The sequence below is a fragment of the Antechinus flavipes genome, chromosome 3 (assembly GCF_016432865.1).
Source record: "Antechinus flavipes isolate AdamAnt ecotype Samford, QLD, Australia chromosome 3, AdamAnt_v2, whole genome shotgun sequence".
Lineage (NCBI taxonomy): Eukaryota > Metazoa > Chordata > Mammalia > Dasyuromorphia > Dasyuridae > Antechinus > Antechinus flavipes.
This window is the reverse complement of record NC_067400.1, coordinates 205,550,580-205,694,758: the sequence shown is the minus strand read 5'-3', so window position 1 is coordinate 205,694,758 and position 144,179 is coordinate 205,550,580. Positions and strand designations below refer to the sequence as shown.

At 33.2% G+C, this 144,179-nt stretch overlaps 2 protein-coding genes across 6 annotated transcripts; one reads left to right on the top strand and one right to left on the bottom strand.

The window, feature by feature from the left end:
• Window positions 1–66,707: 66,707 nt before the first annotated feature.
• Window positions 66,708–100,741, bottom strand: FANCB (FA complementation group B). 2 transcript variants are annotated; one of them, XM_051984489.1, is made up of 9 exons: window positions 100,647–100,741; window positions 89,983–91,041; window positions 86,971–87,123; window positions 86,002–86,097; window positions 78,490–78,618; window positions 75,540–75,706; window positions 73,101–73,540; window positions 72,762–72,999; window positions 66,708–67,170 (listed from the first exon to the last, which is right to left on the bottom strand). In XM_051984489.1, exons 2-9 carry the CDS (start codon window positions 90,913–90,915, stop codon window positions 66,744–66,746), a joined length of 2,583 nt encoding a protein of 860 aa, XP_051840449.1. In that variant the 5' UTR covers window positions 90,916–91,041; window positions 100,647–100,741; the 3' UTR covers window positions 66,708–66,743. The 2 variants fall into 2 exon arrangements, with proteins under 2 accessions (XP_051840449.1, XP_051840450.1); XM_051984490.1 differs by lacking the exon at window positions 66,708–67,170 and adding an exon at window positions 67,177–70,232.
• A 368-nt stretch (window positions 100,742–101,109) lies between these two features.
• MOSPD2 (motile sperm domain containing 2) lies at window positions 101,110–141,700 on the top strand. 4 transcript variants are annotated; one of them, XM_051984491.1, is made up of 15 exons: window positions 101,110–101,221; window positions 101,396–101,465; window positions 121,205–121,360; window positions 123,457–123,543; window positions 124,414–124,568; window positions 127,215–127,275; window positions 129,037–129,075; window positions 132,092–132,216; window positions 133,140–133,316; window positions 133,755–133,870; window positions 135,293–135,389; window positions 136,998–137,094; window positions 137,439–137,568; window positions 138,343–138,442; window positions 139,417–141,700. In XM_051984491.1, exons 1-15 carry the CDS (start codon window positions 101,213–101,215, stop codon window positions 139,570–139,572), a joined length of 1,575 nt encoding a protein of 524 aa, XP_051840451.1. In that variant the 5' UTR covers window positions 101,110–101,212; the 3' UTR covers window positions 139,573–141,700. The 4 variants fall into 4 exon arrangements, with proteins under 4 accessions (XP_051840451.1, XP_051840452.1, XP_051840453.1 ...); XM_051984492.1 differs by having other exon boundaries at window positions 101,111–101,221; window positions 133,758–133,870; XM_051984493.1 differs by having other exon boundaries at window positions 101,114–101,221; window positions 141,146–141,700.
• The last annotated feature ends 2,479 nt before the right edge of the window (window positions 141,701–144,179 follow it).

Sequence of the window (144,179 nt, the reverse complement as noted above, 5' to 3'; positions counted from 1 at the left end):
AAGAATTTCATGCTTTCTTGAGAAGATCAGAATTGAACAAAAAAATTTGATCTCCAATATCAAGGTCCAAGAGAAAAGGGGGGAAAAATATCAGGGATTCAATGGAGTTGAATGGTTTAGGGAATATGATCTTGTCATTCATAAACATTAAAATATTAATAGTGCAAGTAGAAGGAATATACATACAGGTATAAGGTGAGCTGGAGCAAATGGCATTAAAAATACAAAGAATGAGAAAGAGGAGTACACTGGGTACAAAAGAAAAAGAGTGGTAATATGGAGGGTCACAATCAATGGGGAAACTCTAAGTAAGATATAAGACCCTTCAGCCCAGAGGGAACCTGCTAACAATGTCTGGTTCTGCTCCGTCTCCCCTAAGGACTCTCGGCCTTCCTGAGAACAGGGGGCAGTGACAACGTGTGTTGAGATTGAAGCAGTGAAAGGGTGATACCAGGTGGCAAACAACGTACAATAGAAAGTTGTTTATGTGGTCCCGTGTGCTCAGTGTTGTTTTTGTTACATTATATAAAGGGTGAAGTCCCTGAAATAAAGGGACTCCATTTTTCCACCATCCTCAGGAATCCCACCTCTTCACTTCTCCACTAAGAAGATATATTTTAATCACCCCGGCATGGAGCCACTAGAAAGCAACAGTATGTTTCATCACCCCAACTTGGGTGCTTTAGAAAGTAGGACACAACATGGTAATATGGTGTAAATTATTTTATATGCAAAGGTATGAAAAACCATTAGAGTAGAGGGAAAAATGGAAGGGTAGACAATGGAATCACTTGAACCTTATTCTTATCAGTATTGGCTCAAAGAGGAAATAATACACAACTAGTTGAATACAGAAATCTATCTTACCCAACAGGAAAGTAGAAAGGGTGGAAACTAAATAATGGGGAGTAGGGGGAAAGTGGAGAGAACTGATAGAAGAGAAGGCAGACCAGAGGAGGTAGAAGACAGAAACAAAACACTGTTGAAGAGGGAAAGGGTGAAAAAAGGAGAAAGCAGACAAATAGGAGGAAAAATAGAATGGAGGGAAATAGATAATACACAGTAATCGCAACTGTGAATATGAAGAGGATGAATTCTCCCATAAAACAGAAGCAAATAACAAAGTAGAACAAAAAACAGAATCCTACAAAATCTTGTTTAGAAAAAACACATTTGAAGCAGAGACATATGGAAAGTAAAGGCAGGGACTGAAGAAGAATCTATTATGCTTTAGCTGAAGAAAAAAAAAATTGTTTCCTGAAACAATCCTGATCTCAAAGTAAAACAAAAATTAGATCAAATTACAAGAGATAAGGAAGGAAACTACATCTTGCTAACAAGTACCATAGTCAATGAAGTAATATAAACATCAAACATATATGTACTAAGTGGTATAACATCTAAATTCTTAAAGGAAAATTTGAGTGAGATACAGGTTCATGAACAAATGAGATAGAGAGCATTAGAAAATGCAAAACAGATAATTTTGATTATATTAAATTAGGCTTTTGTACAAACAAAACAAGGCAACTAAGATTAGGAAGAAAGCAAAAAGCTGGTAGACAATCTTTATACAGCAGGTGTCTCTAATAAAGGTTAGAAACTGATGGAAAGCGCATTAGTTGGGAAATGGCTGAACAAGTTGATATATATGGATATAATGGAATACTACTGTGCTATAAGAAATGATGAGCAAGAAGATTTCAGAAAAACCTAGAAAAATTTGTGAAATGAGTTAGAATCAGAAAAACCTTGTACACAGTACAATGCAATACTGTGTGATAATCAATTAAGAACAAGTCAGCTCCTCTCAGAAACACAATAATCCAAGATCATTGCCTATACCAATGCATGTATATACATATATATATACACATACATATATACACATATATATATGTATGTGTATGTGTACTTAGCTGGCAGTCACAAAACCCTCAGATTTGATGTTGCATTTTAGCTAGTAAAAAAAAAATCTGTCCCTAGATAGATAGGTGCATACACATACACACACACACACACACACACACACACACACACACACAGCTTTACAATTTACAAAACATTTTTATTACAACTTTTTGAGAAAAGTTGTTTTTATACATAAAAAGTGATATTTGAAGTGACCTGCCTAATGTTATATAAGTAGTCAAAAGAGAAGTCAAGACTTATATCCAGATCAAGCAACTCTAAGCTCAATGTATTTTTCCCACATCAGTATCTCAGAACATATTTAGAAGTTTTTTTTTACGTGGAGCACATTAAGAAAGTAGACTAACCAGGAGACATCAGTTTACTTGTTTGCTGCCTACCATAAGACACGTTAGTAGTGATATGCACAATTGCCTGAGTGTTATTAATATAAATAATGTTATTATAATATAATATATTTATATATTATATATACATTTATTTTATATATGTAAATATATAATATATAAAAATAATAAAATAAATAATATAAAGTCAAGGACTGTCTGTGTTTTCATTTTAATGGAGAATGATTGGAGACTTCAAAGCTATAATCTAAAGGAATGTATCTCAAATAGTGGAACTTGAGGCACTAAAACAATGTGGTAGGGAAGTTACTGCCACATTAACAATTGCCTGACATCAAGAACAGTCTTGCCAGTCGTTTTGGGTTGAGGGGCAGGGATGGGTAATTTTTTGCTTTGGTGGTTGAAAGATTAGCCAAGAAATTATTTCTTTTATCCAGAAGATTAGAAACAGAGAGCTCAGAAATGATCATGCTTTTCTTCATTTATTAATCATTCCTATTTGATTAAATAATTAAATTTGTTAAATGGAATTTGTTAGGCAAGTCAGAAGGCATTTGGGGGACTTTGCTTAATAAAGTTCGAGTCAGTATCTTCAAATACTTAACCAAATCTGACTACTTGATCAAGCTCAACAATATTGACGCTCCAAATAAAGGGTCCCACTTTTCCTGAAGCTTTGAAGAGAATGTACTATACAACAGCAAGGGAAATACAGAGCACCACTCTATATTTAGAAGAATAAAAAGGCTTTCTAAAATGATTTACACATTATTGAACATGGTTGCTAGAGAGAAGGGAAGAAATAGAAAACAAAAGTAACTTAACAGTGACTGAAATTTTGGAGATACATTTTTAATATATCTGAACACAATGTATCACAAAGTATCTGAACACAATGAATCTAATTCTCTCAAGGATCTATCTGGCATTCAGGGTTTGACAGGATAAAAAATTTAGGACATTAATTTATCCATTGATTCATTCGAGAGATGTATATGAGGCTACTGTTCTTATGCAGAACACAGTACTAGACAACTTGGAGAATACAAAGATGTATAAGACTAAAAGGCTAAATGATAGAATCAAAAAATTTCAGCCCTGAAAGGGAGAAACAACCAATAAATAGCTATTAGCTGTCTATCATATACACAACACTTTGCAAAGATAGTTTTTAACATTCGCTTTTGCAAAAACTGTGTGTTCCAAATTTTTTTCCTTCCCCTCCCCTTCTCCTAAACAGCAAAGATCCACTATAGTTTAAACATGTGTAATTCTTCTAAACATATTTCCATATGCATCATATTGTAAAAGAAAAATCAAATCAAAAGGGAAAAAAACTCACCAAAAAACTCATAAGAGGAAAAAGAAAACAAGCCAATAGACACTACCACCAAAAAAAAAAAAAAAAAAAAAAAAAAGGTGAAAATACTATGCTTTGATCCACATTCAGTCTCTACAATTCTCTCTCTGGATATGAATAACACTTTCCATCAGAAGTCTTTGCAATTGTCTTGAATCACCTCATTGTTGAAAAGAGTCAAGTCCATCAGAGTAATGTAACAACATCTAAATGTATTTAAGAAGCTTATAGTCTAATCATGTATTAAAGATGTTCCAGTCCAATACCCTTCTTTTATAGACAACTGAAACACAGAGAGGACAAGCAATTTGTCCCATTGTATGAGAAATTAGTGGCACAATTAAAACTTGAATCCTGGGTCACTTTGGACCCCAGTCCATGGCTCTTTCCAATAAGCTATGCTGCCTAATTTCAATACTTTCAAAAAAAGAATAAAAGATTGGAAATGAGCATTCATTAAGTGCCTGTATGGTGGGTACTGTGCTAAGCAGTTTACAAATGTTATAACGTGATCCCACAAAAACTCTGGGAATTAGGGGCTGTTATTATCCCAATTTTAAAATTGAGTAAACTAAGGCAAACAAATAAGTGATTTTTTCCCCCAGAATAACACAACTAGTAAGTGTCTAAGGCTAGATTTAAATTGAGATCTTTCTGCTTCCAGGACCAGTGCTTTAGTCACCTATTGCCTCTCAGTGAACATTAAAATTGTAAGACTCATACACAAGAAAACAATGTATTTATATAGGCCTTTAAGATTTACAAAGCACTTCTCTCATAATAATATGAAGTATTCTCATTTTATAGATGGGGAAATTGGAGCTCAAAGATATTAAGTAAAATGCATGTAACTAGTGATTATCAAAGGTAGATTTCAAACCCAATCTCCCAACAACAAATTCAATTTTGTTGTTGTTCAGTTGTCTTTCAATCATAACCAGTTTTTTGGGTTTTTTTGTATCTCTGGGGTTTTCTCGGAAAGAATATTGGAGTGCTTTTCTTGTTCTTTATCTAGCTTATTTTAAAGATAAGGAAACTGAGGCAAACAGGGATAAGTGACTTACTCAGAGTCACACAATTAAGTGTTCTGACGTCATATATGAACTAAGAAAGGTAAATCTCCTTGAATCCAGACCCTGTATTCTATGCACTGAATCACTTAGCTGACTTTACAAATTCAATTAACCTTGTGATTTTAATTAAATTCAACAGATACAAAGTGTATACACTACCATAAGACATGTAAAGCTTCCTAGCTGGGTGACCCTGGGCAAATCACTTTACCCAACTGCCTCAGCAAAAAAAAAAAAAAAAAAAAAAAATGCTTATTGATTGATTCATTGTGAAGGCACTGGCTTGTGCTAGGTGTTCCAGCTATATGCTAATGATGAAAAATAAAAATTATGATATTTCTGCTGGCAAAGAAGCTTATTACATTTTACTATAAAAGTATAATATTAAGATAAATAAAACCAAAGTGATTTGAGAAGAAAAAGGAATAATTGAGTAGAATGGGGACCTTCAAGGAAAAAGAAGCTTTGAAAAAATAATAAGAATGGATTTAATTTGAGGCATGTGACTTTTACAGTGACTTTGGAAAATAGATAGCAATCATAGGATACTAGAATTTTAGAATTGGAAAGCATTTCTCAGTACTACTGAGACCAAGCCACAGCTGGACAAGAATTTCATCTACAAAATATGCACCAAATAATTAACCTATTGCTTGAAGACCACCACTAAGAAGCAAAACCTTCCCTTTCAAGGCAGCCCATGCTACTTTTGGTTACTTGTAATCATTATAAAACTTGTCCTTATATCAAATCCAAATCCATCTTTCTGCAACTTCCTCTCATCGTTTCTAGTTCTTTCCTTTGAGACCAAGTAGGAAAAAAAATGTCATTCTTTCTTCATGTTCACAGCCCAGGGAAACTTGAACATGGATTCTATGAAGGAAAATCATAAAAAATAAGATTAGAAATGTGGACAGAAGTCAGACTGTGGAAGCTAAGGATTTTTAAAATCTTAGAATAAAAGCTATTTTTATATCTAGAGGATTTTGAGTAGGGTAGTGATTTCCTTTAGCAAGATTATTTTGTTAAAAGTAGATTGGAGAGAGGCTGCAAATATGGAGAACCATTAGAAGGCTATTATAAAAATCTAGATGAGGTTATCAGGGTCTGAAATAAGGAAGCGGCCATACATAGCAGAGTAACTCAGAAAGACTGTTCAGGTCTCTCAGCTGGAGGGAGAATAATTCTCTAGTAGGGAAAAGATACTAGATGCAAAGCAGAAATGAATTAGCTCAAAAGAAAGTGAAGGTGTGCAAAGTTAGAGAATCCACTGCAAAAGTTCATAGGGAATATTTGTGCTTGAGCTATGGCAGAGCATTCTGAGTTTATGTTGGTCTGATCAGCCACAGTCAGATACACCAACTTAACTTTAATATAGTATTGTCATTTTGGTCCTCTTCAAGAATGAAGGGCAACAATAAACCAACCACTATATAAATAAAACCTTACTAACTGCTATCTTTATCTAGAATAATAAGGCATTTTAAGAGACTCATTAAAGTTTGTGTTTATGCCTGTGAGCAAAAGAGCAATTCCATCTCTTATGTTTTAGCCCTCCTTGATAATATCATTGCTTTGTAGAAAAATCAGAAATATTTCAGTTTTGAATTATAAGGAGATTTTCAAAAACATTTCCTAAAAAACACACAAAAAAATCTGGTCATTAAAAGCAGGCCTTTTCTTGCATATTGGGACAGATTTTGCAGTTAGAACTTATTTTTATTCCACTATTGGAACAGAGGCTAGAAAGTGATAGATACTTTTTTTGTTTTGTTTTGTTTTTCCCTAAGAAGGGGACACAGTTTCTTGAAGGCAGTCCAAATTCCTAATTTCCCAATTGGGAACTTAACTTTAGACCAAAGCAAAGCAAAACAAAGCAAAACCAAAACCCCACAATATTTTGCTGTTTCCCACTGAAGAAAAAAAAATATTCAGTAGGGATAAAAAGCCTAATTACCAAATTTTTATTGAGTTTCAATTATAGCAGTCTAGTGATATACAGTACTTTCTGTTAGGTTGTTTTTCTTTTCAAAAGGGATTTGTTAGATTAGCAAAAATTAAGCCCAAAGGATAATTTAAGGGAGGAGGAGGAGGAAGAGGAAGAGGAGAAGAGAAAGAGAAGGAGGCAACAGAATTTCTGGCTCCACTAAGAACTTTGTTTCCAACTTCTCTGTTCCTCATTCTTTTCCTCTGACTTCAAAGACTATCTTATAACATGTTACTCCAAGTACATCTTCCTTAGATTCTTGTATTTGGAATTCTGAAAATAGATATCAGTCTTCAGGAAAAATACACATATGTACATAGACACATATGTATTAAAAGTAATATATGTGTGTGTACATATGCTTATATGTATATATACACACATACACATGAAAAAAGACTCTTCAAAAGAAAGGAATTAAAAATTATTTTTAGCATTAAAAATTTGACTTCATTACTCATCCTGCATATTTCAGAGATATTAATAAATTAATTATGCTTTACCTTTTTTTAGAATTTTCTGCTACAAATAACACATGACTACTTCAAAACTTCATAGGATAATATTATCTTCATTTTACAAATGAAAAAATGGAGGTTCAGAGAAATTAGTTGCTCAAAGGCCCACAGAAAATATGCCTTAATAGAAGTAGAGTTTGAGTCTCAGTCTCTTGATTTTTGGTCCCCCACTATTTCAATTACACTACATTACCTCTTAATTCTCCATTAGCAGACTTTTACAGTATGCAGAATGAGTTGTAAGGATAGAACTCTTTATCAGCTTTCATTGTCTATCCTTCAAACCACTGAGCATCTTTAAACACTGTAGAAATATTGATTAGCATATATTTAGATGGGTCTGGGACCTGTTCTGCCAGCTGTCTTCTATCTGGCTCCTCTTTGATATCTCCCTCTGAGCTACCAAATTCTTCTCTGGTACATCCCTCCCTCCCCTGAGAAACCTATGATCTGCTCATGATGGAGATGTTTGCCAAGTCTTTTTCATGAATAAGTTCACTATGAGACACTCACTCTCTGTCCTCAATGTCTTCCTTTTAAAGGCATTTTTCTCCTTACTATAGCTAACTCTGATTAGTCTGATAAACTATTCTATGGCTTCAGACTGCTAGTCAAAGGCATGTTCAGGCATATTCTTTTAATAGAATTCTTCCAAACTTCTTTCCTTGATAATGATAACCCTGTTGCTCTCCCAAATCTATTTCATATTTGCCACTTCTGGGGTCTATTTTATCTCTTCATTTTGTCTGTAACCTCTTCTCCTAAATAAGCCTACCTTTTGATTAAAAAAAATTGCTAGTGGAACACAGAGGTAGAAATACAAGTTTGGCATTTGGGAGATAGGTAAGGCCTGGAAAATTAATTTCAGGAGTCAACTACATGAAAGTAAGTTGAAATTGGGAGTAAATGAAATATTTTTTGAAAAAAACAAATATTTTAATTTTCTGAAAAACTATATATACAAAATATAAGCCAATAAGCCTGATTTTAATTGTTGGCAAAATTCTATAGCATTTCCCTTAAAGAAGTGAATAGTGTTTATCTTTTTATCCCCAAAATCTAACACAATACTTGACATATTGTAGTACAGTGAGTGGTACCATGGTACCTAGCATTAATTGGTTCCAGAAGGCACAAATAGCAAAAATGAGCAGAAACAAATGATTTTTTTCTACAAAACATCTCCCATCCGCAATCTTTTTAAGTGATTCTTTTTTTATTAAAAGTTTTTATTTTCCAAATTTTGTATACTCCAAAAATTTTATAGAATACTTTTCAATATTCAGCCTTGCAAAACTTTGTGTTTCATCCCTTCCCCCAACCCCTCTCCTAGATGGCAAGTAATCCAATATATGTTAAATATGTGCTAGTAAATAAAAGTGTTTAGGGAGAAAGTATAGAGAAAGGAGAGAAAAGGGAAGTGAACAGGAACATGGGGAAACCCAACATTAAGAGCTTAAGAAAACAAAAAGGAGTCAGTGACAGTCAGTGAAAAGAACAAGTTAGATGGGAGAGAAAACAAGAGAGTCCTCAAATCAAACAAAGATTGCAGAAATGAAAGGTCATCAAGAGGAATATTTCTGAGTTGTTAAATAGGATGAATACTGAAAAATAGGTCTCTGGTTTTACTAAGTAGAAAGATGACTTTGAGAGGACATTGAGGTGGTTTTCTAGAGAGTAGATATGGACACTAATGAAAAAGAAAACCAGATGCAAGGAATTGGGGAGAAAAGAAGGGATTGATTATAGATAATTTTGACCAGAATATTGACTGTGATAGGACAGTAATTATATAGGATTTATATGTTCATAGATTTAGACCTGGAAGAGAAGCATTCAATTATTCTGTTGTGGTTGTTTAGATAATTTCATTTGAGTACTACTCTTCTGAATTCCTTTTGAGTTTTTGTGATAATTGGAGTGGTTTGTCATTTCCTTCTCTGGTACATTTTACAAATGAGGAAATTGAGTCAAATAGGGCTAAATGACTTACTCCAGAGTCATACAGTTAATAAGTGTCTAAATCTGGATTTGAATTCAGGTCTTCCTGACTTTAGGCTCAGCACTCTATCTATCATACACACTATCTGCCTTTCATCCAGTCTAGTTTCTTTATCTTAGAGATGAGAAACCTAAGCTCCAGTGAAGTTTATAAATTATCTATGATCACACAAATAAGATAATAAGTGGCAGAGCAAGGATTCATACTAGATCCTCTGATTCCAAATTCAGCATTCTTTCCACTGACTTTTTGTGTGTGTGTGTGTGTGAGAATAGGATGGGCAGGGGAACTATAAAAAAAAAAAAGAAAAGTTTTTTTGGGATAGGGAAGATCTAAGAATATTTGAAGGGATATGAAAAGGTGATTGAGAGGGGGGAAATGAAGATGCCTGGGAGAGAGGCTATGATTTCTAGACTCTTTTGCTGCAAGGTCCTAAAGAAGGTATTAAGGAATCGGGTAAAGCACATTATTAGAGTGAACCTTAAATATATTATTGTTCTAATTATAAAGATAGATGAGAAGGAGGAGAAAATAGGAGATGATATTGAGAAGTTTTGATAAGCTGGGGAGAAAAATTGAGGAATTTCTATTGTGTGGCTTCAATCAAGTGAAGAAGGACATTAAGTTAATTGCTATAAATTTAAGGATGTTGAAAACTTGGAAAATTCAGAAAAAGTTTAGAATAGTCATTGTGGGGAATGAGACAAGCTATGCAGTAATAGTAGAATAGAAGGAATGCTATGCATTTGAAAATCAAAAGGTTTTCAAAATATATAATATATAATAGCGATAATAAGTAACAAAATTTCCTTCTTGTCTATTTTTGTACTTACCCTAATTTCTGAATGACAGATGTAGGTCCTTAAACCTATGTTGGGCACCAAAATGTAGTGTTCTTGTTTGATTTTCTGGAGGTCTTGGAGCAGCCTTCATTCAGTAGATTAATCACCACAAGAATAGCCAGGTGTTAAAGTCCAAATCCTTTATTATTTCCTTCACAATCTAGTTTCCTTGCCTGGGGCCTGGGCCAGCTTTCTGGAGAGCCTTTCAGACCAGCCTTGGTCTCAGTGGGGGAAGTGCAAGAGGCCAGCCACCACGGTGCTGTGAGATGAAGTGAATGAATCTAGCTCTCTGAGTCCCCCGGCTTGTGCTTCAATCTCCAGCCATCACAAAGGTGGACAATGGAATTAATTTGTCTCTCCTTGGCCCTGAGAGCTTGAGCTCTCACATTCAGTTCACTTGTCTTCTCTGGCTCTGACTGTGGCTGAGTTTGTCCCAGCTTATATGCTCTCTTATAATTACATCATCATAGGTATGAATCTTGTAGAACTATATTAAGTACTAAGTACATGTACTGAACTAGAGAACTATTAATCACCATGCTAAACTAGATAACCATTGTCTTTATCAATTCCACTGAGTTAGCACCTTGTAAGAATCCTTGTTTTAAGTACAGAGTTTTATATATGATATGGATATATAATATAATTTAGATTGTCAAAATTAGCTTAAAACTGTTATTTTTTCCAGTGATTTTGAATCCACTAAATTCTGTTAGTGGAATTAACAGAATAGAGGTAATAACTCAAAGTTGAGAATAAGTCAAGAATTACTGAAGTTCCGGAGATGAGGCACTTTAACGTGGTATCTAGAGAATCATTGAAATGGCAGAATATTATATCTATAAATGAAAAGAACTTGAAAAACAGGAAGAGATCATGATGAGAGTAAAAACAAATTTTAGCATGAGTTGGGGAGGCAAAAGGTTAAGAGGTAATTATAGAAAAATTTTATTCTTACCGATAGTAAACACTAAGTTGTGATAACATTAGTGATTAGCTGAAGGACAGAGTAGCTGGTTACTAGAGTTTAGGACACGGAATAAACAGGTGATCAGATTGTTAGAGAAATAATTAACATGAATATCAAGGTTTCTAATGATGATGAAAGGAGATAAGTTAGAGAAGAAGATCTCTGTGTTAGGTGCTGGCCAATGAGGAGAGAACAGGAACAGGGGGACATAGATTACTCTGAAGGGAGTCATTGCTAACTGCCAAATAAGTGATAGACATATATATGTAATGTTTGGGCTAGCTTTCTGGAGGTCCTTCAGACAGGCCTTGGTCTTTAGGTGGAGAAATGATGAAGGCAGCACAGCCACCAGGAGGCTGGTCAAAGATAGAATGTTTATCTTCCAGTCCTTCTTAGCCCTTATATACCTTACTGTAATTACATCATTACAGCATACTGAATATGTGAGAACTAGAGAACCATTACATCACCATACTAAGTACTAAGTATGTATGTGAACTAGGGAACCATTATATCATCAATTCCACTGAGTTAACACCTCGTTTCAAGTATACCCTAACCCTAAATGCATGCTGCCTTTTACATATATACATATATATGTATTCACACACACACACACACACACACACACACACATACAAACACACACATAATAAAGAACTGATGGAGTCTGAATGTAGTTTAAAACACACTATTTTCACTTAATTTTTTTTCATAGTTTCTTTTTCCTTTTTCTCTGTTTCTTTTATAATATGCCTAATATGGAAATAAGTTTTACATGATTATATATATATATATATTATCTATATCAAATTGCTTGGTGTCTTAGGGAAGAGGAAGAAAAAGAAGGGAATGAGAAACATTTGAAATTCAAAATCTTATAAAAATGAATTTTAAGAATGGTTGTTTCATGTAAGTGGGAAAAAGGAAAATACTAATAAAAATAAAATAACAAGCTGATCAAGAACCCAAATATTTAAACATAAAGGAAATAGTACTTCAATCAAATCTCTGAGAAGAAATTACTTGGAAACAGAGAGATGAAAGAGAAAGAGTTCTGTCTCTCTCTCTCTCTTACCTTCTTAACTTAACCTCATGTGACAGTAAGGACTGAATGTGGATGACAAAATAGCATTTTTACCTTTGTTGTTGCTGTCTGTTTGCTTTTTTTCTTTCTCATTTTTTTCTTTTTAATTTGATTACTCTTGTGCAGCATGATAATTGTGGAAATATGAATAGAAGAATTGCATATTTAACATACATTAGATTACTTGCTATCTAAGAGAGGGTGGGGGAAAAGGAGAGAGATAAAATTTGCAACACAAGGTTTTGCAAGAGTGAATGTTAAAAAGTATCTATGCATATATTTTGAAAATAAAAAGCTAAAAAAAATGGCTTCATGAACTTTGAAGATTATGAGGATTTGGAACACTGATCATCATACTATCAACATCCCTATAACATCAATATCTGTATCAGGAACAAAGAAAAATTAGTCATGCTAAAAAAAAAAAAAAAAACAAAACAAAACAAAGAAAAAGGTACTTCAAGGTTCTATAAGGATCCCTATCAAAAAGCTAAACCATGTTTAAGAGGAACTTCATGAGTATCCTACTAAGCAGGTAGCAGGTCTTCTGAAAATCAGTTATGTCTTTGTCACATGTGTGTACTCTAAAATGAGACCATGTTTCTTAGATTCTGTGTATAATGGGTTCTGTATATAGTGGTTGGAAAGCATATCATATATTTTGGGGAAAACTTTTTGAACCAACTCTATGGCCTCTTAGTAAATACTTCTTTTTAAAGACTATTTAATTTTGGGTAAATAATTGATATCAACAAAATAATGGTATTAATCACACCAGTGGGAGACAATGGGAAATAGGAATCATACCATTGAAAAGTAACATTAGAAAGGTGATTCCCAACCCCTTGATGTTACCCCTAGAACTTTTATAGAAGATAGAACATTAGTCTCCTGGAACCTGACCTGCCAATTCAATTGGCATTTGGTATGCAAGTTACTTAGTCCTATTGGATACATTACAATGTACATATTGGCTGGCAATATGTACTTAAGCTACATTAAGGCAACCACTGAAAAATTTAGACATGCCCCATGGAACCTCTGTAAAATAACAAGCTAATCCAAATAACTGGAAATTGAGGAGAGAATGAAGAAAGCATTTGCAGAATCAGATTAGGGTTGTGTTTTGTTTGGGGACCCAAGGTATATTAATATGGCTGGACTGGATGGAATATTGATGGGAGCACCTGAATATTTGGAAAAACTTTTATGCCAGCCTAAGAAATCTGGATTTTATTCTATAACATAAGGAACAAATAGGTTTATCTTGTAGCTTTTAATAGCCTATTAAAGACTTTATGCAAGTGGAATATAATTAGTTTTATAAATAAACTTCTTTGTGTTAAAATTGATTATCTGAAATAAAAAGGAAACTGAAGACAAAAGATTTAATTTGCAGAGCTAGCATTTGCTTACCTAATTAGGTAACCTGACTTCTCAGAGGTCAGAGATAAGGATTAATTAAAAAGGTGATTTTTATAAACAAAATAAATAAATGACAGAAACTTTTTAATTTTTTGAACATAATTCAATTGGACAGGTCACCTGACCAGTTAGTTTCTCCCAGACTTTCATAATCCTATGCCAGAAATTCTTTTCCTGCAGGTGGTATCTTTTATAAATGGAAAGTGTTCTGAAAAAGAGGAACTTGCAATCAGTGGTTAGCAGTCCCACCTCACATTCCCCATCTTCAGAAGAGTCCATTACTCAACTTCAACTCTAACTCATGGGGTAGGAGCTGGGGGTGAGGTGGGGTGATAGGGAAAGATCATATCTACTAAAACAGGAAAAAGGAATTTAACTCTTGGATTACTTTTCTCCAGCTGCCAGAAAGGGAGAGTTAGCCTCTGGTTAAATCTTTCTGCTTTCTACTAGAAAGAAAAACCTAGCTTTTTAAAAGAGTAATCCTATGACTACTTTATTATGTCTTATTCTAAATTATCTGCTATTAAATGGTAATGTCTTCTTAATCTATCTAGTCATTAAATCTACAGGTAACAGACAATCTATGTTAGTCTGTTTTAGCTTTTAGGACTAGCTCTTCCTTTTTTAAAAAAATTAAAGCTTTTTATTTACAAAACATATGCATGGGTAATTTCTCAGCATTGATCCTTGCAAAACTTTCTGTTCTAAATTTTTCCCTTCTTCCCCTGTAATGCTGAGAAACAGAGCAAGACAGAGATTAGAAAGTATTTAATAATTTATTAAATGGCAGAGATTTACTGGGACCAAATAGATCCATGTTTGGTCCCAGGACTGAATGAGACTATTGTTTCAAAGAATCCAGCCCTGAATGTGAGATACAAGATTCTTTTATAGGGTAACAAGAACAATGACATAATGAGGGAGGTATCTGGATGGGGGTAATCTAATGGGGGGAGGAACCTAGGATGAGGATGACATAATGGAGGCAGGCACCTAGGACGACATAATGGAGGGAGGTACTGGAGAGGCTCCTGATATGCTAATGATGTCTAAAATAAGTATAGCCTAAAATATAAGACCTTTATCCTATCAAACATTTAAAGGGAATGGTTATAACCTGAGGCAGAGTAACTGAATAGGACAATTAGGGAAACTGGGTCAGGACATTAAAAGAGAGCACAACACCCCCACTCCCTCCCTTAATGGAAGGTCTACACGTTAAATATGTTAAAATATATGTTAAAGGACTTCCGGTTAAGATGGCGGAGAGGAGGCTCACAGTTGCATAAGCTCCGCGCTTTCTCTCACTATCCACTTCATTACAAGCCTCTGAATCAATGCTTGACTGAAAAAAACCCACAAATAGTTACCAAGAGAAGCCATCCTTGAGATCCGCCAAGAAAGGTCTGTCTTTACTGGAGGGCTGGGGCGGTTTTAGATCGGGCGCAGGCGGCGGGCAGCGGCAGTGAGAGCACGGGAGCAGACTGGAGAGGGGGTGGGGAGTGATCGCAGCTGTCTCTGCGGGGAGAGCTTCGCTACAGGTTTGGAACCTGCAGCAAGTCAACAGCCCAGCAGAGAAGCTAAAAACACCGGGGCTGAAGAACACAACCGCAAACAGCTGGAGTCTCTCAGGACCTGGCCGCCCCCCCCTTCCCCCCCTCAGTGACTCAGCACGCTTTGGGATCTCAGAGCGCAGGCGCAGCACAGTCCTGCTAGTGCCTCACTGCTGCCCCCTGCAGTCTGGAGAGGAAGCTCGATAACACACCCAGCCCCCCCAAAGAAAGACTCCAGTTTTTTTCTGTTTTTCTTTGGTAGTTTGTCTCTGATTAATAGACAGAATGAGCAAGAAGCTGAAGAGGACTTTAACCCTAGACAGCTTCTACACAGATAGAGAGCAGACTCTAAATCCTGAGGAGACTAAAAACAGGCAGTCCCCAGGTGATTCCCCAAAGGAGGAGATCGTCTGTTCCTCAGCACAGATGAACCTCATAGAAGTGATTAAAAAGGCTCTCACAAGGGAGCTAGAAGAAAAATGGGGAAAGCAGAGTGAGGCTTGGCAAAAGGAGAAGGAAGATTGGGAAAAGGAGAGGGAGGCTTGGCAAAAGAGCCTGGAGAAGTCAGTTAAAGAGAGAGTGGATAAAGAAGTAAAATCCTTGAAAAATAGGATTAGTGAACTGGAAAACAAAATTGGCGAAATGGAAAAAAATTCCACAGAACAAAAGAACTCAATTGGACAATTAGAGAAAGATTTTAAAAAAGTGAGTGAAGAGAATACTTCACTGAAAATCAGAATTGAACAAGTGGAATTGAATGACTCGAGGAGACAAGAAGAATCAGTCAAGCAAATCCAAAAAAATCAAACAATGGAGAAAAATGTGAAATACCTTCTGGGGAAGACAACAGACCTGGAAAACAGATCCAGGAGAGACAATCTGAGAATCATTGGACTCCCAGAAAAACATGATGAAAAAAAGAGCCTGGACACTGTCTTCCAGGAAATTATCAAAGAGAACTGCCCAGAAGTCATAGGAACAGAGGAAAAAATAAACATTGAAAGGATTCATCGATCACCCACTGAAAGGGATCCTAAAATCAAAACAACAAGGAATATAGTGGCCAAATGCCAGAACCCTCAGATGAAAGAAAAAATATTGCAAGCGGCTAGAAAAACCCAATTCAAGTATCAAGGAGCCACAATAAGGATCACCCAGGATCTGGCAGCATCCACATTAAAAGATCGAAGGGCCTGGAATATGATATTCCGAAAGGCTAAGGAACTTGGTATGCAACCAAAAATAACTTACCCAGCGAGAATGAGCATCTTTTTCCAGGGAAGAAGATGGACATTCAACGAAGTAAGCGAATTTCATCTATTTCTGATGAAAAAACCAGAACTTAACAAAAAGTTTGATCTACAAATATAGAACTCAAGAGAAATCTAAAAAGGTAAAGATTAATCTTGGGAACTATATTTTGACTATATAGATGCATAAAGAATACATGTATACCTTGTTCTAGAAATTGATGTGGAAAGGACATTGTACCAGAAAAAGGGTAAAGTGGGGGTAGTACATCTCATGAAGAGGCATAGGAAACCTATTATATCTGAGAGAAAGAATGGAGGGGGATGAATATAGTGGGTATCTTACTGCCTTCAGAATTGGCTTTAAGTGAAAAATCTTAAGACATATTCAATCTATGGTGAAACTTCTCCCATCTCATCGAAAAGTGAGAAGGGAAAAGTGGAAAGGGAAGGAATAAGCTAAGCGGAAGGGAATACGGGAACTGGGAGGGAAAGGGGTAAGATAGGGGGAGGAACTCTAAGGCGGGGGGAGGGACACTAAAAAGGGAGGGCTGTGAGAAACAAGGGGTGCTCACAAGCTTAATACTTGGAAGGGGGGGAAAGGGGAAAGAAGGGAGGAAAGCATAAACCGGGGTTAACAAGATGGCAAGTAATACAGAATTGGTCATTCTAACCATAAATGTGAACGGGGTAAACTCCCCCATAAAGAGGAAGCGGTTAGCAGAATGGATTAAAAGCCAGAATCCTACAATATGTTGTTTACAGGAAACACACCTGAAGCAGGGAGATACATGCAGGTTAAAGGTAAAAGGTTGGAGCAAAATCTACTATGCTTCAGGTGAAGTCAAAAAAGCAGGGGTAGCCATCCTGATCTCAGATCAAGCTAAAGCAAAAATTGACCTAATTAAAAGAGATAAGGAAGGACACTATATCTTGCTAAAGGGTAGCATGGATAATGAAGCACTATCTATATTAAACATATATGCACCAAGTGGGGTAGCATCTAAATTCTTAAAAGAGAAACTAAGAGAGCTGCAAGAAGAAATAGACAGTAAAACTATAATAGTGGGAGATCTTAACCTTGCACTCTCAGAATTAGATAAATCAAACCAGAAAATAAATAAGAAAGAAGTTAAAGAGGTAAACAGAATACTAGAAAAGCTAGATATGATAGATCTCTGGAGAAAATGTAATGGAGACAGAAAGGAATACACTTTCTTTTCAGCAGTTCATGGAACCTATACAAAAATTGACCATATATTAGGACATAAAAACCTCAAACTCAAATGTAGTAAGGCAGAAATAGTAAATGCATCCTTTTCAGACCACGATGCAATGAAAATTACATTCAACAAAAAAGCAGGGGAAGTAGACCAAAAAATAATTGGAAACTAAATAATCTCATACTAAAGAATGATTGGGTAAAACAGCAAATCATAGACATAATTAATAACTTCACCCAAGAAAACGATAATAATGAGACATCATACCAAAATGTATTGGATGCAGCCAAAGCGGTAATAAGGGGAAATTTCATATCTCTAGAGGCCTATTTGTATAAAATAGAGAAAGAGAAGGTCAATGAATTGGGTTTGCAATTAAAAATGCTAGAAAAGGAACAAATTAAAAACCCCCAGTCAAACACTAAACTTGAAATTCTAAAAGTAAAAGGTGAGATCAATAAAATTGAAAGTAAAAAAACTATTGAATTGATTAATAAAACTAAGAGTTGGTTCTATGAAAAAACCAACAAAATAGACAAACCCTTAGTAAATCTGATTAAAAAAAAGGAAAGAGGAAAATCAAATTGTTAGTCTTAAAAATGAAAAGGGAGAACTCACCACTAACGAAGAGGAAATTAGAGCAATAATTAGGAGTTACTTTGCCCAACTTTATGCCAATAAATTCGACAACTTAAATGAAATAGAAAAATACCTCCAAAAATACAGCTTGCCCAAACTAACAGAGGAAGAAGTAAATATCCTAAACAGTCCCATCTCAGAAAAAGAAATAGAACAAACTATCAATCAACTCCCTAAGAAAAAATCCCCAGGACCAGATGGATTTACATGTGAATTCTACCAAACATTTAAAGAACAATTAACTCCAATGTTATATAAACTATTTGAAAAAATAGGGATTGAAGGAGTCCTACCAAACTCCTTTTATGACACAGATATGGTACTGATACCTAAACCAGGTAGGCTGAAAACAGAGAAAGAAAATTATAGACCAATCTCCCTAATGAATATTGATGCTAAAATCTTAAATAAAATATTAGCAAAAAGATTACAGAAAATTGTCACCAGGATAATACACTATGACCAAGTAGGATTTATACCAGGAATGCAGGGCTGGTTCAATATTAGGAAAACTATTAGCATAATTGACTATATCAATAACCAAACAAACAAAAACCACATGATCATCTCAATAGATGCAGAAAAAGCATTTGATAAAATCCAACATCCATTCCTAATAAAAACACTTGAGAGCATAGGAATAAATGGACTTTTCCTTAAAATAGTCAGGAGCATATATTTAAAACCATCAGTAAGCATCATATGCAATGGGGAAAAACTGGAACCTTTCCCAGTAAGATCTGGAGTGAAGCAAGGTTGCCCACTATCACCATTATTATTTAATATCGTATTAGAAACACTAGCCTCGGCAATAAGAGTCGAGAAAGATATAAAAGGAATTAGAGTAGGCAATGAGGAAACCAAACTATCACTCTTTGCAGATGATATGATGGTATACCTAGAGAACCCCAGAGATTCTACCAAAAAGCTATTGGAAATAATTCATAATTTTAGCAAAGTAGCTGGCTACAAAATAAATCCCCATAAATCCTCAGCATTTTTATACATCACCAACAAAACCCAACAGCAAGAGATACAAAGAGAAATTCCATTCAGAATAACTGTTGATACCATAAAATATTTGGGAATCAATATTACCAAAGGAAAGTCAGGAATTATATGAGCAAAATTATAAAAAAGTCTCCACACAAATAAAGTCAGACTTAAATAATTGGAAAAATATTAAGTGCTCTTGGATTGGCCGAGCGAACATAATAAAGATGACAATACTCCCTAAACTAATCTATTTATTTAGTGCTATACCAATCAGACTTCCAAGAAAATATTTTATTGATCTAGAAAAAATAACAACAAAATTCATATGGAACAATAAAAAGTCGAGAATCTCAAGGGAATTAATGAAAAAAAAATCAAATGAAGGTGGCCTAGCTGTACCTGATCTAAAATTATATTATAAAGCAGCAGTCACCAAAACCATTTGGTATTGGCTAAGAAATAGATTAGTGGATCAGTGGAAAAGGCTAGGCTCACAAGACAGAATAGTCAATTATAGCAATCTAGTGTTTGACAAACCCAAAGCCCCTAACTTCTGGGAAAAGAATTCAATATTTGATAAAAACTGCTGGATAATTGGAAATTAGTATGGCAGAAATTAGGCATGGACCCACACTTAACACCATATACCAAGATAAGATCAAAATGGGTCTATGACCTAGGCATAAAGAACGAGACTATAAATAAATTAGAGGAACATAGAATAGTTTATCTCTCAGACTTGTGGAGGAGAAAGAAATTTGTGACCAAAGATGAACTAGAGACCATTACTGATCACAGAATAGAAAATTTCGATTACATCAAATTAAAAAGCCTTTGTACAAATAAAACTAATGCAAACAAGATTAGAAGGGAAGCAACAAACTGGGAAAACATTTTCACAGTTAAAGGTTCTGATAAAGGCCTCATTTCCAAAATATATAGAGAACTGACTCAAATTTATAAGAAATCAAGCCATTCTCCAATTGATAAATGGTCAAAGGATATGAACAGACAATTTTCAGAGGATGAGATTGAAACTATTACCACTCATATGAAAGAGTGTTCCAAATCATTATTGATCAGAGAAATGCAAATTAAGACAACTCTGAGATACCACTACACACCTGTCAGATTGGCTAAGATGACAGGAAAAAATAATGATGAATGTTGGAGGGGATGCGGGAAAACTGGGACACTAATGCATTGTTGGTGGAGTTGTGAACGAATCCAACCATTCTGGAGAGCAATCTGGAATTATGCCCAAAAAATTATCAAAATGTGCATATCCTTTGATCCAGCAGTGTTTCTATTGGGCTTATATCCCAAAGAAATACTAAAGAAGGGAAAGGGACCTGTATGTGCCAAAATGTTTGTAGCAGCCCTGTTTGTAGTGGCTAGAAACTGGAAAATGAATGGATGCCCATCAATTGGAGAATGGCTGGGTAAATTGTGGTATATGAATGTTATGGAATATTATTGTTCTGTAAGAAATGACCAGCAGGATGAATACAGAGAGGCTTGGAGAGACCTACATGAACTGATGCTAAGTGAAATGAGCAGAACCAGGAGATCATTATACACTTCGACAACGATATTGTATGAGGACATATTTTGATGGAAGTGGATTTCTTTGACAAAGAGACCTGAGTTTCAATTGATAAATGACGGACAAAAGCAGCTACACCCAAAGAAAGAACACTGGGAAACGAATGTGAACTATCTGCATTTTTGTTTTTCTTCCCGGATTATTTATACCTTCTGAATCCAATTCTCCCTACGCAACAAGAGAACTGTTCGGTTCTGCAAACATATATTGTATCTAGGATATACTGCAACATATCCAACATATAAAGGACTGCTTGCCATCTAGGGGAGGGGGTGGAGGGAGGGAGGGGAAAAAAATCGGAACAGAAATGAGTGTCAATATAATGTAATTATTAAATAAAAAAACTTAAAAAAAATTTAAAAAAAAATATATGTTAAATCCAATATATATATACATATTTGTACAGTTATCTTGCTGCACAAGAAAAATCAGATTTAAAAAGAAAAAAACCTGAGAAGGAAAATAAAATGCAAGCAAACATCAACAGAAAGTGTGAAAATGTTATGTTGTAGTCCACACTCAGTTCGCACAGTCCTCTCTCTGTTTGTATATGGCTTTCTTCATCACTGAACAATTGAAACTGGTTTGAATCATCTCATTGTTGAAGAGAGCCATGATCATCATATTGTGTTGTTGTTGCCATGTGTAATGATCTCCTGGTTATGCTCATTTCACTTAGCATCAGTTCATGTAAGTCTCTTCAGGCCTCTTTGAAATCATCCTGTTGGTGGTTTCTTAAACAACAATAATATTTCATAATATTCATATCCCATAATTTATTCAGCCATTCTCCAAGTGATGGGCATCCATTCAGTTTTCAGTTTCTATGCACTACAGAAAGGGTTGCCTCAACATTTTTACACATGTGGGTCCCTTTCCCTCCTTTAAAATCTCTTTGGGATATAAGCCCAACAAAAACACTGCTGGATCAAAGGGTCACAAGTTATCACAGTTTGATAACTTTTTCAGCATAGTTCCAAATTGCTCTCCAGAATGGTTGGAACTGTTCACAGTTCCACCAACAATGCATCAATGTCCCAGTTTTCCCACATCTCCAACATTTGTCACTATCTTGTGCTGTCATCTTAGCCAAGGTGTGTAGTAGTATCTCAATTGTCTTAATTTGCATTTCTCTGATCAATAGTAAATTGTAGCATCTTTTCATATGACTAGAAATAGTTTCAATTTCTTTGTCTGAAAATTGTCTGTTCATATCCTTTGACCATTTTTCAGTTGGAGAATGGCTTGAATTCTTATAAATTTGAGTCAATATTTTAGAAATGAGGCCTTTATCAGAAGCTTTGAATGTAAAAATGTTTTCCCAGTTTATTGCTTCTCTTCTAATCTTGTCTACATTAGTTTTGTTTGTACAAAAATTTTTTAACTTAATATAATCAAAATTATCTATGTTGTGATCAATAATGATCTTTAGTTCTTCTTTGGTCACAAATTCCTTCCTCTTCCACAGACCTGAGAAGTGAACAATCCTATCTTCTTCTAATTTGCTTATAATAGCATTCTTTATATCTAGTTCATGAACCCATTTCGACCTTTCTTGGTATACAGTGTCAATGCTTCTTTTCTGCCACAGGATTACTTCTTCCTAAAGAAGGGAGCTTAATCCTATAATCAAACTAAAAATAAATCAAACTAATCAAAAATAGTTGATATCTTTTTCTTGATTATAAACAGAATTATTAAGCTGCTGTTGTTGGTGGTGGTGATTTTTTTGGTTTTTTTTTTTTTTAACCTCAGAGAGAGATACGGAGTGTAGTGAATTGAGAGCCAACTTCAGAGTCCATAGGGCATGATTCAAGTCTTGGGGAGTCACTTAGTCTTTAATTGTCATAGTTAAGTTTCAATACTATCTATTATAGAATAGATGCCTCATTGAGGAGTTCCCTATACAGTTAACTTTCAAGTCAGATTTCCAGAAAAGTAATGGGAGTGAGAGGGATGGGTGCCCAGTCCTTGTTCCTAGAATTTCTTCCCCCAAAAGACAGAAGGGGAAAAGATGTCAAAACTGCATATCTAACTAATGAATATGGAACAATAAATACTGCATATCTAGCTAAGGAAAGTTACACAATTAAAATCTCTTATCTGTTGTTTCTTATTTATCTCCTGTAAAACCCCTATCCTAACTTATTTGTTTTTGTGTAAAAAAGCTCTTACTTGTCTCCTTTCCAAAATTATGATCTTCCTAGTCTTTCTTTTCTTCCTTATCTATCAACAATCTTGTAGGATGTTAGCCTGCTAGCTAAGCCCCAAATTTTCAGTGTACTCTTTTGTAACTTTAGGAGAATTTCTTTGAATTCTTTCAAACTATGAACTATTGATGTTATTAGTGGCAGTGCAGAGAGTTGAGTTGTGAGAATGCCTTTGGGTTCGTACAGATTCAATGTGAATGAATTCACCAACCTAAAACATTAGTGGCAAAAAAAGGAAGTTTTATTGGCACTAAGAAATCAGTCCTGACAGAGAAGTAAACAGAGGTATTAACACTGAGAAAAGAATGTCTTCACAGCAGACACGGGTTCTGGCAGGCAGCTCTGCCAAAGAAGTTCCTTGACAAGGCATAATCCTGTTTCGGGCCTCTGCAAACTATGAGGTTAAAATTGCCTTTTGTTTTTTTATAAGAGATTGTTTGAATGAAATTACTTCAGTGTTATCACTGCCCCCAGGCCTAGATTTCGAGTTGAATGAGACCACTTAAGTTCAAGCTAAGTAGGAATGGTCCTGGACTAATTTTAAACTCAATTGAGGATGCAGCTAGTCCCACAAGGATAACAGAATGTAACCACTTTATCTTGATTCCCTGAGGAAAGCCTCTCCCAGAGGACAATTTCTCAATAGTGCAAAGGAGAATTTCTCAAGAATTCACCCCATAGCTTCCCCCCCAAAGTCAGAAGACAGTTTTAGGGTTCCCCCTATTACTATGAACTCACATTCCCTTCAAGGGAATCTTGAAAATTAAATAAAGAAAAGCAAAAAACTTGCGAGTAACAATTTTCATCTAATATGATTGTGGTTTCATCAAAAAGATGTAGGCCGCAGATAGTGGGGGAACTCTGGGTGAGGTATAAGACTCTTTAGTCCAGAGGAAACCTGCTAACAATATCTGATTTGGCTCTCCATTTTCCCTTTGGTGTTTTCACCTTCCTTTGGTGTTCTCAATCTTTTGCTGTCATCTTAGCCAAGGTATATCCATTGAATGTTAAATCTCTAGTAAGGACATGTTTAGAACCTGGACAAAACTTGTCTTGGCTTTCTGAGTATAGTTCATTATACTCAGAAATAGTCTGTAGAATACAAACCCAATGAAATAAGCAACCTGGAGTTAATATACTAGTCAACTCTGATCAACTAACAGGTGTAGGTTATTATGCAGATGCTTTAGGGCAGATTAATTACCCTTTCACAACATATGAACAAATCCTTCACAAAAATAGCCCAAGGACAAAATGAACCCTTTGCTGATTTCATGGGATATCTGCAACAGCTGTCATATGAACTCTTGGTGAAAATGCAGCAACAGAAATTATGATAAAACAACTTGCTAAAGAAAATGCTAATGAGGTTTGTAGAAGAATTATACTAAGATACAAGGATATTCTTTTAGATGAGACCATAAGACGCTGTGCCACAATGGGCACAAATACCTTTTATACCCAGGCTATGATGCAGACTTCCCAAAATCTGAACATGGGAAGACAGGGTCCCTTTTGGCAATGCTTTCAATGTGGTAAAGTAGGACATCTGAAAGTTCAATGTTGGCATAGAAAATAGGGTAGGAGAACAAGACTAAAACCCTATGTCCAAAATGCAACAGAGGCTTCCATTGGGCCTCAGAATGTAGATTGACTCAGGGAAATTGGAAGTAGGGCTCAGCTCCAGAGCCCCAGGCAAAAAAAAAAAAAAAAAAAAAAAAACAATGTTACACCCAGAGAGTCTTTAGAAGTTCAGTACTCAGACATGATCAATCATCCAAGAAGCAATCTGATGGGAGAAAGGGATTGTAATTAGGGAAAATAGAGTTGTATGCAGCTGAGACTACTGAGATATCCCCTGGAAAGGTGAAATCTGTTCCTCTCCGGCCTTTAGATCCCTTTGACTCCAGGCACTTTTCACCTCCTGAGAGTGCTTACAAAACAGTGTCCATCTGTACACTGATTTGGGAAACTGGAGAATGTGTAGATAATATCCCAGTCACTAATACAGGTAAACAATGTGTGACTTATCAACCAGGAGAAGTAGTAGCATCAGCTTTACTGATACAGACTCCTAATAAACAAAATGGTGATATTTGCCCAGATTTTGACTTTCAACACGAAATCCAGGAATTCTGGATTGCAGCTGTTACAGCTGGCTGACTATGCTCACTATCTATATAAATGGCATGCCATTGAAAGGTTGGTAGTCAGAGGTGCAGATGATACAGTCATTAGAGGTACCAAATTGACCCAGTCATTGGCAAAGATTGAGGCAGATACCTATATATCTGGAGGATCAATAGGAACTGAAGTTAGTACTAACCCTTTGAGATGGACATTTGAAGGTGAAAAGGATTTTTACTCCTTTTGTAGCTGAAAAATCCCCATGAATCTATGGGGAAGAGACATCTTACAACAGAATTACAGCTGAGTACTTCAGTTTTTTAGTCAGGGCTGCTGTTGAAGGCCTGCCGGCACTCTCATCTGTTCCCAATCAACAGAAAACTGGCACACCAGTGCGGGTAGAACAGTGACCCTTAACAAGTGAAAAAATTCAGGCCTTATTAAATGTAGTACAAGAGCAACTTGACCAAGGACACTTACAACCTTCTCTAAGTCCTTGGAATTCCTCTGTATTTGTTATAAAAAAAAAAAAAAAAAAAAAAAAACAAGAAAGAAAGAAAGAAAGAAAGAAAGAAAGAAAGAAAGAAAGAAAGAAAGAAAGAAAGAAAGAAATCCATTACATGGATGATATCTTGGGGTGTGCACCTGAGGAGCAAATGTTAGAAGTATGTCTACAAAAGATCATAGAAACACTAAGGAACTACAAATTGTATATAGCTCCAGAAAAAAATCAAAGATACGCTCCTTTTCAATATTTATGATATGAAATATATCCTAAGGTGCTTACAGTACAAAAACTTTCTTTAAGAACAGAGAAGTTGAACACCTTAAATGAGGAGATATCCAATGGATGTGTCCAGTGTTAGGCTTAACTTACCTATCAATTACAACCATTATATACCGTTTTAAGTGGAGACATTGCTTTAAACTCACCATGCCAGATTACAAAAGAAACTCAAGAGGCTTTGAGAGAAGTTGAACTGATTTTATCCAATGTGGTTGAAAGAGTTACTCAGAAACCCTTGGAAATATCAGTTTTTGCTACAAAAGAGGCATCCACAGCAGTCCTTCATCAAAGATACAGTGTGATAGAGTGGCTGAACCTCCCAGCACAATCAGAACAAAGCTTTACTCCTTACTCAGTGCTTGTGGCTAGAATTTTATTAAAGCCACAGCCCAAATAAAATTTGTAGTTTCTAATATTTCTATTTCTAATAGTTTCTTTAAGGAACTTCAAGAGCAATTGAGAAAGCATCCAGGTAAGATTTATATCTTGCATGTCCACTCTCATAATGGACTTCCAAGTCCTATTTTTTATGGAAATTCAAAGGCAGATCGCCTTCTAACTATGTTAGTCAATGTTCCTTTAATTCAGGCAGCCCAAGAATCTCATTCAAAATATCATCAGGCTGCTCAAATTTAATGTTTGCAATTTGGGATAACAAAAATAGAAACTAGGAGCATAGTAAAAGGCTGTACAGCTTGCCTTCCTTTCCACGTTCCTATGCTCCCTCCAGGGAAAACCCTCAAGGTTTAAGACTCAATGAAATTTGGCAAATGGATTGATCCATTATAAATCTTTTGGCCGTCTGTCTTTTATCCATATTGTAGTAGACATCTTGTCAGGATTTACTTTGGTGATACCAACAGTAAAAGAGACAGCCCGAGTGGTCACTGAATTCCTTATACAAGCTTTTACAATCATGGGTGTGCCACAAGCAATAAAAACAGATAATAGACCTGCATATACTTTTAACCATTTTGCACACTTTTGTGCACATATCACAAACCAGTAAAATCAGGTTTATGAGACCACAAAAGGGAGGTGAGAACACTAAAGGGAAAATGGGGAGCCAAACCAGATATTTTTTTTAAATTTATTTTATAATAACTTTTTATTGACAGAACTCATGCCAGGGTAATTTTTTACAACATTATCCCTTGCACTCACTTCTATTCTGATTTTTCCCCTCCCTCCCTCTACCCCCTCCCCTAGATGGAAAGCAGTCCTATATATGTTAAATATGTTGCAGTATATCCTAGATACAATATATGTATGCAGAACCAAACAGTTCTCTTGTTGCACAGGGAGAATTGGATTCAGAAGGTAAAACATTTCCCAGTGTTCTTTCTTTGGGTGTAGCTGCTTCTGTCCATCATTGATCAATTGAAACTGAGTTAGGTCTCTTTGTCAAAGAAATCCACTTCTATCAGAATACATCTTCATACAGTATCATTGTTGAAGTATATAATGATCTCCTGGTTCATTTTCATTTCATTTAGCATCAGTTCATGTAAGTCTCTCCAAGCCTCTCTGTATTCCTCCTGCTGGTCATTTCTTACAGAACAATAATATTCCATAACATTCATATACCACAATTTACGCAATCATTCTCCAATTGATGGGCATCCATTCAATTTCCAGTTTCTAGCCACTACAAAGAGGGCTGTCACAAACATTTTGGCACATACAGGTCCCTTTCCATTCTTTAGTATCTCTTTGGGGTATAAGTCCAGAAATAATACTGCTGGATCAAAGGGTATACACTGTTTGATAACTTTTTGGGCATAATTCCAGATTGCTCTCCAGAATGGTTGGATTCGTTCACAACTCCACCAACAATGCATCAGTGTCCCAGTTTTCCCGCATCCCCTCCAACATTCATCATTATTTTTTCCTGTCATCTTAACCAATCTGACAGGTGTGTAGTGATATCTCAGGGTAATTTGCATTTCTCTGATCAATAGTGATTTGGAACACTCTTTCATATGAGTGGTAATAGTTTCAATTTCATCATCTGAAAATTGTCTGTTCATATCCTTTGACCATTTATCAATTGGAGAATGGCTTGATTTCTTATAAATCTGAGTCAATTCTCTATATATTTTGGAAATGGGGCCTTTATCAGAACCTTTAACTGTGAAGATGTTTTCCCACAAACCAGATATTGTTAACATGTTTCCTCTGGACTGAAGCGTCTTCTCATACCTCACCCAGAGTTCCCCCACTATCTGTGGCCCTCTATAGTGGTTTTGTTGTGCCACAGTTCCCTTTTAATGACTGACCCAGGTTCCCTAATTAACAATTAATAATAGAAAGTTATTCTGCCTCAGGTTATAATCATTCCCTCTTAATGTTTGATAGGATAAATTCTTTATCCATTTCAGACATCATTAGAATAGCAGGAGCCTCTCTAGTACCTCCCATTATGTCATCCTAGGTGCCTCTCCCCATTAGGTCATCCTCATCTAAATACCTCCCCCATTATTTCATTGTTCTCCTTACCCTATAAAAGAATCTTGTATCTGACATTCACTGCTGGATTCTTTGAGATGACAATCTCATTCAGCCCTGGGACCAAACCATGGAGCCATCTGGTCCCAGTAAATCTCTCCATTAAATAAATTTATTAAATTGTTCTCTAATCTCTATCTTGCTCAGTTTCTCTGGCATTACAGTTTTTATTGTTTGTCTTTCCTTCTTAAATGGTATGATATAGCAATATATGCCTAATATCCCTAACTCTATATGGATAGGTATGCTAACCATGGGGTGAGAATTAGCATTTATATAGTGCTTTAACTTGGCAAAGTACTTTGTATATATTAATTGCAATTGGTGAAACTGGGGCAGTTAATAATTTTTACTAACTACATTTTTACTAACATTTTACTAACCACTTTGAATTGCTTGAGCTCTCCATCTATCCGTAGTAGGCCAGACTGACCTGAGAATCAGAAGCAGGAGATAAAGTGAGCATTCTCTAATCTGGGGCACATCAGAAATTCCTTGCATATTTGAATGCTGAATCTAGAACTCTCCTTGCTATGCTATAGAAACAACTCAGACTAATTTATGTTGACTCCCACCCCCACCCCCCCATGACCAAAGTAAATATGACCACAGTATGCCTTCTGAAAAATAGACTAGCCCCAGATAATCTGCTCACACACTGTGAGATTACATCCCCCCACCTCTACCCCTCCTTGTAATTTTTATTTTATAATCTCTGCTGCTGAGCTCAGTTCTGTGCTTCCATTATATACATGTTTATATAGCTGCTTTCTTAGGAAGAATAAATCCACAGATATAACCTAACTCTATCTTTCTTAGACTGAACTCTGAAAAAAGTTCGACAGTACTTTGCAAGAATTCTGTAAACAGAAATCTGTAAACTATCTTACAGATATTATTATTACCTTATAAGAAACAGACTTAGAGAGACAGTGTTGTTTGGGATCACACCGCTATTCAGTTTTTGAAGTGAGATTTGAACTTAGGTAGGTATTCCTGATTCCAGTCCGTCATTTCATTTTTTATTTCATGCTCTGTCTCTGAAAAGGAAGAGTTCTCTTTGAGATTCAAGGCTACAAGTTACAAGTTATATATTAGAAGATGATAAACTTCCTTTACAAAACATTACTTATCTTTCCAAAGTCAAAAATGAATTAATCCTCTAACCTGAGGGATCCTGGGTCACTATGTGGAGTTAGCAGCGAAAGCTAGAGATAGTGATAAGATTGTAATTCTCCCCCGAGGCTTGCAGAAAAGGACACAGCTCAAACTGTACAGTCCTATTCCCTGTGGAAGTCTTGTGTAACTTCCTTACTATATCCCATCAGAAAGTCAAATTATTTCAACCACCCTACTCTACCCCCACCTCCCCTGGTTAAATTTCTCCTATAAATCTCTCCATGGCTCATGCCACCTTTGCCGAATTCCTTTTGTATTAGCCTGCCATAGCATTCTACCATCCCCTCTCTCATGTTGATAAACTCCTCTGTAGATTTAGCCTGCTAGTTAAGGACATACTCCCACCTCATGGAATATTGTTTCTCTGGGTTAATTGTGAGTCCCACTAGGGAACTTGTCCTATTATTAATTGTTAAATTCCTTTTCCTTACTAACTATATGCTGTCCCAACTATATTTCATATTTACTATTCCTGGTGTCTTATTGTATCTCTTCATTTTGTCTGTAAATAAATGTTTTCTTTGACCAAGATAAAGGCCATTCTGAATTCATCATATGACTGAATTCCAATATTTGGTGCCAAACCTCAACATTTGGTGCCTATTGTTCTCCTCAAACTTATCACTTGGTGTGCTGAACTCCAAACATAGATATTCACAACACACAGGTTAAATAGAAATCAAAATAGTTTGAGCCTTTCTGGGTTTTTGACTTATCTCATTCTGAACACAAAAAGGCATATCATAAGCTTTTAGAATTTCACATTGATTTAGTATTTTACATTATACAAAGCAATAGCTTACCACTTTAAGGTTTAGAATAAACAGGTTTTATAAATATGATCAAGCTGAGCAAGATCATGAAGGGGTTTATCCTAATGTAACCTAAGAATGCTAGTCTTTATTCTATGAGTATATTTCTGAGTCTCAGTTTCCTCATTTGCAAAATGAGACTAATCCTTACCTAATGAGAGTAATGGTGAGGAAAGAACTTTATATAATTCAAAGCAATGTGTGTGTGTGTGTGTGTGTGTGTGTGTGTGTGTGTCTGTGATTGATAACTGACAATCATGTTTACTCCTATTTACAATGATATAATATATCAGTTGGAGAATGGCTGAATAAATTGTAGTATATGAATGTTATGGAATATAATTATTCTGTAAGAAATGACCAGCAAGATGATTTCAGAGTGGCCTTGAGCAGAACCAGGAAAAGATCATATACACTTAAAATATATCTATGTATACATATATATACATATACATACATATATATATATATATATATATATGTATGTGTGTATATATACCTGAGTATTATATATAGTGAAATGAGCAGAACCAGGAGATCACTATACAACAACAATACTATATGAGGATCAATTCTAATGGACATGGCTCTCTTCAACAATGACATGATTCAAACCAGTTCCAGTTGTTCAATAATGAAGAGAATCAGCTACACCCAGAGAGAGAACTATAGGAAATGAGAGTGGAACACAAAATAGCATTTCTTCTTTTTCTGTTATTGTTTGCTTGCTTTTTTGTTTTCCTTCTCAGGTTTTTTTACTTTATTTCTAGATCCAATTTTTCTTGTGCAGCAAGATAACTGTATAAATATGTATACATATGTTGTTTTTAATACATACTTTAACATATTTAACATATATTGGAATACCTGCCATCTAGAGGAGGGGGTGGGGGGAAGAAGGGGGAAAGTTGGGACAGAAGCCTTTGCAAGGGTCAATGATGAAAAATTACCTATGCATATGTTTTGTAAATAAAAAGCTATAATAAAAAATGATATAATACAAAATGACTTGACTGCAAAACAATTTTGAATTTATGACCATGTTGTATTCATAAAGAATATATATTTTTCTTTTTTTATACCTGTATAATTATGTAAATATTAGTCATATTGTGAAAGAAAAATCAGAACAAAAGGCAACAAGAATAGGAAAATAAAAAACAACAACAAAAAGATAATAGTGTATTTTGATGTACATTCAGACTTTCTCTGGATATGGTCGGTATCTTTTATCACAAGTTCCTTGGAATTACCTTAAATCACTACAATACTGAGAAGAGCTAAACCTATCATTGTTGATAATCCCACAATATTACTGTTAGTCTGTACAATGTTCTTCTACTTCCACTCACTTTACTTAGCATTAGTTCATATAAGTCTTTCCAGAATTTTCTGAAAACCACCTGGCCATCATTTCTTATAGTACACTAGTATAGTTCATTATATTCATTCCATTTTATTCATACATCACAACTAGTTCATGTTGATGGTCATCTATCAATTGCCAATTCTTTAGAGCATATTTTTTCTAGAAACATATGAATATGCTAACAATAAAGATTACTTTTACCAGTAAAGTGGAACAGGAACTTTAATCAGCCTTTAATTAGATGTCTATTGTCAGAAATTTTAATCTATCCATTCTGTTCCCATTGACTGTCTTATTTGCAAATTTAAAGTATATTCTATTTTCTCCTGACTCACTGTGTGAGTTTGTTCTAAAATAGATTCCTCCCTGATCTCTCCTCCAACTCTTCAATTCCTCCCCTAACTAGACGCTGCCCTTGCTTTCTACCCATCCCCACCTCCTACCTCTGCCCTTTCCTCTGATTTTAAAGGTTAGCTGCACTCAGGATACATTACTTAATCATATATGGTTCAGCCTTGCTTAATCATTTTGGCTTGGTCCATAAGTTGTTTCAAATAATAATCAACATTCTTTGTTCTATCATAAATATCCCATGGGTTCTTCATGTTTGAACCACTCTCCCACCTCCTAACATTGGTACTTCATTTATCTTATACTTCTTCACCAGGAATCTTTCCCCATTATATTGTTTTCTATGAAATCACTGTATGTTAGAACTAATGAGGATCTTAGACAGGAGTTTATTCAACTTTTTCCATTCGTGACCCCCTTTTGCCCAAAAAAATTTTTATATGGTCCCAAGTATATAGGTATGTAAAATAGATATACAAATCAAATGGTTACTGATAGTAAATCATAATTTTGTGACCCTCGTATTCAGTTATAAGACCCCCATAAGGAGTTGTGAGCCAGTTTAAGAAGTTGTGACTTAGAGGACATTTGATCCACTCTCTTCATTTATGATGAGGAAGCAAAGACCTAAGAAATATCATGTCTCATCCACAATCCACATAATCTAACAAGTAGATAACTGAGAATTGTCCTCTGGTTTTCTAGTCAGTATCCCTAACTATGTGTACATTGTGAAGAAAGCAGCACAAGTTTAGTAGAGTTGAGGCAGTAGTAGTAAATGGAAAAAAACTATACCTAAAGAACAGTAGCCTAACTGATCTGTCTCCCCCTCTCCCCCAATTGATTTCTTTCCTTTCTAGACAGTCCTGACAAAATGATTGTCCATGATAACTCTCTGTGTTGGCAAAGAATTTAATAACTGTTGTACTCTCTTTTCCCTCTAAAGTTTAGAGCACTGGTATCAAACTCAAATAGAAACAGGGTCCATAAAATAATATTTCTGCAGAATAAGATTGACTTAGAAAGATGCATTTTAATATTATCTATAATTTATTGTACTTTAATTAATTTTGTTAAGTATTTCCCAATTACATGTTAATCTGTTTAGGCCATACTCTGAAGTGCCAGAAGCCACATGTTTGACACCTGCAATCTGGATTAATTGTTCTCATAGGATCATATTTTGCTCTTTCTTATCAACTTACATCTCTCCTCCTTACTTATTTCACCATACTAAACACTGACTACAAAAAGGAAACTTAACTTTATCTGGAGAGAAAACAATAATAAAAGTAAAGATAACAAATGAGGTTTAAACAGTGGGAAACTGCCATTTCCCCAGGTAATGATGAAGTAAGGAATTCATGAAGTCCTAGCAATTCTGTGAGATAGGCTCACAAATGAACAGCATGTTCTTTCCAGTAAGATCACACCTTAAGTGGATTAGTGAGGCAGGCAAGACTCCAACTATTCATAATTATATGAAATTTGAGGATTCAATGTCCTTTGAAATCACATCTGACCACTCTTTGCATGCTTTTGCATGATCCTTTCTCTCTTTTCAAGCAATAAAAATTACACTTTTCAGCAGTCCTCAGTGCTGACACAAGGTTCTACTAAGACTTGAATGTTTTGAGTATATTACATAAAAGCTCAATTTATCTTTAATTAATTTTAAGATTAATTAATTAATTCTCCCTCTTAGAAGAATTGTGTTTAACTATATGAGGGAAATTTTCTTGCTTATACAACCAAATAGTTCATTTCCTATCCCTATGCCTGGAAAAAAAAATGTTTGGGGTTTTCCTTGTGTTTTGCTGTGCAATTATTTCAGTTATGTCCAACTCTTCCTGACCCCATTTAGGGTCTTATTGGTAAAGATACTAGACCAGTTTATTTCCTTCTTCAGCTCACTTTTACAGATAAGGAAACTGAAGCAAACAGGATTAAGTGACTTGCCAAGGGTATCACAGGAAGCAAGTATCCAAGGCCAGATTTGAACTCAGAAAAATATGTCTTCCTAACTTAAGACCTGTAGTTCTATCCACTTTGCCACCTAATTGTTCTTTTTTCTTTTTGGATCATTTAAATTTTAAAGGGAGATGCTTTTATAAATTTCTTGTCTTATAAAACAGAACTTAATATTCAGCTGAATTCTAAAGTCTATAGAACTAATAAACCGAATAACCATTTTAGTTAACACAAAATATAGTAATAATAATAGAAGTCATTTTAATTAAGCAATGCCAGTTCCAAATAGATTCACAAATTTCAACAAGAAGAATTAGGACTGTCACTTTAGTTTTCCAATGTAAAACTATGTCATGGTGGGGAGCAAGGCTTCTTTTATCTTGGTCATAGGGAGAAGGAATCTGAGCTATAATCTTGAATCTGCAAAAATGAGCTGAAGAAGGAAATAGAGGTCCTTTTCAGCATCAGTAGCTAATCATGTAATTTAATGACATCATGATAAAAGATGATTTGTCACTTGTCTACGTCTTCCTGGTATAAGGTACAAGATGTTGTTCCATGCCTAATTTCTTCCACACTATTTTCCAATTTCAGTTCAAATAATGAACTTTTTCCCCAGAAACTGGAGTGAAATAGTCAATTACTATAGTCATTGATTGCTGCATTTCCTATACTTTCTTCAATTTCTTTTTCCTCTCTTATTACTAAAGCTAACATTTCCTAATATATATTGTTATTAACTTGTATTTTAAAGTATTACAAACATGAAAAAAATAGTACTGAAATCTATTTTTCCTTTTGGGATGATCACTTTTAATAAGTTATATTTTATTTATTTATTAATATTTTTAGAAATATATAATAAAATCTATAGTGCAATATTTAACAAAACATCTGAAATACAGGTATAGGTTAAGCCCAATTCACATAATCAGCTCAGAACTCTACAATGGCCTCTATGAGCACATGTTAGAGAACAAATGAGGAAGAAGGCTATCATTCACCTTGTAAGATGCCCCAAAACATAGTATTTTCACTTTTTTTTTCTTTTTTGTGGTTTCTCCCTTTTTTCCTAATTCTTCTTTCAGAACATAACTACTGTGGAAATGTGCTTAATATGATTATACATGTGTAGCCTATATTGCATTACTTATCATCTTGGGGAGGAGAAGCAAGGGAGAGAAAGAAAATATAAAACTCATGATCTTACAAGATGAATATTGAAAACTGTCTTTACATGTAATTGGAAAAAAATAAAATACTATTAAAAAATTTAAAGATTTTAAAAATTTTACTACCTCTCCAAAAAAATTAAGAGGTTTTGCACAAATAAAATCAATGCAACCAAGATTAGAAGGAAGCAGAAAGCTGGGAAACAATTTTTACAGTCAGTGTATCTGATAAAGACTTCATTTCAAAAATATATAGAGAACTAAATCAAAGTTATAACAATATAAATTATTCACCAATTGGTAAATGACCAAATGATATAAGCAGACAGTTTTCAGATGAAGAAATTAAAGCAATCTAAAGGTATGTGAAAAAAAATCACTTTTGATTACAGATTTGCAAATTAAAACAATCTATCAGATTGGCTAATATGACAGAAAAAGAAAATAATTAATACTGAAGAAGATGTGTGAAAATTGGAACACTAATGTGTTCACATTCAGTTGTGAATTAACCAAGCCATTCTGGAAAACAACTTGGAACTATGTCCAAAGAGCAATACTACTCTGTATCCCTATATCCCAAAGAGATCATAAAAAAGGGGAAAGGATCCACATTTACAAAAATATTTAGAGTAGCCCTTTTTGTGATGTCAAAGAATTGAAAAGTGAGGGGATGCCCATTATCAATTGAGGAAAGGCTAAACAAATTGAGGTATATGAATATAATGGACTACTCTTGTTATATAAGAAATGATGACTCCGAAACACTGAGAGCTGGGAAAGATTTTAGCTTAAAAAACGTGTTTCTTAGAGAACTGTTCAAGTTCCTTCCAACTCTATAGTCTTCTGATCCTGAAACAAAACAGTGATTACTAACAATGGAATTTTAGAGCTTAAATGTTCCTATTGTTGATGTTGTTTAATCATTTCAGTCATGATCACATTTTGGGATTTTCTTTTTTTTTTTTAAATAACTTTTTATTGACAGAACCTATGCCAGGGTAATTTTTTACAACATTATCCGTTGCACTCATTTCTGTTCCAATTTTTCCGCTCCCTCCCTCCACCCCCTCCCCAAGATGGCAAGCAGTCTTATACATGTTAAATATGGCACAATATATCCTAGATACAATATATGTGTGCAGAACCGAACAGTTCTCTTGTTGCACAGGGAGAATTGGATTCAGAAGGTAGAAATAACCCGGGAAGAAAAACAAAAATGCAAACAGTTTATATTCATTTCATTTTGGGATTTTCTTGACAAAGACATTGGAGTTGTTTGCTCTTTCTTTCTCCAGCTCATTTGACAGATGAAAAAACTAAGACAACCAGGGATAAGTGACTTGCCCAGAGTCACACAATTAGCTAGTGTGTGAGTCAAACTAGCTAGGTTGAGACGGTATTTGATGTCAAGTTTAGTGCTCTATTGACTTCACTATTTAGGTGGCCCAGAAATGTTTCCAGGTATTTATGTTTCTCAGAATCTTCTTCTAAATTGTATGTCCTTTTAAAATAGTGCAACAGTACAAATACATATTACATATTTTCCCCAAAATCTGATGTAAAAACTTGGAGAGCACTGATAATCAGTGTTATTTTTCAGTATATATATGTGTGTATGTATGTATGTATGTATGTATATACATATATATATATATATGAAAATAAAAATGTACTATATATACAAAAATATACATTTTTGTACACATGAAAGGAAAACACATGTGTATTTTCCTCTTATTTTCCTCATTTTAGGAGTATAGATTATTTTAGGATAATATTTCCTCATACCAATATATCCATCCTTAACATGTATTATTGGTTTCTTCCAGCAGAGATGTCTTTTTATGTAAAAAGTATAAATGAGTGAAAAAAATTCATTTACTTTTCTTAATCAAATTTAGGAAAATTTTAGATGTTTAAATTAATGAAATATATTAATGAGTTTCCATTTTTCAAGTGGTACTTCCTTACTTTGAAGGCAAAATACTTGAGGAGAGAGGGAAACACAACCTCTTGAGTACTAATCTGCCAAGTTCAATTGAGGAATAATATTCACAATGGGCAGTTAGTGGCAAAGTAGATAGAACACTGAGCTTGAAATCAGGGAACTCCTAAGTTTAAATTCAAATTTGGACACTTAATAACTGTGTGACCTTGAATAAGTTCCTTGACCCTCTTTGCCTGACTTTCTATATTTATAAAATGAAATGGAAAACCACTCCAGTATTGTTGCCAAGAAAATCCCAAATAGGGTCATGAAGAGTTGAAAATAACTGAAACAACTGAAAAACAAAAATTCACACTGAGGAAGGTGATTGTCCTGATATACTCAGGTCTAGTTAGATACTCTTTGAATATAGTGTTCAATTTTGGGTACTACAACATTTTAGGATGATCATTGACAAAGTGGGATCCATCTAGAAAAAGGCAACTAGTACAATGGAAGAACTTAAAATCAGGTCATAAGCAATGGTTGAAGGAATTGGGGATATTTAGCTCAGTAAAAGAGACTTAGAAAGGATATGGTAGCTGTCTTCAAGTATTTGAAGAGCTGTCTTGATGAAGAAATATTAGCTTTGTTCTGTTTGGTCCCAGAATTCTTAGAGCTAAGAGAAATAAATGACAGTTGGGGAAAAAAAAAGATTGCCTCTTACTGAATAAAAGGAAAACCTTCCTAAAATTCTAAAAAGTCTAAAAGTGGAGTGGTTTCAAGCAGAGGCTAGAGGACCATTTGTCAAGTATATTGATTAGATTTTGCTCAGGTATAAGTTGGACTAAATGACCTTTGAACTTCCTTCTAAAAGTCAGTAAGGATCAGAGACTTCTCAGATTCTCATTCAGTGGATTTTCCCATCACAAGATTGTTTCTCTTAAAAATAAAAAACCTTCTAATCTAAATGTGAATAATATACTTCCTAGTTTTGTCCCCATCACTCCAAAAACAAAAATAAAAAATTCTGTACTAAAGTACTGTGTCTATGTGATATAAAAAAATTAACTAATAAATATAATAAACTGTATTAATTTCCTTTCCTTTTAATTTTTTTAAATGCAGCACTTCAGAGAGTACTTAATTTTAATATTTTAATAAGGATGTTTGAAAACCACATAGATATAACTATTGATATAAGCTTAAGCTCTATAATCCTATAAAGTTCTCTCAGTATATTATTTGTTTTCTTTTGATCATTTCAAAATTAATCTTATTCCAGTAAATTCTCTATTCCAGTAAAGAGAATTCAGCCTCTTACTGGTCAAGAAAGTTGATTGTTAAATTTTCAGGATGAATATTTATACCTCAGAAATTAGCAGTACTACAATTAAAGGATTGATTTATTGCTTTGTTGATTAACTAGACTTTTTAATTGTTTTAGTCATGTCCTATGCTTTGTGACCCCATATGGACTTTTTTTTTGCAAAGATACTGGAGTGGTTTGCCATTTCCTTCTCCATATCTAGACTTATGAAAATGTTAATAATACAAATTGAATTTTTAAATGTGTAGAATGTAATTTTTCTTATACTAGAGAGCTAGTTGTTAAATATTTATTAGCATACTACTGTTTTAGGATTCCTCCATCAAGATTACGATAGAGAAATTTAGGGATTATTAGGGAATCAAACAACTTTTTCTTATGGTAGGTATCAATTTCCCTCAGGATCTACCAAGTTTACATGACACACCCTAGCATTGAAGATCTAGGTGCCACATTTGACCCAACTGCTGGACCCAAACTTCAGTGTGGCTAAAATGGACTTCTTGTGACCAAGTCCATTGGTCACATGAATATGAATTCAAAGAAGTGCTCTGATCACATTTTGCTTAAAAATGGGTATGTTACATACATTATAAGAGAGAATGGTAACGTGGAAAGGATCCTGATTTGTCAAGATCCAGAAGAAAGAAGTAGGGCTAATTAAATCCCATAAAAAAAAATAAAATTAAAAAACCCTGGCTTCTGTAGGTGTCTTCCCATTCTGTGGGACTGGGGTACATCCATGTAGATGTAAAATAAATCTTTCCTGTCTACAAAAACAAAACAAAACAAAATGGCCTTCTTGCTGTTCCTCCCTGTCTGGAGTCAACTTACTCCTTACTTCCACCATTTGTAAGCCCTTTGTTCTTTGCAGACTCAGTTCAACATTATCCTTTTTCTGGCCTACTAGCTGCTAGTGCCTTCCCTTTCAAGGTTACCATGTTTCTGTCTTGTAACTGTCTTTCATATATTTACATATATACCTAACATCTCCCTTGCAAGAATGTTAACTATAATATTCTTCTTTAAAACATAATATTCTCTTGTTGGGTTTTCTTGGGGTCTCTAGAGGCAGCCTTAGTTTCAGTTCAGTAATCACCCCAAATGCAGCCAGGTATTAAGTCCAAATCCTTTATTGTCTCTTTCTAAGTCTTGTCTCCTTCATTTGGAGCTCAGCTAGTTTTCTGAAGGCCTTCTCTTGGTTTCAGTGTTCTCCAGAGGACAGACTGCCACCACTTTTCTGTCTTCCTTAGTTTTCCTGGACAGTCTTCTCTGGCTTCTGAATCTCCCAGACTGAATCCTGGTTGAAGCTCCTAGCTTATATATGCTCTCTTAAAGGTGTGAATCTTGTAGAACTCTAGTAAGTACTAAGTACATGTACTGAACTAGAGAACTGTTAAATACCATGCTAAATAATCATTGTCTCTATCAATTCCACTGACTTAGCACCTTGTTTCAATCCTTTATTTCAAGTTCAGAGTTCTGGCCCATAATAGTTAACTTCTTGAGAGCAAGAACTGGGTCACTTTTGCACTAGCCAGTAAAGACTGGCTATTCTCAAATTCAACTTTTCACCTCAAATTCAACTTTTCCTTAATCAGATTAATAATTTCCTATGTTCTAAACTAGCTTCCGTCAACAGTACCACCATTTTATGTAAATCTTCTATTGTCATTGTTGTTTGTTCTTCACTCTCAAAAAGGACTGTGACATTAGGCAGGTAATGCCATGAAATGCAAATGAATTGGATTGAAGTGAGGAGAGCTGTGCAAAGTCATCAACCTCAATCTCTCCTCCAGAGCCATCTGGGTCCAATGACCAGATATAGGTCAAGATGACTGGAGATGGCTCTGGATGCAGTGGGAGACCTTGGCCTTTTTAAATTAAAGTTTTTCTCAGGTATCATATGTCTGAGACAACCATTCAATGGTTATGATTATGTAGAAAATGAGGCAGAGAATGGCCTATTCAATTTACCTAGTTAAAAACACAAACAAACAAACAAAAACAATCTTTATCATAACTTTGTATAGATTGACCCATTTCCTGGAATGTGTTCCCTCCTGATCTCCAATTTTTAGACAACCTACTTTCCTTCAAAGCCAAGCTCAGATAGTATTTTCTACATGAGGGGCTTCCTGATCTCCTGAAATACTTAATCATTCTTCTCAAATTATCAAGTAAGAGAAATTATTATTTTTCTCATATTAATTGTCAAATATTGAATTACATTGAACTGAAAAACATTGTTGATGAATGAGATAGCCCAAATTCCCAGGGTACATGCTTTTTCAAACTAAAAATAAGCAAGAGAACCTTACAAAGAATTTAATCTAAGGTAAATTCCAGTCTATTGTGTGCTATTCAGGGTTGGATGGGGATAGATCATTTGTCTAGATTGCCTAAGATTTGGGGTAGTCCTTCACCTTCCCATTATATTATTTATTCTTATTATTAATTGTTAACAATCAGAATTAACTAATCAGGGATATCCATCCATTCTTCCAAGGATGATAAGCATGAATCAGTTCCATGATGGGTCTTTGGGCATTTTAAAGTGCCACTGACCCCTTTTATTAATTATTGCAAGCATCATTAATAAAATGATTGATTATCCAGAAACTATGTCTCTTGAATTTTTGTACATAGTAAAAGTGTTTCTGTGAAATATAAGGAATCTGCCCAGCTCATTTCCCTCTTCGAATCAGAAAGGGGTAGAATTTCAGTCCTCACACAGTATGCCTACTGGACTAGCTCAGAAGCAGGATTTTCTCCAGTAGTCCCTTTTCTCTTCCTTTCCCCATCTAGGGAAACTTCATTCATCTCTGCTGCTTTTGTTGCTAATGACTTTCACCCACAGTGAATCAATACTGAAAGTTGGGCTCCTTTAGTATTAGGAACTGAAATATGCCAACTTTCCATGTAAAATTCTGCTTTCGAGAGTTTTGATGTTAAAAAAAAAAGACTAAAAAAAATAGGCTGTCAGTGAGAAGAGACTCTCATTCTTTCTATGTGGATAGAACTACAATAGTACTACTGCATATTCATACATCAACAAAATGGACAGAAGAAAATACAGTTGTCTGGGTCCAACACAAATATTTACAAAAAGTAAAACTTCAATAAAAAGAAACAAATAGGTAAATGAATGAATGAATAAACAATAATTAGTAACAGAGACAGAAAACATGATTTTTGACATCCAAAGAAGGAAAAGGAGAGGGGAGATAAAGACATATCGGTTTTTCTATATTTCCTGCAATGTATCTGCTTTTACCAGACTACCAACCTCAAGGGTAATCTCTTTGGAAAGGGATAATCTCTATACCTCTTTAATCAACTCTTTTCTAATCTCCTCATGTTCCTGAGAGTAAAAATACATCTAAGTCACTGTCCTTAGCATCACTGCTTTAAAACTGCTTACAGTTTCTTTTTAGTCTCTTCTGAAAATGCCAAGGTTGATGGGAAAGGAGATACAGTATATCCTTTCCAGCGGAAGCCAGTACTTTCTCAGAGATAAAAGCTATTCCTTTTCTTTTCTTCTTTCTCTTCTTTCATAAATTTAATTCAAACCATTCCTTCCCTTCCCCCCTTATCCCTGCTTGCCAATACTTGTCAATAATTGCCAGTGACTGATTGCTCCATCTACTCCGGGACTGATGAGGCAAGAAACTATATTTCTTAAGATGCTCTGTCAAAGTTCACAGCATTTGACTTTGAGATTTTCTGCAGGTGGGGTGTTAATACTTGTATTTATTTTGTAAAGTTTCATATATGCATATTTTCTTCCCCCAAAAGGAAATATGCTCTTTGAGGCTAAGAACTATTTCATTTTTACCCTTGTATCTCCATCATTAGCATGGTGCCTGGCATGTAGTAAATGCTGGTTGACTAATTTATTAGTATCTTCCATACTTATCAGAATTGAAATCTAGAGTAATCTTTGCCTTTTCTTCCCTTTTGATATATATCAATCAATGAACAAATCTTATGAAATTTTCATTCATAATGATTCTCAGATTAATTCCTTCCTCTTTATTTACTCGAGAACATGAGATTAAGGAATTCAGAGCTAAAAAAGGATAATCTATATTTCTCATTTTACAGATAAATAAACCAAATTCAAGAAAGACAGATCAGGATTTCAAATTCAGATTGGCTGACAAGAAATACAGAACCCTTTCTCTTTATAACATTCTTAGATAACTCTATTGGCTCCTAATTGATCTTACTACCTTTTGGTGCTCATATCTTTTTGCATTTCACCCTGTTGTTATCAAATCAATTATCCTAGAATGTAGCTTTCATCATAACATCCCACACCTTGAAACATTAGTAGTTGATCTTCTTATATACTGGACTAACTCTAGAGCCTTTAGTCAAGTATTTAGAGTTATCTATTAACTGACTTCACTTTACTTAAGCAATTCTATTTTCCAATATGACTATTCTGCTAATAAGAACCTTTCTCTTACTTTTTCCCTATCATATATTTCCCTGTTGAGAATAAACCAGAACTTCTGTTCAAATCTTGTATGTACTATTTATGTGATCTTGGCTAAGGTACTTTAATCACTTTGAGCTTCAGTTTTCTTCTCTGTAAAATGAAAGAATTATACTAGATGACCTCTGATGTCCTTTCTAACCCTAAATCCTCTGACCTCTGTGAAGTTACTCATGCTATTTTCCTCACATAGAATTCCTAATCTTTCTACTCTCTTCCAATAAGAAATATAGCCATTCATCAAGGCTTGGTTTCTTTCCAGTGCTTTCTTTGCTTCTCTAGTTTTCACTTTTCTGAAGCTTTATAGCATTTATAGATTATACACTTAACAAAACCATCTTATATTGTTTCCTATATATCATTCCTGATACCCAATTAAATGTTAGTTAATTAAAGGCAGGGAGGATATCTTCTATTATTTTTCTTTTCTCATAGCACCTAATATTACACTGGGCACACTGCAGATATCTACCAAGTTCTAACTAACTGATTATATAACAAGGCTTCATTTAGTAATCATTGAAAAATGAGGCATTTATTCTATATACATTTCCCAGAGAACTGAAACTTAAACCTTTTAAGCATGAAATTTAAAAAAAATTATCCTCTTATCCATTTTGTAGCATGATATTACTAAAATATATTATGTTTTGAGGGAATCTACTCTGTCACCTTTTAAAACACAGGATAGTGAGCAGAACAACCTTTTCTAGGTGACTCAAGATCATGTTGCCATTGCAGTTTTTATTGTCTGGATCTGTTGAAGGGAACTCCTAGAGAGAAAACTCCCTTTACTAAAGCAAGTTCATCAATTTATACTTTAGAATTGCCCAGTATCCCACAGGACTCAAACTTCAGTTTTTCAGAATATGAGATCAACTCTCTATCCACTATACTGTGCCACCTTTCCAGAATCATGATTGTAAGCTTTTTGAACTGTTTTTCAATCATGTCAAACTTTTCATGATCCCATTTGGGTTTTTTTGGCAGGGATATTGGAGTGATTTGACATTTCCTTATCCAGCTCATTTTGGGAGATTAGGAAACTGAGGCAACTCAGGGGTAAATGACTTGTCCAGGGGCACACAATTAGAAAATTTCTGAAGCTAGATTTGAATTCATGGAAAGTGCTCTATCCATTGAACCAACCAGCTGCTTCAATTATAAACATACATTAACATACATTATTATATTTCAAGTATAACATCCCTAGGAGCTATGGAAATAAATAATAATAATAATAATAATCAATATCTTATAGTGTTTCAAAATTTGCAAAGGACTTTACTTTCATTCTTTCATTTGATACTCAAGACAACTCACTGAGTTAAATGTTATTATCTCCATTTTAAAGTTGAAGAAACCAAGGCTGACCAAAGGGCTACGAACTGTACATACCCTTTGACTCAGCAGTGTTTCTACTGGTTTATATCCCAAAGAGATCTTAAAGGAGAGAAAGGGACCCACGACATGTGCAAAATTGTTTGTGGCAGCTCTTTTTGTAATGGCAAGAAACTGGAAACAGTGGATGCCCATCAGTTGGAGAATGGCTGAATAAGTTATGGCATATGAATATAATGGAATATTTTATTCTATAACAAATGATCAGCAGGATGATTTTAGAGAGGCTTGGAGAGACCTACATGAACTGATACTAAGTGAAATGAGTGGAGGCGGGAGATCATTGTACATGGCAACAACAAGATTATACGATGATGAATTCCAATGGACATGGCTCTTCAAAAATGAAATGACTCATGCCAGTTCCAATATGCTTGTGATGGAGAGATCTATCTACATCCAGAGAAAGGACTGTGAGAATTGAGTGTGGATCACAACATAGCATTTTCATTCTTTTTGTTGCTGTTTACTTGCATTTTATTTTCTTTTTCTTTTTTTCTTTTTGATTTGATTTTTCTTTTGCAGCAAGATATGTATGCATATATTGGATTTGCCATATATTTTTACTTGTCATCTAGGGGTGGGGGTGGGGGAACAGAGGGAAATTGGAACATAAGGTTTTGCAAAGGGATAATGCTGAAAAATTGTCCATGCATATGTTTTGAAATGTAATAAAACTTTAATTAAAAAAAAAAGAAACCAAGGCTGAGAGAGCTGTCTACAAGTCATACAACTTACTAAAGCTAGGATTCACATCTTAATCTTTCATAATTTCTAGGCTTTTCATTCTATCATATTGCCTCTCAATGGAGAAATTTGAGCAAATTACTCACTTATTTTAATTTTCTATCCATTTTTTAAATAATTTGTAGATTTGTTTTCATGATCTCCTTAATGGTCAAGTTATCACTCCTTTCTGCTGCAAGTGTTCCTGCCCATTCTATCTGTGGATTAGGATAATAATCACTCATTAAAAAATTATTTCATAAATAGAAAATTGTGACTTTATTGAATCCTTTTCTCATGTTGTGCTGTGTTTCTTTGTTCCTTGTCTTCTTCTTGTATTTAAGTCCAAAATGAATAAAAAAAAATTTTTAAAGAAAAAACATTATGCTTAAAACATAGAAAATGAGATGAAATGGGGGCTCCTTTGTGAGTAAAGTGCATACATCTTAGATTCAGCTTTCATGACATCAATTTTAAAAGTTTAAGAAAGGACTCTTTTCCTTCTTTTCTTCTTTGCATACTTAGAATCATATAGTAAGGTGCTCAAAAAATACTTTTTGAATTGTAGTGAATCACAAAATTTGAAGGCCATAAATGACTTTATGATAATCTAGTCTTGTTTCATCATTTTCTAAATGAGATTGTCGTTGTCCATTCTCAGAGAAAATCGATGATATCACAATGGTGGTATAAAATAATGGTTGATAAATGATGTCTTGACTTGAGTGTGACTTGAATTTAAGGGAGGCAGAGTTGCACAAAGTCATCAGTCTCACTTTTTATTCCAGAGTCACTGAAGTCTAATGGCAAGACAAAAGTTACAATGACTGGCAATGACTCAGGATTTATCAGGCAGAAAACAGCCTCAGCATCCACAGTGTCTGGCCAAGCTCTAAATACTCCACAATGCCTTCTTCAGCTATTTCGTGGTCAATGGAACAAATTGTTCTCATTGGCTTATTCTGCTGGGGGAACTCTTCACATGTTTGGAATAGACATCTCTCTAACTCTCCAATGGATCTGAGGACTAGTCAGTTACCCTGAAGCTATCTTGTTGAAGCTATCTGCTGAGACAGAGTACTGAGATGCAGCCACCAGACATGCTACAGCTTCTTGGAAGCTCAGGTGAGAGAACTGGGTGATAAGTTAACATTAAAGATGATGAACAGTCCTGAAAAATGTTCTGGTGAGCCCTCATATCAGAGACCTAGTCCTCCTGAACATCCTATACTCCCTTAGATATATGAATGGATAGGAAATTCTAGGATAAAAAGTATACATATCTCACACTAATGGGATACATTTCTATTAAGGAAATACAGGCAAAGTGCAGTTAAATAACTTTCACAGTGTTGTACAGATTGTCAGGCAATAAGTCAATAATCATTTTAAAGTACTTACTATGTAACAAGCCCTGTGCTAAGCATTAAAGATACATAAAATACAAAAACATTTTCACTCTCACATATCTAATAAAAAGGGCTTTAAGCTGAAACATTAGGTGAAGAAAAATTGTCAATATATATCAAGTCTATCAACCAATTGTCAGAGCATTTACAGAGCTAAATCTGTCTGCCTTATGCACAAATGATGAGGAAATGATGTCAATAGACTTAGTCTCTTGAGCCAAATATGTCTCTAGAAAAGTCTCTATACTTTTAAAGGGAAAGTTTGCAAATTTTGCAATTATTTGCAATAATTTACAAAGGCAGAGAGTTTAGATTACTGTTCCTACTACACTCATTTGTGTATAGACATTTAAGAGCATGGATTTTATGGAGGATCCCTTTTTTGGGTTTTGTTTCATGTATATTTCTGTATATCTCTGATAGTGTTTTTCTTCTTTTATGGTAAATACTAGAGATTTGTCCATATATATTACCTATATTTATTCTTTCTCCATTTTCCTTTATACATTAAAACTTTTTGTTAAATTTTTGAGACTTTAGGAAAATTAATTTTATAGAGGGGGAGGGGAGATGAAACCAAGATGGAAGAGAAGATACACGTGTCATTCTAAGCTCCTCTTCTACCCTCACTACTAATTACCAAATTTAGACTCAGAAATAGTGCCAGACTGGTAAAATCCATAAATATTGCGAGTACAACAAATTACCAGTCGAATATAATCTGAAGATCACCAGAAAAGGTGATCCTGTCCTGATCTGCAGGAGCAGGCCAGCACAGGCAGGGAGGTAAAACACAGAGGCTAGCACATTGAGGGGACAGAGGTGGGGGCAGTATCAGCAGGTAGAGATTTTGCAAGGAGGATTCTACCACAAGTTGGCTGCTCTGCTTTAGTTGCAAAACAGTAGGTCAGCAGAGAAGTAACACAAATGTCAAAGGTAGAGTATACTCCAAAAAACAATAGAATCTAATAGGATCTGGCTACACCCAGCCAGCACAGAAAGTGACTCAGCACAGACCACAACAGAGCTGTGCAGTCCCAATCTGCAACTCAGGGCTTTTTCCCAGGGCAGTCACACTTTTGCAGGGGGAGGAGGATGGGGGACGGGAAGGGGGGGCGCTCTGCCAGGGGCAGCCACAAATCTGCGGGGTTGTAGGGTAGGCTGCCTGGGACAATAGAACTTCTGCAGCATGGCTGCGCTTCCCAGGGGAGAAACACTTCCAGTGCAGGGCTCTTCCCAGGGCACTTCCACAGCTCGGCCACTTTGAGCAGCTTGTTTGCAGAATAGCTACTGTCCATATATCCATCCCTGTTCTGCAGAGGAAGGTGGTAACCTCCTTGCCCTGAAGGAAGACCCTAAGGGCTTTTTAAAAAAAGAGTAAAAAGCCAAGCACTAACCATTGATAGCTTCTATACAGAAAGAGAGCAGATTTTCAACCCCTAGGAGACTAAAAGCAGTGTCTAGACAAAACCCCAAAGGGGGATGTAATCTGGTACCTATCACACAAGGCTCTCCTAGAAGAAATTATAAAAGATCTTAAAATAGAGCTAGAAGAAAAATGGGGAAAGGAAAGAGAAGCTCTGCAAAAGAGTATGGAAAAGGCAGATAACTCACTTAAAGAAAAATTTGATTAAGTGGAAAAGGAAAACAACTTTCTGAAATGTGAATTGGAAAAGGTAAAGAACTCCCAAGGAAACAGAATTAGTGAACTGAAAAACATAAAGAACTCCCAGGAAAGTAGGATTTGTGAATTGGAAAAAGAAAATAACTCAGTAGAAAAAAAAATTTTAGTGAAATGGAAAAAAATTCCACTCATTTAAAACAACTCATTTAAAAACTCAGACATTTACAAAAAAAAGTAAAAAAGCTAATGAAGAAAATAACTCATTAAAAATCAGAACTGAACAAATAGAAATGAATGATTTGTTGAGACATTAAGAATCAGTCAAGCAAAACCAAAAAAAAAAAAAAAAATGAAAAAATTGGAAAAAGGTTACCTATCTACTTGGAAAAACAACAGACCTGGAAAATAGATCAAGGAGAGAGAATCTGAGGATTATTGGACTTCCTGAAAATTATGATGAAAAAAGAGCCTAGACACTGTTATACAGGAAATCATCAAGCTAAACTGCCCAGATGTAATGGAATCAGAAGGTAAAATAGGCATTGAAAGAATTCATTGAACACCTTCTGAAAAAAAAAAACTCCAAGGAATATTGTGGCTAAATTTCAGAACTAACAGACTAAGGAAAAAATATTACAAGCAGCCAGAAAAAAACAAACAAACAAACAAAAAAAACCAATTCAAATACTGAGGAGCTACAATAAGGATCACTTAGAAGGAGCTAGCTGCTTCCACAATAAAAGATCAAAGGGCTTAGAATATGATATTCCAAAAGGCAAAAGAACTTGGAATGCATCCAAGAATAAACTACCCAGCTAAGCTGAGCATTTTCTTCAAGGGAAGAAGATGGACATTTAATGAAACAGTTGAATTCCATTTGTTTCTAATGAAAAAAGCAAGAGCTAAACAAAAAATTTGACCTCCAATTATAGAAGGCAAGAGCAGCAGAAAAATATAAAAAGAACTCTTGAGAACTGTATTTCTATTATGGACATACATAAAGAGTGCATGTATAATTTGATTTTACTGATATAATATAAAAAAAGGAAGTATAAATGGAAAGGGGATAGTATCAGAAATAGGGAAAAGGGGAGATAAAAAGAGGGAAACTACATCCCATGAAGAGGCAAAGGAAACCTATCACATCTGAGGGAATTTAGGGAGGGGGAGGAACATCATGTGAATCTTAATCTCACCAGATTTGGCTCAAAGAGAAGATAATTGACATCAAAGAGGGTGGGAAGGATTCTAAAGAAAGAGAATTGTGTGAGGCAAGGAGTGCCCATAAGTTTAATACTGGGAAAGGGAGTAAGGGGAGGGACGGGAGGGGAAGAAAAAGAAAAGCATAATCTAGGGATAATAAGATGGCAGGAGGAAATACAGAATTAATCATTTTAACCATAAATGTGAATGGGATGAAGTCTGTCATAAATCAGAGGTGGATAGCAGACTGGATCAAAAGCCAGAATCTACAATATGTTGTTTACAAGAAACACATTTAAAGCAGGTAGATACATACAGAGTAAAGGTAAAAGGCTGGAGCAGAATCTATTATGCTTCAGGTGAAGTCAAAAAAGCAGGGGGAGTAATCCTTATCTCAGATCAAGCAAAAGCAAAAATTTATCTAATTAAAAGAGGTAAGGAAGGAAACTATATCCTGTTAAAGGGTAGCATAGACAATGAAGCAATATCAATACTAAACATATATGCACCAAGTAGTATAGTATCTAACTTCTTAAAGGAAAAGTTAAGACAGCTGCAAGAAGAAATAGACAGCAAAACTATAACAGTAGGAGACCTCAACCTTGCACTCTCAGAACTGGATAAATCAAACCATAAAACAAATAAGAAAGAAGTTAAAGAGGTAAATAGAATACTAGAAAAATTAGGTATGATAGATCTTTGGAGAAAACTGACTAGAGACAGAAAGGAGTATTCTTTCTTCTCAGCAGTTCATGGAACCTATACAAAAATTGATCATATATTAGGATATAAAGACCTCAAAATTAAATGCAGGAAGGCAGAAATAGTAAATTCATTCTTTTCAGATTATGATGCAATAAAAACTACATTCAACAAAAAGCTAGGGGTAAATAGACCAAAAATTAATTGGAAACTAAGTAATCTCATCCTAAAGAATGAATGGGTAAAACAGCAAATCATTGATTGACAATCAATAATTTCACCCAAGAGAATGACAATGAGACAATATACCAAAATTTGTGGGATGCAGTCAAAGCAGTAATAAGGGGAAATTTTATATCTTTAGAGACTTACTTGAGTAAAATATAGAAAGAGAAGATCAATGAATTGGGCTTGCAATTTAAAAAGCTAGAAAAAGACCAAATTAACCCCCCCCCAATCAAATACTAAACTTGAAATTCTAAAATTAAAAGGAGAAATTAATAATATTGAAAGTAAAAAAAAAAAACTATTGAATTAATAAATAAAACTAAGAGTTGGTTTTATGAAAAAAAACCAATAAAATAGATAAACTTTTGGTAAATCTGATTAGAAAAAAGAAAGAGGAAAATCATGTTGTTAGTCTTAAAAATGAAAAGGGAGAACTTGCCACCAATGAAGAGGAAATTAAAGCAATAATTAGGAGTTACTTTGCTCAACTTTATGCCAATAAACCTAAGTGAAATGGATGACTACCTTCAAAAATATAGGCTTCCCAGATTAACAGAGGAGGAAGTATATTGCTTAAATAGTACCATTTCAGAAAAAGAAATAGAACAAACTATTAATTAATTGCCTAAGAAAAAATCCCCAGGACCAGATGGATTTATATATAAATTCTACCAAGCATTTAAAGAACAATTAACTCTGATATTATATAAACTATTTGAAAAAAATAGGGAATGAAGGACTGCTACCAAATTCCTTTTATGACACAGACATGATATTGATACCTAAACCAGGTAGGTTGAAAACAGAGAAAAAAAATTATAGACCAATCTCCCTAATGAATATTGATGCTAAAATCTTAAATAAAATATTAGCAAAAAGATTACAGAAAATCATCCCCAGGATAATACACCATGGCCAAGTAGGATTTATACCAGGAATGAAGGGCTGGTTCAATATTAGGACAACTATTAGCATAATTGACTATATCAATAACCAAATTAACAAAAACTATATGATCATCTCAATAGATGCAGAAAAAGCATTTGATAAAATCCAATATCCATTCCTATTAAAAACACTTGAGAGTATAGGAAAAAATGGACTTTTCCTTAAAATAACAAGTAGCATCTATTTAAAACCATCAGTAAGCATCATGTGTAATGGAGTTAAACTAGAATTGTTCCCAATCAGATCAGGAGTGAAACAAGGTTTTCCACTCTCACCATTACCATTCAATATTGTATAAGAAATGCTGGCTTTGGCAATAAGAGTTGAGAAAGTGATTAAAGGAATTAGAGTAGGTAGTGAGGAAACCAAATCATCACTCTTTGCTGATGATATGATGGTATACTTAGAGAACCCCAGAGATTCTACTAAAAAGCTATTAGAAATAATCCACACTTTTATCAAAGTTGCAGTATACAAAATAAATCCACATAAGTCATCAGCATTCTTATATATCACTAAAAAAATCCAACAGTTAGAGTTATCAAGAGAAATTCTATTTAAAGTAACTGCAGATAGTATAAAATGTTTGGGAATTTATCTGCCAAGAGAAAGTCAGGAACTATATGAGAAAAACTACAAAACTCTTTCCACACAAATAAAGTCAGATGTAACCAATTGGAAAAATATTAAGGGCTCTTGGATAGATCAAACAAATATAATAAAGATGACAATACTACCTAAACTAATCTATTTATTTAGTGCTATACCCATTAGACTTCCAAAAAATTATTTTAATGACCTAGAAAAAATAACAACAAAGTTCATATGGAAAAACAAAAGATCAAGACTTTCAAGGGAACTAATGGGAAAAAAAAATCAAATGAAGGTGACCTAGCTGTACCAGATCTAAAACTATATTATCAAGCAGCGGTTATCAAAATTATTTGATATTGTCTAAGAAATAGACTAATTGATCAGTGGAATAGTTTAGTTTCACAGGACAAAATAGTCAATAACTTTTGCCAAACCCAAAGTCCCCAGCTTTGGGGATAAGAATTCACTGTGTGATAAAAACTGCTGCGAAAATTGGAAATTAGTATGGCAGAAACTAGACATTGACCCACATTTAACACTGTATACCAAGATAAGGTCAAAATGGGTTCATGATCTAGACATAAAGAATGAGATTATAAATAAATTAGAAGAACATAGGATAGTTCACCTCTCAGACCTGTGGAGGAGGAAGTATTTGTGATCAAAGAAGAACTAGAGATCATTATTGATCACAAAATAGAAAATTTTGATTATATCCAATTGAAAAGCTTTTATACAAACAAAACTAATGCAGATAAGATTAGAAGGGAAACAATAAACTGGGAAAACATTTTTACAGTCAAAGATTCTGATAAAGGCCTCATTTCCAAAATATATAGAGAATTGACTCTAATTTATAAGAAATCAAGCTATTCTCCAATTGATAAATGGTCAAAGGATATGAACACACAATTTTCAGATGAAAAAATTGAAACTATTTCTAGCCATATGAAAAGATACTCCAAGTCATTATTAATCAGATAAATGCAAATTAAGACAACTCTGAGATACTACTACACACTTCTCAGATTGGCTAGTATGACAGGAAAAGATAATGCTGAATGTTGGAAAGGATGTGGGGAAAATGGGACACTGATACATTGTTGGTGGAATTGTGAATATATCCAGCCATTCTGGAGAGCGATTTGGAACTATGCTCAAAAAGTTATCAAACTGTGCAAACCCTTTGATCCAGCAGTGTTACTAACTGGGCTTATAGCCCAAAGAGATCTTAAAGAAGGGAAAGGGACCTGTATGTACAAAAATGTTTGTGGCAGCTATCTTTGTAGTGGCCAGAAACTGGAAACTTAGTGGATGCCCATCAATTGGACAATGGCTGAATAAATTGTGGTATATGAATATTATTGTCTGTAAGAAATGACCAGCAGGATGATTTCAGAAAGACCTGGAGAAATTTACATGAACTGATGCTGAGTGAAATGAGCAGGACCAGGAGATCATTATATACTTCAACAGCAATATTGCTTTTCTGCAATTGCAATTCTGATAGATGTGGCCCTCTTCAACAATGAGATGAACCAAATCAGTTCCATTTGTTTAATAATGAATAGAACCAGCTATACCCAGCGAACGAATTCTGGGAAATGATTGTGAACCACTACATAGCATTTCCAATCCCTCTGTTTTTGTCCACCTGAATTTTTGATTTCTTTCACAGGTCAATTATACATTATTTCAAAGTCCGATTCTTCTTGTGCAGCAAAATAACTGTATGGCTATGTATACATATATTGTATCTAACATCTACTTTAACATGTATTGGTCTACCCACCATCTGGAGGAGGGAGTGGAGGGAAGGAGGGGAAAAATTGGAACAAAAGGTTTGGCATTTGTCAATGCTAAAAAGTTACCCATGCATATATTTTGTAAATAAAAAGCCATAATAAAAAAAGAAAAAAGAAAATTAATTTTGCCAGTCTTTGCTTACATAGTAAAATTATTCACAATCCTTATGAAGACTTGATATATCTGTATTTTAGGGTATGGACCAGAAAATGAAATTCTCATGGTCAGATACTATCTTCTTTACAGACTATTCAATTTCTTAAGCTGTGTTTCTCTAACATAACCCACTTCTTTTAGTTGTTAGTAGTGATGAAAACAATGCATGAAATGAAACACAGTTCCTAAATTCTTCAGTTTCCCAAGGTTTCATTATCCTTAACAAAGCTTCCTGGTTCTTTCCAGTAGAATTTGAAAGTTGGAAAGGATTTCGAAGACCTTTTAGTCCAAATCACCTGTGAAAGTAATTCCCACTATAATATACCTGACAAATGGTTGTCTGCCTGCTGCCTATTCATCTCCAAGAAGGATGTATTATTGGACATACTTCCCATATTTTCATCATGAGTCAATCTATTGTACTTTGGGGTAATTATAATTGTCAAGAAAGTGGGAGGTTTTTTATTTTCTTTTTTCCAGACATTAAGTCTAAATTTTCCTCTTTTCAACAGCTACCCATTACCATTGGTTCTGTTTTCTGAGGCTAAAGAAAATAAGTCCAATCTTTCCTTCACATGACAGCCCTTCAAATACTTGAAAATAGCTATCCTGCTCCTTCTAAATACAAACATACTATGTTACTTCAAACAGTCTTTGTACTGAAATTCACCATTCCAGGTGCCAGCTGCCTTCTTTTTCACATGCTCCAGCTTATCAATGTCTTTTCTTAAACTGTGGTGTTCAGAATAATAATAATGAAAGCCAGAAGTAACATTCATGTACTACTTACTATGTGCTGGATGCTATGCTAAGTGCTTTACAATTATTTCATTTGATCCTCACACAAAACCTGGGTAGGTAGGTACTATTTTTATCCCCATTTTACAGATGAAGAAACTGAGGCAAACAATAATTAAATTATTTGCCTAGGGTATCACAACTAGTAAGTGAACTAAATACAATACTGCCTATAAAATCTGACAAAATCAAAAAAAACATCACCTCTTTATTCCTGGAAGCTATCCCTCTATTAATGTAGCCAATGATGGCATTATATTTTGGGGCTGTCACGGATTTGTATTAAGAATACTAAAACTTCCAATTTTTTCACATCTTCTTCAACAATTGCCCATTTCCTTTTCATCAAATTAGCCAACTTAATAGTATGAAGTGGTATCTTGGAGTTTTTTTTAATTTGCATTCCTCTAATCAATAGTAGTTTAGAATGTTTTCACATGACTATAGGTAGTTTTGGTTTCTTCTGAAACTACTTGAATTACTAAACTTTCTTTGACTATTTATCAATTGGATAATGATTTGTATTCTTATAAATTTGACTCTGTTTTCCATATATTTGAGAAATGAGGCCTTTATTAGGAAAAATGAATAGCTTCATACTCTGTTGAACCGGATTATGAGACTTTGACTATTGGATAAAGGCAAAGATATCGCATAGGAAACATTTTGTCAGTGGTTGAAAAAAATCCATCATCTGTCTTCAGTTTCATGTATAAAAATAGCAAGTCACTTCAGGACCTTACCAATTCAGTGGTGGAAGACTGGAGTTCAGGTATTCATTAGATTATAAATTGAAAAGGATCAGGTCTATACTCAAAAACTTTCTAAGCTGGTAAAACCTATCATATCTCAACACTTGGCTTGCACAGACTCTAAGAATTTAAGTTTACCTCCAGGCTACAACAATAAATATGAGGAAGATTGGGAAGGCCTTAAAAAATTATGAAATAAAATTTTTGTCTCCTTCAAAGTATCTAGTGGCATAAAATTATGCTAAAGAAGTATGAGCTGAACAAAAGAGGTTTTAATTTTTAACTCAGAATATTAGTATAAGATCAGTAATTTTCCATGGAAATATCATAACATCTCTGAAAAAAGGATTAAGGACCAGAACACCAAAGTTTTACATGCTATAATAATAGATATTTGGCCACCTACATGAAAAATTTCTAATTTACATTTATTAGATATTATTTTCTGATTTATTAAATTTTGTCATTTTTTTAGTGTTCCAGATGCATATTATGAAAGAAAATCACATTTAAGGATGATCTGAATACAACAACATCTTTTCATGCATAGCTGGCAGAAAATAAAGTATTTTTCTGAGACAAACCATTTATAAAACTTAATTAATTTCTCCATCCAATAAATTTTTTTAAAAGTGTTCCAAAATTTATATTAAAATAAATTATAACTTATTTGTGGTAGATTTTAATCAATTAGTTAATCAAAAAGCATTTGTTAAATACCTACTTTGGTTATTACACACCTTGTGCTAGGCACTGGCAATATGAAGAGATAAGAAACCAGTCCCTGTCTTCAAGGAGCTTACAATCCTTTAACCTTACTCATTTTGTTGTCTTTTTTTTTTTTACAGAGTTATAACAAGCACTGTGCAAATGGGACTTTAACCAATATTCTAAAATTAATGGGAAGGAAGATACATTTCATCAAAGCAATCCACTTCATTGAAAATAATGACAGGGTTACTACACCCAGGGTCCTGTAGCCCTTTCCCTCTCACCACAGGGACTGGGATTAAGCCAATACCTTTCCTACCATGATGGTATCTCCAATTCAACTTTCTTCTTTGCCACAGCCACCTCCAAAAACTTTTCCCAAGGAACATAAAAATGTTCTGGCTCTGCTTTATTACATACAAGAACCTCAAACTAAGAAATTATTCATAAGACCAATATATCATCTGGTTCTATCCTATGGCTCTGGGCTAAGTAAAAGGAGGAGACAAATGTATTCCCAAGTAATATTTATCTATTTGTTTCCACCTCCAGTTCCTCTCAGATCTTCCCATATTTAATGGTAGATGCTTAATATTTTTTAAAAAAATAATAAAAAAATAGCTGACATTTATGAGATTGCTATATAAAACTTATAAAATGCTTTATATACATATTATCTAATATGTCTCATAACATATTAAGTGGCTACTTACTACAGGTATTATTATTATTCCATCTGAAGATAAGGAAACGGAAATTCAAAGAGTTAATTTGTATGGTCACACAACCAACAAAATCCAAGGGAGGATCTAGGTCTCTCATAATTTCAAAAGTAACAATACTGATAATCTATAGGGAGGAAGGAGGAAAAGTGAAAAGGAATATAGGAAGAAAGTAAGAAGAAAGGGAAATGGGATAAAAGGAAGGAAGGGAGGGAGGAAGGGAGGAAGAAAGGAAAGAAGGAAAGAAGAAAGGAAGGAAGGAAAAAGGAAGGAAGGAAGGAAGGAAGGAAGGAAGGAAGGAAGGAAGGAAGGAAGGAAGGAAGAAAAGATAAAGGGTAACTAAGAAATTCCTTTTTTCTTAGTTCTAGAATATAACTTTCTACTGAATGTAATAAATAATGTTCATTTTCATTATTTAGATAGCCACATAGAATGTAATATATGATTTCATTTATATTGAATTACTCAAACATTTGTTGTTGTTATTGTTGCTATTGCATTAATATCGCATCATTGGTGAAAATAATATTAGAGTTTCCATATAATGTTGAAAGGGCCAAAACATGTCCTGCCAAATACTATATCTGTATGTTAGTCTTTGTACACTACTTCACAGACAATTGTACACAGTTAGGCATTTCCTATGGATCTCAATATGGTGACTGTGATAAGTGGCTGAAAGGGCTATTTACATAGTATTTTATTTGCATCTCTTCTTGATGATCTGCTCAAACTTGCTTCACATATCTCTGTGATCATAAAATTTGTTCTGAAGGGAGAAAAATGCTTATATTACCAGAAATTTCATTCTTTGTTACACTGTTCTGTGGGATATCCCACAAGAGTTTCATCTCTTAATGATCTAGAAAAAGTAACAACAAAATTCATATGAAACAATAAAAAGTCAAGAATCTCAAGGGAATTAATGAAAAAAAAAATCAAATGAAGGTGGCCTAGCTGTACCTGATCTAAAATTATATTATAAAGCAGCAGTCACCAAAACCATTTGGTATTGGCTAAGAAATAGATTAGTGGATCAGTGGAAAAGGTTAGGTTCACAAGACAGAATAGTCAACTATAGCTATCTAGTGTTTGACAAACCCAAAGATCCTAACTTTTGGGATAAGAATTCATTATTCGATAAAAACTGCTGGGATAATTGGAAATTAGTATGGCAGATATTAGGCATGGACCCACACTTAACACCATATACCAAGATAAGATCAAAATGGGTCCATGACGTAGGCATAAAGAACGAGATTATAAATAAATTGGAGGAACATAGGATAGTTTATCTCTCAGACTTGTGGAGAAGAAAGAAATTTGTGACCAAAGATGAACTAGAGACTATTACCGATCACAAAATAGAAAATTTTGATTATATCAAATTAAAAAGCCTTTGTACAAACAAAACTAATGCAAACAAGATTAGAAGGGAAGAAACAAACTGGGAAAACATCTTCACAGTTAAAGGTTCTGATAAAGGCCTCATTTCCAAAATATATAGAGAACTCAGATTTATATAGAGAATATATATATAGAGAGAGAATATATAGAGAATTCTCAAATTTATAAGAAATCAAGCCATTCTCCAATTGATAAATGGTCAAAGGATATGAACAGACAATTTTCAGATGATGAAATTGGAACTATTACCACTCATATGAAAGAGTGTTCCAAATCATTATTGATCAGAGAAATGCAAATTAAGACAACTCTGAGATACCACTACATACCTGTCAGATTGGCTAAGATGACAGGAAAAAATAATGATGAATGTTGGAGAGGATGTCAGAAAACTGGGACATTGATGCATTGTTGGTGGAGTTGTGAACGAATCCAACCATTCTGGAGAGCAATCAGGAATTATGCCCAAAAAGTTATCAAACTGTGTATATCCTTGGATCCAGCAGTGTTACTTCTGGGCTTATATCCCAAAGAAATACTAAAGAAGGGAAAGGGACCTGTATGTGCTAAAATGTTTGTGGTAGCCCTGTTTGTAGTGGCTAGAAACTGGAAACTCAATGGATGCCCATCAATTGGAGAATGGCTGGGTAAATTGTGGTATACGAATGTTATGGAACATTATTGTTCTGTAAGAAATGACCAGCCAGCAGGATGAATACAGAGAGGCCTGGAGAGACTTACATGAACTGATGCTAAGTGAAATGAGCAGAACCAGGAGATCACTTTACACTTCGACAATGATATTATATGAAGATGTATTCTGATGGAAGTGGATTTCTTTGACAAAGACTCAGTTTCAAATGATAAATGATGGACAGAAGCAGCTACACCCAAAGAAAGAACACTGGGAAATGAATGTGAACTATTTGCATTTTTGTTTTTCTTTCCGAGTTGTTTTTACGTTCTGAATCCAATTCTCCCTGTGCAACAAGAGAATTGCTCGGTTCTGCAAACATATATTGTATCTAGGATATACTGCAACATATCTAACATATATAGGACTGCTTGCCATCTGGGGAGGGAGTAGAGGGAGGGGAAAAATCGGAACAGAAGCGAGTGCAAGGGATAATGTTGTAAAAAAAAATTACCCTGGCATGGATTCTGTCAATATAAAGTTATTATAAAATAAAATAAAATATTAAAAAGAAGAACTAAAATCACAAAAAAAAAAGTTTCATCTTTTCTCCTTTCTTGAGATGATCAGATTTCCTTTCCAAGAAAGCAGTTTGTGAGATTTTCTGCTTTCATTTAATCTCTTCTGGATTGTGGTTCATTCAGCTGAATGACTATCTTTTCTAAAAAAGAATGCTTTAACATTGGAGATATCATATTCTAGAACTCTACTTGTGTTTCAGTAGTTCTTAATTTAGCATATTGGGAGGAGTGCTGGATTAGGAGTCAGAAGACCTGGGTTCAAATCTTTGTTGCTCCCCTTCATTCCTGAGTGACGTTGGAGAGATATTTTAAGTTCTCAGGGCCCCAGTTTTCACAACTAGAAATGAGAGTGCTAGGCAAGATGCCTGCTATCATCCTTTCTGAATGCATGAACTTATGAATGGTGCATGAAATATAATGTCTTTTGTGGTCAGGATGTTGTATAGAAAATTATACATTATTTTCTACTTAAGTTTGGTTACTCACTTGGACAGATTTTCAAAGGTCATCATGCTCCTTTTTGTCAAGTTCTCTGTTGGTCAATGAATCATCTGATAGCCCAATGATGAAAGAATCTGAAATTAATGATAGCTCCCTCTGCTCTCTAACCAACTTTTCAAACAAGTTTTAATTATGAGAAACAGACTGGACTACATGTGTCAGAAGCTCCCTCTCTGCAATAATAGTAGTAATACTAATAATAGCAATCGTAGTAGTGGTAGTAGTAGTAGATGCAGTAGTAGTAGTGGTAGTATTAATTGTGGTAGTAAAAGTCATAGGTAATAGTAGTAGTAGTAGTTGTAGTGTAGTAATGCTTGTGGTGCTAGTGATGGTGATAGTAATAATTGTGGTAGTAGTAATAGTAGTAGTAGTAATTATGGTAATAATAGAAGTGATAGTAATAATAATAATGGTAGAAGGAGTAATTGTAATCATAGAAGTAATAGTAGTAGTGGTAGTGATGGTGGTAGTAATTGTGGTAGCAAAAGTAATAGTAACAGTAGTGATAGTATGTAATGATCTGGTTAGTTTTCTGGAGGTCTCTGGAGCAGCCTTCCTTTCAGCAGTGTAATCACCATAAGCATAGCCAGAGATAAAGTCCAAAAATCTCCTTACCTGGGGCCCAGACCAGCTTTCTGGAGGTCCTCTGGAATATGTCTTGGTTTCTGTGGGGGAGGCAGGAAGACCACCACCACAGTCTCTGTCTTGAAGTCTCCCTGAGTTCGGAAGCTTGTATTCTAACTTCCAGTTCTAGGTCTGTCTGATCTCTTAAATACTCTATTACAATTAAATCATTCCAGTATACTGAGTATAAGCCAATCATTATATCACTAGGGAACCATTATTTGTTGTAAAGTTAAATCAATCATACTGAAATAGAGAACTATTAATCACCATGCTAAACTAGATAACCATTGTCTTATCAATTCCACTGAGTTAACACCTTGTTGTAAGAATCCTTGTTTCAAGTGCACTTCTCCAGAGTTCTGGCCCATTGCAGTACTATAATTATGGTAGTAGAAGTAGTAATAGGAGCAATGATAATAGTTGTAATTATGGTAGTATTTGTAGTGGTAATAATAGTAGTGATTGTGGTAGCAGAAGTAGTGGTTATGGTAATATTTATACTACTTAAGTTAGTGGTAGTAGTAATTGTGATGGTAATAGTAGTGGTGGTAGTGATGATGATAAGAAAAATAGACGTGTATTTCCATTTTAAACTTTATAAAATGCTTTGTATGTTATTCCATTTGAGCCTCACAACCTCATGAGATAGCAAACTACCTCAAGAATTATATTCCCCAATTTACAATTGAGAAAACATACCTGCTCCCAGTCACACACAAACATCTAGTAAGTATCAAAGGCAGGATTTGAATCTGAATCTTTCACATGTAGGGGCAGCTGGATGGAACAGTGCCAGGCCTGAAGTCAGAAAGGTCATAATGACCTAAATGCAAATCTGACCTCAGACACTAACCGTTTCCTCATCTGTAAAATAAGGGGGAGAAGGAAAGAACAAGCCACTCTAGTATCTTTGCCAAGAAAACCCCAAATGGGGCTACAAAGACTCAGATGTGACTAGAAAAATGACTGAGCAACAAAACAATTTCCTCATGTGACCTTGGGTTTCCTCTTCTATAAAGGAAATTGGGTGTTAATTCCATTGAATTTACCACACATTTAATGTCAATATTCTGTCTTCCCATCCCTACTTATCCCCAACAAGATGAGAAATAGATGATAAAGTAAAGAATACTAAATACCAATTACCAGAAAGAAAAAAAAAAAAACATCATTATAGTCTTTGCTTATATGGCCCCAACAACTGGACTGCTGAAACCTTTAACAATAGAACCGATATCCTCCTAGAGAGGATATATTCTCTAGAACTAATAAAATAGGAGGGCTAGGGCAAGAGGAGGAAATTCTATGATCTAAATAAATAATGGCAGTAGTAGCTCGGGGGCATCAGAAATGAGTAAGCTGAAGATCTAAAGTTGGAAATAGGTCAGATAAGTAGGGGGAGTGGACAGATGGAGATTATTTTAGTCTCATTTTTAAAATCTCATATATTTAAAAATTATGCTTTGCTGCTAAAAAAAATTAATTGTATCTAGCACAATATGCTTTAGAATAAAGTTCCTTTACAAGAAGATTGATTTCTATTCTCATCCACTGAAAAATCAACATTATTATATGGTCAAAGTCTTAGTTATTTGATATATCAAATTAGTAAGGGACTCAATTATTTGAGGTAATTATATTAGATAATCTTAAAGGCTTCTTCCATCTTTAATATTCAATAAGAATAAAATTCAACAAGAACTTACAAGCTGTTTTCTGTAGGAATATATATTTCATAGGATTATTCATCATTATAACTTTTGTGTAATTCTCTTAAGATTTTATTGTTGTTCAGTTGTTTCAATCACATCCAACCCTTCATAACCTTATTTGGGGTTTTCTTGGCAAAGATACTGGAGCAGTTTATTATTTTCTTGTCTAGCTCATTTTACTTTTGGACAAAGAACTAATAAATAGAATTTTGTATGATATGGTTTAACATATACATATGCATAAATATATATGGATATATACACATAAAGAGACGTGTATATGTATGTATGTGTATGTTAAATAGTGGTCTTCTCTAAGTGCAGGGGGAGAGAGGAAGGGAGAGTTTTGAATTTAAATTGTTTTAATTTTAAAATTTGAATGTATATTATAAATGGAGCTTCCTAAAATCATGGACTTGAGATAAAAGTTACTTTATAAGTCATCTCGTTCAATCCCCACATTTTACAGATGAGGAAAATCAGAGATTTTGCTTAAGGTCACATAACTAGTATGTGGAAGAACCAATATTTAAACTCAAAGTCCTATGATTTCAAATCAACATTTATTTCAGTTCACTTAAGTCTTTGATATAGGATGGAAGGAAGGCTATAGAAGCTAGGAAAATCAGAAGATGCTTAATGTAGAAAGTGGTGATTAAGGTGAAACTTGAAGAAAACTAGTAATTCTAAGAGGTGGAGGTGAGGATGTTAGATATTCCAGGCATGACAACTTGGGATTTCACCCTAAAGCTGAGTTGAACAGCTTCTGACAAATGCCAAACTAAATAACTTCATCTAGCTTGCCCCAAACTGTTCTTCATAATCATTCACTTTCAGATATTTTGGAATATTTTATCATCAACTCTACTCTTGAGTATTTATCCCAACTCCTAGGATTCCTTGTTATAGGAACTGAATCAAATACCATTCCAACAATGAAAACCACTTCAAGGCCAAAGGGCTACTCTCATCTCCCTCTTCTAAAGACTCAGTGTTGGCTTGTCCAAATAGCTTTGTCCTGAGAGAACTTGACCACCTAAAATAAATTTCTAAGAAAGGATTTTTTTTTTTTTTTTTTTTTTTGCTGAGGCAATTGGGGTTAAGTGACTTGCCCAGGGTCACACTGTTAGGAACTGTTAAGTGTCTGAGACCAGATTTGAACTCAGGTCCTCCTGACTTCAGGGCTCTCTCCACTGCACCATCTAGCTGCCCCGTAAAGGTTGATTAACTTAAACAGGCACTGCTAATAACTTAGATCTTCCTTTAAAAAGATCCTAAGGATGTTTTCACACTAATGAAAAAATATATTAATATGGTTTTCTTCTCTTTCAGGGGATGTTTTTTCTTCTTTCCTTTAAAATATAATGAAATACTTCCTAACTGTGTGACACTGGGCAAGTCACTTAACCCCAATTGCCAGAGCAAAAAAAAAAAAAAAAAAAAAGACAGAAAGAAAAAGGAATTATAACACGGGGTATTGTCACATCTTATGTCAAATTAATTTCACAACTCTTTCTTTATCAAAGCCTATTTAAGAATTTAATAGGTGTAAATTGCAAGCTGATAGCTAGGACTCCAGGTAATTAATATTGCCACATAAACACCTTATCAGTAGCACACAATGCACAGAGAATTGTGCTAAGTCTTGGGATAAGTACAAGATGCAAGTTTAAGTCCCTGTCCTCATCGAGTTTAATGAAGATGAAAGGTGCAAACTGTTTCATGTAATATATAACTCATTTAGAGATATATAACAAAGTGTTATGTGAAGCAGATAGCAACATTAGGAAAATCTTCATAGAGGTTTGGGGAAGAAGGGGTAGGGAGGCAGGATTTCTAGAGTAGAACTCACTGCTATTGTTTGTCCTTTGTTCTCAAAGAGGAACATGACATCAGAGAGGTGATGCCATAACATGCAAAAGAATTGGATTTAGGGACAAGTCAAATCATTTGCCTGAGCAAATTTTCAAACAGACATGTCTTTAGAAGCAAAAACTCAAAATGAGCATTATAATTGACAATTTTTTTAGTTCTTCAGCTTTTCACAACATACCCTGGACAAAAATTTACCCAGAAACAAGCCTTTACTATAAAAAGAAAATACCCTTAAAGGGTATTTAATTTAAAATTAAAAGTACTGGAAGTGTTAAAAAAAAAAAAAAGTTAGCAAGGTTTTTAAATGTACCAGTACCAAATTACTATATGTTGTTTTATATCATAATTGTTTTTAAGATATTTAATTTTAGTAAAACTGGTAGAAGTTATTTTGAATATTCTGTAATCTCAAAATTAATGTGATAAATCTTTTTACTGGGAGAAAAATTCTTACACTCTTCAATTTATGTTCATATCTTTTGGATGCATTTTGAATTTTTTGACTCAAATTCAATCATGCTATGTTCTTCAAAATCAAGTGGCATGGATGGGAAATTACCATTTATGCAAATAATATTCAAATACATGCCTCTTTGCCCTCCCTAGTTATCATCTTTGTTATATAAGTCAAATTTCAGCCTAAGTAGGCCAGATTCCCCTTGTTTCAAACCCCTAAAATCAGTTTAGTGACATATTTCAATGCCATTTGGGATCTGTTCTTCAGAGTGAAATGACACTTTCTTTCAATTCAAATGTTACTTTTAACTATTTATGCATTTGTGGTATAATGCTATTATGTTTCACCCTTCATAAAATTCAGGAACATTTTCCTATTCTTATTGCTAAAATATGTGTTAATACAGTAGTTGTTTGCCAAATGAATGAACCATTATTACATTCTCTCGAAAGGCTAATCTCATTCATTTACAAGCTGTTTGTGATGTATTCAGATTTGATTCAATATTTCTCCTCTCTGTAATTTCCTTATTCTTTTTCTAATTCTCTGGTTGATTTGTCCCCTCAAATTTAAACATTGAATACATGATACTTTAATTCACATAGTTCATATAGTTCATTTGAACTGCTGGTGAATGCGATTTATATTCTCATTGTTCTCTTTCAATATATATTCTAATATTACATTGTGCAGTTCCCATATTTTCCCTAATTTCTCTGAAATTTCTTTTTTGTTTAAGGAAATAATTGATTTATATAGTTTTTAATTCACTACAGATTCTTACAGAAACATGTCACAGTCATGTGACAGTCATAAAGCCTCTATTAAGAAACTAAAGAAGGCACTTATGAAAGAGCACGGGTCCCTATGCTCCTCAGTATTCTGCACTTTGTTTTGTACATGGAATGTACTCAAAAACTTTTTTTTTTTAACTGCTAAATCATGGATCATAAATAAATCCTTCTAGAGCATATGGGAAAAAATAGCATTCCAGAATTTCAATACAGATTTCAGAGTTCCTCTGGCCTCTTTTAACCATTAGTTAACAACTGTTTTTCTCAAAAATAATTATGGGACATTCCTGTAACTTGTTTTGTGTAATTTCCTCTTCCTTCTTTCCTTTCTATCTCTTATTCCTCCAGATGCCATTTTTTCCCCACAGAAGAATGAATCACAGGATGATAGATTTAGAGTTGGAAGAGATCTTATAAGTCACTTAATTCAGACTCATCCTACAGATGAGAAAACTGAAATCCAGTATGATTAAGTAAGACTAAGGTATGACTAAAATCAAAGAACTGTTAAACATGGGCAAAACTTGAATACGCATCTTTCTGATTTCAAATTTTGCACTCTGTTTATTAATTTACAACGCTACACTATTAAATTTTTGTTTCTTGCAATGTTTTCCTTCATTGCTTTTTTGAAATAGCTTTTCATTGAATGAGATCTTCAAAATGGAATTTTGAATTTCAAATGGAATTATACAAAATCTCAAGGAATTCAATATACTTTAAACTATTTTAGTTGTAATTCTATATTGTCCTACTGAGAGTTATCATAATTCTAGATGATTTAAAGATATTCTAAATCAGTAAGAGAATAAGATTTGTATGGGTAAATCATTTAAAATAATATACATCTGAAGAATGACATTAAACTTTTGAAAATATGAAAATATTTCAATGATGCATTCCAGTTGACATTAAATTAACTAGACTTTAGTTATAAAGCTCTTTTTTAGTCACTTTGCTAATCAGATTATATTCTATAAACACAGATATTACATTCCATGTAAACCTGATACTTTTTAAAAAAAGAGTTCCTTAATCTTTTCAGTTACTCCCTACAAAGAATTAGTTTTCAGGAAATCTGAAGCAAAGGTTAGATGTCATATGTATCAAAATTTAAAACAAACATTAACATCATGTCTGTCTACTATTTAGAAAGTGATTTTTGACAAGCTATTTTTATGTAATACTAAAAAATATAAGGGACCCCCCAAAATTAGGACTTTTTATTTTTCCAAAGGGATCACCCCCCTCATGATGTAAAACAAAAGTAAAACACAAATTATTGCTAAGTTAAACATTTTATGTCTACAACATTTTAATTATTCAATTTCTGAGCAGCTAAGTCTGATTCCAGCTGAACCTCTGCTACTTTCAAAGTAATTTCTCTGTAAATAGCACTGCTCAGTGTTAGATTCATGCCCCACGTGATTTGTTCCTTTTCTTGTTGAAGCTGTTCTCTGATCCACTGTATTGTTTCCTCTGTGCCTGTGGAAAGAGCCTTTGGCATGCTGTTGCTATTAGTGTTTTTCTTGACTATTTCACACCTTTGTGCCAAGTTGCTTTCAATTTCAGATATGGCTGAAGAAAAAGAATTCTTAAGGGTAATGATCTCCTTCTCTAAAAATAGTGCCAACTGATTAGTAAGGAATTCCTTGCTTCCTAATTTTAGTTGCTTTATCACACAGTTCAAAGGGAGAACTTGGGTGAGATTATGAAGGCACTGGAACAAAGTTGTTTGATTCCTGGAATGAAGAAAAAATATTTTATAAAAACCATAAAGCTGAGTTTCTTGTACAACATCTTTAACACATTACAAATTCTCAATTAGTATTTTATAATCGATAATGAATAGAATTAACATCATTTACTTGAGGTAGGCTGCTAATATGACAAATAAGACCCACAGGGATAAAATCCAATTGAATTTTGCTTTGGATTATCTAACAAATGACTTCCTAAACTTTGAATCATGTAAAGTTAACTAATTTACCTTTCCAGTTATATGTAAATGCTTTCTCATATAAGCTATAAATTCATAAAATCTGGAAGAAATTAATTCATTTCTTTGGAAAGTATTTTCTTTATAGATCTGCTCCTCTCCCATTTTATTCTGTATCATATTTGTTGGTATAAATGTCATTTTAAAATACTTAAATAAGCATCTTACTTTTTAAAAAGCTCATTAATCTCTAAAAATTGGAAATGTTTTCCTCTTTCAGTTTCACTAATTTCATCTCAATTTCCTTTCCCCATCTGACTATGTGTTAGCATTAATGTGCATTTAAAAAACAAAAGCACATTAAGAACTTAGAATATAGAGTTCATTCTTCCTTCTTTTTAAAGTGCAACAGTACCTACTCGAAATTTCAACAGATATTAGTTGTAATAACTTTGGTGTTTATTATGTATCTTGGTTGAATATTCAATTTTCTATTCTAGAAATGGTTAAAAAGAATTTAAAGTTGAAAAATAACTGACAAATTCTGCTAAGTATTTCACTAAAAATGTAGTGAATGTGCTTGTACATATTAAGTAAATTAAAAAATAATTAGGAACAACAAGGAATAAACATAATCTTCAGTCCTGATAAATTTATCAGGATATTTCATCATGACACAATGCTGTCTATTCAATACTAAACAGATACTCTGTTTAATAAAACATGTTTTTAGAAACTCATGTTAATAGCAGGTAATCATAAGCAAATATACAAATACAAGAATGTATGTTTAGATATTCAAGTAGACAAGGGTCAGACATTCTGGTTCATTTTTTCCCCTATGTAATCATTATTCTGGTTTTTTTGTGAGTATCAAGAATATATAAAAATTGACATAAACACAAATTTAAAACCAATCTTTCAATTGACTGGGATAAAAGGTTATCATCTTTTTATTTAAAAATGAAAAATACCATTTCCCCCAACAGTGGATGAATAGGAAGAAGACAAGTTTAATTTCTTTTTACTTGTTTTCTTTAAAGTTTTGTTTTCAAATAATGCCTTTTTTCCTACAAAATATTTATGTTCAAATATATTTCTATCTTCCATTCCTTATCTAGTCATTTTTTTCTAGAAACAAAAGGTTTAAAAAAAGAAAAAATAATTTAAAAAGCCAACCAATACATAACCAGTATACATACAATATCAATCTATATAGTATTACAAATATTTACAGTACCTAACTTAGAGCCAAATTTAATTTCAAGCATTCTATTACAAAGGAAGAGTATTTCCTCATCAACAGCAACCTTCTTAAAATTAAAGAACCTTCTTCCATCAACAATCACAGACACAGCAACTTCTAGTGGGATAAATGGTGGGTAAGAAGCACTCTTATCCTGTCTCTGATCCTTTCCTTAAGCAAAATAATTGTAGCCAAGCAATGTTAATGTTTTATGTAATCTCCTTTCTGGGTTGGTTCCTCTTCAACCTCTCTTATTATTCCTAAGTCTCCTTTGCTGGATCTTCCTCCAGGTCACTTTCACTAACAATTGTTACTCTCCATATCTCCACTAAGCACTAAAAGCCTAACAGAGATCTGGAATAGGATGTCTCACAGAAACTCAGACAACATATAAAAACCTAAACCCATTATCTTTCCCCACAGGCTCTCCTTTTTTCCCTAATTTCTCTATTAATGTCAAGTACATCACCAATAGTGTCCTAGTCATCCAAACTTAAAACCTCATGTCATCTTTGAGTCTTCCTCATTGGTATCTAATTAATGTTTATCAACTGATTATAAAAAATATAAACCTAATATATTGTTAACTTTTGTGTCTACCTTCAGAACATCTTTCATATACATTATATGGGCTCCTTCTCACTTCATGCCTGGACTACTGCAGTAGACTGCTGGCTACTGTCCCTTTCTCAAGTCTCTTTCCACTATAATCCATTCCTTATTCATCAGCTAAAGTTATCTTCCTAAGGCACAGAAATGACTATGTCATCTTCTCTATTCAATAAATTCCAGTAGCTCCCTGTTAGCTATAAAATCAAATAGGAAATCCAGTTAGGATTTTAAAGCTCTTCATAACCTAACCCTCTCCTATCTTTCTAGTCTCTGTATTTTACTCTCCTCCCAATCATAGTGATTTAGAACATTTTTCCATATGACTATAGATAGCTTTGGTTTCTTCCGAAGACTATCAATTCATATCCTTTGACTATATATCAATTGGGGAATGACTTGTATTTTTATAAATTTGACTCACTTCTCTATATATTTGAAAAATGAGGCCTTTATGAGAGATAATTGTTGCAAGATTTTTCCCCTAGTTTTCTGATTTTCTTATAATTGCGGTTGCACTGGTTTTGTTTGTGCAAAAACTTTTAAATTTATATAATCAGAGAAGATTCTGGGAAGAGGCAGGTTAGATCAGTAAATTTCAAGCTCCTTGGAAGAGGCAAGATAGGTCAGTAAATTTCAAGCTCTCCAGATTTTCCCCCAAAACAGAACAAATTTGTGCCTCAGGGTAAACATAAACTGGTAAAAAACTAAAAAGACTTGGGGGCAGAACAGAGATGCTCCAGATACAACCCCAAAATATCTCCTTCCCCCCAAAAAAGACCCCTAGGCTGAAGATTAACTAGTGTGAAGTACAAAATCCTCTAGGTTGGTTTCATAGAAACACCAAGTGGAAAACCCTGGGGCTAGCTGGATTTGGCTGGAGCCTCAACAGAACCACAGAGATTTGTACCTCCCTGACAGCTGAAGAGTCCAGGTCTGAGTCCAGGGAACATTGAAGGAACCTCTAATGATTAGAAATGCCAGTCCAGCTGTGCTTCAGAGATGCAGCCCTGGGTGAGGAGGCAGTACAGTCAGGAAGTGCAGAAGCAGTTGGGAAGGGATAGCTGGGGGCACCTGCAGGAAGGGGGAGTTCTTGGTTTGGGGTTCCAGGTCAGAAGGGAGAGCAGAAGTGAAGCCAGAGGCACCATCCTCCCACTTCCCAAATAGAGATGATTATACTAATACTTCTTAATAGAAAAAAAAAAAAAAAAAACTGACAAAGAAGAAAAAACCCAACCACAGAAATTTACTATAGGAACAGGGAAGATCAGGGTTCATCTTCTGAAGTCACTGAAATAAAAGAAGCTTTTGCTCCCTGCCCAGAGAGAAAATATAGAACTCAAAAAAGAATTTAAAAATCAAATGAGAGACATTGAGGAAAAACTTAAAAAAAAAAAAATCCAAGAAAAACAAAAAGATTGTGGGGAAAAAAGTTAACCAACTAGAAAGATTGGGGCAGAATTAAGGTAAAAATAGTAATTATGTTATATAAATGAGGTGCAGAAAAAGAACAGCTACAGAGGCATTAGAGGTGGGAGGGCTTGCAATTCTGAAAACCTACTCACTTTGGGAATGGGTTAAATAGGCAACACTACAGATATACCAGGAAGGATATAGTATCTTTCAAAATCTATTAAGAAATAAGGGGGAAAGGATAGGTGAAGGAGAAACCAAAGAATGGGGGAAGAAGACAAGGGAATAACTCATGAGTTGGAGGAAGTTTGAGTAATACCAAGGCAAGTTAAGGAGTAGAATTAAAGCAAAGAGTTAGCAGGGATAAAAAAGAAGTGTGTGTGAGAGTATGTATGTGTGTGTATGTATATATCATATATGTATATATAACTATATCATTGCTCAAATATAGCCTGTTTGGGGGAGATGAGGAATATGAAAGGGGAAAAAAAGAATAAAGTAAAAAAAGGTGCACAACACAGAACAAAAGAAGTAAAGAAGGAAAGAAAAGATGGAAACTCATGAATAGAATTTCTTCCACTATTATATATCACTTCTTGAACCAGTAATTTGTTTTTTTATTTGTTTTTGTTTTTTGCTGGGGCAATTGCGGTTAAGTGACTTGTCCAGCTAAGGCACTAGGAAGTGTTAAATGTCTGAGGCCAGATTTGAACTTGGGTCTTCATGACTTCAGGGCTGGTGCTCTATACACTGACCCACTTAGATTTCTCAAACCCAGTAATCTGTTGGTACATATTTTGAATCTTCTCTGATGTTCTGCTGGGCACATGACAATGTTCTGTTTTATTTTGTATTCCTTTTCTGTTTCTTGTTTTTTTCAAAAGAAGAAAAAAATTTTAAATATATAATTGAAATTATCTATTTTATATTTTGTAATAATCTCTATATTTTCTTTGGTCCTAAATTCTTTCCTTACCCATAGATCCGACAAAAAACTGTTCTATACTCTTCTAATTTGTTTATGGTTTTATTCTTTATATGTAAATTATGTATCCATTTTGATCTATCTTGGTACCTGGAGAGATTTGCATGAACTGATGTAAAGCAAATAAGCAGAACCAGGAGAACATAGTAATAGCAACTGTTTGATGAAGAATTGTGAATGATCTAACAAAAAGTGAATGAACTAAATAAAACAATCTAAAACAATCCCAAAGGACTAATGATAAAGTATATTATCCACATCCAGAGAAAGAACTGATATTATTGGAAGACGTATGTTATTTTTCATTTTTTTTTCACTCTTTCTTTTATTCAAATCTTTTACAAAATGACTAATATGGAAGTGTTTTACATGACTGCACATGAATAACCTATATCTGACGGCTTACTACCTAAGAGAAGGAGGGAGGGAAGCATAGAATTTGGAATGAAAAACCTAAAAATTGTTTTAATATGAACCGGGGAAAACTTATATACACATATGCATACACACACAAGCATACATACCTATGTGTGTGTGTGTGTATTTACACACATGTAAATACATACAAAAATACACACACACACACACACACACACACACACACACACACATTTTACTTCCCTCCATGATCTAGTGATCTAGTGACACTAGCCAACTAAGCCTTTTTATTCGCTTTCCCCCATACCTGGAGAGTTCTCTTCTGACCTTCACAGGCCTAGCTTCCTTCAAAGCTCTCAGTTCAAATCCCACTTCTGCTAAGAGGCTGTCCCTTCTTGCCACTCCCCCTAAAATTAAAGTCTTCCCCCAAAGATTATCTTTCATTTACACTGAATGTGTCTTTTATATACATAAATGTTTACCTGAAGTGTCCCCAACAAGAATGTAAGTCCTGGGGGCAAGGAACTGTGTTTTTGTTTTTGTTTTAAATATACTTAGGCTTTAAATATTTAAATAAATACTTGGTAACATAGTTAAGTGCTTAATAAATGCCTGTTCACTGACTAACAGTAATCACAAAGTTCGAATATATGTAAAGTCTTTTGTAAACCTTAAAATACTACATAACTATTAGTTATTGTTATTTATATTTTATAAATAACACTCAAGGCACTATGTAAATGTCAGCTTTATATTAATTTACCTGCAATATATGGTTAAAATTCCTTCAAAGGGTGTTTTTTGTTTCCAGTTGAAGAGTGTCCCATGCAAAGCCCCTAGAATTGTACAAAGGAAGTAATCTGGAAATTCTTTGATTGTTTCACATCCCATGTGTTCAAAAAGCCAGGTTTTTACTGAAGTCAATGTATAATCAGGTGATGTTATTTGGAAACAAAATTTATGAAATACTGCAAGAAGTGCAAAGAGATCTTCAATAGGTTCTATAAGAAAAAAAAAGACATCAACTAATAATCTAAATTATTAAGCTTTTAAAATGTTCAGTCACCTAGAAAGATGAAACATGTCCTAATAAAAAAATTACCTTTAAAAGATTTGCTTTTCTCTGGTAAGGTTACCGAATGTTTTCCACTGGAAATGTCTTCCACACTTAAAGAAAGTCTCCCACAAGGCACAGTACAGCTCTCTCCAAACTGGCCATGAGTTTTTTCCCATCTGGCATGTAGCAACACAATACAACAAAAATTATGGAATGCCAAAAGTGGTGAAAGTGCTGTAACAGCTGTAAATACCTGCATGCACTCAGACTCTGATGACTGTTTATGAAAATTGTTTTTTCTTTCCTCATTATGAAGGATCAATTTAATTCTTTTTGCTTCTGATTCAGTTTCATATGGAGATGACAATGTGGTAGGAAAAGACACCTTATTCAACTTGATCATACTGTTTTTACACTGAATAAGTGGAGGGTTGGAAGTATAGGCTTGATCCACTAACAATGATAAAGTCACATCTTTTAGGAATCTGTAAAAATCATAAAGATTTGTTGTAATCCAAGCTCATTTAAAAAAAAAAAAGCAAACAAAAATAATGGAGAATTAGACAAAGATGTATTCTAAGGTTCTGGGTTAGTAGATTTTTTTTCCTTTTCTCTTACTGAGAAGTATTTCAAATTTGAAACCTGTATCACTATAACATTCATGTATTTAACCTGTTACTATTACTCCTCTTGAAAAAGACAACTAGAAATATCTTAAAATATTTTGTTCTTCCAAGGACTAAATGATAGTATGTTCCTAAACTACTCCTCAATTTTACTGTAAAGAAAAGTATGTTAACAAGTAAATAAAATAGAAACACTAATCAAAACACTAATCATGCCTAATCCTATTTTCCCTATTTTTTTTGAAAGCTCACTCAGTTTCACAATTTCAGTCATCCTTCAATTTTTACCATTCTTAGTCCCATCCTTCTTATATACAATTATCCACCAAATCTTATCAATTTAATCTCAACAAGTCCTTTCCCTTTTCTCTACTTATATAATTACCACCCTACTTTGGGCTCTTGCTTGGACTACTAAAATTGTTTCATTAGTCTCCTTGACTGAAGTCTCAACTCTTCCTATTCCATATCCATACTTTCACACAGTTGTCAAAATAAAGCTTCTTTTAAAACATAGATCTGATTGTGTCACCTCTAAATAAACTTTGGTGACAGTTTATTACCCTAATACAAATTCTTATTTGGTATTTATAGTTCTTCATAAGTTAGTTCCAATTTACTTTTTGACTTTAATATACATTAGTCTTCTCCATGTATTCTGTGACATAAATTGGCTGACTTGTTTTTTTCTCCCCTTGAGTACTACATTTATTCTTATCATAGAATGTATAGCTAAATTAACATAACATAATAAATATTTTAAAAAGAGAGATAACAAAACAGATCAACAGGTTTTTAGCGTTTTGCACTCCTGGATACTCTCCCATTTCCCAAGAGTATAGAAGTTGCTTCAAACCTAGAGGTTGTAAGAAAGGCACATTTTTGGGTTCTCTTTTGAGTATACAAAGGAATGTTATCGACTCAGTTTTCAAGGACTATTTGGCTCAAGATAAAAGATGCAGAACTTCTGTTATTCAGGATTTCATCTCAGACTAGGGATACTAGCAAAACTTGATTAATAACACTCAAAATATTTTATATAATGGGGGCAGCTAGATAATGCAATAGCTATAGTGGATAGATGGCCCTAAAATCAGGAGAACCTGAGTTCAAATTTGGCTTCAGACACTTAATACTTCCTAACTGTGTGATCCTGGGCAAATCACTTAACCCCCAATAATTATTATTTTTTTTTAAATTCTGGTATATACTCCAACTCTTTTTCCTGGGTTAAAAAAGGATGTATTTTCAGTTTTAAAAGTCTATTGCTAGGCTATTCATAGTAACAGGATAAGAATGAAAGCAGATAAATGTAATGGACATAGACTAAACTATAATTAACAAAAATTTATAGTTTAGGCAATCACAGAAATAGGGGCTGGAAGGTCTTGAAAAATCATAGAATTCAATCTCCTAAATTTATGGGAAACAAATATCAAGTGACAAGAGTCAATAAAGGCTCCTGATTTCTACTTCAGTGGGGAAAGTGTTCCCTCCATTACTGAAAAACACTAGTTTTTCAGGAGCTCTAGCTCTGTCCAATTTAACAGAAGCACAGAAAGAAGAGAAAAGTTTCTTTTTCATGGCTACAGATACAATATTATTTTGATAATTCCCTTGCATTTCTGCTCTATCATTAATATCTTAAAAGACTACTGACATCCCTGAATGTCCTAAACAAATAACATTTGACTATCTTTGTAGTACCATTATTACCCCACTTTTCTAGGCAAGGGGTAAGTTGACTCAGCAATTTCCAAACGTGATTAATCTAAAAACTTTACAATAAAATAATTTATTCCTAGAACATTAAACAATATAGCATGATGATATCATATCAAAGTTTATATTAACTTACAATATAAAAGAATTCTTGATTTCTACTCCAACAACCAAGTGGTCATCCAGCACACGATACCACATTTTCTCTATTATATATTTTGAATCATGAGATGTGTCTGATAGCTTTTCATCCAACGAATGGGGAAAGTGTTTTTTATCACCACAGAGAGAAACAAGAATGTCCTTGGGGGGGGAAAACATCTCTTTAGTTTCATTCAATATAAAGCAACTAGTTTGTTCAGGCCTTAGAATTTATGAGAATTTATTTTTTGTCTAATATTTTATTTCCTTAAAAATTTTCACATAAGCCAAATATATATCTCTTTTAGAGTAAGAAAAATGAGTGAATAGGGGAAAAGGAGAAAGGGTATGAAATTTTGATGACCTTTTTTTAAATCTATCAAGAAATCTAATGTAAATACAAAAAGGACAGATTTCTTCACATAAGTAATAACAAATGGAACCCCAAATTCCAAGTTTGATGAGATACAGATTTTAATTTTTTAAATTTTAACTATCACTTTATTTTATGAAACTATTTTTCCATGTAACGAACCTTTCTACTTGCCTAGGCCTCTGATCAATGTCAATTGATCAATTGATCAATGTCAATTAAAACAATTTCTTAGAGGTAAAACTAATCAGGCCTATGAGACAAAGCTATCTAAAATAAAATAGATCCAATCCTCAAATTAACACAAAAGTATTTAAGACTTCTTAAACAAGCCAATAAGGCACTATATCAGAAATCTTTAGATTCCATGTCCTTTACCAAAACTACCCTGAGATGAATAACATATGTGTAAAGTGGGAAAAAAGCTGCCAAGGCCCTCAGGTAATGTAAATAAAAAGAAAAACAAAATGATCCCTACCAAAGATGTACCTTAAAGGTTCCTGTGGGTTTCCTGGCTACTTTCTTAGTTTCCTTTCATTCTCCCAAGCCTTGCAGGGGGTTGCTTGAACCTACAAATTTAGGGCCAAAGTGAGTTTTACATATTGATGTTATATTTTATGGTGCCTTAGAAGTCTCTGAGAGTTGTCTGCTCTCATGTCTATAAGAAATTAGTTTAAAAATGTTACATTACATAACAATGTTAGTGAAAAATTTCTTGAAAGATTATTTTTACATTTGTCTTTATATCCCCAGACTTCAGCACAGATCCTTTAAAGAGGATAAATTAATAATGTTTAATTAATAATAATGTTTGTTGGACTGGAATTAAGAGACAATTCTTAGATAGAAAATCTATCTTTTCAAGAAATGGTCAGTCGGGTTTGATTTAACAGTCAATTCATGCTACACAACTCACTTTCTGCTGAATTTGTAAGATCAACCAACCTGCAAGGGCTGGGATCTAAGGAATGCGCCAGAATAATTCAGAACTATAGTTTGGCCTACTCAAAAAAAAAAAAAATTATGAAAAATTACTCAAATGATCCAGACATAGAAAGCTAAACAAAATGCTTTAGGGAAGACTTACTTAATATACCTATTTATATTACTGAAAATTCTCTTTAGAATCATGATGTGACCCAGAGCATATTTAATATAAGGTTATGAAGATTACAGCAATTGAACATTTAATCCTAAAAGCTACCAGATGATAAATTCATGCATTCTATCATTTTTTAAGTTCCTAAATTTTCTGGGCAGAAAGTATTTTACCAGGTTGCAGATTTTTTTTTCTTTTTAAGATTTCTGATTTTAATTACATAGGTTATAACTGTAGAAAGCAAAAACAGACTATAATATTTAGGGGGGAAAGACAACAACTTAATTAATTTGGATGTACATAGCAAACAACTTCATTTTTCTGGAATTGTGATTAAAATCCAGAAAAGCAAAACAAAAGATAATTCAAAAGTAATCAAAATGGCCCCTACACTAAAGGTGCCCCAAGTAAGGGACCCTCACTCCAGAGAAAATTTTACCCTTTCTTTATCTACAATCCTAATGTACTTGGCGCTTAAAAAAAAAAAAAAAAAAAAAAAAAAAGTTATTCCTGTGTTTTGTTTTTAAATCTCCAACTGTTCCCAATATATTATTTTGTCATATCCCTCCCTGATTACTATCCTTTAAAATAAAGAATAAGAGTAAAAAAATAAGAGTACAAAGTTGAGCAAACAAACAGGCTTAAATCTGATGTTTACATGCATCTTGGTTTATGCAAGAGATTTAGAAACAACAGAAATTAGAAAATGGGAAGGGAATGTTAATAAGCAAACATACTAATAGCATCATGACACTAATAGTAAAAAATGAATCAGCAAAAAATAAAAAAAAATAAGAAAAAATAGTCTTGACAATCATGGGCCAGTTATCATAAAGGCAAATTAACTTTAAGCCCTGAAAATATCATTATATTATCACAGCAAAATAACTGATGTTCAAAATGGTATCCTTGAGTAATCAAGCATAAATCTTGTTCAATTCACAATTTTAACAAGACAAGTATACACAGAATATATATTTTTTTAAATTTACTTTTTTGCTAAGGCAATCAGAGTTAAGTGATTTGCCCAGGGTCACACAGCTAAGAAGTACTAAGTGTCTGAGACCAGATTTGAACTCAGGTCCTCCTGACTTCAGGGCTGGTACTCTATCCACTGCACCACCTAGCTGGCCCTTAAAAAAATTTTTTTAGAATATATTTTAAAAAGCTTTTTATGGACAACAGATAAAAGGGTTTTTTAGGACTTAATTGAATGAAACCTCAGTTCTTCAGTAAATTTGATTATTTCTAATAAAGCTTTCTTGAAATTCTGCAATCAAAATGCATTAATACTTATAAGTTACTAGTAAAAAATCAACAATTGTCCTCTTAGTGAATTGCACTTCTCAATCTGTAATGTGTAATTATCTAACATATACTCCAAATAGTACTTCACTGAAACACTACAGTTTTTTCATACATCTTAATTTTCCACTTTATAAAATGTCATAATGGTGATATGATTAATCTTACCTCTTCTTCACATGGTGGAATATATTCTTTACTTTGAACAAGGCCTACTAAAGCTTTGCAAGATTTTGAAAGCACTCTTTCCTTAAGTAGGAGATGCTTCTGCAATTCTTGAATCGAGGCCAAACCAACCTGTAAAGTTGAAAAAAAGTTATCCATAGTTAATAGTTTTTAAAATTTTTATTTATTTGAAACTTAAACAAAATAAGAAAAAACAAAACAGAAGACAGAAAAGGAAAAAATGTTATCATGCATCCAGCAGAACATTAGGAGGGATTCAAAATATGTAACAAATTTCTATTTCAAGAAAGCACATATAATATTACAAGGCATTATATTCACGACTGTCCTTCTTTTCTTTGCTTCCTTTTGGGTTACTCTTCTATTTTCTGTTGCATACTTTTTGCTTTATTCTGCACAATTATAATCTGAATAGAAGATAAAAGTATTTGGTCAAAACTAAAAGTTCAAAAGTTTTATTATATCATTTTTCAAACATTTCCATATTTAAAGAAAACCTCTATTTTCCCAATCACTGAAGTCATCTTTGAAGAGTCTTTTTGTTTTGCCAGTCAAAAATTTGTCAGTCGAAAAGTATTTATTAAGCAACTAAATATAATAGATACTGTGCTAAGTGCTGGAGATTAAAAAAAGAAGCAAAATGATAGTTTCTGCTATCAAACAGTTAAAAATCTAATGGAAAGATACAAAATAAAAAGTTACACTGAGGATAAACTGAAAATAATCAACAGATTCATTTGTTTATTTGTTGTTGTTTCTTTTTAACAGAGGGAAAGCACGAAAATTTAGAGGGAACTGAAAAAGTTTCTTGTTGAAATGGGCTTTTAGCTAAGACTTGAAGGAAACCAGGAAGCCAAGAGGAAGAGATAAGGAAAGAAAGCACCCCAGGCATGATGTGGGATAGCCAATGAAACAGAGAGCATGAAGTCGAGGGAGTGTGAGAGGGGGTAAGGAGTAAGATTGGAAAGGAAGGGGATTGGAGAGGCACATTTTGAAGAGTTTTTAACTCAACAGAGGATTTTACATTTGATCCTGGAGGTGACAGGGAATCAGTGAAGTTAACTGAATAGGGGAGTGACATTGACAGAACCTGTGATTTATGAAAATCATGTTGATAAGCAAGCTGAATGGAGGATGGTCTGGAGTGGGGATGACACTTCTAGCAGAAAGATTAACTTGTGAGTAATTGCAATGGTCCAGTTATGAGGTAATAAGGCCTGTACCACACTAGTGACAGTATCAGAGAAGAAAAGGGGCACAGCTGAGAAATGTTAGTAAGGTAGAAAGGCAACTAATTGGATTTAACACCTAATTGGATAAATGGGGAGAGAGGGAGGTGTTAAGGATGATTCTGTAATAACAAGGAAGATTGGACGAAGGGAAGATTTAGAAGAAAATATAAGTTCAATTTCAGACATGGTGAGTTTAAGATATCTACAGGACATATGGTACAGAAAAGTACAACAGAGAGCTAGAGATGCATTTCTGGAGATCATCAGAAAGATTAGGGCTGAGTAGGCAGATGTGAGGTTCATAAGCAACTTAGAAATAGTAACTGAGCCCATGAGAACTGATAAAATCACCAAGTAAAATAGCACGGGTGGGGGGGGGGGGAGGGCCTAAGATAGAACCTGCAGGACTTGCATGATTGGGGGGTAGGGTGGCTTGAATGAGGATCAAGCAAAGAAGGCTGAGAAGAAACATGTCTTCTAGGTAGGAGGAAAAGCAGGAGACAGAAGTGTCACAAAAATTTAGAAAGATAGGTAGGAGGAGAAGCAGGAGACAGAAGTGTCACAAAAACTTAGAAAGGAGAGAGTTAAGGAAAAGAAGGTAAGAGTCAAAGGCCAAAGGGAGGTCAAAAAGGATGTGGATTAAAAAAAAGTCACTGGATTTAGCATCTAAGAGGTCACTGCTAATTCTGGAGAGAGCAGTTTTAGTGGAATGACAGGTCAAAAGCCATACTGGAAAGGGTGAAGAAGATAGCAAAAGGAAAGGAAGTAAAAACACGTATTGTAGAAGACTTTCTTTAAAGAAGTTTAGCCACAGAGCAAAAAATATCTAGGACAACAAGAGGGATGGAAGAATCAAGGGAGGTTGTTTTCAGAATAAGGGACATACGGTAATATTTGTAGGCAGTCGGAAATGAGCCAGTAGACAGGGAGAGACTAAAAATAAGTGCAAATAACAGAAAGGCCAAAGTGTTGGAAAAGATGGGACAGAATAGCTTAAACAGATAGAGAGGTTAACTTTGGTAAAGATGGGTGAAGGAAAAGAGAGTGGCATAAAGTATCTGGAATCCACAAAAGGAAGAAAGAACACTTAGTAAATGACCTTCCTTCTTTTTCAATTAAGGGCAAGATTCTTAGTTGAGAAAGTAGAGAGAAGATAAGAGTTCTGGGAGGTTCAAGGAATTGAAAGATTTGGAAAAGTTGCTATGGAGAATGGAATAGTAAATTAATTAGGATTGTGTAAAAGCATTGCTTCATGGCAGGGAGGCCCCAGATGAGTTCATGTAGCACAAATTTTAAATGGCCAATTAGCAGTTTCATGATTTTCTCCACCTTCATTCAGCAGCAGGTGAATAGGAGTGAAAGCAGCAGATGGTGTGTGTAAGCCTAAGCTGAGTTTTAACAAGATAAGATGAGTGATATGATAAAGGGCCTAGAGTGGTGTTTCTCAAACTTTTGTTCTCAATATCTTTATTCTATTAAAAATGATTGAGGATCTGTCCAAAGAGTTTTTGTTTATGTAGGTTATAGTTATAGATATTGATCACATTAAAAATAAAAACTAATTATGAATTTGTAGACTCTCTGAAAGGATTTCAGAGATTCCCAGGCTGCTCTGGATCATACTTTGAGAACCACTGGCCTAGAGATTCAAGAAAACAGTGTAGAATTTTAACAGGGATGGGGAAATGAGGACAGTGTGTTTAGTTGATGGCCTAAAGGGCTAGAGGAGTCAATATGGATAGTTGCCAGTATACAAGGCAGAGGAAGAGGTAGAATGACTCTAGATTGTGAATAAGGAAATTTAAGAGATCATGAATATGAAAATGGTGCATTTGTGGGCCAAGGCAAGATCCAGACTATGACCATCTCTGGGTGTGACTGAGGCATGGAGGAAGAGTTGGTCATGTGAAATTAAGATGAGGAACTGTGAAGTTAAGATGTTTGAGAAAGTTATCAGTATACATATTGAAGTTCCCTTTGTGAAAACAGAAGTTGGTGGAAAGGCTGTGAGAACTCACTGAGGAAAAAAAGGGAATCAGCAGATAGTTGCTATCAGAATTTGGATGTGATGGCCCATATAAACTGAGTGGAAAAAAAAAAAGTGAAAAAGAGCAGAGGTTACTGGATGAGGGTGTCAAGGGAGAACCCGGAAAGGAGAAGAAAGAATATTCCAGCTCCCCTACCTCAACCAGTATTGGGGTATTGAATTAAAAGTGCAGGTAGTAATTAAAGGGCAGCCAGAGATGCTGCATCATCAGGAGAAAGTCAGATCTTAGTGAGAACCAGAAAATAAAAAGAAGTGGGAAAGGAACAGATTTAAGATGAAAACAAGTTTGTTACCCATGGAGTAGGCATTCCAGAGAACAGAGAGGGATATTGAGAAGCATGGGGATAGGGAAGGGAATGGAAATTAGGGATTAAACAGTGACAAGAAAAGGTGTTTCAGAATCTCTGAGATTTCAAGGTATAGCCAAGGGACATTTGTAAGGGAAAATTTTTTCTTTTTTTTTCCTGAGGCAACTGGGGTTAACTGACTTGCCCAGGGTCACACAGCTAGGAAGTGTTAAGTGTCTGAGAACAGATTTAAACTCAGATCCCCCTGATTTCAGGGCTGGTGCTCTATCCATTGCACCACCCAGCTGCCCCTGGAAAGATTTCTAATTCCACAGTCTTTGGCCTCAGGGTAGAGCGCTCTTATGGCCTTAGGCAGTTCAATCAAAGGAACCAGAACTTGAAGGTGAAAGAATGGTATTACTCTCCCTCCCTCAAGCAGGAAAGCAAGACTTTAGGGTGACAACTTCAAGGAATGGTATTCCTCCTCTTCTGAAAGGGAGGAGTCTGGTGCTTAATAGAAGCATGTTTCTTCTCTTCCAGCAAAAGGCTGGTCACAAAGAAGGCATGATGCAATGGCACCCTCACAACAGTGGCAGGAGAAAGTACAATAAAATGGTAGCTCTCCTCTAACCAGAAGAGGCTTGGGGTCATGCAGAGGATGCAAGTTAAGATTCACCCAACTGATGACTACTATCTATGCTAGAAACGAAATCTGGAAACTGTGCCCTTTCTTCTAGTTCTACTACCACGACCCTTTTTGAGGTCCTTATTATTTCTCACATGGTTACTTGCAATAGCTCCCAACTGGTCTGCTTGCTTCTTCTTTCCTCATTTCAAACCACCTTTTTGATTATGTCATTATGTTATTCTAAATCATTAAATAGTTCCTCACTATCTTGACATTCAAGGTCTTCTGTGATATGTCTAGTTTATTGTTCCAATCTTATTTTCCATCACCATCATTATCCACATCATTCCCTCTTCCCAGACCTTTGGTTTAAGCCAAATTGAATTGCTTATTTATATCCCAAAATTTATCCATTAGTGACTTTTCTCCAAAAAGTCAGTTAAAGTCCTAATTCAAGACTTAGATAAAAAATTTATTCTACAAAGTTTTCCCTAATTTCCCCTTACCTTCGTTCTTACATTTCACACAACTCTTACACTATTTGTCACATTTTATGTATTAATTGCTGTGTATATCTTATTTCTTTTATTAAACTGTAGCTGTTTAGAGCAGGAGCTCTTAACTTGGTTATCTGTGAACTTTTAAACGTATTTTGAGAATTATATTTTAATACAATTCATTTAGTTTATATAACTTTTTATGCATTTAAAAGCATTATTTGTGAAGAGATCAATGAACTTCACTTGATTGCCAAAAGGGGTAAAAAAGAGTCAAGAATCCTTGACCTAGAGAAGAAGAGCTAAGGATGAAACCAGAGGGAAAAGATCTCACTGGCCTTTAAATTCCAAATGCTATCTAAAACACTAAACAAAGTCTTGCACAAAGAATATACTCAATAATTTTTTTAAATTACTTAACATCCTCAATATCATGGGGAGATTGATTTCCCCCCTCACACCCATACTAGTAAGTAGGGAGTGAATAACTGTGATTCCAATTTTTTTTTTTGCAGTACAGTTGATTCATGAAACTTTTCTCAAGGTGGCACAAATTTATTTTCCACAGGGAAACTGAAATAAAACCAGATTTACAATTAAGTCTTTAAATTAAAAATATTAAACTTTTTTTTTTTTTAAGGGAAAAATAGGGGCAGGCAGCTAGATGGTGCAGTGCTGAATTCCAGTGCTGGAATCAGAAGAATCTGAGTTCAAATCCAAACTCAGACATTTGAAACTTAATAGCTGTGTGGTCCTGATCAAGTGATTTAACCTCAATTGCCTCAACCAACACACACAAAAAAGGGGGAAATAGTATAAATATCTATTAATAATATCAAATATGAAAAAGAAGTCTCCTGTATGCTCAACAAAGTTCTATTAATTTCAAATAAATAAAAAGTGAAATCCACAATGTAAAAAACTATTTTAATGCCAAAAATATGCTTCCTCATCTTGTCACACTGCAAAAATCTTGAGTAATGTATTAATATGATAACAGCAACATCTTATAAAGAGAGTTAACTCAGCAGCCTGATTCATAGAATCAGGAGATCATAGATATTGGAAATCATAAGTATTTTACCAATAATAAAACCTGACATTTACATAGTTCTTTATATTTGCAAAGATTTTTACATATATGATATCATTTGAACCTTTAAAAGTTTAAGCAACTTGCTCAGTCATATAAGTAATCAACAGCAAACAAGATCTGAATTCTAGAGTTTTCTGACTACAAACCTAGCAAAATAATAAGATCACATCAATTCCTTTCCTAGGCCACAAGAAAGATAGTGTAGACTAATATCCACTAGAGTCCACTAAGAAGCTACATTTCTAAATGGTAGAACAAATTTTATTTAATCAAACAAGAAGCATTTATCAAGAATCTCCTTTGTCAGGTATGATGCTAAAAAAAAGAATGTTTTCTTTTCTTTTCTTTTTTTTTTTTTTTTTGCAATTCTTCTATACTTATTTCCACAATTATTATGCTGCACAAGAAAAGTCAGATCAAAAAGGAAAAAAATGAGAAAAAAGAAAATACAAGTGTGAACAAAAATAATGTAAATACTATGATTTGATCCATAATCAAAACCCCCACAGTCCTTTCTCTGGGTGCAAAAGGCTCCCTCAAAAGACCATTGGAACTGGCCCGAATCACCTTGCTATTGAAATGAGCCACATCTGCAAGAATTGATCATTGTATAATTTTGTTATTTCTGTGTACAATGTTCTCTTAGTTCTGCTCACTTAACTTAGCATCAGTTCATTAAAGTGTTTCCAGGCTTTTCCGAAATCAGCCTGCTCATCACTTCTTATAGAACAATAATATCCCATTACATTCATATATCATAACTTATTCAGCCATTCTCCAATTGATGGACATTTTTATGAAAGTAAGCATCTAGAGATATAAAAGAGATGATAGAGATAGTTTTCCTAAGAACTGCTTTGGTTATATTCCATAAATTTTGTCAAGTCTCATTATCATTCTCTTGAATGAAATTACTGATTTATCTAATTGTTGTTTCACGCATTTGTTCTTTAGGATTAAATTATATAGTTTCTGATTAATTTTTGCTCTATTTTTCCCTAGTCCTTTTTTACATGTCATTTTTATTGCATCATGATCTGAAAAAGATGCATCTCCTATTTCTGCTTTTCTGCATTTGATTTTGAGAGTTTTATGTTATGTCAATTTTTGAATATTAAGTTTATTTTCTTTCTTGACATAATATTTAATATGTTACTTTAAAGGTTTATAGGATATGTTTCTGCATATCAATTCTGGGAAGTTGACGGTAAAAGCATGATTTTACCAGTGAGGAAACTGAAGGTTAGGAAGTTTAGTGCTTTACCAATGACTATGACTTATATGTTCTGAGGATCTGCTTTAGAGTCAGCAAGACCTGAGTTCAGATTTTCAGATTATGACATACATTAGATATTTCTCCATGGGCAAATCATTCAATATTGTCAATGATCTAGACAATTCTCTAAGACTCTCAGTCACTGAGAAGCTGAAAAAGAATGATCTTACCAGTAGGGGTGCTTTCCATACTGGGAGTTCCTTTCCACTACAAAATCCCCTGTCATCTTCCCCCCACCCTCCCTTGCCCTTGCCAATATTTCCATTTACACTAGGGAACAGATTTTATATACATACATACATACATATATATATATATGGATATATAAACATATATGAGGATATATATAAGGGAATATATATGTGTATGTGTGTGTGTGTGTATATATATATTTATATAGGAACACAAAAAAAGGAAGCTTATAGACTAACTTGCAATCTTCTTTCCAAAGCCTGGATTGTAAGAGCATAATTTTCTTGCAGGTTGTCTTCAACTAAATTATTCTCCATGGGATCAAAAGTATCATTCTAAAAAAAAAGATAGAGTGAAACCATAAAAACTACATTAATACATATAAAGTAATTTGTTGGTACAAAAGAGTTTTATATGGCTCAACTGACTTGATTTTCATAACTTTGTGAAATCAGTACTCCAAATATTATGTACTCCAAATATTATTATATCCATTTTATGGATGAGGAAACAATGAAAAAAATCTTAGATGTTATTATACAGATTATACAGTATACAGATTAAACAAATAGAATTTGAAGCTTAATCTTACAATTTCTTGCCCATCTGCCGGTCCCCAGAAAACAAGCATTATAATGAATGTTAGTAACAATGTATATATCTATGAGCCTTTATGATAATTACTCCAAGTATCAATAAGGTATCAAAATGTTATCAATTGTTTCTATTACAATATTGAATAGTAATGGTGATAGTGGGCAACCTTGTTTCATTTCTGATCTTATTGGGAATGGTTGCAGTTTGTCCTCATTACATATGATGCTTACTGATGGTTTTAAATAGAAGCTACTGATTATTTTAAGGAAAAGTCCATTTATTCCTATACTCTCAAGTGTTTTTTTAATAGAAATGGATGGTGGATTTTATCAAATGCTTTTTCTGCATCTAATCAATTGTTTCTAAGTCAAAGAGAGACCAATATCTATATAATTGCATCAGTACACTAAGATACTATTGCTAGTCCACAATAGTTCTCTTATTTCACTTAAGATTATTTTTATAATGTATCACAATAAGAGTCAGCAGAGGACATCAAGTAATATCTACTTTAAACATATTTTTAACAAATTTAAGCTTCTCCCCTTACTATTAAACTATTAACACTTTTAGAAAGAACATGAATATAAAAGTTTAAAAACTTTACTTACTGAATAGTTCACATCACTAAGATCTGTTATCTTGAATGAAGTCAGACAATTTGTATTGAATGTATCTTTAAAAACTAGCAACGATTGTTCAGTTCCAGTGCCAATAAAATCATCTACCAGGACTGATTTAACTTTTTGCCACTTGGATGCAACCTGAAAGGGGAATTCAGTGATATTATATAAAAGAAACAATGGCTAGAGACCATTAATAGCACTCAAAGCCATGAGGGCCTTAAAGTGTGTTGATAGAGGCATGGTGTCCACAATGAGGGAGGTGATAATTCCATATTAATCACATGATATTTGATCAATATGGCATAGTTTTTTTTTTTGCTTCTGAAACACACTTTTTTATGATAAACATTAACAAACTAGAGTTCACTCAAAGGAAACCAGGATGGTAAGGTCACATGAGAACTGGTTGAAAAGATAAAGGATTTTTAGATTGGAGAAGATAAGACTTGGCAAGGGCAAGTGGGAAAGACATATTAGCTATCTTCAAAATATTTGAAAGGCTGTTATAAAGATTATACATAAGTATTATATGTGTTTTTCTTGGTCCCAGAAAACAAAATTAGGAATAATGGGTAGATGTTTCAAAGAGAAAGATTTTGGCTCTATATAAAAACAAAATCCTTACTTATTAGAGCTGTGCAAAAAGGCTGCCTGAGGAGATAGGAGAGAGTGAGGATACCATATTGAAAATTCTTTAAAAAAGAAACTTTTGAGGGGCAGCTAAGTGGCGCAATGGATAGAGTATCAGCCTTGAAATCAGGAGGACCTGATCTCAAATCTGATCTCAGACACTTAACACTAAACACTTCCTGGCTGTATGGCCCTAGCCAAGTCACCTAACCCCAATTGTCTTGGGGGGGAATAAAAAAGAAGCTTTCAAAGACAGTAGAGAGGATATTCTTGGATTAGATTAATTAGGGACATCTGCACTAAATCGACTTCATTGGATTCTTATTTGATACTTCAAATATAACAAATAAAAAATGATAGATATGATCTTAAAAAACAGAAAATTAAGTCTGACTTTGGACAAACAAATATAAGTAACAACTTTAGGCTTGCAGGGGGAACTTGGTAGATTTAATAGTTCATTCTTATTTATTTACGTCTGTAGTACTGCATGGGCTAAAAAGAAGTTTAGTTGCCTAACTCACTTTTAAAACAATATCACATTCTTACTTAAAACATTTAATATTTACCATTTATTGTTAAAAAAAAAAAAGTTACTTACCTTATGTGCCAAAAGCAATGTGAGGTTATTTTGATTAGTTATGATATACCATAATTAATTATGATTTGCTATAAAATAAATTTTGTATTCTTTACAAGTTTTTTTAAGCAAATTTTTAAGTAAATTAAGACAGTTAACATATTTGTACTCTTAAAAAGGCATTTGAGAACACTTTTAGCATCTTCAGAAGTCATGAATTTGGTTCAGTGGTGATTATCATAAAGATAGTTGTAAAGCTAGTTTCTAAGCAGTAAAAGATTTTGCTTGTTACCATCACCAGGAAAACATACTGATAAAGTAAAAATATATAGTTGGAACTCTCTAGTTTATCAGTCAATGATCTTCAGTAGCAAATTAAGAGTGGACTCTGAGCATGAGATTTAGAGGTAAAAGAGATTTGGTATGTTATCTACTCTAATACTCATTTTATAGATAAGGAAACTGAGATCTAGGGAGTACTGACTTACTCAAGGTTCCAAAAGTGGTAGAGATTGAAATCAAATCCATGTTGTGTACCTCCAAATTCAGCACTCTTTCTATTGTGTCACATGGATTCTATCAAAGTGGCAAACTGTTCCTTAATGATAAGATGCAGAAGATAAGATCCCATCATGTGCTCTGTATTTTGCCTTTCTTTTCCCTGGGGCACAGGGGAGAAATTGTATATATATCTTACATAGTTTTGGGGGTGTCAATTCTCTAGAGTAAGACGTGCTTTGTAAAATGCATAGTTTAATCCTATAACACAAGAATGCTTAAATATTAAGTGTGCTGAAATAAGGGAAACATACATACTTTACTACAAAGCAGAAGGAAATACCCAAAATATACCATTTTTACTTCTCTATTTCTCTACATTTCTACACAGCTATTTAACTTTTTAAATTTTTTTAAAACTAACTTCTAAGGAGAAAGATTATATTTTAGCCATTTGTTAAAAATAGAAAGATGTGCAGATAACCATTAAATAGGTATACAAATATTGACCATCACTTTCTAAGTGAAACAAGAATAATGAAAAGGCTCCCAGTAAAGTTTTTGAAAAATATTTAACATTAACCATCACCATAAGTAACAGGTTGTACAATTTCTTTAGTTTTCAATAAATGTCTTACATTCAGGGAGCACAGCAAAATAAATAAATAACTATGTAAGCTGATCCATTGAAAATTTTTAAGCTAGAATATGACTGACTTTGTTTCCATAACATGATTTCTATAATAGGTAAATCCATGTGATTTACGACTAATTTTACTAATACTAAATTTACTACTAAATCTACTAATTTATAAATAATAAATGTTTATTATATTATAAATGAATATTATCATGAAATTATGAAAATAAATTAAAATCCATCTTATAAAAACTTAGAAATATGAGCCTCAATTTAATGCCAATCAGTTATCCTTTTTGAAAAAGGGTTCTGACCTAAAAAACAAATATAGGCAGTAAAATAAATTTTCAAATAGCATCTAAATAAGGGCATGAAAGTCATATAAAAAAGGACAAATTTATTTCTGAAGAGGCAAGCTGTTCATTGAAAATATATTAAGACTAGAAGCAGCTAGGTGACATAGCCCTGAAGTCAAGAGGACCTGAGTTCAAATCTAACCTCAGACACTTAACAGTTTCTAGTGGTGTGACCCTGGGCAAATCACTTACCCCCAATTGCCTCAGTGGAAAAAAAAAAAAGATAAATTTTTTTAAAAATCTATTTGTATGAATGAGCAAAATAAATAAAATTTTATAAGGAGTTATTATACCTGAAAGCTTTTTTTCCAGATAGCACAAACATCATTGGATCTAAATGATACAATAAAGAGTAAGTCTCCGCCACCTGAAGCCATAACTTGTAATGCACAGGGATCCTGAAATGGAAGCTGGCATAGTCTTTTAGGGACACCATCTTGGAACCAAATAAGTTGATTCTTTTGAGTTAAAGCAACCAATGAAATCCTTAACATAGTATTCACTACTTTAATTGTACAAATATATATACACGTTACCACACTGCTATAAGCATGAGGCAAAAAATATGCACTATTTAATATTTTTTGATTTTCAATAGAATATGCACAAAATTCAGTACCCCAAATTATATAATCTGACTCTGAAGACTTCTGGCTACTTTCTCTCTTAGTGGAATGAGATTCTTCTACTCCAAATAAAATAATACCTAGATTTTCAAACTCTCCTGCCCACTTGATGGAAGAAAATTTAACTGGAGCACTGATAATCCTGTCATTTTTGGAAGAAATATAAAAGAAAGTTCTGTTATGTCTCCATAAGATTGATGGACCATTAAGTATCTTTATGTCATCCTTCATCTCATAGTCTAATGTAAAATTCATTCGCTGTTCAAACTTATTAGAATTATGAAGTAATAATAAAAAATATACGAAAACACTTTTCTTTTTGTTTCTTCTTATCAAAACACAAGGGAGATTAATTCCTGTTCTGAAATCTGCTGCACAGCTGCAACAGATTATTTCAAAACTTGAGCATTCTCCATGAAAGCTAAATATACCAGTGGACTTCTGAATAAATGCTCTTGTGCTTCTATCAAATGTCATTCTTTTCACATGTAATTTGGATGTTTTTGTAATTCCTTCTTCTGCCAAATCTCCTTGTGACAGTTGAAAAATAAGGACTTCCCCATTGTAAGATAAAAGATTCTCTTGCTCATTAGATGACATTGCTCTTCTGCTGTTGTCTTTTAACAATGTCAAATCTTTATGTGAATTTGATTTTGAGGAGTGAATTTGATTTTGAGGTGTGAATTTGATTTTGAGGTGTAAATTGCCCCAAAGAGGATTCCAAACCTAAAAAAAAAGAAACATTGACATCAATTAGGAAGATTGCTTTTTAAAAAAATGTTAAGTACCCCCTATAACAATGTTCACATTTACCAGAAAAATAAGAACTATAAAGTTGTTATTGTAGTTTCTATCTTAATTATGTTCTTTAAACCTTTAATTAGAACACAAAATGACAATCAGAAAATGAGTTATAACATATGAGTATATATGCTTAAGGAAATAAAATTTAGGCAAATCCCTAAGAATTTCAACATACTGATAATGATAATTCCATTTAATATCAATTATAATTTTTATGGTTATTGTAATATCAATTATTATAATTTTTAAAAATCACAATAAAACCACAGGCATTTAAGTGAATGAAATGTCTTGCTTTAGTCAGAAAATAATGTCTCTAGATTTTGATGTTAATGATTAGTCATTCATAAATAGGGAAAAAAATTAAAACTAACAACCCTCTTTGTATTTGAAACTGTAGGGTACCTTTGGAAACCACACTCAAAGAAATGGAACATATCAATCACAAAGAATGACCCATGATGTATGAATATGATGATGAATAATATATAAGAAATGTGCCATTCCTACTGTTGTTTGTATGATCAGAATATTTTATGGTATTCTTTGAGAAATAATATGAGTCAGTTATAACATATAATAAAAAAGACCAAGTAAAAATGGTATACAGGATGCTATGGGAGAAAAATGTAACTAAAAGAAACAGACGGACTAGCTAGGTAGTAAGAATTATGATCAAATTATTGATATCTACAAAATGCATAGAGATCTGGAGGAAAACTCCTTGCAAAGAATTTATGGAAGGCCACATACAAGGCAGGTATGGTTAGCCTCTGATCTGTATCATTAGAGTGAATCTTCTCTCCCAACTGCCCCCAAAATCCAAGATCCATCAGAGAATTCTGGAGTAAAGAGTATTTTCTTTCCCTACAATGGCCTTGGAGTGTATATTTTTAACCTTGCACAAGATATAATTAGGAAAAAAAATAAAACAAAAACAAGCTCAATATTTCTTCTTCCTGTTCTAGAAATGTTTCATCTAAGTGAATCCATTGCTTTTACGGCCAAATTAGAGGAAAACCATTAATTTTATAATTGGTCCCTTCAAAGAATTTGAATAAAATTACCAGACTGGTGCAAGGAAAAACCAACAACTCTGAAGGGGGGGAGCTCCACAACATCTAAGCATTAATTTTAAATGTTTTATTTTTTTCTTTCTGGTTATATAAGCACATTGCATTTTTAAAAAAATACTTTTTCTTTTTGAAGCATGTTAGGAGAGAAAAATCAGAACAAAAGGGAAAAAAAACCTTTTTCCATGAGGGAAAAAAAATGAATGTAACATGTGTTGGTTTACATTCAATTTCCATAGTTTTCTTTTTGGATGCATGCAGATGGCATTTTCTATCCAAAGTTTATTGGGATTGCCTCACTCAACTGCTTAGAACTAAACGTTTCATAATTGATTATCACACAATCTTGATGTAACTGTGTACAATATATTCTTAGTTCTGATTGTTTCATTCAATAATAGTTCTTGTAAAACTTACCAGGCTTTTCTAAAATTAGCTTGCTGTTCATTTTTTATAGGACAATAATATTCCATTACTTTTCATACCGTTCCGTTCCATAACTTATTCAGTCATTCCCTCATTGATTCACTCATTTTCCAATTCTCTGACACCATAAAAAGTACTACAACAAACATTTTTGCACATGTGTGTCCTTTTCCCTCCTTTATGATTTCTTTGGGATACAGACCCAGGAGTGGCACTTGGGCACAGTTCCAAATTGCTTTCCAGAATGGTTGAATCATTTCAAAATCCTATCAACAACGCATTAGTGTCCCAGTTTTCCTGTATCCCCTTCAACATTTATCATTATCTTTTCCCGTTACCTTAGCCAATCTGACAAATGGGAGCTAGTACCTCAGAATTGTTTTAATTTGCATTTCTCTTATCAATAGTGATTTAGAGCATTTTTTTTTACATGACTACAGATGGCTTTAATTTCATCATCTAAAACTGTCTATTCATATTCTTTGACCATTAATTGGGGAATGACTTATATTCTTATAACAACAGTTCTTTATATATTTTAGAAATGAGACCTTTATCAGAAATATTGGCTGTAAAAACTTTTTTCATAGCTTTGAACTTTCCTTTTAATCTTGTTTGTGTAGGTTTTGTTTGTGTAAGCATTAGTTTTAAATAACACATTTGTCATAGGGTTGCTACATATACAGGAACTACTTTATAGACATTTTCTTGTGAAATGTGAAGAAAGCAATTCTCAAAGGCACAAACTATTAAAAAAATAAATTAACAAGTTTAATTTTTCCATTTAAGGAGCTTAATATAAAAAACTATTCCACATAATCATAGAGTTCTCATTTTAAAAGACAAATTCAGTCATCTGAATTTTGAATATTATGTTAGATGACAGCACATTTAACTTGCTTATGAAAGTGAGTGCTTCAAATTTTCTGTTCATAGCACAATGACAGTTTTCAATGCTGAAGGAACATATACAACTGAAACTAAAAAAACTATTCTTCTGAAGCACTGGTTTGAAGGCCAAGGGTTCTACAAATATCCCTCAAAATTAGAAGCCCTTAAGTAGGTGCTATTATTAATGCTATAGTTCAAAACACAATCAGAAATAACCTAACTTATCCAAGAACACTAAGTAAAACTCAATTCAAAATGTCCATAATAGGGGCAACCTTCATTGTTGTAAGGTTGACTTTCTGGACAATAAGTTCTCTGTTTTTCCCTATTTCATTAGTAACAGAGAACACATAAAACAAAAATCTAAAATCTTTGCTGCACAACTAAATTCTATAGCAAAAACCTTTTGAGAAGTTAAAATAAGTGTTGGGGAATATCTGTGAAATTAGTATCAAGATTCTATTTTTCATGACTACATATGCCAGTTGATAATGCTTTACGTGGTAAAATGAAACTAGGAACAGATATATGTTCTAAAAAGTAAAGACATTTCATTCTTCAACTGATCAATGGTCAAAGAATGTGAACAATAAGTTTTCAGAAGAAATCAAAGCTATCTACAATTATATGAAAAAACTGCTTCAAGTCACTATTGATTAGAGAAATGGAAATTAAACCATCATATTGGCTAATATGACAGAAAAAGAAAATGATAAGTGTTGAAGAGAATATGGGTTAGGACACTAATGAACCATTGGTAAAGTTGTGAACTGATCCAACCATTCTGAAAAGCAATTTGGAACTATGCCACGAAAATATATATATATCAATTCTTTTAGTGGTGGCAAAGAATGGGGAGAGGGGATATCCATCAATTGGAGAATGGTTGAACAGTTGTGATATATGATTGTGATAGAATACTAAAAATGATGAGCAGGATTTTCGAAAAACCTGGAGATTTATGTGAACAAATTAAAAGTAAAGTAAACAGAACCAGAAGAAATTTGTACATAGTAATAATATAATCAATTGTGAATGACTCAATTATGCTCAGCAATATAATGATCCCAGACGATTCCAAAGGACTCATGATGAAAAACACTATCCACCCTCAAAGAGAGATATAATGGAATCTGAATGTAGTTTGAAGCATACTATTTTTCAATTGGGTTTTTATTGTTCTTTTAGGGGAGTTCTGTATTTTCTTTCACAACCTAATATAGAAATATCTTTTGCAACTGGGAGAGAAAGAATTTGGAACCCCAATTTTTTAAAATGAATGTTAACTGTTTTTTACAAATAATTGGGGATAACATTCAAAATAAAAAGTAACAGATAAATACAACAAACTTGAATTTAATTATCTACTTCATCTATCCCATTTCTCTCTCGACATCATCTTTCCAGAAGAATTTAATAATGCTTAATATTATATCTGGGCTTTCCCCTTACATGATAATGAATTCACTTTGACACAGGAAAGTCAGTTTGGGGTTAAAAGTATTGAACAGAAGTCAGAAGACTAGGGTTTATATCCTAGTTTTTTCACATTTTAATTATGTGATCCTGATTACTGAACAATTCCTGAAGGAGGGAATGGAAATGGTACCTATTAAAAATTACTGGGAGAATTGGGAGAAGACAATGTGAAAAGATGAAAGAAGCTAGGTGAATGACTGCTAACTCTATAGGCTGAGTGTCCTAGCTTTAACTCCTTACTAAAAATAAGTGAATCTTTGGAAAATAAGTGCACATACTTGGACAACAACACGGGTGATAGGAAAAGAAATGAAGCTAGGAGTCAGATAATACAAGAGTTCAAATTTTGGTTCTGCTACTTATTACTACCTGCTGGGACATTAGGAGAGTCTTATAATTTCATCCCTTCTGTTTGTTTCCTCATTTGTAAAATGTGGACAATTTCTTGGGTCTTTTCCAGTTCAAAATTTAATGAATTGTAGAGAGATATACTGTCATCTTTTTAAATACCACTTAAATCTAAATTGAAGAATTCAATTCCACAAATATTTATTAAGCATCTACAATGAAAGGCAATGCAGGAAAACTGACGGTCTTGGGATTTAGAAAACTTGAGTTTAAATTTTGCTCCTGATGCTTATTATGACACTATGGATAAGTCATAGCCTTTCATGAGGTTTCTGTACTACTTACTTCATAGGTTTGTAAAGAAATCATTTCATAAACCTTTGTAAATGTCATTGCTATTCTCATCATTTTGACAAGTTTCACATACATCCATGGTCTGGAGACATGCCAGTACTCTGATATTATTCTTATATTTTAGCATTATATGCACAAGTGATTACATTAACTCAATTAAATAAAAGTATTATTATGTAAGCATCTTCACTGGTGACTCACACTGAAAGCATTCTTGGTATAGCTCCAGTTGATGACAGAACAACAAGGATGATATATACACTTCAGTCTGTTCCCACATGACTTCAATATCTCTGGTGGATCTCTAGATTTTGAAAGTTTTTCATTTCAAGTAGCTTGAAAATTTTTAAGTTATTGGAATGGCAACATTAACTAAAAATCATTGCTCTTAAATTTTCATGAATCAATATTATGTCCAGGTTATTTTGACTAATTGATTTAGACAATGAGAATGGCCATGTTTAAAACAGTTTACAGGTTGAATTCTCCAGCTTGAATTTGTAGCAGGAGAATCTGTCATGAATGTTCACATATGACAATAAGATCTTAATTTTAACCACCAGTTAATGTCATGCTAGGTATTAAAATAAAGGTATTAAAAATAAAAATTATTTTTACAATTTGCAGAAAAGTTTCCACTATTTTAATGTATAAATTTCACTGATAATAACCCTTTTATAATTTATGGTGGCAATGACCTGGTACTTATTTGTCATACTAATTCCTTCTATTTGCACAAACAAATCCACATGATTCAGCCATTTGCTCAATGCTTCTTTTGTCAACATATTGTCTGAGTTCATGTGGATATTGCCCATGAAAGACCTTTTGATTCCATTCTTAGATTTTAGCAATTTCATAAATTCCATCCTGGGATAAGACATTTTTCATTAGATTCAACAAATCCAATGTATATTTTACCAAACTTTATGCCATGATATACACAAGTTCCAAACCTAAGACCTATTTATCTTGAACACTAAAAATGGATATTTATCCTCTTCTTTTTGGTAAAGAAATATTCATCTCTCTATACCTACTTCAAGGTAATGGGTTTCATGTTTCATTAATACTATGGGATTTTTGTTAAGATAGATAGCTTCTGTTAAGGTACATTCTCCAGTTAGAAAAATGCATTGAATGATATTGCATCAAGTGTTGATTGTTTTATAGGTTTATATCTTCCCACTCAACTTTGATTTCAGGATTCTTTATATCTCATAACATGTGTAACTTGCCTGAAGAATTCCAATATACTATTGTTGTTCTTGTTACTACTCTCCTGACATGGGAACTCCTATATGGAAAAACTTCCTCTTCCAGTGCAGATAGACAACTGTTTTATGACTTTCAATATTAGAAAGTAGCTTGAAGTATTGAAATGTTAAATAATTTGCTTAAGTTACACAGCCAATTTGTATGGGAAGCTAGACTAGAACTTACACCTTCCTGATTCAAACCAGCTCTCAAACCACATTTTTTTTAAAAGTAGGAAACGGTCTCAAAGAGTGTTATATATCTACGTAGTCAATTTTAAAAAATATTTAAAAATACATTAACAAAAAGATAATTTCACTGAAATTGTCTCTTAGTCTAACACAGTAATTTATATTTAACAATACATATATATCTGTTGAAATGAATAGATAACATCTAAAGATATGTTCTTACTGAAGATATGATATGCAGTAGAAAACATAGCATTTTATATGCTTTGTGATATATGTGATATATGCTTATAATATTATTTAAATATTATTATACTTAATGCAATCTTTGTATCAGAGAATTTCTTATAATGTGAAGGTTGCTACAGTAGATGATCCAGTTTTCTGACACCACCACCCAAGTGGAAGCAGGTAATTGTACTATCTGGCATTCTTTCAAGGGAACCTAGCATCTTTACCTTATTAAAAGCAATCATCAAATAAATAATTTTATTTAAGCTGTAAAGAATACAGAAAGGCCTTGTATCTGGGTCTCAAGTTAGCAGAAGAGACTCTTTCCCCTTCCTCATGGGCTCTTATTGACAGGTCATATGTTATTGCCAGAGGTCTAGAGATCAGAATAGAGCAGAAGAGATTCACCACCTTCTTAGAAAAAATGTAGCAGATAATTTTCTACTCATTCAAGATGAGTGAGCAGCCACATCTACTTGATTATGGAAGAGGCAATGCTGAAGGAGTCTGGACAACTATGAGAAAGAAAAACTGAAGTCAGACTCTGGTTTCTGTCAAGGAGTATACAAGGGGTAAAGCTTAGCATTAAGACAGAGATGGGGAATGTCCCGTCACATACGGCCCTTGAAATCATTTGCCAAGGCATCTGCAGGCAATAAAGAGTTAAAAGCTAGGCACAATTTCAAGTGCTTGAGTTTTACAAGTTGATACTTTCTTACGGCCCTCAAAAGTTATAAATATCCAAATGGCCTCGATACAAGAATGAAAGTGGAAGGGACTATTGGAAAGTCAGTGGGGAAGTGGGGGAGTGGGGTAAGTCAACCTCTGCTTCTTCTGAGTCTACCAAATGAGATATGGAGCAGGAGAGTCCATTTAACCAATGCATGAAGGTTGACACCTATAAAGGTGATACCTATTAAACAAACTTGATCTGTCTACGAATATAAAGCACTGTATGAGGCAATAGTCAATCCCTTTTCTCAGGGAAATTATATTTTATTTTTACTAGTATATTTATTTGTTAGTGTACTTATTATACTATTTTAAGTAAAGGGGACTATAAATATTAACACTGTTAAGTTTCCTAATTCTTTTTTTAAAGGCAATGAGTATAGGCATCCAAGTATTGTTTTATTATAAAATACATTTAAGATTTTATATTTAAAATCCTATAGGTAAGTCATTACATGTTTGTAATGTAAAACTCAGTGTTTGCTACTATACTTTACCTCACCATATCCATTATTTTAGAGGTTATTCAGCATTACTACAATGTTAAGACAACTAAAACTTATGAGACAGGAGAGACCAGAGTTTCAAATTAATTTATGACATTTACTAATTATGTAATCATGGGCAAATCATTTATCCCTTTTACTCTAGTTTCTTCATCTATGAAATAGGCACAAAAACTCTCTATGATATATATTACACTGAGCTGTTTTAAGGCTTTACTGGGATAATCTACTTACATAAGAGTCTTTGAAAGTACTTTATCTATGATTTCATATGGATATTTCAAGTATGAAAAATTCCTTTACTGATGTAGATCAGCAACCAATTGACAAACTATAATCTTAAGACTTGGAATACAGAAAAGTTAAATGACTTGCCTACAGTTACCCCATCCAAGGGTCCTCAAAATATGGCCTGCGGGCCAGAAGTGGCAGCTGAGGACGATTATCCCCCTCACCCAGGGCTATGAAGTTTCTTTATTTAAAGGCCCACAAAACAAAGTTTTTGTTTTTCTATAGTCCGGCCCTCCAAAAATCTGAGGGATGGTGAACTGGCCCCCTATTTAAAAAGTTTGAGGACACCATAGACTATGTGTCAGAAACTGGGTTCAACCCAGGTCTTCCTTACTCCAAAGGCCCAATTTCTATTGACTAACCATGCTGCCTTGTTAAAAACTACAACTTACATAATAGTTTATAAAACTATATAAACTATTGTATTCATCATTATTAATTCCTCTATGAAACTTTCCATGTATCCCAAATAAAAATGTTTTTCTCTCAGCAGATTAAGTTTTATTTTACACTTCTATGCAAGATATACTCTCCTTATGGACATAAAGGTATCAAACTGTGTCTTTGTATGCACTGTACCCAGTAGAAAAGAAAGTTATCTAAAATTCAAACAGCATTCTGGATGAAGCATTGATTTATTTGACACTAGGTGATGGGTTGGCTAACTACATAACAGGAATTCTATTGAAGGGATGCCGTGCTCTGGGGAAAGAATGGCCTTTAAAGACTTCTCCAACTCTGAGACTCTACGTGTGAATTTCATTATTATAATCAAATATGTTAACAAAAAAATTTAAAACTAGAGCATAAATCCTGGGTCTCATCTTTTTATATATATCTATGTGTCACAGACCTATACGTGCATTTATATATGTAAATGTATGCGTAAATTATATATAGCATATAAATTATATATCACAAAATTATATATAGCATGGAAATTACATACATTTTACAAAACACATACATCGTAAACATATGACAAAATTACATACAATACATATATAGGTATGCAGGGTCTCAAAATTCTTAGTGCAGTTATGTTACTAAAACTATTCAATTTAAATACTTCTAAACATTTATATTTAAAATAGAGTCATTTACGTTCTAAGTGATTAATACTTAAAACTGCACTAAGCCTTTAGGGCCAGCCTGCAGATTTATTCTCCTATCTTTGTATTTGAAAAGTGCTGCCTGGCACATAGTAGACACTTAACCAATGCTTACTTCCTATAGAATCCTTAAGTGTTTACTTTCCTCCCCCCGACACTATGAGGTAAGCAGTGAATTCTTATCTTCATTTGACAGATTAGGAAACAAACCGGAAGGAGGGAGGCGAAGCAGCAGGTCCAAATCTCCCTCTCCTCCCTTCCTTTTCTCTCCCTTCCTCTTTCCTCACCTCCTCCCTCCAGAATTGATGAACATCAAAAATTCAAGATAAGGTTTCCCGTCGGCAAGGTAGCACGAGCTAAAGTAGGGCCTTTTAGGTTGAAGCTTTGAATTTCTGCCCATTAACGTTGATAAGAATGATGGAAGTCCGATGTCCATTACCAATCCGGACAATGGGTATCCAACACGACTAGGGAGAGTTCTAGGGCTGACAACCTCCCGGACCGCGAGAGGGAGAATCTGGGGAGAGAAGATCCCTGCCTTCCCTTCTCACTTCAGCTCCCCCTCAACACCTCCCAAATCCGATCCACCCTGGGGGTAAGAAGTTAAGTTTTCCCTCCTTCCTCCACAACACCTACCTTGGGACTGACTAGAGCTCACACTGCCAACTACCGCCTCGCACACTGAAAAGTCCCGCGCCCACAAGGCATCCTGGGAACGGGGGGAGAAGGCGAGCTCTCCTAACCCGGAAATAAAGCTGAGAGTACTGGGAGGAGTTCATGAGGGGAACACTGAGGAGGATGGTGAGTTTGACTACAAAACCCAAATGCGTCCAACGCCCCGGAGGAAGAGGGCGTGGCCAAACTGGTGGAGGCGGGGCCGGAGGAAGGGGCAGGGTCTTACTTCGGGATGGGGTCCTGGTTTTTGGAGAAGGAACCCGAGAGGGCCGAGATTGAAGGAAACGCGTTCTGGTCCCGCCCCCACATCTGAGGCGGCATCCATGGATTGGACAGCTTCTCAGGAGCCTCCTCCCTCTCCCTCCCACCTCGTACGGTGTCACGAGACCCGCCCGCTCATCTCCTCCGCTCCTTCCCCTCTCTTGCCAATCTTCGCCTGTTTCCCCTCCGCGGACCCTGGGCTGGTGATGTGAGACCGGCCGTCGGAGACAGCGACTGTGGCGGCAGCGGCGACAGCAGCAGGGACCATGGCCCAGGTGAGCAGATGCCGGTGCCGCTCCGAGCCAGGCCGGGCGTCAGGTGCCTCCCCGAGGCCTAAGAGACTCCTCTGGGAAGGTCGAGGGGAAAAGCCGGGGAAGGATGAGAGAGTTCAGTGGAAAGGGCCCCAGGAGTAGCAGTCTATCTCAGCTTCTGTTCGTATCCTTCCCCAGGTTCCTTCCCAAGAGAAATCTAAGCTTGTCAGCGAGACTCGGAGAAGGTTTGAAGCCGAGTATTTGGCAGGTGGGTACCAGGAGGGTATGTCACTGTCACTGTCCCCAACTTTTCTCGGGTGCCGGTCGCAGTCCCCCAGGGAAACAGCTTGTGCCCCCACGTTTGGACCACTTTTCCCCCAGGCTGCCTCAGTGTCTTTAATTTCACGCCTTGCTCAGACCTAGTCACCGGAGTAGGTGTATCGGGTTTGAAAGGCTCAGTTATAATCCTTGAATTCAGGAGGTCAAAAGGGACCTTGGAGTTCTCGTATCCCTGAGGTTCCTTAACCCTTTTTGAAATGTTATGATTTTGGGGAGGGGGGGACTTAAACTTATGGACCCCCCTAAGCCTATGAACCCCTTTGGAAATCTAATTAAGCGTATGGATCCCTTTTTAGGCTCATGCATTGAAAAATAAAATTATTTTAAAAATACATAGGGATGCAAAATTTAAATGCACTTGTCAAGATAATTTTTTTTATAAATTTGTGAAGCCCAAATTTAGAATCCTCTCCTTTCCCAGAGAGGTAGCCCAAAGAGTGAATCCTGATAACATCTAGAAAAAACAAAGTCTAAATTGGAGCTTGATTGCAAGGGCAGTGCTAATTGGACTTGACATTATGAGATGCTCATGTAGAGATTTAAATAGGCAAATTTGTGTTTGAGGAATTTTTTGTTGTTTTGGGGGTGTTTTGATGGTGGTGGTTGAGTTTTGGTTTTGTTATTTGCCTTCTTATTGGGGTGTGCCTGATTAAGGTAAGCAGGTTGTACCAGTGCTTCTTGTTAGAATACTTGATACTACTCACATGGTTTCTCTTGCTGATAATTTCATCAGTTTACAAGAACAAAATTTGTGGAGTTACAAAATAAGATGTCTCTAAATTTTATACTTTTTGGATGGAAAACCTATGCTTTTCTATTGCCCATGGTTCTTATTGTTATAGATGTATGGAATGGTTCTGTCCTATTCTAGGTAGCACAGTTCTGGTAATGAGGTAGCTTGAGTTTTTGTGTTACTTGCATTGCATACTTTACAAAAAAGACTTCAGCCAGTTGTGTTTATTTTGAAGTGTGAATGATTAGTTGTGTATTTGTAAGTGGTGTGTATCCTACAGGAAATTCTCCATTTGAACTGCTCTAGCTTCCTATTTTATGGATGGGGAAATGCTCTAGGAGCTTGACACTAATGTTGAGTGGTTGTGTCTTATTATTAAATACAGTTCTGTGTCAGAACTTACTAATGATCTAGAACAGGTGGTTGAAATTTTCCTAACAACCTTCATATTTCAGGAATATTACATATTCTTCTCATTATCTATTCTTTTTATACCCCAAGTTTTTACCCAAGAGAGTTGGAAGAACTTTAACCCATAGATCTTACTATAGAGATAACAAGTGGCCCTAGAGCCAGTAAACAAGTATTTATTAAGCAATTACTATTTCAGACTGTGCTAAAAGAAGCAAGAAAATTGGACAACATGTATAGATAATTCCAAAATATGTGCATAGTTAAAGGAGATGATGGTCTCTTGCAGAAGATGGAATTTGAACTGATTTGAAGAAAGTCGAATCTGAGGTTAGAGATGAAGAGGTAGAGTGTTTAAAGCATAAGAGACAGTACAAAGGAAATGTAGCATTCTGTGTAAAGAGTAGCAAATATACCAGTGTAAGCTGGCTTCATATAGTGCTTGAAAGAATATTAAGTGTAAGGAGTCTGGAAAGACAGGAAGGGACCAGGTTAAAAAGATCTTTAAATACCTGAGTATTTATCTCTTTCATATTTTCTTTCTCCATTCCTCTTCTCTGTATATGTTAGTTCTTTATAATGTTAAATATGACAAAAAGAGGACATGGACTACAACATAGTATGTCCACTCTTTTTGTTATTTGCTTGAATTTTGTTTAATTTTTTTTCCTTTTGGATCTGATTTTTTCTTGTGTAGTATGATATTTGTGGAATATCCTGGAGATATTCATTGGAATTTACTAAGTATGGAGATTACATACTTTAAGAAAATAATTCTGGAGCTTAATGGAGAATGACTTGATTTGAAGAGAGACTTTTAGCATGGAGATCCACGAGGAGGCTTTTGCAGTACTATTGGTGAAAGGGTGAATAGGTTGACATGTGAATGAAGAGTAGATGTATACAAGAAATACTATAAAGTTGGAGAGGATGCATAATTATTTTATGTTCTTTGAAAAATTGCTTTCACTTATATATCATGAGTAGTTAAACATTTTGTTGATTTTTTTTTTTTAATTTTTAAAGGATCCCAGTTCTTGATTTAATAAATCATGGCTGTAATTTATAAGTGATGCCCTAGTGGGTATGGCATGCAACTTAACTTAAGCCACCATCCAGTAACATAAATTCATAGAGCTATAGAGCTGGAACAGTGCTTTAGAAATCATCTAATGATATAATCCAAAGTCATTTGAAAAATGAAGGTGTTGAATGACCCTTCCAACTTTCTATGATCCTATGACCTAAGTTCCTGCAAGTCATGATTTAGACTTCCAGTAGGTCTGCTTTCCCTTTTTCATCTAGTATGTACAGGTAAAAATATGCATTTCCTACTATACTTTCTTTTGCTTATGCACATAAAGTAAGGAAAATGATAATCTCTCATGTTCCTTAAATGTATGTCTTTGAGTTATTTCCTGAAGTTTTGGTTAGTTAAAGAACATAAAGTGTTTTTGATTCTTTCTACGTAGAACTAGATCCATCCCTAAGTTTATCACCTAGAAATTCCTGTCCTCCATAATTTCCTTTTCTTCTTCTTTTGCCTTATTACCATTCCCATTACAGTTTATATGTTGTCTCTATATGAGCAGATGGGTAGATGGAAGTTTCCTGAGCATCTGCTATTGGAATTAATAATAACAGGTAACTGAAAAACTGCTTAATATCATAAGGTATATAAAGCCTAAATTAAAAGTGGGATGTGTTCCAAATGTTTTTAAGTCCTTTTGAAATGTTTTTTTAGTAGAAACAAAGATTGGGTTTCAGTCTTGTCCATTGGAATCATATTTTATCATAATTAGCTAAATTCTCCTAGAGCATTAATAGGCTAGAGCTAGAAGTGCCCCCCCCCCCCTAGGAAAAGATAGATGACATGTGTTGTAAAATAAATCTGAATCCAGCCAATCTGATAGTTCACATTTGGTTTCAGAATGAAGTGAGATATTTGGAGACTATGTAATGGTTAACAAAAAGAAATTTCCTTAATCTTAACATGGAAAAGATAATCAATATTGATGGCAGTGATTTTGTTAAAGATATTTTCCCTATTTTTGTGTTGAGCATGTAAGAATCTTTCAAAACTGAGAAAACTCTTGGCCATCTTTTGTTCTTGGGCCACTGATAAGTTACATCAATAATTGGTGTAGACATCAATAATGTCTCAGCAATTTCACTACTTTTTTTTTTTTTTTTTTTTTTTTTGGCACTGAGGCAATTGGGATTAAGTGACTTGCCCATGGTCACACAGCTAGGAAGTGACAAGTGTCTGAGGTCAAATTTGAACTCGGGTCCTTCTGACTTAAGGGCTGGTGCTTTATCTACTGCGCCCCACCTAGCTGCCCCCACTACTTTCTTAAAGAAAAATTAGTTGTGCCTGTAAAGCAGAGAACCTTCTATATGTTATTCCTATCCCAGCCTAAATTGAAGTAGTTGGATTAGGTGATTTGGGTTCCTTTCTAATTCTAGATTTACAATCCCACCTAGGAAAACATCTTTCTCTGACCTCTGTTCTATTTGTTCTTTAACCTTTGGTTTGTTTAAAATTTGATTCCTTTTTATTATGAATATAGGTATCAATAAACGAATGATTGAATATTCTAAGAGCAGAATAGATTATCTATGTAATTGAACTTCTGTTGGATAAGGTTGTTTGTTTGTTTTTAGTCTATATTAATTTTTTTCTTTTTTTTCTCTATAATTTAATACTGAGTTACTCTGCGCTTCTTTCTTTTCTTCCATATTTTCTTTCTCCTTTCCTCCCCTCTCTATATGTAAGATCTTTATAATGTTAAGTGTACCAAAGAGAGGACAGTGGGAACTGAAGGTGGACTACAACATAGTATTTTCACTCTTTTTATTATTGTTTGCTTGCATTTTGTTTTCTTTTTCATTTTTTTCCTTTGGGATCTGATTTTTCTTGTGCAACATAATATTTGTGGAAATATGCACAGAGGAATTGTGCATATTTATTTAACATATATTAGATCACTTGCCAACTGGAGGAGGGGGAATCAGGAAGGGAAAAAATGGGAACACAGGGTTTTGTAGGGGTGAATGTCAACAATCATCCAGGCATATATATATATATTTTTTCCAGGTATATATTTTGAAAATACAAAGCTATAATTTTAAAAAAAGGAAACAAAAAAGCAAAATAAAAAAATAAATGAAAATAAAAATATTAGAAAAAATAATATTAAGTGTAATCTGAACAAATCAACAGATTGGCTTTATTTGAAAATGTATTCCCTATTCTTTGATTACCTGGTATCCATTTCTATTTGGACTCCTGTTTCACTTGTTATTGCTTATGTTGTAATTATCAGTGCATGATCTTTTAGGATGTAGGATGGAATGTGCAATTGAAGGAGACTATTACTAGTGTACTATCACGAAATTGAAGGAGACTATTACTAGTGTACTATCACCTTTTCGTTATCAATTTCCAGCTGAAAACTGAAAACTGTTGTATTAGATTTATTGACAATATTATATTCATTCATTCCTGACATGTGATATCCATTTGATAGACATTATATATTTTTTTCTCTCTACCCTTAAGAATTACCATCTATAATTAATGTCAGTGTAATAAGATCATTTAAATTTATTTAATAAAGAAGAATTCAATTGGATGAGCACATTTTTTCCCACTTTTTATTTTTTCCAAGTACATGTAAAGATAATTTTCAACATTGACTTATTTTTTTTTTTTTTTTTTTGCTGAGGTAATTGAGCTTAAGTGATTTGCCCAGGGTCACATAGCTAAGAAGTGTTATGTGTCCCAGGCCAGATTTGAATTTAGATCCTCCTGACTATAGGGTTGGTACTCTATCCACTGCACCACCTAGCTGCCCCCTACATTCACTTTTATAAGATTTTGAGCGCCAATTTTTTTCTGTCACTCCCTCTATTCTTCCCTCTTCAACTCAAGATAACATACAATCTGATGTTACACATGTACAGTATATTAAACATTTCCACATTAGCCATGTTTTAGAAGAACAATCAGGGAAAAAGAGAGAAACCACTAGAAAAGGAGAGGGAAGGAGAAGGAAAATGGTATGCTTCAATCTGCATTCACACGCCACAATTCTTTCTCTGGGTATGGATAATATTTTCCAGCATGAGTTTTTTTTAATTGTTTTAGAGTACTGTATTGCTAAGAAGTGCTAAATCTATCATGGTTGATAATTGCACACAGTATTGCTGTTACTCTATACAATGTTCTCTTGGATGAACACATTTTCTTTTTATAAAAAATTTTTTTCTGGTTATACATCTATATTCTTTTTGAAAAAAATAAACATTTCATTATGAATCATGTTGGGAGAAGAAAAATCAGAACAAAAGGGAAAAATCACTAGAGAAAAAAATAGAAGAAAAAGGGGAAAAGAAAGTGAACATAGCATGTTGTTGGTTTACAGTCATTGCCCATAGTGCTCTCTACAAATGGCATTTTTCATCCAAAGTTTACTGGGATTGCCTTGGGTCACTGAATCATTGAGTTTCATTGGGTCATTCATTGAGAATCATTGGGTCATTCTTGAATCAAGAGTGGTGTACAACTAGTTGTATAACCATAGGTAGGCAAGTCACTTAATTTAATTCATAGACTTGTAATGAGGATCAAATAAGATGTTTGTGAAATTTTTGGCTGATACACACCATATTAAAAGGTTTGAATAACATAACTGTTACTTTGAACTTAAATGAAATAGAACCTTTTTTTTTTTTTCCAGAAGCAGTGCTATTTGTTTCATCCTTATGATCAGGTTATCTGTTAATAGTTTTTAGCTTTACACTTACAGAAATTAAACAACACACAACTCAGTAGATAATTGTCGTCTTGTATCCCTTGCCTTACAGAGTATCACTAATAGAATTACAAGTCACAGTCAATTTGACTGATATTTATTAGACCTCTTCTTTGTACAAGAAGGTAGTCTGCTAGGCATCATGGTGAATAAAGAGATAAATGAAACAATCTGGTTTATATTCAGAAGCTTTTTGAAAATACAGGTTATATCAATGACACTATTTGATTTCAGAGGTGAATTGACTTTTGGAAACATCAAGTATTGTGGTTGGGGAAAGAGAAATTATAAAAGACATTATCCTTATCCTTCTTGTCTAAAAAAATACTTAGGTAAGTATTTATATTCCCAATTTATTTTCTGTTTTTTTTTTAAAGAAATACTAGTTTTTGCAGCATTTTTATTTTTGCCCCCCTCCCCTTTTTTAAGGAATCAGATTATAATTGAACTGTTATAATAGGTGTTAACTGGTCTAAGTGGCTCTTGATTCTAGTTTTTCTCCTTTCAGTCAACTGATCACATTACTTCTAAAGTGACCTTTATAATCCATAGGTTTGAGTCATAATCTCCTCCAGTTTATTCATTAACTTCATATCCACTATAAAATAAAATCTAAATAAATTAAATTGAAATCTGTGTAGTTAGTACTTCTCCCTTTTATGCAATCATTTAGTCATATTGCAAACTGACCACAAGATATTCTCCATTAGAAATGCTGTATAGTATATAGAAACAGACAATAATAAGCTACAAAGAATTTTATATTCTAAATATTTTAATGCAAGTAGTTTAAAAAGATACAAATTTAATTTAGAAAATCAGAGCATTGCTATATTTCTCTTCACTGCTTAAAAAACAAACAACAAAAAATTTCCATGGAAAATACATTTGTATGCAGACTGATATGGGTGATTATATAATGTTCTTAAAATAATTACTTGGAAGTTGTGAAAATAGTTGGTTTTTTCCCCAATTTATATACTAATATAAAAAGTTCTTGGACATTGGAGGTCTGTGTCAAAATAAGTTTCATAAGCATCAAAATATTTATAGTCTTTACTTTTTTGGTGTTAAAAAGAATTGAAAACAAAGTAGATTATTTATCTACTTGGCTAATTGGCTAAACAAGTTTGTGGTCTATGCAAGTAATGGGATATTATCAACACTATAAAAAATGATGAATATGATGAATATAGTATGTAGTAGCCTGAGAAGATTTATATGGACTGAAGAAAAGTGAAGTAAATAGAACCAGAAAACAATATATTCAACAACTGTAACAATTTATATAGAAACAACAAATTTAAACTGAAAGACATGAAATATATTGACCAAATAGTATGAGAAAAGACATCTCCCTTTATCCTTTGTTGTTAAGGTGAAGAATTGAGTATCAGACTTTGTTTGATATGCTAGTTAGTTTTACTTGTTTTCCCCTGCTCCCATTTCATTCTCTTATTAAGAGGTAATTCTTTGGAATGGGAAAGAAGGAGTCAATAGGAAATATCGATAATGTATGAAAAAGAAAATATGAAAAAATTTAATTTTTTCAAAAAGTACTTGTAATTTTGAATTGTTTTATATAGCTAGACTTGTAATTTCTTTTTTATTGAATATGATTTAATTAATCATAAAAGGAGACTGACATGATGAAATTAGAGATTGTATAGTTACTGGAAAATAAATTTGGCTAGGCTATGTATGGCCAGATTATCAGAGCTTGAAAAACCTGGTAGAGGAGTCTGAAAACAATCTCTTATATTTCATGACTTCCCTCCTTTTGAACCTGTTCTTAAACTTTAAAGTGATTTACTTCTCTGTGATGCTTCTTTGTTCTATATATTTTCACTATTTCAGACTTAACTTTTTCTCATTTCTACTATAACTATATTATTGGCCAGTTTTTAAACTTTCCACACTTCTTAGAGTTTCTACTCTCCCTTTTTTGGATAACTCCAATTATTAAACTTCTTTTTCCTTTGTACTTTGGAGTATTGGAGAAAATCTTTAAACCATATTGATTGCATCCATATGTTTATACTATCTCACTGAAATACTTTCATGCATTCTTTATTGACTTTTTATCTCATTCCTCAAAAAATAGCTTTTCTAAACCTACTCTACTCTATGCCCAAAAGATCCAACTTGCCCATCTTTCTCTGCAAGTGATCTTGGTTCCTGCGTTACTGAAATTTCAGATACCAGATAACATTGCCTTTCCCCTCCTTTCTCCACATCTCAAAACTCATTATCTTCTTTTTCCTTTAGGTTCATAATAGTGAGATTTCCTCATTTAGTATTCTGTTTCTTTTTCTTTGATTAAAATCATGCATGAAAAACTAAAACTTTTTCTTGATCTTTTTATGCTCTTCAGCTAATGCTCTAACTTTCTTTCATTTGACCTTCTAGAAGTTGGCAATGCTCATCTTAGTCACTTAAAATCTGACTTCCCTCCCCCCTGTTGTATTTAAACAGCTAAATGGAACACACATTTTCTTAGTTATTAAAGCTAAAATTCTCAGTTCTCATAAAAGAATCAGAGATTTAAAATTGGAAGAGACATTTAGTGATACTTAGTTCAGGGAGTCTTACCTAGGATCTATGAACTTAGTTTAAAAGTAAAAGTTTAAATAACTATAGTTTGGTATAATTGGTTTTCTTTGTAATACTTTGTATTTTATTCTGAGTTTGTCATAGGTGTCAGATTGCCAAAGCAGTCCTTAACTCACCTTATGCCTGGATTCTTGCAGTTGGCTACTGATTGATCTCCCTTCTTCCAAGTCTTTTCCCATTTTAAGTTTGTCTTCCACTCAACCAGCAAAATGATCTTCCAAAAGTTCTGGTCAGATTTTGTCATTCTCTACCATTCTTTTTTAATTAGATTCCAGTGGCTCCCCCTTAACTCCAGGATCAAATATAAAATAATCTTTCTGGCTTTTAAAACTCTATATAACTTGGTTCTTTTTATATTTTTCCAATCTTTATACGCCTTACATACATACATGTTATGTCCCAGTGATGCTGATCCCTATCCCTTGTTGTTCATTTGTACAAGGTACTGTATCTCACCACTCTGCATTTTAATTGATTGCCCCCTATGATTGAAATTCTCTCCTTGTTTCCACCTCTTGGCTTTCCTGAATTCCTTTTTAAGTTTCACCTAAAATTCCACCTTCTGAAAGAAGCCTTTCTCAGTATTCTTTATTGATAGTGCTTTCCCTCTGTGATTATCTTCAATTCATTCTGTTTTTATCTTGTTTCTATATGGTTATTTCTGTGGTGACTTCCCTAATAGTTTATGAGTTCGTTGAGAACAGCTTTTTTTACATTTCTTGCTATCCCCAAGGCTTAGCCTAGTGTCTGGCACATAGTGGATGCTTATTAAATGCTTGATGACTTGCCTACATTTAAATGCTTGATGATTTGCCTACATTTTCCTTCTCAATAGTCTCTATCCCTTTGAAATCCATTGTTCTATTCTATTCCATTTTTCCTCCTCTTCCAAATATTCTGCTTCTTTTTCTAATACTTCTTCCTTTTAAATTGGGCTATCTCCAAAGGCTGCTTCTTCTATCCTTTTCATTTCCTCTCTTCTCTCTTTCCTTTGTCCTCTCTTTCTCCCCTCCCCTTATCTAAGTTTAAAACCACATAATTTGGTCCCATCTTCCCTTTTCTAGTTTTTATTAACTTTGCCCCCCCCCCCCAATCTCTTTCTTCTACAGTCAATCAAACAGGCCTTCTTGTTATTCCTCACACACAGCTTTTCATTTCTTTATCCCTTTTGTACTGCTCTCTATGCCTGAAAGAGGAGTAAGTTCTTATTCTGATAACTCTTCTTTCATGTTCCTGCATGTATCCCCTCTGAGGGACAGAAGTCAGGGATCAGGTCAACTTTGGTAAGCATCAGTGCCACTTCTCCTGCAAGTAAGACTTCCACTTCCTACTGGGCCTGCCTGATCTCCAGCCTTAGACAAGAAGAGAATGGAGACCTTGAAATTTCCTCTGACTATAACCACATGCCTTCCATTTTCTGTTGCCCATGTCCCCTGAAAGAAGGCTCCTAGAGGCCAGGATTTCTACTTCCATCTGCACCAGCCCAAGACAACTTCTACCTCTTGCCTATTTGATCCATTGTGCTAGAAGAGTCTTCTTTCTCCTACTTCATCTATTTGAGGGAAAGGAAAGAATATCATTGGAAAGCACAACTTCTAAGAGGAATGGCATCTGTCATTCAATTATGAACATTTTCATCATACCATAGTGAAAAAGTGAAAAGTAAAAAAAGATAGAGAATAATTCTGCCTTTTCTTTTCTTTAGAGAACTAGTAAGTTATATTTAAGCACAGAATTTCTACCAGTGGGAATAGAAAACTAACAGAGATTTTTGGTGTTGGCTCTTCTCACCTTTCTCTCTTTTGCACTGTCTTTCTTCCCTCTCCTTACTCAGACTTCCATTTTCCAGGTCTTCATGATAGCAAGTAAAAAGGCAAAATGCTCCTGGAAAACACTATGTGGTCATCCTCCAATCATCAGTCATGCTATTGTCTGTCCCTGCTTGTTTCCCTCACCTTTTTCTTGAAGTTTATGACCTTACCCATTCACAGTTTTAAAATTATAGTTTGGGGGAGAATGAATTCAGTTTTTGGACTGGCCAGACTTATCAGAACAGGGGAGGGGGCTTTTGGTAAGAAGGCTGAGAATTGTGAATAAACTTAGCCTCCACTCTTAAGAACCTTAAAATATCAAGAAATGTCCAAACTTAATTAAAAAAAAAAAAAACCTAAAAGAGACTTTCCTTCAAGAACTTGTTCCCCATCCCTTGAGGATTGACCCTGAGAAAATGAACACAAATAAAAATTTAACACAATGGAAAAATCTGGCATTAAAGAATTTCATGATAAAATTCCAAAAGAGAATAATTCATCAATGTTTATCATATTGTTGTTCAGTCTTGTCCAGTACTTTATTCACCCCATATGGAATTTTCTTGGCAAAGATACTGGAGTAGTTTGTCATTTTCCTCTTCAATGGATTAAGGCAAATAAAGATTAAGTGACAGCACATATATTGTATCTAGGATATACTGTAAGCTATTTAACATGTATAGGACTGCTTGCTATCTGGGGGAGGAGGTGAAGGGAGGAAGAGGAAAAATCGGAACAGAAGTGAGTGCAAGGGATAATGTTGTAAAAAATTACCCTGGCATGGGTTCTGTCAATAAAAGTTATTTAAAAATAAAAATATAAATATAAAAAGATTAAGTGACAGGAATTTTCATTTCATATTATACTGAGATATTTCACATTATCTTCTATTTTTTCACTTTTTTGATTTTGTGTTATTGTTTCTTAATGTCTCATGGAGCCATTAGCTTCTACTTCTCTAATTCTAATTTTTAAGGAATTATCTTCTTCAAACTTTTACTGTTTGGCTGATTCTGCTTTTTAAAGAGTTTTCTTCAGTGGATTTTTGTGCCTCTTTTTCTGTTTACATACTCTGTTTTTTTAAGGTGTCATATGCAATATTTTGTTACTGTGATTGTTTTTCCTTTACCAAGGTATTGATTCTTTTTTTTTCCCATGATTTTCTTTCATCACTACTTCTCTTCCCAAATTTTCCTTTAGCTTATTTGACTTTTTAAAATCTTTTTTAAGCTCTATCTGGAGCTCTTTTGAGTCCTGAGACCAATTTACATTTTTCTTTGAGGCTTTGATTGTAAAGTTTTGACTTTGTTGCCTTTTTTTTTTTTTAATTTGTGTTTTTATCTTCTCTATTACTGTAGTAATTTTCTGTGGTCAAGTCTTTAGTTGGTAATGTTGATGTTTGCTCATTTTTCCAGTTTATTTCTTGACTAAATTTATATCAAAGTTGGGTGTACAGAACATTCTTCCCAAACTTCTGATTTTATGTGTATCTTTTCAGAGATAGTTTTGGGGCTCTGTAAATCCAAACTGGTAGGATTAAGATATGTATTTACTGTTATCCTGGCCTTGATAGAGTCTGTGAATGACTAGGAGAACACTTTTTCCCCACAGAACTGTGATTGGCTACAAATTCTAACGTGCTATTGCTTCTCACCTTGCGAGTGGGCTCGGATCCACATTGTGAGTGTACAATGCAACAGAATTCTGTATTCAGTGCCAGCAAAGGGATTGCTGTAATCACTTCTGTACAATTATCTGAAACACTTATAATCTGTGAGCTGAGGTTTCTGGAAACTGCTGTTGCAAATTTAGTTGACCCCAAAGCCTGCTGCTTTCTTGTGTTTTATTCTCACCTCAGTGTCACAGCCTTTTCCTGCCAACCTTTTAAATTGTCTTGGGCTAGAAAATTGTTTCTTCCCCTCCTTTTGTGAATTCTGCCACTGTAGAATTGATTTTATGGCATAATTTAAAGTTGGCGAGGAAAGGAATTTGGAAGAACTCGGGCAAATCTTTTTTTTCTCTGCTCTCTTGGCTCTGCCCCTAAGGAAATTTTTATCAGTCATATCTTTAGCGGTCTGGCACCACTTAGTTACTATACTAGTTACTCAGTACAGTTACACTACACTAGAGACAGATAACTTGTTACTTCTTTTAAAAGTTTAATATGATCAGAATCCATAGAAATGAAAGGTGTTATTTCTATCTGAAATTCTTTAAAGGAAAGTATCTGTTAACATATCTCCCTTCCTTTTATATATCATGACTCCCATTGTTTAATTTCCAGTTTTCATTATTTTTTTTTTCCTTTTAACAACAAACATTTTAACACTATGTGTTTACTTTTGCCTTTTCAATCAGTCCATTTTAAGGAACACTTAGTTATTAGTGATTGGCATAGTTGGAGAATTTTTTAAAATTGTATAATGGTTAATTGAACTTTAGCTTAATTCCTAGGGCAAACAAGTATCCCTTTTAGCAATGCAAATACAAAATATCTTTATGAAACTTATCATAATATAATGGAATGCTATTGTGCTATAAAAAATGATGAGCAGGATGCTCTCAGGAAAACTTGAAAAGACTTCCATGAGCTGATATAAAATGAAATGTATTGTGTACAAAGTAACAGCAGTATTGTAACATGATCTGTGAATGTCATTCTAAGCAATTTAATGATTCAAGACAACTGAAGGCCTTCTAAAAATGTTATCTATCCATTCCCAGAGAAAAAACTGATGTGTTTGAATACAGAATATAGCATACTTCTTTAACTTTCTCTATGTTTCTTTAGGGTTGTTATATTTTTTGTGTGTGTATGTGTGGGGTTTTTTTGGGGGGGAGGAAGGGGGTCTGTTTTTCAAAATAACATGACTAATATGAAAATATTTTGCATCATTACATATGTAAAATTTATATTGAATTGAAAATAAAATCAGTATCAGGATTGGCCAGACTTATCAGAACAGAAGGACTATTACATATGTGTAGTAATGCAAAATATTTCCATAATAGTCATATTGTGAAAGAAAACATAGACCAAAAAGAAAAGAAAAAACCTCAAGAAAAGTAAAGTTTAATAAGAGTACACTTCAATATGCATTCAGACAACATCAGTTCTTAGAATTGGAACTAAAAAATTTTTTAAATGAAAATTTAAAAATATTTTTATATATAATTGAAGAAATACAGAATATTGAATAAAATTTAAAAAATAAAAGAGGCAATATGTCATAGAAAAAAAAGAAAATTAAAGAAAAGTAAATGTTGCTAGAAACATGTATTGTTAATCAAAACAAATTTCCTCATACATCACATTTTCAAAAATATATCTCTCTCAGAAACTTGTCATAGTTCATTGATGAATTGTCTTGTTAGATTTTGATTATATATATTTAGAAGTAATTATATTTTTGTAGAAATACTATATTTTCCTGAACATATATTTTCAGTTTAATAATTAAAGAATCAGTATTCTTTGAAAATGATCTTTATGAAAATATGAAACTAAAATTATTTCTGAATTGAATTAAGCAAAATAAATCTAGGTGATAAAATAAATTTGAAGAAAGGATTTTTAAAGTTGTTAGCAACTTTAGAATGTGATAAAAAATATCAACAGGTAATGTCTTTCAAATAAAGCTTTTGATTAGAAATCAAATAAGCTAGAAGTGACATTTAAAAAAAAATTAATACATTTAGGGAACATTTATAATAGGAATCTAGATGGACAGTAATATAAGCCTCTAATTTCCCTTTAGCAGAAATGACTGATTCAATTTTTCTAGATTGAAGACTTTACAAAAGTTTTTTTTGAAACAGGCTATTTTAAACAAAGTAAAGAGCACTGAACTTGAAATCAGGGTCGGATTAAAATCTCACATCAACTTTGTGACCATTGGCTAGTCATCTAATCCTTTTTGGATTTCAGTTTTCTTCATCTATAAAATCAAGTCATTCTGTTTTTTCTTCCTCACACAGAGTAATTGTGAGGAAGCACTTTAGTCTACATTGTTACTGTAACACCTTGATTTTCATTGACTTTAACTAACCTAGGTAAAAATCTTTAAGAGTGGCTTCTGGTTTGTATACGTTTTGTTCTTAAACTTTGTTTCTTTTATAACTTCTTAGTTTTCTTTCCATCTCTTCTGAGGAACTGTGATTTACTAGTATCTTAGTCTTTCAGCCACGGAAGTACTAGTTGAGAGTATTTCTTTACTTGACAGCCTTGTATTTTCTATTTCCAGTATAATTGATGTTAGTTTCATTGTCCTATATTGTGCTTTCCATGGGTAAAACTGTTCTTTCCTTTCTCAGATCTATCAGAGTAATTATAGTTTATACCTCTCCTATTCATTTATTTCATTCTAATTTTTATTATATAGTACCCTTCCCCCAGTTGGATTTTTAACTATTTAGAGGCAAGAGTTGCATCCTTTAAATATATATATATATATATATATATATATATATATATATATATATATATATATATATATATATGCTGCCTTGCAAATGGCTGCTTAATAGATATTGGTTGAATTTAAATGCCCATTTTAAACTTTACACTTCTCTTTGGAAATCTACTTCACATCAATGCCAGCTTTTACTGTGACAGTTAAAGAAGTTTTGTGATTTAGGTCCACAATATAGCACATTAACTAACTAAAATATTGCTATACTGAAACCTTTAAGCAGTTAATTGATTCTTAAGTAATAAAATACTTTGATGAATTTAAAAATTATAGCTGGGAGTTATCCAGAACCTATTTCATATATGTATGCATGAAGGTTATCTTTCCAAATCAGTTATGACTTTAATTAAATGTAGGAAGTACGGTACATAGAAATATACTCCGAAAATCTGTTGTCATATGGACAGCTTGATACAAAATTAATTCATTTTGAATGGTCTGTTATATCTGTGTTAATATTTATTTTAGATTGTTGTGTAATCTTTAATTTCCCTCTCAAAGAATCCTTGTATGACTGTTTTAAATCCATTATAAAATGCTCTTCATTGATATGGAGAGCAGAAAGGAGGAAAGAGATTTTAACTGACCTAAATTTTTAGCCTGAAATGCAGAAACCTTAGTAAACATTAAGACATAGATGATGCAATGACATTGTTCATTAAGAACACCAAGAAGTTGTTGAAGGAGGAGTTAAGTCTTCATTAAAATGAGAAAAAATATATTTCATTTAGGGTTGTATAAGTCATTTGGAAAAGGAGGAAAGAAACAATCCTCTCATTTTTCAGTTTGGGACTTTAAGTAAAACTGTTTATGCCAAGAGATTAAGAGGATATCAACAAAGTACTTATATATACTTTAAATACATTATGCTATGTGTTTTATATTCCATATTAGGCATAAATAACCTTAATAAAATTTAATAGTTTATGGAAGTATCTTTAGAGACAAAGCAAAACAGACAATCCCAAAATCTTTCTGGTAGTTCTATAAATTGAATTCCTATTTCCAGAGAGCATTATTAGATCATTGTTAGGGAAGGCAATGTGATATAATGGAAAGAACATTGATAAGCCAAGAAGACATATATCAGACTTTGGGACTGACTGTGTCTTGGAACAAGTTATTTTTCCTGTTTTTTTTTTTTTTTTTTTTTAGTTTTCTGCTTTATAAAATGAGTTTTTAAAAGTGGGATACTTCTAAAGTCCCTTCTCAGTTCTAAATCTGTTTATCTTGAATGAGTTTAGGATATATGAAACCTGGCCTTGCGCTGAGAATATCACATTAATTGAAAGTTTTTCCATCTCATAAAGTGATAAAATTTCTTTTGAAACCTGTTCTCCCATTTCTCCCACCCTTTATCCATGTTGCTCTCATCTATTTATCTCATTTTCATCTCTAAACTGTTCTTTACCATTATCTTTGAGGATTTCATTATACATTTTGACAATCTCTGTAATCTCAAGACCACATAATTCTTCAAATTGTTCAGTTATCTCCTTTTTCATTTCATTTCAACCATCTAACCAAGTTGGTCTTGCATAGAATCATTACTATCTTACAGTTCAAAATCCTGAATTTTAGAAATCTACTCACTAACCCTGGATCTTAAAGTTAATTTCTAAAATAGAAATAGATGAGAACAACAAAAATGAATGCTTCTGAGATTCATTTATAAAAGTTAATAAAATCTGGGAAGGGAAGGAAAAGTACAGACATGAGTATTTTTGATTGTTAAGTTTACTCTTGAGGAATCCATAAAAAGTGAAAAGGAGAAACATAGGCTCCTATTACCTGTCCATACCCCAGAACTGGCAAAAACTGCTTTGCGATCAGACAAGGTATAAGCCAAATATCAAAGGTAACATTAACTATTGTACTCCTCTGTTCTGTGATCTAGCAAAGATGCTCATTAAAATTATCCATCATGAACAAGTGCTTTGGTGAGTACTAGCAAAAGAAATATACATTAGAGATTATTTAGGCTAACATTTTACTGCTCTTTTTACAAATGAGAAAAATAAGACCAATTGAGGTACTTCTTGGCATAATAAAACTTAAGCATACATATATTTATAAATTGTGATATTAATATCTTTTATGTACATTTTTTTTTCAAAATACATGCATCTATATTATCACATTTAGTCATTATGAAAACATTTTGAGATGAGCAGAGCATGTATTATTTCTATTGAAATTTCCATTGGGGAAATGGGCTTCCATTTATCTTCCTTAGTTCATGCCTTTAAACAGAAGTTCTAAGACTGGAATCTTTTAACATGCTGCACTTACAGTACATTGGCTGCACTTGCGATAGCATTGGTGGTAGCAGAGACTCCATTCAAGGGTGTTGACAAGTACTAAAAAGCCATTACATAAATTGATCTGCAAAATGGACCTGTGACTTGAAAGCCCCAAGATAGCATCCTGTCTTCAAGGTTTTTCTTTAAATAAGTATCAGAATACTATAACAACAAAGTAGGTATTCAAGGCCACTAGACTTTAAGCAAAATCTGAGTAGTTTGTCTTTGGTGCTGTTTTCATCTTTCTGTCACTCACATTGCTCCCAAACGGAGTCTTTTTACCTTGCTTCTGATTTTCTAGTTCATTTTCTAGCTTGTTTTAGTATTAACTCAGTGGTGTGGTATATGTTGGGTAGCAAAGATAAAATTCTTAGTAAAATTTAAAATATAATAAAAAACAAATGATAATAAATCTTAGGTCTTCCTTTTCATACAGCCAGACCTCGGTTTTCTATATCTATATATTCTATATTAGGTTTCTATATTATTATCTTAGAACTTAGTTTGAATTTGATCTTCATAATAGCCTTTGAGGAATATACTGCAAGCATAATTATTTCCATTTTATAAATGTGAAAAATCAAAGTTCAAAAAAGTTAACTAATTTGCCAGAAGTCACCTGTAACAGAAGTTGGTTTAGGATCAGAACTTTGCATCTGTGAAACCACTATACTTTTTATCAAATTTAGAAGCTTGTCCTTTTTTCTTTTTTTTTTTTTTAATACAACAAAAGCTTTTCATTTTCAAAATACACGCAAAGATAGTTTTCAACATTCATTCCTGCAAAACCTTGTGTTTCAAATTTTTCTCCCTTCCCTAGACAGCAAACAATATGGTAAACATGTGCATTTCTTCTATACATATTTACATATTTATCATGTAGCATAAGAAAAATCGGAACAAAAAGAGAAAAAAATGAAAAAGAAAAAATCAAGCAAACAACAAAAAAAGTGAAACTACTGTTGTGATCTGTATTCAGTCCCCATACTCTTCTTTCTGAATGCAGATGACTCTCTCCATCACAAGTCTATTGAAATTGACCTGAATCATGTCATTGTTGAAAAGAGCCACTTCCGTCAAAGTTGATCATCATATTATCTTCTTGTTACTGTGTAAATTTTTTTTTAGTTCTAGTCACTTCACTTAGCATCAATTCATGTGAGTCTCTCCAGGTCTTTCTGAAATTGTCCTTTCTCAGATTTTAGTAGGAAGAAGAAAGCTGTAAGAGAACTTAATGAATCTAAATTAAATCATTTGAAACTTTGACTTTCCAAAACTTTTTGTATCTGGCAATTTTTTTATTTCTAGTAGTAAAATGATTTTTTTGAAAAGAAATATGTAGAATCCTACCCAAAACACCTTTAATGGTTATGTAAATATAATTATAAAATATTCTTAAAGAATTACTCAATTAGGATATTTGTTAGTCATGGTGAACCATAATTGATTAAATAGGTAGCTAGATTTTGCCCAATTCTTACATTATGTGCCAAAAAAAAGTTTAATATGAATAGGCAGCATAAATACAAAAGTTTAAATCATTTTTTAAAAAGACAAGAACCATATTAGGTACCTATTTTAGCTATTGATTGGGCGGAGGGGAGGGAAGGGACACTTAGCCATAGAAGGAATAGAAGTCATGAAGGATGATGCCTTGTGTTATATTGGGAAAAAATTATATTTGTGGGAATGTAATTGAAAAAGACTAAAGAAATTAATTTAAAATGATTTGAAGGTGAAAAGAAAAAAGTTCTCCATGAAAATAGAAATACTCAACAATTAGCTTAATGACATATTTTGATTCAAGGTTTGCTTGGTAAAGTAATCTATTCATAGTTAAACATAAAATAAATAAATATTTAGTTATAATGTACTAGTTTTGTTAAAAGAATACATGTAAAGTATTAAATTTAAAGTGTTATTTTTTGAAATATTATACAAGATAGTATAATTCCACTTGAGAGACATTATGATATATTGGGGAAAAAAACTGAATTTTAGGTCAAAAGAATTTGGAATTGAATACTAATCAGTCTGATACTTTATATCTATATGACCTTGGATATGGTACTTTACTCTTTAGGCTTTTTAGTGCCTTATCTGAAGAATGAAGATTAATTTCATGTTGCCATCAAGCACTAAATCCTATTAATTAAATATCTGCCCTTTGTAGAATTATGTATTTTCCACATTTTAAAATGTTCATTATACTTTTTTTTTTTTTTGGCTGAGGTAATTGGAGTGAAATGACTTGCCCAAGGTCACACAGCTATGAAGTATGTCTGAGGTCAGATTTGAACTTAGGTCCTCCTAACTTCAGGGCTAGTGCTCTATTCTGCATCAACTAGCTGCCCTATTCATTATATTTTTAAATTGAATTTTCATTTGCACTTACTATATTAATCTATCCTCTACAAATAAGGTTCTAATTATACTCACTGTAGCACCAGTAAATTTAATTGTACAATTTACAATTTTTCCCTTTTTAAGATATTGTTTGTTTCTCAGATAAGTCAGATAAATATGATTCACGGGATGTGGAAAAACTACAACAAGATGATACTTGGGTTGAAAGTTTTTTGTGTTGGCGACATGATGTGGTAGATGAAACACTGAAGATGATTGATGAAAGTTTTCAGTGGAGGAAAGAATTTGCTGTCAATGGTAAGCTTACTCAAGTGTAACTATTTTTATATTTATTTAGCATATTTGCAAATTTTTTTTATGTTTGTTGTAGAATATAGACTATAGTTTTCATTTGAGCCTGGGGAAATTTCATGTAAGATGGCTTAGTGGTACCGAGAATAATAAATAGTCTACAAGGAAGCAGTAAAAACATGATTAAGATAGTTAAAAAAGAAAAAATATAGTTTATTAAGATAGTTAAAAAAGAAAAAATATAGAAAAAATATCCAAGATAGTACATGAATGGATAGGTATAATTTTTTTTAAACTCCAATTTTTAAATAGATAATTTTAATAAATAATTTAATAGATAATTTAAATAGATATTATACCTATCCATTCATGTACTATCTTGGATCAAGAGGAAACTACTTATTAAACAGGAAGCAAATCTATAATGGATTGAAGAACTGAGATAACTTATGATACCAGACATAGATGGGGGTGAGAAAATGATGAGGGAAGCAATCTAACAAGTGAAAAAACTTCCCATTTCCTAAGAATCTATAAAATTTTTTGTTTTGTGTTACTATATTATCTAAATAAAACACATTTCACATATGAATGAAAAGATGGATTCCAATTCAATCTGCAGCAAATATAACAGATAACTATAATTTTATTTTATGACTGCTTCTTAATGCCTGATAATTTCTTTTAAAAAAAGCTTTCAAATGCTTCATTTTTTTTAGAGGACTAACTCATCATACCAGATGAGTTTGTCATACTTTGTCAGCACAACACAAAATTAAGTGGTGGAAATATAGGACTGCCAACAAAAGGTAGGGTAGAGGAGCAGATGAAATAACCCTAGCACTAGGGGCAGAAGGGAAGAATATTGAATAGAATAAACCTTTGATTTTAAAGTGTGAAGGATTTTATATGTTTTGCTAAGACCTGTTTTATAAAATATGAGACTCACTTGAAAAATTTTAAGAAGGTACTTTGACACATAAAGTACTATATCTTAGTAGGGGAAATAGTGGTTTTCTTCAGTTGCTATAAGAAATACTCTGGCTGCTCTTGTTTTTGCTTTTCATGATTTAAAGGTCAAAATTATCATCCCATTTCATGAAATAGCACGATACCATATACTTAACCTCAGTATAAAAGATTAGAGGAGAAATGGAAGGAAGTGCGTTTTAAAATTATGGCTTAGGAAGAATTCTTAGCCAAACAAAGGCTAGATAGGGGTTATCATAAAAGAGAGATAAACTATCTTAGCTACATAAAATTTAAAAGCTTTTACAGGAACAAAATCACTCAGCAAGAATAAGAAGAGTGGTCCTGTGGGGCAAATGTCTTTAAAGTAAATATCTCAGATCAATCTGTGAATAACTTATATGAAAGATTGTTCCAAAAAACTAATAAGAAATGCAAATCAAAACAACTTATTTTGCCTCACCTAGTAAATTGATGAGCTAAGAAATGGCCACAAATGGATTAATTGAATTTTGTCCACACTTACATTGCAGCTATCTGAAGTAAGTGTAGCATTTAGATTGTTATTTTTTGAACAGTTTAGCCTGAAGGGACAAAGAAATCCATCTTTCATCTTATCAGATTCTTCCCTCCTATAGACATTTCATGAAAGCCATCCATAGTGTGTCCACATTACATGATAAAAGCCTTTCTTTAGGTAATTTAATATTATTTGTTAAATATACTAGTGTAGCACATGACCTATCCTCTTATCTTTTATTACAATAGCTCACCTCTTTTTCTAGTGATATGTCTCTGAAATTGTTTTTTCTGCTACTTAATTACATACAAGTTGTCATTGCTGATATCCTGAAAACTATGCAAGTCTACATAGGCATTTCCATCATCTTTAAGTAATTAAAAGAGTTTATAGTCCAGGTATAAATTTGTGATTTTTTTTTTTATCTTTGCAAATTTGAAAGAATGAAGAAAGCATTTATTAAGCATTTACTATGTATAAAGCACTGTAAATTTGAAAAAGATTACTGATTATTCAAGATGCTTTGTAAAATCATCTCTGTCTTCTAAGTTTTCCATTTTCTTTAGGCCACTAAAGTACAATCCCTGATATTTTTAAATATTTTAATTATTAGACCTGAATGAATCTACTCTTCCCAAATGGCTATTTGAGGTTGGTGCTGTATATCTACATGGGTATGACAAAGAAGGCAACAAATTGTGTAAGTATATGTGAGTTTCAGTCTCACTTTTTTGGCTTTTAAACAATCAAAAAATTTGGTAACTACACATCACATTGTTGATGCACTTTCTGAAGTTTGCCGAACACTAAAAACTTTTTATCTTTTTTTTCTTAAATGAACTATTACCTACCATGTTGCCTTTGTCTTTGTAATTGAATTTTACATCTGTCTTTATTAAAGACAATCTATTTTTTGCATTTCAGTTGTGAATTGTATCTGTCACCTAACAGGTTAACTATTCTTCCTAGTACTTTGCTTTTATTAAGTTGGTTCCCAATAAAAGTTTTTCTGAAAAATAAAATCTGAGGATATATATTTTATTATTCAGTGATTTCGTGTTTGTTTTTAAGAATCTGTGGCAAACACAGTGTTGGGGGAGATTGAAGCTGGACTTCAATAGAACATTTTTTAGAAAAACTATTGAAATGAAAACTTTTGTTAAAATGCTATTATCAGTGGAAAAGAAGTATGTATCTATATGTGTTATAAACATTTAGCAAAGTAATGAAACAGAATTATCTGGTTTTTTAATGTTCTGAAGCAGTTAATATTAATTTATTAATATATATCATATATTACTTGTACGAATTTTACATATTAATTTTCCATAGCAAAATTGAGTTTACCATTTAGTACATTTCAGTTGACTTTTTCTTTGTTTTTTACAGTGTTTTATAATATACTACCTTCACTAGAAAAAAATAATATTCTTCATCTCTGGAAAACTGAAGTAAAAAGCAATATTAATTAAATTAAATTAAAAACTATTGACATTAATCATTACCCTTTTTGCATTTGGAAAATTATAATGTTTCTACACATTTTTTCTACTTTTTCTTCGGGTTCAAGTCTGGTTCAGAGTGAAGTTTCATACGAAAGACAATAAAACTATTTTGGACAAAAAGAAGCTTGTAGCCTTCTGGCTAGAACGTTATGCCAAAAGAGAAAATGGAAAACCCTTAACAGTGATGTTTGATATGTCAGAAACTGGACTGAGTAACATAGTGAGTATTTTAATTAACATAATTTTAATTTTCTAGGATAATTGAGCTATTTCATGATATTGAAGAATTTTCTTATTTACTGATAAACAACAATGATACAGTGATGTTTATGGCTATAAAAGAAAGCTTTCCTTTACTTTTCCCCTCCATAATAGTTGTGATATAGTACTGAGTTGATTTACCTTAAGCTATGATTTCTCAAAAATTATGATTGCATAATATTATAGATATTATAATAAAAACAAATCATAAATTTATACCTAAATAAATTAATTCAGACCTTATTATATTGTTTCATTGTGTCAAAATGGAAGACTTCATAAGAAAGCTTACCATATAAGATCAAAAGATTTATTTTCTTCCCCAAAACATAGGGAATTTCTAATACAAAATAGATTTGTTTTAAATTTTCTTGCTTGGCTAAACTAATGAGTAAATACCTGTCTACTAGTAGTAATGATATTTAACTAATCAACATGGTAGATAGAGATATGGTTCAGAAAAAAAAATATGAAGGCTTTTTATATCAAGGGATAGGATCTTTGCTTGTGATATAAATTTAAGTTTTTCCAGGTAAATTTCAATAGTGGTAAATTGCCACACTCTCTTTAATTATTTGACAGGATTTCTGCCCAAACTCTTTTGGTTTGGCTCTGGCTTGTGAGCTTTTCTTAGGTCCTGGTGCTTATTTATTTAATGTATAAAACCAATCTGAGTATAAATCTCAGATTTAATCTTGTGTTGCCTTACAGCCAAAATTTACAGATATCTTATATCCCCTAAAGGCAGTTGAGATCAACTGCCATATTTTGGGATTTTTTTTTTTTTTTTAATGTTAAAGGAATTTTAAGATAGTCTTCTTTGAAAGTTTCCTATGTGGTATTTCCTTATCCATCTAGGTTGGTCATCCTAGATTTAGCATAAGATAAATGTCTTATCAAAATTAAATTCTATGAATAGATTTACATCAGCATTGGTGTCAGTTTGGGAGAGGTTAAATAAATATTCCTTTTAATCTGTAGTTTTATGGTGCCTGAAGACATTATTGTGCATCTGCTTATTTTATGCTTTAAATCTTTCATCCTGAAACCAGGTTTAAGAAAAATGTCATTGTTTTATACCTAATCTCTGAAGAAGGAAGGATAAGAATTAGGTTTTATTAACTGGCAGTAGTATCTTTTATCAGTCAATCTTCCTCTGTATTGTATTCTTTTAAAGTTATGTTATCTTGAGAAAAGTATTAATAATTTAAGACTTTTCAACTCCTTTTATACCATTTGAGGGTCATATAAACACAGAACAGTAGAAAGGTTGTTATTGTACTTTTTATCTTTTGATAGAATATAGAAGATTGCATAAATGCAGTTTAAAAGTCAGACTTTTTAAGTGTCTTATCATTGCATTCTCTGGAATTTTTCTACAATGCCAATAAACACTGTTATGATCCTTCAGCTAGTAAAATATTCTACCTTTAGTATTTTAAGAGTTTTAAGTATTATATTACATTTAATACATTTTGTGAGATTTTAGGATATACCAAGTTTCAGAGTTAGATTTGCTCATTTTAATATTCTCAAGATAAAACATACTACTTTTCCTCATAATTAATGCCAAAGATGTGGTCTTAACCGTCACATCAGATCTCAGTCGAAGAAAATATCACGTTAACCCACTTTTAGTCACATGTCTTTTACATTTAATGGAATGGAAGTCTTAAAGGTTAGATTGGGATTTTCTTTTCAATATGTAGTGTAAAGTAAACTTTCATGTACCACATTATTTTGTTTTGGTACACAAATATAAACTTGATAAGTTTGTAATGGATGTATTGATTCCCATTTTTTCACACTTAGAAGATATAGGCAAGATAGCTAATAGTTATTTCAGGAACTTTAGTGGGTTTTTTTTTTTTTTATTATAGTTATAGTAAAATTCAAGGCAGTAATACTTTGACCTACAGGTCAAATTGAGATGATTTTCTGAGGGAATCTGTTTTTAATCTAAATTCTTTATATGGTGTATTCTAGTTAAAAGAAATAAGAAAATTTTTATTTTACAAAAATAATAGTGTATGTGCTACCGTTACATAATAAAAATGGCACTATTAATCTAGGATTTATTTTCTTGTTTTTCTTTCATATTCCATAATTATATATCACTCACAGTCACAGTGTAATTTGAGACAGGCAGAACTCCTGGAGAATGGACATATAGATGACAAAATAGATCAGACTAGCGTAGTCACAACCTTTCTTTTATAGTTGAAAAAACTCAGGTAACGTGTTCAAGATGGCGCAACCTCCTGTGTGTTTTACCAAGATTGACACGACAATCAGACTTCCTTTTTATACAGTATAATTTAAGAGCTTAAAGTTTATAGCACACACTTTACATAGAGTATCTAATAACAGTTTTGTGAGGTAGATATGAATAAGTTATTACCCATATTTTACAGATGAGGAAATGGGTTCTGAGAGGTTAGGTGGGATTTGTGTTCAAACACCAACTCACTTCTGAAATGTGTAATGACATCTCAGAATTATTTTTTTCTCAAGTATGATCAGCACATCCACTTTCTTCTGACAGATTACATTTAAATTATATAGTGTAGAAATCTTCATTTATTAAATGTAATCTTTATTCTAGGACATGGATATTGTTCGGTTCATCATCAACTGCTTTAAGGTTTATTATCCTAAATACCTCAGTAAGTAACTGGTTTCTTTTTATAGATTTCAAATACTTTTTCTGTGGAAGATGTTTTGCCTTGTAAGAAGAGTTTAACCTATGGAATTTTTATTTTTGTAATGAAATATTTTATTTTAATGTAAATATTTTAATGAAATATTTATTTAGTAATATTTTTATATTCCTAAAATCTGCCACCAGCACTTTTGCAGATTTTAAAACAAAACAATTCTTAAATTTTATTCTTTATAAAAATAAATCTACATTTATATACATACATACACACATATATAATAAATATATACACCACATGTATATATCTGCATGTTTTACAAAGTATATCTACCCATGTATGTGTACATAATTATCATAGTTAACTATCTTTAAATTAATTCATTTCAAATAATGTTACAGTGCTGGTGTTTTGTTTTTACATTGAAGAAAGAATAGATAGTATTTCACAAAATTTCAGTAAACCCCTAGTCACAAAATATCACCAAAAAATGCTTGATCATAGGATCTAGTATACAGAAGTCATATTTTTTAGACTTTAATTAATTCTCTAAAAGAAATAAAATCTTTAGCAACTTAGGTGTTTTTGTTCTATTTATTGCATATGTCATTTCAGCAACTGAATGCTAACATTTTTAAGTTAAAAAGAAAAGCCTTTTTAAAAAGGACAGTTGGGAAAAGGCAAGATCAAGAAATTAGTTAAAAACTTAACCACCTAAATCCTTGTATAATACCATATTTTAAAACAATTTACAAGGTATTTGCACCTTTAGTTGATTTATATGCTTAGAACATAATTGTAAAATCTTAAAATTGAGATTTAAATTTATCTGATTTAACTACAGTGAGCTGTCTGCAAAATATTTGCTCTTTATTTGTAATATATGTATATACTTCAGGAACTCTGCATGCTTGGAAGAATGATGGTCCATTTTTATTCATCTGAATTCTAAGAGTAGAATTTATAACAAATTCCTTTGTATTTTCTGGCTCTTTCTCACAATTACAAGTGTCTGCTTAATATCTTCATCTCTATATGAAACTCATATTTTTGTGTTTGGAAGTATGGATTTCATTATGTTAAAAGTATAAATTATGGGGCAGCTAGGTGGCGCAGTAGATAAAGCAACAGCACACATTTAGCGTCAAATGTGATCACATGATCTCAGAAACTTAACACTGTCTAGCTGTGTGACCCTGGGTAAGTCACTTAACCCCAATTGCCTCAGCCAAAAAAAAAAAAAATGTGTGTGTGTGTACACACACACACACATATATCATAAAATAAATATCAATTATTTTTGTTTGAACATATTTTAAAATAACCATTAAAAAGTCTTCTTTTTCCTTGCCCCCTCTCCCTCTCTAATCTTCTTTATGCCTCTTTTAAAACACACTGTCCTCCTCTCTCCTCCCCCATTTACTGATTTATCAGTAGTTGGCATTAGTCTGCTAACTACTCAATGCTTTCTTACATTTCTTCATGCTTAGAAGACAGCAGCACCAGTAGAAGAACTGAAGGTTGATAAGAGTTGCCAGGAGACAGCACTAGAATCATATCATTATGACAAGTTGGTTTGCCAATATTGTTGGCACTATATAATCTGTACTATACATTTCACTAGTAATAGGCCATCCAGTTTGCAAGTTTCCCAGTTTTAGTTTTAGCTTCTTGACCAATTATTTTTAGGATTGATGTAAATAGATAATTTGTATTACTATAGATGTATTAAGCTTTATTAAATTCATTCATTCTTTTATCTTTCAGCAAAAATTGTAGTCTTTGATATGCCATGGATAATGAATGGTGAGTTTATTTTACTTGAGAATTTCCATACAGCACAAAATACCCTTTACCATTCCATGGTAAAGTCTCTTTGTTTTCTCTTTATCCATATGTATGGTGTTAATAAGTTTTATGAACTTCCTTAGAATGTAAAGCCCTATAGAATATTGAAGTCCCTGGACTATCTGTCTAGACTTCAGAGGTAGTCTTAGAAGCCTCTGCCTGCAAACATCAAGAGATTTATCAGGGAAGCATAGGCCTTTGTAAAGTGGCAGAAAAATTATTTCTCTTTTAAAGGCCATTCATTCTCAAATTGTAAAAATTCTTGCTCTCTACCAAAGTTCTTTAGGACCAGAATATTTAGAATAGACTTTTAAAAAGACTAATTTAAAAAGTCTATGAAACTCTCTTGACAATTGCACATCATGTTTTCTAACTTTAGGTAACAGATTTTAAAGATATGAGACCTTAGATATCATTTAGTCTAATAATTTCGTTTCCCTAGTGAGTGTAGCATAAGACATAAATGACTTGCTTAGTCACACAAGTGCTAAGTAATAGAGCTGGGATTTGTGTCCTTTGCTACTCCAAATGTTCTTTCTATCATGGCATGAAAAAATTTTAGAATGACTGTCTTTATCTTTGTATGTAAAAATAAATGTTAGTGTTCTGTTATAGTAGTCAGTGGGCATAATATAAAGTTTAGGCATTAATACATATACAAACATATGATACACATGCTTATACATAATTTTACATCTATAATCTAGAGAAAAAAAATCATAAAGTACATTTAACCAATGTATAAAATGTTGCCATTTTTCCTTCACTTCAGATTTGTAAAATTAACAGAAATGTTCCCCTAAGACTTGTTAAAACTATTATGGAATGATGGTTGTAGGTTGGTTCAATTCAGCAAGCATTTATGAACTGTCTGTATACATACCACTGTGCTAGGTCCAGAATGACAAAGACAAAAACAACACTCTTGCTGCCCTCAAGCTTACATCATGTTATGGGAATAAAACACATATCCAAGCTTAGTGTAAGAAAAAATGAGATTGTGGGTAGCTAGATATATAATGAATAGAGCACTGACCTTGTAGTCAGGAGGACCCGAGTTCAAATACAGTCTCAGACACTTAAAACTTCCTAGTTGTGTGACCCTGGGCAAGTCACTTAACCCCAATTCTTCACAAAAAAAAAACAAAACAACAACAAAAAAAGGAAAAACAAGACAAAATGAGATTAGAAATGGGATGATCTTGGAAAGCTTCCTTTACTTTTCCTGTTATCTTCAAAACATTGTAGAAAACACTGTAGGTTAACAAATCCATGAAACTTGAAGGAAGACAGTTTTTGAAAAGGGGGAGGGAAGAGGGAATGCATTCCAACATGAGGAACATCTTATGTACACAGAGGTAAAAGAATAGAATGTTGAAGTTAGCTTGTTCAGTTCATGAACTAGTATGACTGTTGGTGAGTCTGAATTAGTCCAGCCATTTTGAAAAGTAATTTGTAATAACAATATGCTTTAAAAAGTGGTGACAAAAATTTCCATATACTTTGACCTCTTAGCGGTTTATACCAAGCTGTGAGATCTCTCAAAGAAGTAAACACATATCAACTTGGAATTCCTGATAGTTATATTCTGAGTTACATCTTTTCACTTGCTTTCTTCAACCATTCTGGTTCAACCCACCTTACTTTAAAAATTTATAGGATATTAAATAACATATATGTAAAATATATTTAAACCTTATAAATTATACATTTTATTAGCATGTGTATATTATATATTTGTCATCCCATTCTAGTACATCTTACTTAAGAAATATATTTTAAGATACAATATACATTAAAATAGGTTTTAAAACTATATGATGTTTATCTGTAATAAACTATTTTGAATACATAATATTTAAATATATTTGAAATATTGAAAATATATTGAGAAAGACAAAGTGAACTACAATGAGTTAAAGAATACATATATATATATATATAGATACTACATCTTGAATATGTATTTGAAATTTATTTTAACATATATTAAATTACATAAAATTATATATAAAGAAAAAAGCCTCCTAAGTAGACCTTAACATATGTTATATGTTTATATGTTATATAAAGCTTTGTAAACCTTATTTATATATGTTAACAAGGATTACAAAGCTCTTTTTCCTCACCATTTCAAAGATGAGCTCAGAGAAGATAGGTAACAAATTCACATGCCTAGTAATAGAAATATATATTTCATTATTTCTCACTGGATATTCTTTACTGTTTAGACTAGTTTAAAAAAAAAAAATCCGTATTAACTAAATCAAAATGGAAGCTTGTAGAGAATTACCAAATAACCACATTGGTGTATGTTTCATGGTATTTTTATCCTGTTTTCATAGATAATTTGTTCTTTGCCCTCACAGGTAAATAAGTTCCACAAATGTGGTTAGTAGGTCTTCTGGGAAAAAAACTGAGAGTTCTTAGATAAGAGAAAATCTTGAGCAGAGGTAAAAAGTGGGGTCCCAAATCTTGTGTTCCCAGATTGTTCACAGTGTTTGACACACAGTAGCACCTAAATGCTTGTTGATTGATTGTGATGTCAATCCAGTATACCTGAGATACTGTCTTGATATGGATGGTATCTGGCTCTGACATGAAGTTAACCTACACAGGCTCTCCCACATGGGTAAGCAGTGCCAGTGAAAACATTGCAGTTTACTTAACAGATATTAAACCATTTGTCCATTTCATTCCACACTTGTGATTAGTGAACCCAATCTTTGAGAATGTAGCAGCTGGAGTCAACATAGATTTCTGTAAGGTCCAAAGCCTTGATGAAAATGGCTTTCTGAATGTCAGGCATTTAGAAACTATAAAGTACAACATGGTATAACGCTTCTAGTATTAGAAAATGTTAATAAATATATCTTTTAAGGAAAACAAATGACAATTAAATTCTTAGACCAGCCTTTTGTGATGTGTACAATAAATAAGAAACAATTTAATGAAATTATTGTATATTCTCTAGCTGCTTTTAAAATTGTGAAAGGCTGGCTTGGTCCAGAAGCAGTGAACATGTTGAAGTTTACTGGTAAAAATGAAGTGCAGGAGCACGTCAGCATAGAATACTTGCCCCCACACATGGGTGGAACTGTAAGTATGGTGGTTGACAAGTCTAAAATATTTGTAGATAAAATCTTGTATTTTTCCTTTGTTGGGGGAGGGGAGGGACCCTTAAGAATCTAGCAGTGGAAAATAGAATTATTATATAGAGTAAGATCATAGGTACCCAGTACTCATAAAACAACAATTTCTTAAAATACATCATGAAAAGAAATATGTAATACCTTAACAAAATTAATTTTAAATTTTAAGCCAAATGGGTCATAGGCTTAGTGATGAAAGAAGTATTAGAGATCATCTAGTCCAGCTGTCGCATTTTACATAAGGAAATTGAATTATTTTGTGCGCAGTAATGCAATAAATGAATGTAAGGACCAGGATTAGATCTTCTTATTCTAGATCCAGTCCTCTTCTCATAACAGTACAATTTCTCTATTCATATTATGACTGGATGATTGGCACTTGGGGCCAAAGGAACATCAGTTAAATACTATAAATTATGTGAATATGTAGCTGTAACCACTTGTGCTGAAGATATTTTTAAATGTAATATTTTATGGAGTAACATATCAGTTAAAACATGCAGTGACTGTTTTAAAAGCCTTATTTTTCTATGCTGTTAACAACACATACCGATTACTAGACCAACTTGGACTTAATCGTCAAAGTTGAATCCAAAAATCTGTACAATATGACTTTTTGTTCATTGTTTTTGAATCTTTAAATTAGAAACAGTGTAGCTTTAAAAAAAAAATTCTTATTTTTTATAGTCATTTCTCCATAGGATTTTTGTAACTGAAAATTTAGAAATTAAAAAAAAAAACTTTTAAAATAATTGAACTTTTATCACTTTAAGACTAAGTATATTTTCAATCCATTGGGGAAATAATTTATTTCTTTTCCTTCCTAACACCTTTGTGATAATGATAAGTATTTTATTCTTTATGTTTCAGGATCCTTTCAAGTATAGTTATCCACCACTAGTGGATGATGATTTTCAAACCCCTTTGTGTGAAAATGGACCTATTACTAGTGAGGATGAAACTGAAAGTAAAGAGGATATAGAAACAGATAATAAAGAAACTGGGGAAGCAAATTCCAGTGAAGAACAACCTGTTATACCCAGAAAGGTAATTTTAAAAGTAAGATGAAATCAGGTATAAGAGATGGGAAAAAAAATATGGAAACATTTATGTATCTTAAATGACCTGTATATTAAGCATGCACAGTCACAATTTGCACTGATTTTTTGTTTCTTCTTTTAGCTCTTACGTTCAGTATATAATTTATTTTCCCTAAGCCAATTATAATGTTCTAATTTAAATAAAATTTAAGAGGCTGTTGTATGATTTAATTAGAGTTCCTAGAGATTGTAAATCTTTTGAGGATGTTTTGCAGTTCTTCCATATCCTTGATACCTGTCACACAGCATTACTTAATAAATGTTTTTAATAGTGATGATGATAATAGAAAAATTGTCTTTGATATTATTTTCAGTAGAATAACTTGTTTAATTGTCAATAAGTTGATTACTTCTATTTCTTTATAAATATTGATTTTTCCTCCAGCAGATTAGTTCAATAGAACAAACTTCCAAAATAGAAGAGTCTGATAAAGTGGATTCAAAGATAAAAACTTTAAAGAAATCATTAAGCATGTTTAAAGGCATCCTATTGCATATCAGGTAAAGATTTCAAAATTTGATTATTCTTAACTATATGTATTCATATGTATAAAGTGATTTTAACAGAGTTGTGAAATATATGTCCTATGTGATTCATTGCTTTTTGAAAATATAAGGATAAGGAGATAGAAACTGGACCTGTGCAAGTTGCACAGAGTCACGCAGAGTCACAGCCAATATATCAGACATAGACCTAGAACACAGGTCTTCCTGACTCCAAAACCAGTATTCTATCCAGGCTAACTCCCCATTTGAAGATAATAGTAATATCATATCAAAAGTTGATCAAGAGGATTCTTGTAAAAAAAAAAAAAAGAAGTAAAATTTTTGATATTTTTTGAAAACTTCTCTGACACCCAGAAACATTTGATGCAAAACTTAGTTTGGAATGATTGACAGAGTAGGGAGAGGAGGGAATTTAAACTTTTTTTTTTAATGAACTGAAATATTATGATGCGTATTGTCCTTCAGAGAAGCCTAATGCAGTTTGGCCAAGTGAACTCTTAATTCAAAAGTATTATTGAGTTCTATTTTAATGTTGTCATTAAAGCAAAGAGGGAAATATCATTCGATTAATTCCAGATTGCAAACAGCATTCTGTCATGGGTTTTTTCTTGCAAATTTTAGCCAAAATTTTATTTGAATTTTTTTTGTAGTGCTGAAATTCTGTCTAAATTATAAAAAAGTAACCCTATGTCAAAATTTCAAATTGCATTTGATCACATTCTGTCCCTATAATTATCTTTCAAATTATTATTTCCTGTTACACTCAATTTTTATAATATAGTACTTTTAATTATCTTATAGTTGTAATTTTTAATTCTTGAATATGTTTGATCATTTTTGAATAAAACCTCCCAAGAAGTTAAATGTACTTTGAAATTACACATTAAAGAATTGATGAACCTACCCCTCCTGATTCTTTTCTTGCATCTTAAAAGAATATAATATGATAGAGAAAAATGAAGTTGAAAAATAATTCATAGGCTTGAGTTCTAGCCCTTATCTTTATTATTATGAGGAAATCCCTTTACTTTTCTGAGCCTCATTGTTTGTTTTTTAAATTTGCAAAATGAACGATAATTAGTCAGTTTTGTATAGCCTGTCTCATAGACTTAAGGAGAAGCAATTTCTAGGGCTGTATAAGTGTGAACCAGCATTATGATTTTCTTGTTTTGCACTTTGGGTCAGGACAAATCTTAATACTGTATAATTATATAAATTGTGTTTGTAAAGGTAGAATAGCATCTACTTTTTGTCTTTTTTGAAACTTTGTATCAGCAGACTTGTGTTTCTGAATACAAATACTAAAGAAAAACATTTTGTATTTTTGATTGTGATTAATTCTAGGTGTAGGATTATTTAAACTATATTCAAAGGATTATTCAAACTAAATAGAAATCTTGTTTTGTTTACATATAGCCCTGCTGAAGAACTTTATTTTGGATCCAAAGAAATTGGAGAGAAGAAATGCTTAATAATTCTTACAAATGTAACAAAAAACGTAGTTGCATTTAAGGTAAATTGCTTAAAATCTACAATCATCACAAAACCAGTCTAATTTTAAGGAAATCATCTGGTAGGCATAAGGCAAATTTTGAAGACAGGCTTTGGGAATCATTTTAGTAAATATATTCAAAAGATTGATGATGAAAGATGTAGTATAAGGGTCTTTGCATGAATTTAAGGCATGTCATAACTCTTCTAAAAGCTCTTTGTCTTCTATCCATTATTTTAGAGTTCTGATTTTTAAACACATAGAATTATAATTTATTTTTATCCTATCTGGATTTTGATTTACTCTAGTATTTTTTTCTCCAGAACTTCTAACATTGAATAATAAGATAATATTCAGCATAAATTAAAATACTGGGAAATCTTTTTTCTTTTGGCGTAAATAATTTAATTAGATAGAAAACATATTGGAAAATGCCCTTCTTCAATGTGCATATTTTCAAAGTTTGGATTCAACATTTAGCTCATTAATGACCATGATGCCTATAACATATATAGCTATAGCTGTGTGAATATAAGTGTGTAGATGTATGTTTATGTATGTATGTTTAACTTTTATGGTCATTATGCAGTAATGTTTTAAACTTTAATATGTAATATACATTAAATTTGCTTTACTGATCTTAGGTATACTGTTATTATGTAAGGTTTACTGGTAAACAAGCATATGTAGGATCTTTCAAGCATGTAGTTTTGAGTTTCAAAGAATTATTCTTTTCCTGTATTATGTTCTTTTTTTAATCTAAGTATGATAGTTCAGCAAGGATCATGGGAAATACGAGGTCACTGGATTTGATGTATTTATCTTTTAAAACAAAGATTTTATATGCCTATCCATCAAGATTGCTTTTTTAATTTTCTGGGTTTTTTTAATAGAATAGGCAGAGTCTGGCATAGTGACTGTCGAATCAAAAAGTACTAGGTTTAGATCCCATCTCTGACATCTGGGTGAGTCATTCACTTTCTCAGTGCTCTAAGCAATTGTCTGAAGACTTCAAAGTTTCAGAGCATGCTAACTTTCCATGGTAGTAAGAGTTTTCTTATTGTACATTTATTATACCAGTGAAATCACAGGGTCATTCCACTCTAATCCCTTCAGAAGAGCAGATTATTAGCTTTAAGATTATTTTTAGTTTATTTCACCTTTGAACTATTTTTAGAGCATATCTCATTGGGTGTTCCAGTGCTTGATATTCCATACCCATCCTTGTGCACTGACCATCTTCTTTGTCTCTGATAATAATGCGCTCCCCCTTACCTCTACCCTTAGAAACTTTTGCTTTCTTTAAGGCTCAGGTCATGTACCATTTCCTACATGCACCCTCTCCTTATCTCCATAGTTATTACTCTTCTTTCTCCTTCCACTGAAACCACTTTGTATTTCTCTATATATATTTTGCATATCCTTATTTGTATATATATTTTGTATTGTAGAATGTGTGTTCCTTGAGGGCAGGGATAGTTGCATCTTTTTGTTTACTTATTTATTTTGACTTAGCACAGTGCATTGCACATAGTAGGCATTCAATAAATGCTTGTTGTATTACTTAAATTGACTTAATATTAAGTGAAGCTAGAATTTTTAATCTATCAAGTATACTTACTGTTTTAGGTAAGAACAACAGCTCCAGACAAATACAGAGTTAAGCCAAGTAATAGTTGCTGTGACCCTGGTGCATCATTAGATGTAGTGGTGTCTCTTCATGGAGGTAAGTTAAATCAAGTCACTTCCAAGTGGAATTTTATTAGCTATCATTAAGATCTGAATCTTTAATTTTTAAAAGAATCTTTTCCATATTAAATCAGCACTTCTTTTCCGCTTTTTCTTTTCTAATTGTTCTAAAATTGTGGCTTTTAGTCAAAAGATTAAATCAGAGTATTCTGCGATTTTTAATAAATTGAAAAGTAAAAACATATCTTAATTCAGATAAGCAAGTGACATTTTTCTCTCTTTGTTTGCCTACCTTCTTGGTTTTCTTTTATTCTTCCTCTTCTACATTTTTTCCTCCTTTCTTCCTTCCTCATTGCTGTGCTGAATTATTTGTGGCTGGAGGTTTCACAATTTCCCCTCAAGATCGTTTTCTAATAATGGCTGCAGAAATGGAACATCCTTGTGGTACAGGGGCAGCAGATTTGGCACAATTCTGGAAGGATACACCCAGAAACAAAATAATGGAACATAGGTAAGCTTGGGTTCGAGGCATCTTTATGTACAATTAAGTAAAAAATATATGCCATGTTGACTGAGACATAAATCATAGTAACTTTAATATGAATAGAATGATAAGTTAATGTCAGAGACATATTTGAAAAGAGCTAGAAAATTAAGTTTTGTTCAAGTTCTGAGTGTCCTTATATGGGACTTCCTGTTGAGAATAAACACAGGTCAGACTTATCTGTAGTTTAAACGTCAGACTATCTATTGAACAACAACAACAAAAAAAAGATGGAATTATATGTTACTATTTAAATTAGGATACTTGAAGTCTGTTAAATGTGCTTAACTGTTAAAACAACTATTAAATAGGATTAAAAGTTTTCTTTATTATTTGAAAATAGAATAGAAAATAGAATAAGTATAAAATTTTAAAACTAGTGTAACAAATCAAGACTACTTTCATGCATTTGAAAGTATATTAATTGTCCCAATTTTGTCTGATTTTTCTAAAGAAACAAAAATCAAAATATATCATAGATTCATTTTTTAACCCTGTTTTTACTCTCTTATGTATCTTATCTATATTTTCAGCATGATTTAGCTAGTAGGTTCACTAAATTCCAGTCAGAATAAAAAGGTAGAGCTTGCCTATTAATAAATTTTTATTACTAGAACAGACAAGAGTATTGGAGATGAGTGACATGGCCTTACTACTGTAGGAAGTGACTTTTCGAAATTTTAAGTGTTTTGAATTATTTTGCTGAATACTATATACTAAGATTAAAGAAAATTTTCACAGGTTAAGATGCCACGTTGATAGCAGTAAACCATCTTCTCTTACATTAAAAGAAAATTCTTTTAACATTCCATCCAAAAGCAGTGAGGACATACATTTACAAGTAAGTTTTATTCCTTTCTATATTAGATGTTAAGATCAAATTCCAACTCTCTACATTATCAACATTAGATTAGAAATACATTTTTCCCAAATTAAACAAAAAATATTTTATTTTGGGATTATTGGAGAGCTAAAAAAGTGTTGGATTGCTTCTTCTTGAGGAAGGCCTAAATAGCTCATGGATAGAATTTCATTTTACTTTTAGGAGTTATAAATCTTTCAAGTCCCAATTTTTTTTTTTTTAAACAGTACAATGTTAAACAGTGCTTTGAAGAGTTTTGAAGAAAGTTGACAAAGCCATTGCCTTTAGGGATCTCTACTATCTATTAGGGGGAATTAACTATTTAGTACAGTAAATGAGTTTATAATAAATTCATTTCTGCCAGTCAAATAGATTTATGGTGGTGCTTTGTGGCCATTTGAAACGATGGTTGATGTGTAAACACAGGGCTGTTAGTATGAGAATGGTGGCATATTGTCATAGAAAAGACTTCACCACCAGTAGTTATAAAACCTAGTTTGGAAGTTAATCTTTGTCCCTGATTATGGACCTTGGAGTAGTTATTTCACTTCTGTGCCTCAATTTCTTGTTAAATATGGAGGGTAGAATTAAATGATTTCATTCCCACTCTCATATTCTGTGAACTTGAATAGCTTCTAGTAGCTAGCAAGTTTCTCTATTGCTAGAAGTTAGTGCTCCCCCCCGCCTTCCTACCAAAATGCAACCCTTTTGAATTATAAATAACTAGGCACGCTCACATCAGTAATATATTTTGGTGCTCCATATATAGCTTTTAGTCAGTTTTTGTCCATCTTAATTATGTTACTTAAGCATGTGGATTTCAAATTATATTACTTAATTGTTTGCATTTAATTATATTACCTAAGTGTTTGGATTTCAAATGTGCCTATTCACCATTCACCTGATAAATATAATATTTTATGGATGCAGTGTTTCATCTCTTTTTTTCTCAGCTCACCCGTTTACTAGACATCAGTAGGAAACTTCAAGATGAAGTTGATCGTTGTCTGTGGTTTCAACAGCTGCTGTTTTATTTAACTGTGCTCTTACTTGCTTTTGCTACTTCTTGCTTCTATCTGCTGTATAATCAAGGGACAAATACTCTGTAAAAGACATAGCTGGCTCTCCTAATTAATGCGAAGAGGAATCAGACCCAAAATTTATCCAATTAGAAAAAAAGTCATGTAAACATATGCTCCCTGGAGACCAAAGTACAGCGCTCTGATATTCTTTGACATTTAAGAAGTGAGTGACAAAGAGGAGCCAGTCTGTCATGGGAAGAGAAGAATATTAGAATGAGAATCTACATTAAGAAAACAGAAGAAGTTGACTATAGATGACTAGTTCTCTTATAAGTGAAAATAAAACCATGGGATGTTATTATTCTGAACATAAATTATTTTTTCCTTTTGGTTGAAGTACTTTAAAATATGACTTGTTTCAGTTTTATCTTCTTGAATAAGCTGAACTGAAAATGCAAGCATATGCTTTGTTGCAGCCAAAAGCTATAATCTGTCTTTTTTATGAAACCGAATTATTGTAGTTGAGCCAAATGCATTAGCTTTTCTATATTATGTATATAAAGGAAGTGTATATTGAATAAGAAAACCTACTTATACAGAATAATTTATGTAATCATGATATAATCATGACAACTACTAGCAGGTTATAGTCAATCTTCTTTTGGAATGTAAAACTATTTAATGCCAAACCACCTTCAGCCTTTGTTTCCTATCAGTATTCCTTGAAGACGACCTGCCTTCTATAAGTTTAGGGCTTTTTGACTAATACTCTAATTTAGATATAATCAGTTTAAAACTAACCACTTCATTTTTGTGGCTTTTACTTTAATATTTTTTCATAAGACCTTTTCCCAGAAAAGATTTTTTTAAAGCAACTCTTGTTCACTTTACTATAATACATTTAGACAAAACCTATTTTGGAAGGGGAAATCTGTTGTACCCATATCAGTTTTTTGGATTTGGTTTGGATTTTTTTGGGTCTCTTACAAAGGCCTGATTAGCCATTTGTAGTTCTGAAATTACACTACGACCAAAACTCTCCATTTTCCCCAAATAAAGGAGGCACTTGAATATCCCTGTAGAAGTCATTCATTCAGAAAGGTTTTGTGAAAGCTTTAATGTTTCAAAAATGTAATGATATTATTAATTCACACACATTCCTGGCTGAAATCAGTTAGAATTAAACAAAACTTAAGAAATATGGGGCATCTCTGTGGGCACTTTGATATGACATTGCCAATTCTTTTTAAAAGAGAGAGAGCCTGGATAGGATCATGAAGTTTTTAATGCATATTTATTTGATTTGTTTGGTATTCTGCCTTAGTACTTGAATTATTGTATTATTAAGATCAGAGGTTTGATTTGAAGTTTATTTCATTGGGAAGAGTTTCAACTCTCAGTCCTAAGTATATGGCAAATATACTTGTCACATAAAGCTTGAGATTTGATCAAGGGCTATTTGAATTTGGGGTTTAGGATGGAGTTTGTGCTTTTTTTTTACTCTGCTATAAGATGTCTTGTCTTCAGGGGTTGGCTCTTTAAAAAAATTATTTATGAATATTGGTATTATAGAGATTTTTCAGATTGGTCTAGGCATTAAAGCATTAAAAGGACACTGCTGTGATATTTTGTTTTCCTTAATTTAGTTTTTCTATTTCAGTTTTTGAACTCCAGATGTGAAAATGACTGCTCTCCACCTTACTAAGTACTTTTGATTTTTTTTATTGATATATGTTCACGATGGGTTTTTTATGTGTGCTATGTTATTGGTTTAAATAGTTAAGTCCCAAGTGTGTGTACTTGTTCTTGCCAACTTAAGAAATCATCTACTTATATTTGAAAATTATTTGTCCTAACAGTGTCCCTTTAATGTTTCGAAATGCAATAATGTTGACTGTTCTTGCTTGAAATTTGATCAATCGTTCATTATTGAATTCAGTGGTGTAAATGTTAATGTTGATGAGATGATTAATTGTAAGTTAGCAGAATTACTGAAACTGTACTATAAAAATCAAATGTTTCAGCACACTTACCTTTCATATTTAATCTTATATCTATGTATGTTTGATTTCATCTGATCTTGTGTCTTATATGTACTGTCATTGTTTTTTGGTTCTATACAATTTGTCTTCTAAGTGCTTTTATATTCAAAGTTGTCATTAATTGTTTATTAACAGATTATTGAGATCCAACATTAAAATTTTTTTAACCAGTTGTCACTTTGGAAGCTAAAAAATTTATCACTGAATTGATTAGCTAGTTATCTAGAATTGTGGTAGCTGATGAACCTAGCCTCAATTTCATAATACAATACAATAACTTTTCAAAATTTTGCCACTAATTTTGACTGGATTTAATAGCACTTTATTGTACAATTGCAAGAAATATATTCTTAGAATTGTTGCCAGTGTAATTATTCTAATGTTCTGGTGCTTTCATATATTTTCAGTATTTTTATTACTATATTGGTATTTTCTTTGTATAATTGATCAGAAGAACATGTTTTCTATTTTAATATGTTTTAGAGGAATAACTACGTTTATCAAATAAATATCATTAAAAAAACTTGTTTTTACTGTCAAAGACATTTTTGAAAAGTTAAATGATTAAACATAAAATTAAGTATTTTTCTGACTTTTAAAAATTTTACATTTCATCTACATCTCTTTTTTTTACCATGTGAAAGAAAAAAAGAACAAGTTTCTAAAAAGAAAAAAATCTAAAGAAAACATTTAGAAAATATTGTTGAATTATAATCAGCTCTGTGGTCTTCTTGGCATAATCTCATCTTCACTTGCCACACAGTCTTAGTTCAAGTACTGTCACCTCTTACCAGGACTATTTTAATATATGCCCTCTCTAATTCTTTCTTTACACTGTTGTCAAAGCCATGTCATTTCTTTCTTCAAAATTTTGTAATGTAAAATCTGATGTCTGGGAACTTCTTTTAAAAAAATAATTTTGATAATTTTTTCAATATAATTGGGTTTCCCTTGTAATTCTTTACATTTTGTTTCATTCATTTAAAAATTTCTAAGAAGTGGTTTCTAGAGATTTCAGAATGCTAGAGGAGTTCCATAAAACAGAAAAGGTTAGATGGCTTTTGTTGCCAGAAGGAGAAATTAAAATCCCTCTTAGCCGTGTATTCTGTTTCACTCAGACTGTGCTGTTCTCTGGTTACATCCAGTTATCTCTACCAGTTGAAATCTTTGTCTTATCACAACCCATTTTGATACTACCTTCTTCATTAAATGTTCCTTAATTTCCTTCACCTCTCTCCTATAGCTGATAGTGTCCTATGATCTCTCTCTATCCTTATTTGCATAAAGCATTTTGCATCTCTTCTTTAATCCCATGCCCTTTTTACTTTAAATTATATTTACCTATATCCTTTTTCCTTTATTCACAAGCTCATTTAAAACCAAAATTATGTTCTCTTTATCTCAGCATCTAGGACCATGCTGTTCTCACAGTCAGTATAGATCTAATCACTGCTTTCTCCACAAAAATAATCAGTACTTTTAAAAAATGTAGAACATGGTTGGTGACACATTTAAGGGGAGGGATTACAAATCAAAATAAAGTAGTAGTCCTGGTTGGGACTTGTTAAGGAGCAAACCTTCCAGGGTGGAAGAGAAAACACCTTTAAGTGTTTCATCTATCATCCTGATATTAGTGAAAAAAACCTCTCACCAAAATCCCTAAAAGAACAAGCTTTGATTTGAATCTTTATTTAAAAATAAAAAAGTCCTCAAGTCCTCCATTAGATAAAAAAGCTTTTGAATGAATAAAACTAATAAAGATAAAATAAAGAAATTATAGACTAAGAAAGGCATGCCACAGCAAGTTGGATGTTCAAGATATATAGAAAATTGAAAATTATCTAGCACTAGAAGGCATTTCCCTATAGATTTAAGTAGTCCAAGAAAATGAAAATAGTTTTCTCAAATGATAAATTAATTCACACCACCAATAACCATATGGAAACATGCTCCAAATTACTAAGAGAAATGCAAATTAGAACAACCCTTATTTAAATCCTTCAGATTGTCAATGCTGATACATTCAGTGTAGAAAGGGCACGTTGGAAGGCAACTACTCCTGAAATGTTGTCAGTTCTGTACTTTGTTTCACATTGAAGTTACAGAAGGAAAGAGAATAAATGGTCCTTTTTTTTTTTTTTTTTTTCCCCCCCACATAGCAATTCCTATCAGGCATATGCCTTCATGAAGTAAGTCAGAAATAAAGGTCTACTATCATAAAATGTTCCTAACATTCATGGTCCATAAAACTGGGAAAACTGGTATATGCACACAACATACAATCAGTATTATAGTGCAGTAAGAAATGTTTCATATATAACATGCAGAGATACTTAGATTTATTGCAATGCTAATCAACTACAAAGGGAATAATTTATAGATCTATAATTCCTTTGGAGCCACCAAAATTTAGAATCTAAAGGAAGTAAAGAAATAAGAAGAAATGAAGCACTTCCAGCTTTCTAATTATACAATGAAACAATAATCATCACAACTATTTGGAACGTGTGTGTGTGTGTGTGTGTGTGTACAAACATATATTTGTATATGTGTACACATGTAGCTGTGTATGTGTATATATGCAACACATACACACATCCTATATCTAAGAAGGCAAGTTAGTAGAACCACCAAAAAAAGCAGAATTTGGTA

Coding starts and splice junctions, on each gene's coding strand:
- FANCB (XM_051984489.1), bottom strand. CDS start 90,915: ATGTCATCTAATGAGCAAGAGAATCTTTTATCTTACAATGGGGAAGTC. Junction 87,124..89,982: donor TCTGGAAAAAAAGCTTTCAG/GTATAATAACTC, acceptor TTCCCCTTTCAG/GTTGCATCCAAGTGGCAAAA. Junction 75,707..78,489: donor TTCCACCATGTGAAGAAGAG/GTAAGATTAATC, acceptor TCCCCCCCCAAG/GACATTCTTGTTTCTCTCTG.
- MOSPD2 (XM_051984491.1), top strand. Junction 101,466..121,204: donor TGAAGCCGAGTATTTGGCAG/GTGGGTACCAGG, acceptor TTTGTTTCTCAG/ATAAGTCAGATAAATATGAT. Junction 129,076..132,091: donor TATGCCATGGATAATGAATG/GTGAGTTTATTT, acceptor TATATTCTCTAG/CTGCTTTTAAAATTGTGAAA.